Source organism: Colossoma macropomum, unplaced genomic scaffold (genome assembly GCF_904425465.1).
Source record: "Colossoma macropomum unplaced genomic scaffold, Colossoma_macropomum, whole genome shotgun sequence".
Classification (NCBI taxonomy): domain Eukaryota; kingdom Metazoa; phylum Chordata; class Actinopteri; order Characiformes; family Serrasalmidae; genus Colossoma; species Colossoma macropomum.
The window spans coordinates 8,894,320-9,032,707 of record NW_023494788.1 but is presented as its reverse complement, the minus strand read 5'-3'; the positions used below and the strand labels follow the sequence as shown (position 1 = coordinate 9,032,707).

General features: G+C 39.9%; 2 protein-coding genes and 1 long non-coding RNA gene across 4 annotated transcripts in view; 1 reads left to right on the top strand and 2 right to left on the bottom strand.

The window, feature by feature from the left end:
- Positions 1-28,379: 28,379 nt before the first annotated feature.
- On the top strand, positions 28,380-33,835 carry LOC118806387. Its single transcript, XR_005007114.1, has 4 exons — positions 28,380-28,783; positions 28,869-29,060; positions 33,296-33,436; positions 33,697-33,835. It is a non-coding gene; the product is annotated as an uncharacterized LOC118806387 (long non-coding RNA).
- A 25,184-nt stretch (positions 33,836-59,019) lies between these two features.
- Positions 59,020-116,333, bottom strand: met (MET proto-oncogene, receptor tyrosine kinase). 2 transcript variants are annotated; one of them, XM_036568264.1, is made up of 21 exons: positions 116,045-116,333; positions 112,640-113,791; positions 95,483-95,674; positions 90,325-90,459; positions 89,052-89,231; positions 87,825-87,985; positions 86,825-86,927; positions 86,484-86,620; positions 86,232-86,396; positions 85,167-85,272; positions 80,184-80,402; positions 78,567-78,713; positions 74,959-75,115; positions 74,049-74,189; positions 73,393-73,626; positions 69,435-69,515; positions 66,564-66,745; positions 66,245-66,354; positions 65,862-66,027; positions 63,031-63,167; positions 59,020-60,689 (listed from the first exon to the last, which is right to left on the bottom strand). In XM_036568264.1, exons 2-21 carry the CDS (start codon positions 113,780-113,782, stop codon positions 60,479-60,481), a joined length of 4,107 nt encoding a protein of 1,368 aa, XP_036424157.1. In that variant the 5' UTR covers positions 113,783-113,791; positions 116,045-116,333; the 3' UTR covers positions 59,020-60,478. The 2 variants fall into 2 exon arrangements, with proteins under 2 accessions (XP_036424157.1, XP_036424158.1); XM_036568265.1 differs by lacking the exons at positions 59,020-60,689; positions 63,031-63,167; positions 65,862-66,027; ... (1 more) ...; positions 66,564-66,745; positions 69,435-69,515 and adding an exon at positions 69,522-73,255 and having other exon boundaries at positions 73,319-73,626.
- Positions 116,334-132,574: 16,241 nt separating this feature from the next.
- The window catches only part of cav1 (caveolin 1), an 8,136-nt gene continuing 2,322 nt past the window's right edge, over positions 132,575-138,388 (bottom strand). Inside the window, exon 3 of the mRNA XM_036568263.1 lies at positions 132,575-134,342. Within this exon, the coding sequence (XP_036424156.1) occupies positions 134,001-134,342 (342 nt within the window). The 3' untranslated portion in view covers positions 132,575-134,000. The remainder of the gene's footprint in view (positions 134,343-138,388) is intronic.

Here is a 138,388-nt window from a genome sequence, read left to right as displayed (position 1 = left end):
AAAAACCTCATATATCAAACTGCATGCATTTCAGCAGTTGTATTCCAAAGAAAGAAGGCATTAATTTATGACAACAGCAGTGATTTAACTTAATAGCCTCACAAACTACACACAGACAATATGAGTTTCAAGAATGTTTTGTACGATTTATTGATGACATTGTTTTATTTCGAGGCCGGTGCTCTCTTCACTCTGCTGGGCAGTGGAGGAGCATTGCTTCGGGTCGCCAGTTACATGGCCTCATGCGGAAGGGCCGCAGCCGACGGGTCACCAGTTCCGGGGCAATGGCTTTTGGAGGGGGGATTGGCTGGGAGTCGGGAGATGTGGGAGGAGCCGGAGGAAACGCTATAGTACGGCTGCGCCGCACGGCCTCACCTTCTACCGTCACGTCCAGCGAGCTCTCTTGTAGTCTACGTACAGGAGCTACAGCCTGGAACAATATGGACTTCTTGGGCCTGGATCTGCTTTTTGGCGGATGGGGCTTCGTTAAACCAGCCTCACCATCCTCGCCTGGTTTTTCCTTATTTGGCGCTGCACTCACCACTTTCAGCACAGGGGGCTTCACAGGAAGTCTGGTGCTTGTGCTAGTGCTAGTGGTGGTTCTGGAGGGTAGCCCTCGGCAAACAGTCGAGTTTCTAGCTAAACCCTTCAGAGGCAGCGGTGGGAATATGGTGGGACTTGAATAATTTGGTGGCTTCCTCACTGGTGTGGGTTCTTTTTTCTGAATGTTTGGGAAAAAAGAACCACTTCTACACACAGTAGGTCCACACACAGTGCCAGTGGAATCAGGGGGGACCCGTGCCAGCATCAGCGGCTTAAGCCGCTGCTGTTTCTTCAGCATTGGGAAAAAACGCTGCATTTAGCGTTGGTGTACTTTCTTTTCTACTCTGTGGTCTTTGACAGAAAAGAAGATGACCGCGCTGGACCTGTATTTATAACCTCGGTTCTCCCGTGACGTCATCGACATGCCCATATATGGGCATACCCATCGATGACGTCACAATCTAATTAGGCACGAGACACAAAACTAGGCACAGTGGGGCGCGTGGAGTGCAGTGATCCTACCCCAGTTAACGGGAGTTTTTGAGGAACGAATCAGAATGAAACACAAAATAACACGATGATTGCCTATTTTTATTTGTTTTAATAATGCTTGTAATAAATAATTCTAATGCCAAGCAATGTGTGTTAACAGTATGCTGTGGTTTCCGAGCACCAATGCAGACTTTGAGTAATGTGTGGTGATTTGTTTATTTCCAGTATTTCACGCCGTTGGCTTTGATGATGGCTCAGCCAATCAGATTTACAGCCGGAGCTATCCGTTTAATGATTCGCGTAAAAAGTTCTGACATCATCGTATCTAACATTTAGCTTCAGTATGTAAATAAGCTACATACGTATTTAGATTATGAGGCTCTGTGAACAAAAGCGTCACAGCCACGAGTTTAAACACTTGTTTGTCTCCAGCTTCGTCATCGTGCCATCTTAAATGGTCAATTCTGGCGCATGTACCATTTAAGGTGGAATGGAAATTTCGAATAAGAAACTGTTGAAATAGGAAGCCACGTGAGTTAAAGCCAAAGTCACTAAACTCTGAAAAGCATCACAAACTCGCACAAAGACAAAAACGCGCCGTTTGACTCGTTACACTAACATCTGTCGACATAAAAATGACTGCAAAAACAGTCTGAATGTTTAAAGAGTTTGTCGTTCGTTTTTACCATACTTTTAGTGATTTAGATTTGTTTTAACATTTGTTGTTTTTAAAAAATATTATAATAATAATAATTATTATAATAATAATAAGAAGAGGAAATGTAATAATAAGAAGAAGAGGAAATGTAAGATGATGAGAAAGAATAAACTGTATTGTTATTGTTTTTTCATTTTAGGTTAAAAATTAGGATTACTATTCTTCAATAATTTACACGTTCATGTCAATAGATTTGATATCTTTGATATCTTGATATTTTGGTACTTTGGCACACGTGTTGAAGGCCAGTCTAGAAGAGTATGTAATTTATAATTTCTTTTATAATTTCTATGATGTGATGTGATGCACCTCAAATCGAAGACACAAAACGAAATTCACATAGAAATACTGTAGAATTGACTAGAAAAAGATCTTCTTATGATTACAGAAACATGAACACAATCAAGAGAACAGATTAAAATGGTGAAAAATCATCTCTTCAGGTCAACCATCAGGTAGCATCACCAGAGATCGAACTCGCCATCTCCTGAGGATGGATTGCACCACTTGGCAGCCCCTGGCCATTCTCTGTTGACCTCTCTCATCAATAAGATGTTTCCATTTGCATGCATTCACTGGAAGTTTCTTCTTAATTGCAGCATTCTGAATAAACCCTAGAGACCGATGTGCATGAAATCCCAGGAGACCAGCGGTTATAGAAACACTCAAACCAGCCTGTCTGGCACCAACAATCATGCCATCAACAAAACCAATGAGATCACAATTTTTACCCATTCGGATGGTTGATGGTTCACCATTGGCTGATTAGATAATTGCCTGAATGAATAGGTGCAGGTGTTCCTAATAAAGTGGTCAGTGAGTGTATGGGTGTATCTCTAGTTCTGTAGTCAGTTTACTGCCCAGTGAATCAGCCATTTTCAGTGGTGTCTCATTGTCAAAATCTGCACTGGAACGTTCATTCCCTGAAATTTCCCACAATGCACCGTAAAAACTAGTAAGCATTGAATGTTCACTATGCTCCCTGACCGGAAATAGCATCACGCCGAATTTCAGGAACTTTTTAAATTACTACTACTACTACTACTATTAATATTAGTAGTATAATAATTTTGTAGGTAGTTTGACCAGAGGAGGATGGGTCCCCCCTTGTGAGCCTTGGTTCCTCCCAAGGTTTCTTCCCCAGCTCTGAGGGAGTTTTTCCTTGCCATTGTCGCCCCTGGCTTGCTCACCTGGAGGATTTACATTTTATGTTAAAACTTTGTCTTTAATGGATTTCTGTGAAGCTGCTTTGTGACAACATCAGTTGTAAAAAGTGCTATACAAATAAATTTGACTTGACGACTTTAAATGGAGGACAAAAGCTGTATGTTATCTCATCTGCCATTTCACCTGGGAAAAAATTATATTTTGTGTATTTTTGACACTTGCGAATAAAAAAGCCTACCAACAATAAGGGTTTTGGTCTAGCAAGCCACTTTATCACAGTTGGTCTTTCATTATCAGCTTTCTACTAACATTAACTGAAACATTCAGCTAATTTAGCTAACCCATTCAACTTAAACGCTTTACCACAGTGTTTGCCACTAGCTACCACATGCTATATACAATGTAATAACACAATAGAACTCACTGTCTTTCTAAAACTATTGCACTTTATTGCTCATTTTATAAACAAAGCATTAAAGTAGCCTGACCTGCTAACAGGCTAACTAGGCCCCTTCAGAAATATTCAGTTATAGACTTTACCTTAAAGTCTTTACTGAATGGACCAGATGTAATGTTACTGAAATGTTAGATGGATGTCTATTTAGTTTTCAGCTGACTGCTTTCTAGCCACAGCAGCTATGAATTTCTCAAGTGAACCATAGTTAGCTAGATGCTAGTGATGCTAACGGAATTAATGTTTATGCTAGTGGTGTAAATTGCCTGAAAAAAGGCTTAATTTTATTAAACATTCCTATGTTTACCTGTGTTATATTTCAGATAGGGTCTCGGTGTAAAGAAAATGAGAGTGTTTATGAAATAACTGGAATATTCTATACTAAATGACAGCATGGCAAAACACAGCACAGTAGACTAGCTTCCCAATCCATCTCGTTGGTACTTCGTCAATGCTATTTCGCATCCGTGTCACATGTAACTCAGTCACCAGAGCTGGTTTATGAGGATGTTGGCCACTTCCTATTTCCCCCATTATATCAAAAACAGCAAAACAGCAGAGGGCGCCTGTGAGCGATTCCTCAATGAATGGGAGTAAATGGTGCTCAATGACTAAAAACAAAAAGTTAAAATTGTTTCTAATCTCTTGCCCAGAACTTTCCTTTAATTTTAGAAAGTAGAAGGATGTATTTTATTACATAAAAGAAAACTTACCTAGATATTTCCTTTTTTCTACAGCAAATGTGTTTTGGGCAGCAGGAAACTAGCATTACTGCTAGTGAGTGCTGATTGGTTGGCGAGCGGAGCAGCTCATTGGCTGCTCTTAAAAATATAACAGCGGTGCTAAAATGTTTTATGCTGTTCTGTGCTCAGGAAATGATTGTATTTTGCATTTATGAACTATGACTTTGCTCAAATGCTCCATCTTATCCCATTCATTTTGGACTCGCTCGGCAGCACCCTCTAGCGTTTGAGAAACTCGAAAGAGATTACAGAGTGGAAATTCTCCTCTCTACAAGTTCTCTGATCAGTGTCCCAACGTTCCCACCTCCAGGAACCTAGCCAGTGCCTGAATTTGTATTGACTGTGTAATGATTCACTACAGAACTAGTGAGCGAATCAAGACACAGCCTATGTTTTCTCATTTTTTCCTAAAAGTGAAAAATTAATAACTTGTACTTAATGGAAGTGACTGGAAATAGAATAAACAAAAGTTGACTTTTGTGCAGTTCTGAATGTGTTCATAAAATTTTGCTTTGTGTCTCACATTACCTTTATACACTGATCAGACATAACATTATGACCTGATAATGTTATATCCTTGTTTCTATGCTCATTGTCCATTTTATCAGCTCCACTTACTATATAGGTGCACTTTGTAGTTCTACAGTTACAGACTGTAGTCCATCTGTTTCTCTGCATACTTTGTTAGCCCCCTTTTACCCTGTTCTTTAGTGGTCAGGACCCCCATGGACCCTCACAGAGCAGATACTATTTGGGTGATGGATCATTCTCAGTACTGCAGTAACACTGATGTAGTATGTGCTGTGCTGGTCTGAGTGGATCAGACGCAGCAGTGCTTTTTGGGAAAAAAAAATAGAAGATGAGTTAGCCGTTAATTGAAGACTGCCACAGAATTACCTAAACCATATAATTTAGTGTCTCTCACAGATGAGCTGATCTTCTCATAGTGACCTGATATGAATGGAATGATAGTAAAATGTAAAACTGTCTTTTGGAATTGTTTACATTACAGCGCTGTACTGTTTCTAGATCAGTCACTGGATCCAAAGCCTGCTCAAAAGAGTGTATGTTTATGCTAAGCAAAGACAAAAGGTCTGAAACATTCCCTCAGGTGTGATGAGAGAACTTACTGACATATTTTGTGATTCAGAGGTGAGAGTCATCAGCGCTAGTTTGCTGTCCAGGTGTTTGGATCTGCCTCCTGGGTAACTGAATCATATCACTATAGAAACAAACTACAATAACATCGCGACAGAACACTGTCTATTCAGCTGACAGGAAAATCATAATGAGATATTTAGAGAGGAAATCCCAGGCCAGGTTTTTATGTGATATTTAAATGCAATGGAATTCAGTGTATGTGTGTATGCAAGACAGCTGTGAAGGCTTAGTACTGAGTTGGAGGACTACTGTCTTTAAACTAGTCTATGTCAAAATAAATAACTACAGTACATGAGATTCTAATACCTCATTATTCAAGATTAATTCTGTAATGCTCAAGTTTCTATTCCTGACTCCTACACTGAAAAATAATACTCTGCAAATTTACAGTAATTCACTGTCAGGTAGTTAATGTAATTAATATTTACAGCAAGAAATTTTAACGACACATGTTATGTAACAATATTCATTTTGCCAGACATCTGATCAGTTGGAACTGAGAAAAAAGTGTTACATTATTTACATATACATTGCATACTGTGTTGCACTAAATCCAGTCAAATGGGACTAATTTTGCTCTCATTATAATGAAACATGCAGTTGGTCAGTGTTCCACAAATACTAACAATATACATGATATGTTCAGAAAATCATATTGTATTGTATTGTGACATTATTTATCATGATAACAATGTATATTGTCATACTCATACAGTGTTTGTTAACAACTTCAGCCTAGCATCTCCTCCAAAACAAAAGAAACCAACTTCAGATACCAAGCATGTCTGGGTCAACTGCATCTGGGGTAATTTGTTAATTGGATTTTGCTCCAAATTATTTCTTTAAATGCGTTAAAGCATCATAAAACAAACAAACAAACAAACAAACAAAAAAACAAAAAAACAAAAGAACAATTGTTCCACTCAGTTTTTCATACAAACAGCTTCTTTTAAGAGCTAACAGGCTAACAGGCTCCTCTAGTAATATTCAATTAGCCTTTAAGTTGAAGTATTTACTAACATTCACAGAAACACTGGAATTTAAGGTAAAAGTGTGTTACATGTATGTCTTACAGGCTCCTAACATCAGTGTTTAGGCTAGAAGAAAACAATATTAAACTCACTGTGGAAAAAAGAATGTACATCAATGTTAGCTTGGCACTAACATGACACAGCAAATCACATAGGGACTGAATCCCATAGCTAGCATTTAAGCAGTGCTAACCAGATACTTCTTAATAAAGAGAGAGAGAGAGAGAGAGAGAGAGAGAGAGAGAGCACGGTGGCGCAGTGGGCGCAGTGGGCGCTGTTGCCTCACAGCAAGAAGGGCCTGGGCTCGATTCCTGGCCGGGTGACCGGGGTCCTTTCTGTGTGGAGTTTGCATGTTCTCCCCGTGTCTGCATGGGTTTGCTCCCACAGTCCAAAGACATGCAGTCAGGCCAATTGGTCATGCTTTCCTATGTACTGTAGGCATACACTTGTGTCCTTGGTGACAGAATTACATGACTGAAAAGTTCATGGCATTCTCTGACCAAATTGAAGACCATGAAATGACATCATGAGAGTCTAATGACCAGTCCATGCCTGTCAGTTGCCAGTGTGAAGAACTGTAAGGAACAGTGTTATTGGCTGATGAAGAAGACGACTAAATCACTTCTGTGCATCCCTCTGAATGAACCGCAGCAAACCTGTAATGTGCCAACCATAAATCAGAGTTTAACAGAATGGCCTGGTCAGCAGTTAACCTGAAATGTATTGACCTAAAGGTGATTAAAAAACAGTGAGTCATATTTCAGGAATGGTGTAGACGGATCTGCTGGGTGGTCTTCATTCATCTCAGTAATATATTTACATGGTTTAGGCTGCAGTTTTATAAGGACTGAAAGGAGATTATAAAGTAGACATACGCACTGTGTGTTTATCACCACTAGGTGGCGGTAAAATGTTTTGAATGACTGGAAACGAGCCTAAATCTGAAAAACAGAGAACGTGTCTGAATTGATTATAAATGTAGTGCTGGCAGACAGCAAAATACAGCAAATATGTATCTGATTTAGAATATTATCAACATAAATATGCTTTTGGTTTAAATGTATATTCCTTTTGGCTTCATGATGACAAAAAACAAACAAACAAAAAAAAACTGGAATATGAGATGTTTTCAAGAAAAGAGTCTGAAAATGCAGGGCAGAAACAGGTGGTGTGAGTGAGTAAACATATTTGCCAAGTGTGTCATAGCTCCTGAATTCCACACACACACACGCACGCACATGCAGGTTTCTGTGATTACTGGGTGGTGAAGTGAGGCTGACCACGCCGGTGACCTTTTCCTCTTCGCGCTTTATGAGGGCAGCAGTCAGCAGTCAGCCAAACTCTCAATCAAGCTCTGTGTAATACAGTTATAAACAATGCATTACAACAATGCACCATGCACTAAATGAAAATAGAATAAAATAAATAAACTAAAAAGATGAAACAACATGGTCGAAATTAAAATAATCAGCAAAATGACAGACAATGAGGAATAATGGGCCACAATACTCTCAGCCCATACTATCAATTCTACAGTTAACACTTAATTAAATTAAATTTTGTCAGAGTCAATGATAAAGTTGACTAACTTTGGCTTGAATCTAATGGTTAATGGATTCTAACGACTGTGATTTTGTTGTTACATCATTACACCCATTTTGTGGAACTAAATTTTGCTTGTTTTTTGTTTTGTTTTATGTTTTATATATTTTTCCCCAAATTGCTTTTGGTGACAATTATTTTTCATTAATGGTATTCAGGTATAACCCACAAATGTTGAATATAGCCTGATGTGAATTGAAACAGAAGCATGAAATCTAAATGTAAATGTAAATAAGAGACCCACACTGTTCTCTTGAAACTCTGTGGCCTGAACAGTTTTCTGGAGCTTCTGGGAGAGCAGGGAAAGAGAGAGAAAGTTTGGCCTCTTGAGGTGGAAAAATGTGATCCGAGTTTCTGAGGAACAGGTAAGTAAAAGTTTTATTTCTTGAACTGTTTATAGCAACTGAGAGTAAAACTTATGTTCATTTTAGTCTGAAGTCTCTTGTCAAAAAGCATAACAATGTAAAGAGTTTTCTGTTAATGCCATTTGGATATTAATTTATTCAAGTCCTTAAGCCTTTCTTTTTGGACTGTGGTCTAAGAGAGTCCTGATGTTTCTCTCTGAAGCTTATTCAAATTCTCTGTTCCACCTTAGAAGGTGTGATGTAACTGTTGCACCATTTAATGTGGAAAGGAAAATTTGAAGCTGACGAATAGGAAGCTAACTTCAAATGTGTGCCATTTGTGTTGTATTTCTCATATTGGACACCTCTAAATATTTTAGAAACATGCACTGATTTCCAGCTTACTCTGGCAGATACATGAAAATATAAAATTAAAAGATGTAAAATTTATTTAATTGCAATTTGAATACCCACAAACCCAGAGATATCAATTAAGTACATACCTATTACTTAACACAAGCTCTGCAAATACGGCCTCAACATACATCAGATGTTTTTTTTCTAGAGAAAGTACACCCTTGATTTAGACATCTCTTTCCCATGAGACACAGTACTCTGTCCACTCCAGTTGCCTAGACAGTGGCACCATCATTTCTCTCTCTCTCTCTTTCTCTCTCTCTCTCTCTCCCTCTCTCTTTCTCTCTCTCTCTCTGTCTCCCCCTTCAAACTGCCCTGTTAGTGAAAGCGTTTAAGCCCACCAAAGATAAATCACTTCTCTAGCATCCACAGCCTCTTTGGCTTAATTGAGTTTATCAGCCACTCCCTTGAGCACGCTGTCTAAAGTTAGATTTGTCATTGCGGTGCATTCTGTGGAGACTGCCACTGCTCTGACTCACCGCTGTTGTAACTGAACCACAGAAATGCAATTTAGACATTTGAATTTCATTCATTCTGTTCTTCATGGCTGGACATGCAGTTTGTGGTGAGCTGCAGATCCTCTGAGTACTTCATGGATAACCTTTATGTTGCAAAACTCCTCTTAGAAAACAACTAGTGATCTAATTGTGGCTTTATGTTGTTTGTCTCAACCACAAGCTCTGGAATTGTCTGGTTTGACTTGGTTTTTAATTTTTTATGTTGATGTTTTGTACGTATGTTCACTGAAAGCATGCACATTATATAGTCACCCTCCCTTGAACGTGAAATATTTGTTTTCCGAGAGACAAAATGAGGATTGTCCTCCCTGGTGGTACTTGCATCCTTGTCATTCAATCAACATTACAGTGATGTGGCGATGGGCAGTATAAGGAACCTAAAGAAATCTGCAAACTATATGCATTGTCAGGAGACCTCCAGAAGATGTTTGAGTATAAAACTGGACCTGTTCATGTGGCCCAACGATGTATTGCTTGGAAGGGCTGCAGAGACAAACCAGCCAATGCTAATAATACTAACATGGCTCTGGTTATGGAGACCTACTACAACCCTGAGCTCTTCAGCTGTGGCACGGTGGAAAATGGTGTCTGCACCAACCATGGGCTGGAGGATGGTCAGCTAGATGCTCATATAATAGATAGCAATACATCACCAGCCCTGCAGCAAACCAGTTAATGTGGAAGTTGGTGGTGCTGTAAGGTTTTTTGTCACTAATTCAGAGCCTCTTACTGTCTTTACAACGTTTTCTCCATGTTTTCACCACATAATCTCTGTGAGAAAGATGTGCGAGACCCAAGACCGCTTTGAGTTTGCCTCTGAAGACAAACTCTACAATCAGGTAAGACCTCATTTGTTATTGTTGAAGTGTCCTTTAGCTTGTTTGTGAATGAAAAAACAGAGACTTAGGCCTGACCAACTGACCACTATTAAGGGCCTAACCAACTGACTGATATGAATGTTCCACATTTATTGGTGTTGGCGCAAATCAATCAGTAAGGCACAAATTAGTTAGAAATTGCTAACTCCAACATTACGCTAACCGTTAGCATGGGCATTACATGTTAGGACACGAATGTTAGTAGTATTGATAAAAAATAAGATCTTAATAAAAACACTAAGAATGCTGGGACAGTTGGTGCTATAATATTCATAGTATTTCAGTGAGTTTCTGCTGTTTATTTCAGCTTATGAAATGTGACTGAGTCTATTGTATCGTCTATTGTGGGAATTTCTTGAAGTATTTCTTTGCCATATCACCCACATCTAGTTGTGGCAGGAGGTGTTGCTGAAACACGATTGAGTATGTTACAAGTCACCATAAGTTAGATCTGGCATTTTTTCACTACTTCCAAGCATCATCTTCTGCTTCTTGCAACACTATTAATCCCTGTGCTGCCTGTCCGGCTGCTCATCCATCAGCATGGGCTATATCAGTCAGTGATCAATAATGACATGAATTAACCAGTTGACATCTCCCTGAAGAGTCTTTAGATAAATCTGTGCTTTCCAGAGTTCATTGCATAGCTGAAAACAGGGCAATAAGAGCTAACTACTATGCACACATTTCACCATGATTTGCATAGTAACCACAAATGTTAATGGCTGGTAATGAGCATGCAGAAATATTCAGACTGGGCCTCATAATGGGATGGCATGCATAGCTGAAGCTCTGTGAACTGTGATGAATGTTGACAGAAAAACATGGCTTGGGCAGTCTGGTGGAATATCAAGCCTGGTGGAGACACAAGTCTTGCCAGGACCCTCGTCGGCTTAAGGTCTTAACCCAGTCCCCATCAGCACTCTGGTCCTAATTGACTCCTAATGCTTTAAACATTTGTTATCATCACATTATCATGAGTACAATGATCTAAAATCACTGAATAATTTCATGTTATCAATGTCGTTTGAAGGTGACATGATCTGGATGTATTAGAGCAAGGGTAAACATCTACAGTGTGAAGAACTGGGTTACTCTAGGAGCTAGACTGGGAACCTCTGATATGAATGGCAGGTTATTATTTGATTAATCAGTTAATCTTTGAACCGGTTGGTTTGACAGTTTGCATGATCTGGGACAAGGAGTGTCACTGATGTGAAGCACTGCTGTAATGGCGCCCCCTTGTGGAGAACATTGTAGTCTGCAAAATGTGAGTGAGTTTCATGAGGTGCTTCAATCTACAGCGTCTTCTGTTCGTGTTCACAGTCAGGCTACAAAGACAAATAAATATGTATATTTTTATTTTCAGAATAGGTCTTCAAACATTTACAAAGTTAAATTTAATGCTTATAACAACTTCTTATGATGATGCAATTTGTGACAGTAGCCTTTACTACTTCATACAGTTTACCATACAGTCTATGTATTTTACACATGAAACAGAGTGAGAATATTCATCATGTTTTAAATATTTTTCATAGTCTAGTAGTTCAGAATAGAGAAGCTCTGAGGTGTGCACTTGTACATTTTGTAACTGGATGTATAGCCAAATGGTTAAGTTCCTCATCCTCCACATGTTAGGGCAAGGTTTAAGCTTAGTGCAGGGAAGCACTTGGACTTTTAATGTTACATGTCTTACCTTCTAATTATGTCACTTTTTTTGATCTGTTCTGTCATCCAGCTTTTAAAAATGTGTTTATCATGGAAACTCATATTGCAGTAACTACAAAATATCATTTATCATGCAGCTCTATCTGACACTGAAGATGGTTTCACTTTCCAGGGACTGTTCCATGGCCTTCTGCCCTTGTGCTTCATGTGACCACATTTACATCTTCTCACAATTTATCACACTGGAAAACCAAGAGGCTCCACTTGGCCACCTCAAATATTATTGTTCTGCGTATCCCCTGCTCTAAACACTGTCATCTGCTCAGTATCAGCACAGCTTTTATCATTATATGGATGTACCAAGGCCAAAAGAGCTTTTAATGTCACTAATGTCAAATAAGTGCTGTACCCTGAAGATCGTTTCTTTTTTATTGTAATGTTTGCTGTAAGAGCATCAATGTGTTGAGGCATCAAGACAGATTTTATAACTGATCCCAGGAAAAGGTAGACAAATACATTCTTTCACTCTGGTGTTTAATGAAGCATTAGTTCCAGCCTTTCAATATGGCCTTGTTTTTATGGGAGGGACAGGTTCTTGGTGCCATCACTTGGATTTATAACCATGTCATGTCCAGTAGCAGATGTTACACGGGCTCTCTTACTTATCGCTCCTTATCAGAGCAATAAACACAAGGCTGTGAACTATTATGTTGCAGAGAGGTGTGACGAATTGGACCAAACAGTTTTTTCTGTCCACTATCTGTGAAACTGTGCCACACCTGGGCTGTACAGATCATTCCCTGTTGCAAAACCATTCTAGATTGTAGATCGAGGTGTCAGACTGGGTTCCCTCTGGGCTACAGCTCTGCAGTGTTTAGTGTTGGGTCATTAAACACTCCTGATTTAACTTATGAACTAATTTGCAAGGACTTCATGAGCTGAATTTGGAGTGTTAAACTGCTTTCAAGTGGTTTCGGTGTGAGTATAGACTCTTTTCATCATGGCAGTCCATCGACGTAAATTAATCAAATAACACTCTATACATATAATAAATAATATAGGAGAGTAAAGTTTAAATATTTAACCTACATTTTTTTAAACAATTAACCTACATTTTATGTCTGCGTTTTTAAAAACACATAGTTGGCCAAAACTGATGCCAGTTAGCTACTAAACGACATCAACCATTTTCTTTTCTCCTTATTTTCTTTACCTCCCACATAAACTGCATAAATGTGCATGCTGGATGAGAAAACTGCCACCCTACTTGCACTTGAAAGCGGCATTAGAAAAGGGAAAATGCATCTCTCTGCAGAGCTGTGACCCAGTAGGAACCGAGTTTGACATTCTTGTTGTAGAATGGCTTCAGTTTCGTGAACGTTGGTGGTAAAAACGGATTTGCTGCTGGTTTAAAAGCCTGTTGTTTACTTATTGATTTATTTCACGCAAACCAATTTACCTTTTTTAATTTTTAATTTGGTTCACATTGTTCCTAGTTGTTAATGGTTTGTAGTTTTCTTTACGGAATTCTTCTGTGATTATGATTCTCAAAAATCCCTTACTTAAATGAAGTTACAAAATTCTCAACATTACTTTGGCTGTCGTTGTTGAACTAAGCAAACAATTTGAACTAAGCAGACAATTTGCCATATCTTAATAAAAAAATCTTGCAAATTTGACAATAAAGTGTGTAGCTATGTGATTTACGATTAATGACATGCATGTGACTTATCACAAAATGCATGGATGAGTCCATTGTACTGCAAATGCTGCTGTTGAGCTGGGCTGGTTGAACATGCTCAATGTTGAAGGCAGATTTCATACCTGTATAAAAAGCTTCCTATGGTACAGTACAAATTTGACCACATCCTCAGACCACAGCATCAGGTTACACACAGACAAAACTGCTTCAGGACTCAAGAAAATCATGTCTAAGCTCTTGTGCATCAGATGAAAAGGACTGTTTTAAAGGGCCTCAGGCTAAATAGCTTCGGAGCAGAAGGCTAAGCTAAGTGGCCTCAGATGGTAACGTCTGTGTAACATGATTCTGTTCCTTATTACTAGATTAATTATAGTTTTTTAGCCAAAAGAATTACTTTTATTAAACTGTGTTTTGTGTTCTTGCATTTCACAAAGATAAAAGTTTAACGTGCATGCTATCACTGTGTTTGCTCTCTGTGTCCACTTCAACCTCTAGCCAAAAAAGTGTTGCTGTTATTTGCTCTGCATGTAAAATAACCTTTGTTGAAATAAAAAATAGCATTAAACAGAGGAAAAAAAGTCCAAACCACATCTAACTCTCCTCCTCCCAAACTGAATGCGAATCTGATTACCTCAATTCAAACATCTAGAGTTCATTTTAGATAGTTGCTCAATGTCCTGTCCTCAATTATACAACATAAAGCCTCTTAATACCACTGATCATTCAGTCTGGCTATGCTGATAATGTGGGCATGAGTAATTGAAGTGTACTTTGGTTTAAAAACTTAATGCAACTGGTCAGTGCCCATTGCTTTTGAAATCTGAGCCCTGATTTCACTGATTTCAATTTAAATGGTCAAAGCATTGTATTTTGATACAGTGTTTCTGTTGTAAATGTATGTGCATCCATGGTTTATTTAAAGTGATTGTGTACATGCCTTGAAATCTTATGTGGGTCTGTCTGCATTTGTGTGCTGGGTTGAGTAAGTTACCTTGACTTGTTCTTGTCAAATACCTGCACACAGACAAACATACACACCTTGATCCAGAGGCAGTAAGCATGTGGATGTATGCAGCTGCATGTTTTCTCACAGCATCAGACCCTGTGGTATTGGCAGCTCTGCCCTGGCAGACGCCCCTGCATGATTTTGGACCATAAAAGGAGCAGGAGGAGAGTGGGCAGCTGGAGTCCAGGTGCAGGACGCTCTTTTTTTTCAGCACAGCCAGCACTTCAGACTTATGACCTTATTCACTTGCCCTCAAAATACAGATTTCATAAAAGGAGGCCTTTCTTACTCATACTCAATTACTTGCTCAATTCCTCACTCTCATAAATACATAGCTTACATATTAGTTTCATTGAAGTTACTTAATAATATGTCTTAAAATTAATAACTGAATCAAAAGCCCATGGGTTAAATCTTGCAAGTAATTTGCATGTGTAGTATATATATATATATATATATATATATATATATATATATATATATATATATATATATATATATATATGTGTGTGTGTGTGTGTGTGTATATATGTGTGTTATAAGTGCTCTTGTAAAACTGATATTTTGATCAACAGGCAAAACGACCAATCACAGAATGTTTAGCACAGCATGCCCATGACAAAAACTAACTAGGGCTAGACAAAGTGCAGTAGCAGTTGGCAAACGTACAGCAAACTATGGTTTTAACCCAAATTCAGAAATAACCTCTTAAAATGACAGAGCGGTAATGTTTTCTGGTTTAGAAACTAAGCCTATAATTTGCTCTGAAAGGTTTATCTGTAGAGATTGAACTGTTTGTTCCTAACAGCTTGATAAACAATTGTTTGTTTCCCATTGGATAAATCCAGTACATGGACTCGAGGATGGCCAGAGCTAGTCTCAATTCTCTGTGAGAAGTGTGATACTGAAAGGTGTGGAGATTTTAGCATGCAGCTTACATCAGACAGTTTGTGTACTTCTGTGGACAGAGTGCTGGAGGCTGAAACTTAAATACAAGAAGAAACTCTTCTGCAATGCACATCTTACCCCTGAAAGACTCCCCAGCCTTTAGCAGCAAGACAAGTTAAGATAATCCTTTATTAGCCCCACACCGAGGAAATTCACACTTGACAATTTAACCAAAAATATATAAATATTTTAAAAAGAAAAGGGGAAAAGAGTAGAACGTAAAAAAAGCAGGCTATATTTATTAGATGACACTAACACCAACAAACACTAACAGACACTAACAAAATACTCTTCACAGACATCCAGAACATTGTGGTTTTTTAATATAGCAATGACAGTCAGAAAATTTGTAAAAATGAACAGCTGTGCAGCCCCTATGTTATAAGTGTTTGTATATCAACATCAGCAGAATGTATATTAAAAAGTAGCAGATGTCTGCATCAACCCACAATTCCCATATCAGTGCATCCCTAAATTTTATGCTTATGTGTTTACACTGCCTTCAAGTACTGGATTCCTTCCTGGATGCCATTACCTCATTACATGTACACACGTAGTTTCAGATGAAAGAAAGGTTTTTTTCAGAAAACGTGATGAGTCACTGGCCCACAGGCATGTTTGTTAGCCTGTAGGGTTCATCGTGTCCCGCACTTCCTCGTTTTTGCTCCCTTTAGTAATTTCCTGCTTTCTTGGATTTGGAAGTTTCGCTGATGCGTCCTCTGCCTAATGCATGTGCGGACACACACACAGTGTAACTCATTGGCACTCCCTCCTGTCAGGATAACTCAGACCCGCCTGTGTCTCAATCACAAAACCCAGTGAAGCGGCACATGACCCTGAACAGGTCGTTGAAAATTATGGACCCAAATTATGGCCAAAGTAGGCATCTGCCCATGCCAATGTTGTTTAAAAGAAGTGAGCAAGTATAATCAGGAATGTCTCTAAACTAAGACAAAAGCTAGGTTTGTCTTCAGTGTTTTACATTGTCAACAACATTGTGGGAACATTGTGTGTCTGTAGTCCCTGCTGGTGTGGTTTAGAGTGATGTTGTTGCTCACACAATAGGCCTGTTGGATCTTGTGTGACTAAATGTGTGCTTAAGTAATGGAGGGGCTCGCACTATTCACTTTTTTCACCTCCTGAGCTCGCACACAATGTAAATGGTAAATCTTGTCTGAGTTGTTCAAAGCTTTTCTGAGCTGTCTCAGTGTCACTCAGCTCTTATCAGACTGATCCTTCAGCGCCGGACACAGCCAGTTGGTTCCCCCTGTGAAAGGAAAGCAGGCTTTGTCAGACTTGTGTTCTTAGTTGAGCATGAAAAGACCATTTGACCAGCTAATGGAGTGGCCCAGAGATATCAAGTAGCAACACTGTGCTTTAGGGTCAGTGTATTTCTTTATTACCAGGTGTTCAGAGCTGTGTTACTTGATTGAGCCATTAGAGTGGCTGCAGCTTGGCTTATCCTAGGGCTGCACAATACAGTTGTGTGCAAAAGTTTGGGCACCTATCCACAAGTGAACCCACGTTGTGCAGACCTCTATACTACGATCTTTGCGAACCCCTTTGTTATTAAAGCCTCATCTTTTGGATTTTACTGTGAGCTCCTGACCCTTTCTGCCTCGTTACAACATGACAAAATTAAGGGTGAAATTTAGGTAAAAGGAAAAGTGTATTATGACATGGTAATCACAATAACATGATGCACAACAGAATGTGTACAAAAAAGTGTTTTGGTTGTTTTGGATGCACTAAAGCTGTTACTTTATGATCCAAACTCAATAATATTTACATATCACATAGTTAATTCGCCTCTAAGTTTTATTACATTGTAAGTCATATTGCAATCGCCAAATATATCAAAGCGGGGTTTTGATATTGGGATTTTGTCCATATTGTGGAGCCCTGGCTTATACTAAATTTGAACTGCAGACCCATTTCACTGTTGTTCTTTCATGATCCAGTGTTTCCGAACAGAGAGTCAATCCACGACCTGCTCGTCAGAATACATAAACTGAGCGAAACAGAAAACAGAGACTCTTGCCGTTGTGTTCAATTTCGGATGTCCAAAACAGAGCACTCTTCCCGGCCTGTGGCGAAACTGGATCCGTGCCCTTACTTTCAAAGTCAGAAAACAAACAGATGTGTTTTTATAATGCCTTATTCTGAACATGATCCCCGAAGACCCCTGAAGGGTGAAAAATAGACGATAACATGAGATGCCAGTTTCCAGTGGTTTTACATGTGTGAAAACTTTGCACAATGATCCATTGTTTTTTGTCTGTTCTGTGTTTCACACATTACAACCATGTTTGTTTCCTATTTGTTGCAAGCTGGCCCATACTATGGTATGTCATAAAAATTAAGAGATGCCACCTGTTTGCTGTTTGAATGTGTTCATGAAAAACATGATGTCTGTGATACACTATATGGCCAAATGTATGTGGACACCCCTTCTAATTATTGAGTTCAGGTGTTTAAGCCACATTCATTGCTGACAGCTGTATAAAATACAACACAGAGCTATTCAGTCTCCATAGACAAACATCGGCAGTAGAATGGGTTCAGTGATTTTAAGCATGGTACTATTACAGAATGCCACTACAGAGTTACAAATTGCCTCTGGAAGCAACATCAGCACAAGGTCTGTGCGCCTGGAGCTTCATGACATTGGTTTCAATGGCCAAGCAAGTGCACACAAGCCTAAACTCAGTATATGCCACGCATCGGCTGGAGTGGAATAAAGCACTTTGCCACTGGACTCCGGAGCTGTGGAAAAGCTATGTTCTCTGGACTGATGAATCACACTTTAATCACACCACCTACTGGAGTGCATAGTTCCAACATAAATGTTTGGTGGAGGTGGGATAATGGTCGGAGGCTGTTTTTCAGGGGTTGGACTCTCTTTAGTTCAAGTGTAGGGTACACAGTACGCATCACAATATTATTTTTTCTGAGCTTCAGTAAGTTACAACAGACTAAATAGAACTTGTAGTGCCACATATAAACAAACTATAATACAAAATATTATAATACTAAATGGCTGTACGTTGGTGATTTTTATTGTGTTTTACAAACTGCACTAGATCCAGTTAAACAGGCCTGATTATAGTCACTTTATAATGAAACATGTAGTTAGTTAGTGTCATGAAAGTACTCACTCAGAAAAGTGTATTGTGATATAACTGATGACAATAATAAAACACTATTATATTGCCCACCGCTATAGTCAGGCGTCCACATACTTTTGGCCATATAATGTACCAGGAATGTGCACGTTTGTTTACTCTTACCCAAAATATGTTACTTTTTTGTTTCTATCACAAACAGGTTGGTACCTTACATGGGTGAAGATCTTGATGTTTCTCAGAGAATGAAGTTTTGTGTATTGATAGAACTTTTATACCACAGCAACAGGTAATGTTTAAGTGATCACTGTATGATTGTTTTTGTTTATAATTTTACACAATACTATTGGGATCTCAGACAACATATCTTACTCTTTCAGCAAACAAGAAACATTTTAAAATAAACACTCTTGGTGTATTACTTGTTAATATAAATAAAATCCTTAGTAATTTCCTTTAAATCACACCTGAGAGCTTCCTATTTTAACAAGGATTTGTGCAAGACATGCAAGCTAAAGGAGCTTTTTAAGTACAACTCTAATTCTTAGGCTTTGTTGTTTGTCATCTCCCTCAGCTCATGTGGTCCCTCCCAGGTTTGGTTATGTTGAAGTGAACTCTGTCCTATCTGGCTACAGTCTGCACGCTGGCATGAGTACCAACACGCTCCTGTCTCACTCAGAATCTGCTGCTTTAGCCACAGAGAGGAGCGCTGCCAGCACCCCCATCTACCTGACACTGATAAGAGGCCATTGAAAGCATGTTAACCATGCTGCATGAAACAATATTTCCATTGTCAGGTCTTTAACCCTTAGAAGTCACAGTAATTGCTGGTAGCAACAAAAGAATGACAATATCAAGTAGAAGAGCAGATTCCAAACTTTCAATCAATACCACATTTTCTAAGTAGCAGAATAAGCATTTTGTTATGATTTGATTTGCTGGACTGTCTAGTTTTGTGGAAAAAAATAATGTTTTTATTATTGCTTGACATTGAAATAAACAGGAAAAAGTCAGAAGTGCAGATTCAAACCTGGTGAACAATTCAAACTACATGAAATATGTTGCATAAGCAATGAAATGTGCAATTAAAATTAAAAGTTAATATTTTGAAAACTATAATGCGACACTACAATGCAATAAAGTTATGCCACTACTTTTTTAAACTCGTTTGACCCTTCGACTCTTTGAACCACCTATCTTTCCACCTCAAAGCCAAGCTGCTTGCTTACTGTTTGTTGCTATGACTTTGTGACTGTAGTCCTCTTGTTCAAATGAAGCTTAGAAATGGCAAGTTCCGTTGGTGGCATTATAATAATAATATACAATTTCCAGCTACTGCACTGCTGTGAATTTGTATCATCAAAATACATGGAGTGTTTTTTTAAGCAAAACACAGCATTGAGGTGGCAATTTCCGTAACTCTGGACAGTTCTGCCAAGAAATATATGGATAAATCAATTTGCAGCAGACTAAAACAAGAAACAACATAGTGAAAAACTCCAGTTCTCTTTGAAACCCTTGACAAGTTATATACACTCATTGGTTGGAACATGCAGGAACTGTTGCTCTCACTGGATGTCAGTGATGATAGATGTATATTAAATGGAAATTAGTTGATTTTCATATTCAGTTCGTGTGAATCTAGGCTGAGCCACAGACGCCCACTCAAAAAGGTAACATCTTGTGCATACATAGCTCGCCACAACAATCGTGATTTTGTCTGTTGCATTTTGGTTATGCACATGTTCATGTATAAGTGTTTATCATTCAGATGGGAAAAAAAGTTATGTTTGTCCAGCTAAATTCTAGTCAGCAGTAGCAAACAGCTGCCTGCACTGGACATCATGATGCAAAATGAGCCATTCAGGGCAAGATATTTATTTATGCTGGATTTTCTGGATTTTCACAGTTGCCTCCTCCTTCATGCTGCGATTAGTCATTTTGCGTGTCAGTCAAACAGCCTTGGTAGGCAGTTCCTAGCCGCTGTCTCTCTTGCGAGACTATTGTTAACTCTACATTCACATGATGAAATAAATATGATTAAATCAGGGGTGCACAACTCTGGTCCTGGACAGCCACACCTACTTAATCTATCAATTAACAGATAAGTGTAATCAGGTGTGTTGGAACAGGTAAATCACCAAACTCTGCTGGACACCGGCCCTCCAGGACTGGAGTTGTGCACCCCTGGATTAAATTATTCAAAGCAATAAATACATTTATTTATACTGAAGCTTATTTTGTCCACTCATACAGCTACAACAAAAAGCCCCTTGTTTGGTTTAGGCAGCTGGACAATTATTATAAAATTTAAAATACAGTAGAAGTCTAAGCTCTGTCTCTAGGAGTACTGAAGAGTCTTGAGAAATACTCTATTATTCTTGAATGTTTTAGGTTGCGTGGAGATTGTTTGTAGCTGCCTTTAGAAGGGCCACACACTGAACTGATAGAATGAGATGAAAATTGAGTACAGAGATCCTGTAACTTACAAAAGACATGTTTCATTCTGTAATTTTGCACCAAAAGACATGAAGAAAGGTGAGATCCTCAGAGAGAAACACCGTCTGCCAAGTCCTCACAGTAAAGAGTGGAATTGATTATTCTGGGCTGCTGCAAAGCATATATCCGGAAGTTCTTTTTTTGATTATTTTCTGGTTTTCAGTGCCGGATTTGATCTTTTAAAAGGTCGCAATGCTACGATAGTTTTAGGGCTGTGCTTTTTGCCCTTCAGTCACATGAACTGCCACCCGTATTGGCTGTGTGCTGTAACATGGTTGTGGAAAAGAGGGAATCCTTTAACAGTGGCTCATCTTGTTTTGCTCTAATGAATGGACACTTTCCACTAATGCTTCAAACAGAGTGATTTCACGCTAAATTATCCTCTATTTTTGTGTCTGTTTCTTTAATTGGATGTATGGGCAAGGATTAGGAGTGCGTCTGGAAATATGTTGTAAACCTCTGCTCAGCATAAATTAAATGATCCCTCTGTCCAAAGGCAAGTCCACCATCAGTCAGACTCAAAGCACTGTTCCAGACAGTGAGACTACTGAGAAGAAAACAGACAAACATAATAATGCATAACACATGATAATAATGCAAAGCATACTGCCATTAATACACATATACATGCATATTTTGAGTTCTGCCCCTCAAAATCAAATACAAAACAGCAAAGAGCAGACTGTTCACAACAAATGAATGAATTGGTTAAATTAGTCAAATAATGACTTTTTGCTAATTATAAATTGGGTTAACATTTGAACAGCATTTTTGGTAGCATGTTAAGCAGTTTGACTGGACCGTGCCATGTTACTCAAATAGAAACAGAGAAAGCCATAATGTCTTCTGCGGATGGATTGGTCCTCATAGGTAGAAGAGGAAGAGCCTATCCAGAGTGACTTACAGCTTAGTAGTTCTTTGTGGGTTCTTGCTGATGCCTGCCTAGTGGATAACGCTGCTGCCTTTCAAGCAGCAGACCAGGATCCGATTTCCCAGCCAGACAAATACACCACACTAAGTCTGCTATTGCTGCATTTGCCTACATTACTAACAAGATTAAATTATAAGTCACTCTGGACAAGAGTGTCTGCCAAATGCATAAATGCATAAAAACAATGCTTGTATGAAAAAGTCTGGGCTCCCTGGACCCTGTTACATTTTGAATTAAAAAAAAAAAAACATTTTTCTGCAAATGTTCATGCATGGTTACTTTATATTTGATTAATTAAAAAATATAAATGCTAGTTATGACATGCAAAAGTTTGGACACCCTTCCAGTTGTAAAGCCTCAGAACTTAATTGACTTGTTAGGCCTTAACTGCTTTGTTAGGACCAGGTAAGCTGGTCAAGGACTATCATTAGAAATAGTCAGCTGGTGAGCATAATGCATTCTCTGATTCTTCAGAGTTTGTGCTAACACTCAACAACCATGGGGTCCTCTAAGCAGCTGGCTGAGGATCTGAAAATAAAGCTAATTGGTGACTACAATGCAGAAGAAGGCTGGTAGAAGATGTCATTGCACTTCCAGGTCACAGATTCCACTGTCTGAAATGTCATCAAGACATGGCAGTTAAGGGGAACTGTGGAAGTCCAAGAAAAATTCTTAACTGCTTGAATGCTAACCAGAAAGGCAAAGCAAAACCCCCATATGACAGTAAAGAACCTGCAGGAATATATAGCTGCAGCATTCTGCATAAAAGAGTGGACGAAAAATCCTAAAAAAAGAAAAGTAAGACTCCTGGCTGGTTACAAAAACATTTGCAAGCTGTGATAGCTGACAATGTGTTTGTTACTAAGTACTGACTTTGTAGGGTATCCAAACATTTGCACATGCCACAATTGCTATTTTGGCTTTATTTTTAAGTTAGTCTAATATAACGTTACTGTGCATTAACATTTGCAGATTAATAGAAAATACAGAAAGTCTTGCCCAAATCTTTGTGAACAGGAGGGGGGGTGCAAGAAGGCATCATCAAGAGCCATATAAGAACTCTACTAAGATCTTTCACCAGATCATAACAAGCCCCTATAGTTGGCATCAGTGGCCCAGCCCCCTGCATGGTGCTGGGCTCTATTGATGGACTGATCATGGAATATTTCTGACTGTGGTGTAGATGTTATTCTAAATTGGTGTTGTTAATTTTGTCATATTATATTGGCTTTATGTAAACTCAATGACCTGGGCTTTAATTCAACTGTTGCCTGCTTCTCTAATTACCCTTCATTGCTTTTCCTCATGATCCAGAAATCTAAGAACCCCCACCAGGAGTCAGGTTGCTCGGTCACATGCTTTACAAAGTGCAGGTGGGACCCCCCTTTCTAGCTACTACATTTGCAACTACAACACAAAAAGTGCATAGGGCCAAAGGTGATGTTATTTCATTCACAGGGCAGCTGATGGGTTGAAGTGTTGAGCCCGAGTGGCCCCAGCTCTGTGCATGGCTGTAGCAGACTGTACCTCACTGTACCTCAGCCTGAGGGGGAGCAGTGAGCGTGTGGAGGAGACATTTTGGCCTGCTGATCTCCTTACACTCAGATTAGGCACACTGAGGTGACGCCAAAGGTTGGTCTCAGTAACCCTATCACCCAACCATTGTGCTGGACACAATACGAGCTGCTAAACGCTGAACCAGAGCCACAATTGCTGCTCCTGCCTTTACCACAGCTCTTGTTTATATCAAGGCAATTATAGGAGTGGGTGACATTGCAAAAATCTTATACCACAATACTTAAGTAATAACTTTATGATACACAATATCTATTACAAAATTAAGGAGGTTTTATAAGTTAATACAGACAAAAAGCAGCATTTCACATACTATGCATTACTAAATCCAGTTAAGCAGGGCTAATAATTCTCTCTTTGCAGTGAAACATGCAGATATGTACTAAGAATATTCATGATAATTTATAACAGTAATGATAAATATCATTATACTGCCCACACTTAGGCAGGTCCAGGTCATCAAATTATCAGCCCCTGGGCACAAATGTTTTATAGGCCCTTACCTGGCTGCTTTTTTGTGTGGTCAGGGAGTTTTTTATATCACAGTAGGTTACATGAGGGCTATACCGCACCACAATGGTAGTATACAAACTGCATGATGTTGAGCATGTCACTGCTATGAATATGTATTTTTTTCCAGTTGAAAAAAAAAACAATAGTAAGATTACACACACACTGACAAAACCACAGGATAACATTAGCTCAGCAATCAATGCAACACTTCCATATAAAGCATGCATCTGCGCTTCACAAGCAGAACATTCACTCTATTGCAGACGAGTTCAAATTGGACAGCTAAAATGAACATAATAAAGACAAAAGATAAAGCAGCAAACTTTACAACCCAAACTGTCAAGCATGCTAGCTAAAGCGTACTGCTGCAGCCGGCATGGATTCAGTTTTTTTCCGTATATGTCTTATCACATATCACTGCCAACAAGGGCGCAGTGACTTTTTCTTTAACTTGGGCTGACATTTTTGATGTGAGTTTGGAAATGGTTGTGCTCTACTCTGTCGAAGTATCGAGGGTTGCTTTTACATATCCCGCGGGCACGTTTGTAATATCTGGAGCTTCAAATTCAAAGTATTCAAAGGAACATTAGTTTACTGTTAAAAACCTGAAAGCTTGATAGATGTATTGGCAGACAGTTGAATGGTTGCTTAGCAGTGATTAAAATTAAGCAGACATTCAGGAAAGGCATGAAGAGCATCAGGATTCTGATCAAGTGTAACACAATGACAAATTTGGTTTATTTTTTCCTCACTGTACTGGTAGTAAAGTGTCCACCTGAGTTAAAACAGCTGTTTAAATTTTCTCATAATTGCTTGTGATGGCCCCTTGGTGGCTTGAGCCCCTGGGCACGCACCCATGAAACCCATGGAATGATCTGGGCCTTGAGGTGCCCTTTGCGGCAGGATATTTTTGGAAGCTGGAGCATGGTGACACAGCATCTCCATCAGACACTGTAAAGCTGCAGGTACACATTTTTATCTTGCTATTTTTTTGGCTAGGATGAAGCAAAACTGGAGCTGATCCTGTTGTGGTATGATTTTAGAGGGAGCGTATAGTTTAGCTAACAGCCTAGCGATGTCATTTTTTTTTCTTTTTTTTCTTTTTACAGATGTGAGTTACAAGCAATTATGTTAATCAGGGAATTCTTATTTTTTCAGGAAGATGACATTACAGCTCGCCATCTTGTCTTTTATGGGCACATGCTTCCAAGGTTCAAAATTTGTGTGTAATTAAATGGTTAAGATGTAAACAGCATCATTCAGAATGGTTTAAAGTAAAATGCTCTGTTCTAGAGAACTCAGAATTATTATCAGTGATGGTGATAGGAACGAAACATCTGAGGCATGTAATGCCTTTAAAAGTTACATCATAGAAGACTATTACATGAAATGATTATGAATACATTCCTTGTTTCATGACAGCTTTGAGCAAATATTTGCCCTGAAATGTACTTTTGTAGAACAATTCATGGTGGAGAGACACATACAGGGCTTTGTAAGGCACATTTCAAAATTACCAATACCTACATTACATATGGAAACCTGTTTTGCTCACTGTTCATTTTGGATGGCACATTAAATGGCTATATTTACGTTGTAGACAGCTGGTTACTATCACAACTGCTGTAAAGAAATCTGAAAACATTTCTCTACAGTGAACCATTTCGCATCAAACCACTTGGAATGACTGTTTAAATCTCAACAATTGAATTAAGCAGAAATGTTGGTGGAATTTTTCTTTAAAGTTCCCCTAGATGAACTTCAGAGTGAAGCATTCCTGTGTCCTTCTCCATTCAATTGAAATGGCTATTTTGCCAGGAAACTTTTATTCACGTTCTGCCTGACCGTGGCTTAACAATAGTCAGTGGAAATAAGTCAATTTTTTTTTTGATTTAGTTCTTGCAACTTTTAGCTTAAATATGATGCACCATGTGTGAAGATCAGAAACAAAGAAATAAATAAAATATGAGGAGATGAGAAAGAGACACTAAATGAGTGCAAGATTAGGCCGTGCATAAAGCACTCGTAACCTTGTAACCTGAAGAAACCCCTCACTGCTTTGACATCAGGCCCTCTAAAACAGGCCCTGACTCTAGGCCAGTGGAGAAAGCCTCAGCGTAATAGCTACTGAAGCCTGTCAAAACACTGCACAGGTTTTTTATGCCCTTGATCCTCACTGTTTTTTTTCCTCAGCTGATTTATTTGATTTTCTCTGTTTAGATCTCCAACCACAAAACAATTGCAAGGTTTATTGGCTTTGAAAAAATCCCTCCATTCTTGTTTTTGCCATAAGGTAGAAATACAATCTTTTAGTTTGCTCAGCTGGTGATGGGCCAAATGTGAAAAAAAAACCTGCTCCGCTCTCCTACACCTGCTTGGGTCCAAGTTCTTTTGAAAGGGCAAAGCAGCAGCGGTGTTGCCGCATGATCAAAGCACACCTGATGAGGCTGAAGACACATTCAGTCTTTCTGGCTGACTTTCTTGTACTTTCAGTCTCTGTCTCCATCTCAAATCAAACAAAGGCGGTTGCTTCTCCTTCCCACCTTTCTCCTCGTCTTTCTCCTTATCTTTTCCTATCCAGTTCTCCAGGGAATGGGCAGAGAGACACCTCAGCCAGGGCATATCCTCTTGGCTGGCTCTGGCTGAGAGAAAGTGAGCCCACTCGAGCTTGAAATGGGAGCTGGGCCCAGTGGTCCTCTGACCTGGTTGTATTGTTCTCGGTAGCTTCAAAGTGCCCCTTTGAGGCGTGACCTCAAATGAAGCTGTGAGTTTCTCTTTAACTGTGACTCATACATCTTACTCACTGTAGGAAAGAGAGAGAGTGAGAAGAATTGTAGCGTTAATGTAAGTACTGTTGCCTTCCTGTACTGAAGGTCATGGCGAGCATGGGCTAAACTGGCCTCTTCTGTTTGTTTGAATGAGTTCATTTATGTGTCCGCGTATGTTTTGGAATGGTTAATAGAATAAAAAAAAAATCTAATTTAAAACAATGTTTCCTTTCTTCAAATATAGTTGATTGGCTAAGACATATTTTATCTCTAAAGTTTGCTTCTTTAGGTTTTCAATGGTACTACGAGGCTAATATAATAGAAGCTACATTACATTTAGCTACATTAGCATTGTAGCTCCAGTGAAAAACTATGGACTGAAGAACATACCTAATGCCTGGCCCACATTAGATGATCATAACTGTTGATAAGGTAAGAGACCAAACACATGCAAATATTTGAAAACAGGTCAAATGCCATTTTTTTCATTTTCTAAGTGAAAATAAGTTAACATGTCCTTTACAAACAAACTTGAATATGAGATTTCTCAGCAAACGTTTATTGCAAAATATGTTTGTTTGCTGAGTTTAACATATTGGGAAAAAAAAACAAATAATACAGTATAAAAAGTGTTGCAACTTCTGCTCAGTCTGTGCTTACATTCAGCAAATAACAGTACATTAAAATGTGTAGAAGTGTGTTCTCAGCAGAGGATGTGTTCACTTATTTTCACTTGGAAAATCAAAAAAGGGGTGCACAAACCTTTTCACACGACTGTAATCAGAGGTCCTGTTTCTCAGAACCTGAGATCTTGCAAAGTTTCTCATGGGCAAATGTGACTTTAGATCAAAACGAACATGGCAGACAATGGCAATGCATAGATTAATGTGCAATGTTTGTGTGAATTTGACTGCATTCTTGTGAAAAAAGTATATTTTATTTATTTATTTTTGCATAAATAATAATAATAATAATTATAATAATAATAATATTTTTTTATATAGCACTTTTCATGTCGATGGCAGCTCAAATGTGACTTTTAACCTTCCATTCAGCTTGATTTTCTGTTTAGGTCAGCTCTCATTGGTTAACAATCTTTCATGCAAATGTCAGCACAGCACCACACTACAGGATGTTGAGTTGTTTTAAAATTGGGTCGATCACGACTGGACTGTGAGTACATTGGATGGGTAAAGACTGGATTTTAAAGACCCCACACCATAGGATAATCTGGGAAAACAACTGTTTAAGGCCTTTCTGAAATCAGACACTTTATGCGATTGCTATGAGGGGCGAATCGGCCTCAAAATTGGCCCGATTATCCTTTGCCTCTGCCATTATACAGCGTAACAATACACCAGCTGAGCAGAGTTGCTGTGATCCCCCTTTTAATCATTAACCGCCTGCTCCCTGCATTTGGTTGGGCCCTTTGGTCATGCCCTGCAGTGCCAGGCTCTGGTTTCATTAATTATTGACGACTCCTTGGCCTTCATGCTAGGGTCTGTGACCCTGAGGCTTGATCACATAGTAGGCCTCGAATCTCCTCTTTCTCCACCTTTAATAGCTGCTGATCCGGAGTCTTACAAAGTAAACATGGACATTTAGTTCTAGCTAGAACGACCTGGCTGACTTTCCACAAGTTTGGTAAAAGCAACTCAGTGAACAGTGAGAGACCAGGCTGAACTGGTTCAGTTCTCCCTCAGACTATGTAGGAAACATTAGATGAGCTAGTAGATCAGGCTCCACAGGTTGTGGCGATCACAGCCAAAGAAAACTGGACTGAGTAAAGGTTCTAGTGCAGCAGCAGGAGAGATGATTTTCCACCGAGCTGTATTTCTCCGCGTTGTATTTCTGAATTTCTGACATCTGTGAGCACAGCCGTCCAAATGCGTCATGGACTCAGTAGGTGTAGATGGCAAGCATCTGTTAAGCTTATCCATGTCCTCTGGGATGTTGACACCGCAATTTAGAGTGGAGGTATTCAGAGCTATGGCTTACTTGATTGAAACTATTAAAGTTGCCTTTGCAGACACATGCGTCACAACATAGTTTTTCTCTCTAGACTTTCTCTGGCGATTCTTTAGGCTGTCGACAACACGAGAAGGGCTATCAACTGGAGTTTCCCAGCACACGTCCACCTCAGAATTGTTATAATGGCAGCTTCTGAAACATTCTCCTCACCTCCATCGCCGTGGTGTCCATGCAGGAGCACACAGTGGCTATGCTAGGGACTGCAGATGGAAGGGTCATCCAGGTAAGAACTTCAGGACAGTAAAAAAATGATATAATCATTTTTTTTCTTTACCTTGCCATCATAGAGTAGATTGCAATCGAACTACAAATGTAAAGCTAATACTGTTTTTAGTTATGCAATGTACTTTTATTGATTTTTCTAGATAACAGTATGTCATATGGTGTCAGAAACCACATAAGCAAGTCTATTTGAGATGACTAGTCTATTTGATTTAAATAGGTGGCTGAAAGATTCCATTACTTGTTAACATTAGCCTTGTAGCCATGTTTCAACCAATCAAATACATTTTGGGTAGGAGGTGAAAATTGTGTAAACATGAACCATCACTTTAAGAATAGGTTCTCCAGCTACTTAGACACAGAACACTTGTACAGTTATTACTGCTAGTTAGGTTTCTTCACATAAGTTGTAGCTGTAGAATCAACATTATATAGTACAAGATACATCTTATTCCTTGAAGGCAACCTCCAAAAGTTCAAATTGAACGTTTTTTAACTTATTAGTTCATCTCCCTGGTCAAATTAAGCACAGTTCATCATATCATTCCATTTAAAAAACAAAACTCCATTATCTTCCATCAAAATGTACTGACTTTTACCTGCCTTTAAAATGTCTGGTGAGTTTTGATTATGTCACAGTGCGCCAGCAGATGAGAAAAGTAATATTAACTAATAATATTGCACTGGCCAGCAGCATTTCCCTGCGTTATTTTACATGTGCAGTAGATTGGTAGGATGCTGGTACGTGACCAGTGAAAATGGCCGGAAGAATGAATGTACAGGTGCGAGGACTATTTTGGAGAACACGGCCTTTTCCTGTTTGCACCGCAGTCACCTCTGACCTGCTGCAGCGCTTTACCAGAAACTCCAGCTCATCACACATCTGTTCAAACATACCTGCTTGCTTATCAGTGTTAATTGTGAGAGTGTGGTTCCCGTACATGTATTTTATTGTCAGTTTGAGCTATATCTGTTGTCGCTCTTATGCGAAAATGCACACAAATTTTCACACACTCACAAAATCTGTATTAGCGTAAGATGCCATATTTGCTCAATTATTTGATAAAGAATTATTTAATGTAGAAATTGAAATGCACTATGATTCAGCACTGTGAGCTTCTCTGGATTAATAGATTATTAATACTGCAGATAAACCTGTTGCACTGCTGTAGTTCAATCAGCGAGTTTTATACTAGCTGCAAATGTCATCTGTAGTTATGTGCAGGAAAGTCATGTGCAGGATGACTGAACTGTTATTCTCAGCAATTGCTACAATTTGTTGTAATATTGATTAAATGTCAAGGAGGTGAAGTAATGCTGGGACTGCTTGATTTATCTATACTTAATTGTTTTGTCCCAATTTATTGATTTTTGAAAAGTCATCAGAGCCCTAAATAGCCTAGCAAGAGGGGAAAGAGATATATAAACAAGCAAGGCTAATATATCAGTAGTTTTGTGTAAATCCTTGAACCCCTATAGATGAGTGGAGAGAGTATCTCAGAAGAAAATTACGTTTTTCTCTCTCCTTTCCCTGTCAGTATGAGAGACTGAACACCTGTCCTGGTGTTTGTGAGCAGTACTTCCTTTACAAGCACAGTATGCTGTAATTTCCCCAAATTGCACAGCATCCTTCCCACAATAACTACTAATTTATGGCCATTTTCTGGTTTTGCTAGACTTGATTGTACAGGGTGTCCCAAAAAAATTTACATAATTTTGTTGTCTAATAACGTAGTCAGTTCTCCCTCAAATGATCTCAAATTTTAACAAAGTGTGTTAAAACTAAACAAGTTTACTTTTTAATGTTTTTTTTCAGGTTGAAGAATGGCGTTCACTAGAAATGAAAAGGCATTTTGTGTGTTAGAATATGCTCCAACACAGGCAAACAAGAGTGTGCAGCGTGCATTTTCAAGACAATTCAATAAAAATGCACAAACTGGAAAGCAGATTTGGACATGGCACAAAAAATTCAAAGAGGAAGGCTGTCTGTGCAGGGCAAAGGGGTCTGGACGACCACCAATATCGGAAGATATTACATTTGTGAAGCTTTGTGAAATCGGTTATAAAATCTACATCCCTCTGAATTTCTTGTTCGAATTTTGATAAATAAATCTTGCATTGTTTAACATGAGACCTATTTAATTTCATTTGCCTACGACATGTAGTTACTCAGATACTTACATCTCAAATGATGTCAATTTTTTTGGGACACCCTGTACAAGGCTCTATTGCTCTTGCCTTTTATTACTACTGGAAAGTCCCCCTTTTACTTGCCAGATCCATATGTTCTTTCTTTATAGCAAATCACATTTGACAGTGGCCAGATTGAGGCTTCAGTTTGTCTCTGAGAGCTGCTTTGTTGATTTTGTAAGGCCTTAGTGCTTTCTGTAGACTGTACTGCATCTGTGAAAGACATATGTATGGTAAAGGAATGCTTGCATGTCCTATAAGAGACTCTGTGGAGACTTAGACAAGCCAATAATGGATGTCTCTGTTGTAGAACACACTGTACAGACTCTAACAATGACTGCTTTGCACAATGGGGATGCACAATAATGTCAGACTCACTACGTAACAGCAAATAATTGTTTTCTTTAAAAAGGTGTGCACCAGACAAATTTGACCAGGCCTGTGCCCAGTGACAGTTAACCCAGTAATCGGTAATTGTGCCCAGTGACAGGAAAACCACAGCAAGACGCTAGTACTCCCAGGCATAAACATAACTGAACTTTTAAAAATGTTGGGTGATGTGATGTTCTACTTTAAAACCGTGTTTATAAGGTAAGGTTACATGTGCTCAGTGCAGCAAACAGATGTCATGCATGTACAAAAAGTTGCTTATATTAAGGTATGCATTTTAGGACATCCACAGACCACAGCATCAAATTTCATCAGAAAAAAACTTCATTTCTGTGGAAAAACTTGTATAAAATGACATTTCGGTCTTTTCAAATAGCCTTAGCTTTGGAGAAAGAGGTATCAGGCTAAACGGCCACAAACTCTCAGTGGTGAAGTTTGTGTAACATTCGCAATTCTGCAATTCAGTATTCAGCCACAACTTTTTCCCAATTTTGCTTTTATTTGACAAAGACTGAACTTGGACTCACACTATCACTGTGCTTGCTCCTGTGTCCTTCACTTCACTGTGCCACTTCAGTGTAAGGGGAAAAGGTGTAGGAAATGTTTTAAGCCAAAACCTTCAAAGAATTCACATCTCTCCACAAAGACAGCTGTGTTGAGATAAAATGAACAGCACAACTTCATAGCGAATAATGATGTACAACTACTATTTTCATAAATGTTGACTTGCTTGCTTGTCTACTAAGACAAGAATCCAGTTAGTTTTTAGTTTTGTAAATCATTCACATTATCATCTAGACTTATTCCATCAATCAACTGAGAGACCTTCAAAAACGGCTACTGTTGCATTTTATAGTTACTGTGAAAGAGGTAAAGCACGGATCCTGTTATTGTTAATGGAGCACATGCTCTAATACTCTATTCAGACTTGGTCAGATGATAAATGTTAGTCCAGGTGTGTGGAGACAGAGCCAGTGTTCCAACACCTCTCAACATGCCACATCAGCAGCAGTCTTTGCGTCTTCTCTTGCCTGAAGCTATGACTTTTGTCTGCTCCCACTCCCTGCCATCAGCCGCCGTCATCATGCTTCAATTTGTCATCTTCTACTGAAAGAAGCAAAACAGCAGTTATTACAGGATCCATAGCAAACAGAGCCTGTCCCTTTACAGCGATTGCCTCTGGATTCCTCTGCCCTTTGATTCGGATTCTCTCCTGAGGAAAGTTCCAGGGCACGATCTGTAATTTAACAGTTTATGACCTATTACCCAAAAAAACTATGAATAACATGGATTTCTGATCCAGCCTTGCCTACACTGAGTACTTATTTTAGACCAAAAACCAAAAATACAGAATTATAGACTGTCTTAGCCTTAGATTTGGGCAATGTTTAATAGCTGAAAATGAGAAAATAGTCTGTCAGCCTTTCCGTTAGAAGATGGTCAAAGCAAAGCATGTTATTATGTACAGTCATTTACATCACTGTTCCCTGTAAACATAATCAGCAAGGAAATTTTACCATCCGTTTTACCATCATAGCTCTGACTCAGAATGCAGCCTTTTACAGTACACAGTGAATATGCTTTATTAAATTTGTCTATCCACAACAAAAGGATTGGATGTGAGAGGTCACTCCTGTTGTTTTTCTTGCTATGCAGGTGGTGGTTTCTCGTTTCCCGTTTGACAACACAGAGCTGCATGTGGACTTCCTCTTGGACAGTCTCCACGTGTCCTCAGAGGTGGCCCTGCTGTCTCCACAGTGACCAGATGCCGCCGTACTGCTGGTCACAGGAAACAAGGTAAAAAACTTATCAGTGTAGTACTTCATTCAGAGAGCTGATATAATCTGTGTATGTGAGAGACACATTGCTTGCTTGACCTACTGAGGCCAGATCCTCTGAAATATGGTCATATTTAATAATATATCAATATGCACAATGTAACTTGTAATCAAAATGGACATTCTGAGTTGAAACTGTTTAATTCAGAGGGAAAATCCAGTTACCTACAAAATGCTCTATATATGAAATAACACTGACTGATTCTTTCTGTCTTGCAGGTGTCTAAAGTGCCTGTGATTGGTCCAGGCTGTGAGCAGTTGTGGAACTGCAGCTCGTGTCTCCTGGCTCCGTCTTTCATGGGCTGCGGGTGGTGCAGGAACAGAAACCTCTGCACTCGGTCAGCTCAGTGTGAGACTTCCCTTTGGAGCCATGACTCCTGTCCCATTCCCCTCACTGAGGTATCCGCCCTGCCCAACCACAAACCTTATTGCCATGGTTACTGAGCAGACAATAGCATCAAGCTAATAGCATCAAGTGCAGATGAAACTCTGACCTTCATTGATTTTGGCTGCTTTAAACGTCCTGGCGTCATTCAAATTTAGTGAACTGATTCTGTTTTAAAGATTTTAATGGATTCTGAATATCAGGAAGGATGTTGCTATAGAATTCATGATGCGTCATTTTTTTCAGGATGATTGTTCATATTGTGTGAGGACTTCTTGTTGACTCTGACAGGAAACCTCTAAAATGTCACAGTTTAAGAATGCATTGTCGGTGTCCATCCCAAGATTACAAAATACAGAGAGTCAAATGCTGAAATTATTAAAATAAAACACTGTCAGTATCATCCTCTGGAGCAGGAAAAAGTAGTCTATGTAACACAAAATGACACTGAATGTCCAGGGATGGATTGCTGACTAAGCCGGTGCCAAAGCAGCCACTCACAGCAAGGGACCGTGGGGGGCCTTAGACCAAAAGGCCCGAGGCAGCTCAAAGACTGCAGACAGTGAATTGCAGATACAAAAATTAGATGAACGAAAAGTCCTTGAACATGTAATGAGTAAGTAACCTCTGCAACTCGGTCCATACTCTGCCAACATTTTTAAACTAATTAAAAGCCCCCAATACCAAAAATGTACACATTAATTAGAATAAACCATTTTGTTTACATTACATTTTTTACTGTGTTAAAATAATGTATTCAATATGAAACAAACATATGCTGCTTATGTTTCATGTGTAGGTGTTTTTATCTTATCATCAGAGCGTGGGCAAGGTGGGCTCTAAAAACTATGATCTATCCAATCATGGCATAGGACACTGGAAAAACTCAACACGAACAAAAATGATTTCTCTGTCTTCTGTAGGTCTTTCCTACCACAGCCCATTGAAAGGCCATCCCAACATGACAGTCTGTGGCAAAAAAATAGATTTTGCTTAAATCCCCTCCTTCTGTTAGTATTTAGCTCTGCATTAACCAGTGACAGAACATTTACCAAATAACCCCTTTGGAAATGTGGAGAAATATGGAATGGCATAATCATGCATTAAACAAATTCAACCCTATTGATATATAGTGATTTTATCATCTTTAAACACAATCCAGTGATTTAGCTATCTTACAGTTCTGGTTCTTTAAGTATCCCTGCACTGCACATGTTTTGTGTCCTCCCAGCTTCCAACGTACCTACTCAATTCATAACAACTTCAGCATAGTGGCCCAGTTGTAAGGGCACAAACTGCTCACCAAAAAGTGCTGCAGTGTGCAGTTTGCCCTTCCGTACCCAACTAGCTTAATACAAATACGCCAAACTCTGCAGCCATACAGGATACAGCACTCCACAGCCATCCCATTGTTGAGACAAGAGGAGACATTTCCCTGAGAGAATAGCTCCTCTGTTGTTTGTACGTAGTACTATGATAGCTATTGATAAATTAGCTTGCAATTTGATAGCCTAATAGCCTGCTTACTCCACAAGCACACAAACTACAGCTTGTTTATTGTCTAAGTTGTGGGAGATGTTTTTGTCTTTGTGCTTAAGTTGGTTTGCGGTCTGGATCATGTGAATGCGTCCATTTCTGACCGCTGGGTAAAAGTACACAGTGGTAAGGAGCAGGGGCAGATCAAGGGCTTCTCATTTGTGGTAAGAGTCCTCACAAAGCACCAGCATTGGACACTAACATCAGCAGTTAAGTATTTCTAATGTAAAGTTTTTGAACCACTGAATGTGCTCAAAACAGTTGATCACAGTAAATTGATGATCATTTTGGGAAAAGGTACAGTCAGACTTTTTTTATGTTAGTGCAGTGATCCATCCATGTTTTATTTTACACCCCCAGAATGCTGTTATTAAAGGAATCTTCCCTGAGTTTGGACCTAAATATGGTGCAATCACACTGACCATCAGGGGTTCATTCCTGGACAGTGGGAGCTCAAGAAAGGTTGCAATTCTAAGTGTCACCTGAGAATTGTAGAGGTGAGTTTGAAACCTATAAACCTATTTTGTAATGGGATATGCTATAATAAAATATATTGTGACAAAATATATATACATTGAAATTTCTTGATTTAAATGTGTACATTATTTCCACATAAACTATATATAGAGGGTGTACAGAATAAAAGAAACACCACATGGGCACCTTATAGGCATTGGCCATTTTTAGATCTAGGTGCACTTTGTAGGTCTACAGTTATGGTAATTATATTGTAGCCCATCTGACGTTGCGCTAACAGTGACACTGACATGGTAGTGATATGTTAGCGGTGATGCTGGAGTTTGTGCCCTGTATACATGTACTGTCCACTCTAGTAGACACTTTTTGTTCCACTTTGTTGATGTAAAGTTAGGGACTTTGGTCCACTACCCAAACACTGATCAGCGGTAGTGCTGTGGTGGCCCTTTTCCACTGATGAATGGGGTAGATGGAATACATGGCTACATACCTACAAGTGCACTAATATGGTAATTGTATCTGAAAATAGTAAGTGTTTCTGTTCTTTTTTATTTCAGTCTTCTTGAACATAGTTATTACCAAAAGTAATATACAATAACAAATAACAATGTAACGACAAAATTGAATTAATGTAATTGTATTAATGTCAAAATGGTGTAAAGGTTTGTGTCAAGTCAATGCAGCTCTTTTTCATCTTGTCAAGTGTTTTCTGCCACCAGTGAATCAGCTACCATGCTAACATGCCAGACTTCGTCTCAAGTCTCTCCGTCCCAGCACAGAGTGCAGCTGCATATCGATGGAGTGACCCGTGAAGCTCCTGCCAACTACACCTACAATGAGGACCCACTCATCCACAATGTCCAGCCTTCATTAGGCAGCATTTAGCTCCTTAATCCCTAAGGGCCTGTAGGTTGGGTCCATGCTACAGTTCCTCACTTAATAATGAATCACTGAAAGGCTATTTTGAATGACTTTTGCTTAGTACTGCAAATAGTAGTTTTATAGTTATATTAAATAAATACCAGTATAGTAATATGTGGTAATACTAGCAGCTTCCCGCTGCTTCATCACTCTGCATGTTACGTCTGGGTCAACTGTTTTTTTGTTTATTAATTAATTTATTTTTGAATTTCTTGATATAGGATTGTTCTTCATTTTTTTATTTGCCTTATAGTCGTTGCTTGACTTTTTAAAGTATTTTTATGCAACAGTGGAGGCAGCACAGTGATAGCGTCTGGCGTCTACCTCCACTCAGCCATGCAGCCTCAGATGGTCCCCAGCTGCCCTCTTTTCATCAAGGACAAAGAGGTTTACATGGTGAGTCCCTGTTACACTGTACGCACACTTTGTCATACACTTCAACAACCATGTCACACAGGTGTTATTGCCATTAACCCCACTGTAAGGGAAAAAAAGCTTTTAGAATGAAGGAAAAGAAAGTGCTGGAGTGGCAGATGTGAAGAGGAAATGGAAAAGCAACGCTTAACGCTCCATATAGTCATCACCTCTGGCTCCAAGTGTGGAAGCCAACCTGTTTATTCACCTGATTTCTCAGCACTGTCTCACTGATTCTCTGTAGTTTCTCATAACTACCCGAAATGCTCACTCTGGACCAAAGATTCATGGCTTTTACTTCAACCTCAGCTTAAACTTAAATTTCAACAAAGTAGAAATCCCCTTCTTTTAATATAAGAGATTTGTGGTCTAACTGACTGCAGACCACTCTTTAGGCTTGACAGTTCTGTAAGTGAAAGAGAGCATGACTTTACAGTATTAATTACTCAGTGTCATCTTACTACTACAATAGAACAGCATTCAGTGTCCGTACAGACTGCTGACACACCCTCACAAACTTTCATTTAGATTATTATCTCCTGACTGTCTGTCTCCACTTCCAAATCCTGGCAGAAAGTTTAATTACTTTGACTGCATAAAGGAAGAGTTGGGTATATTTCAGAAATTGAAATGTGTTGATTCAGTGATGTTTGAAACATAAGGAAATGTGTGTTGTTGTTTTTAACTGTGTTAATGGATATTTGATGCTTAAATTCCTAATATAACAAGCAGTCAGTAGACAGTGTGTTGTGGTTCCATGTAATAGAAGCTAAACTATACTTACTAGTGATTTAGGATGGCTCCACAGCTGTTGCACTGTAAATTCTTTACTGTTATCAGTGTGGGGTCCAATACTCCCACCATGAACTATAAAGCACAAGTGTTTTATTGTTTTTAGGTTTTTAATAGGAAGCTGTACGTTTCCTGTTTTGAGTCTGAGGCTCACCAAATCTGCCTCGGTCACATAACTTGAGTGGACCTGTCATCTGTTGCGTTGATTTGCTGAATGATGGGGGAAACAGAAGTGTGGTTTGAGGTTTCTGGTGGGCTGGAGCTTCGTTCTGGTTGGTGACTGAGCTCTGAAGAAGAGGAGCTCTAACCGTCAGTGAGTTTTGTGTCCACACAAGGGAAAGGCCCCAAAGACCAAAATGGAGGAGAGTAGAGTAAAAACTAAGTTGAATTTTGGGCCTCAGCTGTTGGGGGAAAACATCTCAAGAGCTTTCTTCCATATCTTTTACTGTGATCTAAATCCAAGGCTCAGCTAATCTCGGTTCATCAGCCAGTCTCTGCTTTCCCACCAACATATTAAGGGCATTTTTTTACATGCTACAGCTTGTTGCTAAAGGCTGGCACTCTGAATACTGAGAACATAAAACAACATAGATCTTCAAGTTCCTGGAGTCCAGGAAGACACTGTTCTCATTCATGGTTTCTCCAAGGATTTTGGAAGATTTAACTCCATGTGAGAACATTTATTCACTCTGTCTCGTTCCGAGAAGTGTCTGTTTTATTATCTTCTTTCTTTAGCAGCTGTTATTAATCCAGTACAGATGATTTAAGTAACATTGTCAGTAAGTTTGTCAGCAGTGAACCACAGATGGATAGAATTGGCTTTTGAAATATTGATTTCACCCATTGGCAATTTGATTTAATTTACTGCTGTGCACAAAAATGCTAAATGCAAAAATGCTTATTTTTTTAAGTTCCTTAATTCATTTGAAAATTATGAAATAATTATGTTAATGAACTGGATCAGCAGTGTGTGTTTCCTCATATGTGATATTGCTCAATCGGGGAGAGGACGGGGAAGCTGTTGACAGGAGGTAGCTACCACAGGTTAACGGGCACAGAACCGCAGAAACTCTCCTGAAACATCTGACATTTGATAAAGGTCTCATTTGCACATTGCAAAAGCCTGTACTGTGATAATGTTACAGCACAACAGTACAGCCCTAAGTCAGAGCAAGTCTCTCAGCTGGACTGAAACTTTCTGATTGTCAGAGAGCACTGAGCACTATCACTGCATATGTTTGAAAATAATCCCATCAAAGGCTTCAGGATGTGCCTGGAGCTCCAGGCCTCATAAACACAGAGAGAAAACACAACATTCACATTAAGTATGAGTGGCAGGAAGATGACAGGCGAAACAGCCAGCCACCATCCAGCACCGTTACGGGCCGAGGAGAACGCCTCACGGACAGGAGGCGTGATGGGCTGGAGAGAGCTGCCAAAAAATAGAGTCACTGTTGGCATCTGCTGAGCCTCCAAGTCATAACTCACATAGTGTTTGGAGTTGGACCCCAACGCGCACAAAGAATCCCTGTTCACTTTTCCTGAAGATTATCCTCCACATACCAGCACTGCTGAAACTCAGTGCAAGCAAGAAGCAGCGTCTCATCTGGATCCAGTGCACTGAATATTCCACGTTTTATTTGATATAGCATCATTTTCATATCCTGCTAGCACTGAGCAACTTCATTGCCTGTGGAATGTATGCTTACTGCTTGCATAAGTATCCTGAGGCTTATGAAGTCATTATGATAATGTCAAAGCAGCGTGTGCTCTGGCATGGCTTTGTCTTCTTTGAGTTGTAAATGAAGCGCACCACCTGACAGCAATAGGTCTCATAGCAGGGTTTAATAAATGCCGGCTTTCATGCTGTCATGAGTGAGTTAAGATGTCATACAGAATGGCTTATATGTTATGAGTTTCAATGCAAATGCAACAGAGATGTTCCATAATTCCTGTTCAGAGAAACTTGCTAGAAAGTCCTCAGGACAATATACTTTTAGAACTGCTGAAATTTCTGAAAGTATCTAGCTTGGACATTGTTTTGCCACAGAGTTGGAGCAAAAGATGTGTTTTAATTCTGTTGCAGGGATGGATTATGGTCTTGCAAGACTCTTTGGAGGCCCCCCACACTCCACCAGTAAAAAAGTGAGATTAAATAATATTTCACATTCATGTACATTTTGAGCAACCCTGAAAATGTATTTATTTATTTGGTTTAAAAATCAACGACATATATATGTATATAAATATATATATGATTCAACCCGCTCCCACCTGCAGTCGGCTGGTTTCCTGCCCGCTCCCATTCACAATACTGAAAATTTGTCCCGCGCCGCAAGATATTGTCGCAGTCAGAGGTCCCTGGCCCTGGCCCCAAAGGGCTGGTCAGTAATCCATCCCTGTTCTGTTGTTTGTGCACGTACGATGAAACAAGCTGACCATCGTCTGCATCTCTCCTTCACTAAAGGCCTGAATATTCAGCCTCTGGTCGAAATCACCAAAATTAAGTTTGTGCTTGATGGCTTCCCAACACAGAAGTTTGGCATGACCTACATAGAAGACCTCAAGTTTGAGGCAGAAAGAGTGTGCTGGAGACGCTTTCCACTGGCTAGAATCCATCCGTGTAACAAGCACAAACTTGTATACACAAGTTTTTACTCTTCTGAAAGGTTACATTCACGCGAGCACAACTACACACATTCACAAAAGTCCACCTCGATTCTTTGCACTCACTGATGTGGAAGGAAACAATACTGAGACCAAACAGGAAATGTAGTTTGTATCCCATGCGGACCTGCTGACCCTCTACCCTCCATATTCCCTCTATTCTCCCACATTGTTCTTGAGATCCTCAAGCTTCCAGCCTTTGACACATTAATGGTGAGAATCCTTTGCATTAGCGAGGGAAACCGGGTGAAAAACTCAACGTTTTTAACAATGAAGCACGAGAGGATTTTTTTTTCTAGCAGTGCCACTCACTAGTCCAGTGCAGCTGTTGAGTGGAGGGGGGTTTAGATGAGATCCTGTTTTTTCTTCAGAATCAAATCCCATCCGTGTGGCACTGGTCCCTTTAAACACACATTTGAATTCTTTATTTAGGTCTATAAGTTTAAATATATGATAAAAAGGGCCAAATTATGGAACATGTCCACTGAATGGGTGTATTTAACAGTAATGGGAACGAGAGCAGTTGTCATTTATTTTGGATCTAATTAAGTTGCGATCATGCCACCACAGTCATTCCCATGTAATTTGTTTGTTTACATTTGCTGCTGGATGCCAGGACCTTGTTTGTAGAAATGAAAATTGCACTTGGCAGCTTGTCTTATACTCTGTAGAATATCAGAGACTAATAATACACTTAGAAACTTCGTCAGGAGAATGAGCAGTAAGACTGTGTTATTACTGCTCATTGATCTGTCTCTTTAGAGCCACTAATGCATGAAATATGTCACAGTGCTCTCTGTACTGTAGCTGATTATGGTAAAAAATGGTAAATTGTTGGAGACTCTGCTAGAAATCTGTTGCGTGCCAGCCTGTTCCGATCGGGTCTCTAGCTGGTCTGTACTGTACAGTAACAGGTGCTGAAGTGAACTGTGTGTCCAATCTGCAAAGCCCAGGCTGTCATGCGAGGAATGTGATCGCTTTCTTTATTGCCTTCTGCGCTCTCTCTCTCTCTCTCTCTCTCTCTCCCTCTCTCTCTCTCTCTTACTCTCTCTCTCTCTCTCTCTCTCTCTCTCTCTCTCTGCTGTGATCTCTCTATCTCATATAGTAAGCCTGGCTGGATTTGTATTGGATATCTTTGCTAATGTCTCGTTTGCGTCTTTGTCCCCTATAATTCATTAAAATCTGCCCCACAGAGTAGTTGTTGTGCACTGAGCAGTAGAATGGATCAGCATGTGAAACTGGAGCTGGTGCTACAGTTTTCTGTCACTGCACTGGGGAGGTTTTGCGGGTGTCCAACCGCTCATGTGTGAGTGTGGCTCTGGTGGGAAACACACTGGAGTGCACTGTGCCCCCCAAGCTTCAGACCGCCACCAAAGAGCTGGAGGTGGAGGTTAGAGAAACCCCATCAGTCTGCATTCTCTTTCATTCCCGTCACTCATCACTGGCCCTATTCACCTGTATGGTCTAGTTTTAAGCCCTAGTGGACCTGGATTAGTTTAACCTAGAGAGGTAATATAGTGTAAGTGATTACTAAGAAGCTCTTTGGTTTTAATCCAGTATGAATCTCCATTGCTTGGATTTTTTTTTTTGTATGCCAATAATAACTGTTGAGTAAGTAGCCCTCTGTAATTAGCTGGACACGGAGCTCCCTCAGTAGTAGTATTAATGCTCCAATTCACCTCACAGTAATGAAACAACAACACTTGCCAATAGACACACACCTGTGCAGTGTGTTGTCATTGTAACTGAGTGAGGTGTATCACAGAACACTGATGTGAATGACTAGGCTATCATCTTTTAATCCAAGCTCTCTGTGGGAATTTTGGGAAAATACACAGATACTTTATCTTGTACCAATCAACCTGTCAATTCCCACAAATCCCACAAACCTCCTCTGGTAAAACAGTCTAGCTCTAAAATGTGCTATAGTCCCTCTCTCTAAAAGTCCCTCTTCAGTCTTCCACTTCACTGTTCACTCAGCCAGACTTTCAGTGTCTCCACCTCTTTGATTCTCTCTCTACACAGAACACACAACACACTCCACTTCTTACTGTAGCTGAGCTGCACTGTGACGGGTCTGCCAGATGAAATCAGGGTGTCAGATTAGGTCAGCAGTAATATTAGATATTAATCCTCTCTGTGGTGCTTTATTATTGTTTTATGAGTTAGAACCCAACACAGATAAGACTTTATATTTCCTCTCCATTCACTGTTGGCTCAGTGAGAACATTAAAGAAATGTTCCTGGTCTGGAGAAGTGGACATCTGATAGGACGGACCTAACACTGAGCGAGTGTTAGCATAAAGCGTTTATCTCTCTGAGTGAGTACCACGTGTGTCACGTCGGGGTTTAATCTGACCATCACAACATAGAAAACTCATCTCAGCCTAAACTCAATAACCATCTTCCCCACATGAAGGAGACTCTCTCTCTCTCATCCAATTTCCCCTCCTTCTTTTGGATCCTTCCTGCTTGTGGTAGCTTATTTCTGTGAAGCTGAGTACTTCTTCTGTATGTGGTAGCAGATTGATGTATTGTTTAGAGTTGAGTAGTATGACAGCAGAAAGCATAACACTGAAAGACATTTTCTGACATGATCAGAGCCAGTTTATGAGGAGCCTGGCCATGTCCTATTTCCCTCGTTATATGAATAACATGGCTGCAAAACCCAGAAGCCGCCCGCAAGCAAGTCCTAAATGAAAGGGGGAGAATGGAGCTAAACGGCTAAAAACGTAATGTTAAAATAGTTTGTAACCAGGACTTTCGTCCAGGACTTTTGTCCAGGACTTTCTTTTAATTTTTGGTAGAAATATGTATTTCACTAAAAAAAGCAAAGAAAACTTTTATGTTTCCTTTTTTTCTACAGCAAATGGGTTTTGGGCAGTAGAATGCTAGCACTACTGCTGCTGAGTGCTGATTGGTTGGCGTCATGAATGTACACGAAGTGCCCTTTTAAACTCAAAAGCACTTAAAAATAAAACAACGGTGTTAAAATGTTTTATGCTGTTCTGTGTTCAGGATATGAATGTATTCTTTTATATTAGAAATGTTTAAGCATTTATAAACTATGACTTTGCTCAAATGCTCCAACCTTTTCATTTTGGACTCTAGTGTTTGAGAAACCACTAAGACAATTACAGAGTGGTAGTTCTCTGGTATGATCTCATAGATGTTTAATATTGCAATAATGTTGCAATTTTCAGCGCTTTACCTGCTTCTTTTATGTTAAAGAATGTTAAACATTGCACTTAAAACAAACTGATATCCTCAACATGGTGCTGTTTAACTCTGAAACATTAAATGACCATTGGAGTTTATTTGGCTTTTGTCCTTTATGTCTTGCTTATTTTATTTACTTTATGTTTTATCCTATAAATATTACTTACTTAGTAAATCATTTTTTTCAAATGTGTTAAACTTAGCAAAAAAAATCAAAACTACTAAATTTACTTAAATTCACACAGAAACTCATCTAAAATATATACTTTGAGTGGGCTGTTCAAACATTTTCATATGACCATATATTCTATATTTATACACATACTGTACTGTCTTATGTGTGTGTGTATTCATGCATGTGCATTTGTGTATGTGTGTATACTGTATGTGTTGTAGTGGATGCAGGCCTCCTCCTCAGTGATTCTGGGTTGTGTAGTTCTGGCCCAGGAGCAGGACTACAAGCTGCTGATTGTTGGTGTGGTGTGTAGTGGTGTCCATCCTGCTTGCACTCTTCGCCTGGCTCAGGGGGAAGAAGCATAGCAATAGTATGCAACATACGTCTGTATGTTTGAGACCACTGTCTGAGTTGTGAGTTTTAAAAGGCCCAAATCAAGGAAAACTGAATTCTCCTCTCTATTCTGAATTAAAACATTTCATTGATGTAAGAGAGAGCATTACAAAAGTTCAAAATCCACTCACCATTCCATATATGGAAATTAAGCTGCAAACACAGCCAGGTTTCAATCAATACTTTTTGTGATGTTGTGAAAGCCGACTCATTTAGATATATATCCACTCATTCAGACTATGGCAGTTTAGCCCTGCCCATTCACATTCAAGTTATAAGGAGTGTGTCAGCCTAGACTGATTTTTAAATGAGCCGAAATACGGGACAGCCAATCAGAACAGAGCACAGTACCATAAACAGCATGTTTAATTGTAAGAGAAAAGTGAAAGAGAGATTGAAAAATTGTTATGTAAAAAAGAATTATAACTATTTTTGGTACATAAACACAAATGCTGTAAGTGGACCTCAGGAAAAAAATAAAATACAGGAAAAATGCAGGATATGGGCTCTTTAAGCATTCGCCAGGGCCATTTATAGTGCACTTTCACCTCAACCAGAAATCAAAGTAAGCCCTGAATAAAAATTATATAGTTTTTCATTGCTAGTGCTCTCTTTGCCAGAGTGAGTCCATGTGCTTTCAGGCTGTGCAAAAGAACTACTCGTTTTTAAGTTTTATAAATCATTATGATTCACTTTGAGTGAAAATATGCAGCTGTCTTACAAAGGCTTTGTTTACTGAGAAGACAATTTTTACTCTCTCTCTCTCTCTCTCTCTCTCTCTCTCTCTCTCTCTCTCTCAGTCTCTCTCTCTCTCTTTCTCAGCTCCCTGTCTGCCTTTTTCTCACACAATTGCTCTCACATTGTCTCTCACTTTCCCCCTCTTTACCTCTTCTCTCCTTCTCTCTCTCTCTCTCTCTCTCTCTCTCTCTCTCTACATATATATATATATATATATATATATATGTATATATATATATACATATATGATGCCTGTGCTCACATTCTGCAGTTAAACCAGCTCTGTTCTTTTTGTTGTTTCTGCCATATCGTCTCAGGAGTGGATCTTTCTAGAACTCAACACGCACACTTTATCCTCCTTGTCACTTTCAAGGCTTCGGTACACCAGTTGAAAAGCGTAGCATCGCAGAGCATAGCAGTCAGGACAAAGTACCAGCTGACGTTCTACACACAAGCTCAAATTTACATCAAGCTCATTTTACACTCTACTCATTTGAGTTCAAGGGAATACATCTTTACTGAACATCACTGAATGAAATGAACACATTTGGTATCAGTTAACTCTTCTAAGTCCTAACACAGCTAACTGGGTGTTATGTACAAAACTGGCACAAAGGCCTACACTGTCAGTTTATGAGCCTTAGGGCTACATTAGGATTGAAGGATTTTAAGAGCTTAAACCTTGCCCCTCACAAGTGCCCAGTTTGTGGATTTTGTGTGCTGCCTGCCTGAAGCGCCTGCTGTGCTGTAGCCTTCAGCTCTCCCTACTTCTCCCTCTGCATGCTCCCTCGCTCTCTGCCAAACAAGTAAATGACTCTCTCTTTCTCATCTCATCTGTGAAGCCAGGCTTCAAGTTTCCTCCTTCTCTTTAAAGTTGCATGTAATTACCTGACCTCCCAGACGAGTGTATTCATTTGTGTGACCTGTGATTGACTTTTGACCACTTGACCCCATTCCATTCCTTCACAGACCAGAGCTTGTCGATGTCCCTGAGTGGGTCGCGTCGGCCTCCTCTGTGTCCCCATGGTGGGGGCTGAAGGAGAGGACTCCTCCCTGTTGTCTCTTTCTGCCCCCGTTGACCTGAGCAGCCTGCACCCCAAGCTGCTAAAGGAGGTGCAGCGTGTGGTCATTGCCAGAGAGGACCTGCTATTACATGTCAATGAGATATTGGAAGAGGTGAGATGATGAAGGATCATTGGCCAGCCAATGGAAACATTCAGAGTAGACAATAATGCTTCCAGTTCAGCCAGTCAGGAACCTCAGAAGAAGTCAATAAGCTGGTGCAGGAGTGGCTGATTATGGTTGGAACTAGACTCCACAACAAATTAGATCTCCAGGACCAGGGTTGGTGAGCATTGCTCTAGGCCTTCTGGAAGTCCTAAATACATCACTGTGAGCACAAATGTCAGTCAGTCAGATGTTAGAAATGGAAAACAGCAGCAGCAGCAGGTCAGATTCCTTGGCCTTTGCTCATTTTCTGTGAAGAACCTATAAAATAACACATTTTCAGTGTCTTCACACTGTTCAGCCCCACACATTTATATTACACATGTGGTGTTAGGCTGAACCCGCGGGGAATTAAAGTGAAGAGGTGCTGTGTCCCTTCACTCTGTTCTCCTCCTACATGGCCTGCTGTTAGTGTGTGTGTGTCTGTGTGTGTATGTGTTTGTATATGTGTGTGTGTGTGTGTGAGGGTGGACAACATGGACAGGCTGCTGACTGGCTACAGCTGCTAAAGGAGACCCCTACGCTGGCCAGTTTTTGATATTTTAAACATCTGGTAGTTTTACATAAATTGTTATGGCTGTATTGATTTAAAGAAACAATAATGTGGAGGGTCCACCAAACCACTGAGTAACAAAAACACCACACAAGGATTAATAAAACTGCTTCAAATAAAAATGGATTGTCAGTTACAAGCTTCAAATGTCCATATTTAATCTAAAACGCCTGAAGCTGCTCATGTAAGTTGTCATTAGCTTAGTGCTTACATACATTTAGATTTTCATAGCATTCTTATGTAGTTGTTTACCGTAGACATTTGTGTGACTGAAGTACTGACTTAAATACTAAACTAAACACTCAGGGAAAATACGCTGGGCCGGGAATATGCCTGCCTCCAAGGAATAGCGTAACACAGTAAGGAATCTCATTTGAACCTGGACGCACACAAGATGACAGAATCATACTATAGCTTGTACAGTGAGAGTATGGTGAGAGAGAAAAAAGAATGAGAGAGGTCATTGAGGTTGCAGAGTGAAACTAAAGGAAACCTCAGTATTCTTGCACACCGCATTGTTGTGCTGTTCACGCTGCAGTCAGTAGCACTAGGGCAGCCTTGGGATTTCTTATTGTTTGGTTGTGAAAAACTAAAAATAACGCCTGCCGTGTCTGCACAGCCGGAGTAATGAGGAGTTCTGATAGATTGATATACTAATGGTTTCGCTTTTTCTTCCCCTCTTTGTGAACACCAGGACATTTCGGCTGTTTCACGGGACTCTGTTAGGACCGGATGGCCAGAAGCAGTACTGCTCAGTCAAGTTCCTAAACTGTAAGCATGTGTGTTCATTCAGAAACTATTCAGTACAATAATGTCTGATTTTGCACCCCATAGCTTGTTGAAACTTTTGATTGAAAATCTATTTTAATTTTAAAATATATTTTGTAATGGTTTAAATGTGATGAAAATTACTGTTGTGCATGCAGTTTTTGTCTGACATCACTGACTGCCAGCAACAACTCTGTGACAGGGCTTTTTTCAGAAAGAGTCCCTGTAAAACCGCTACATGCACAGTAAACTATACACTACATGCCCAAAAGTATGTGGATACCTGACCACCACACCTGTATGAGCTTGTTGTGCATTTCAAAACCATGGGAATTAATATAGAGTTGCCCCCCACCCTTGTGCCCATAACAGCTGGCACTCTTCTGGAAAGGCTTTCTACAAGATTTTGCAGTGTTTCTGAGGGAATTTGTGCTCATACAGTCAAAAGAGCATTTGTGAGGTCAGCCACAAAGTTAGAAGCATATAGCTGTCTAAAATGTCTTATGCTGTGTGCTGAAGCATTAACATCACCCTTCACTGGAGGTAAGGGGCCCAAACTCTGAAAAAAACAGCCCCAGCCCAATATCCCTCCTCCACCAAATTTTACTGCAGGCACAAAGCTGCAGATACGCAATGTAAATCGAATGTAAATGTAATTAACTGTTAAATTTGCTATGCATCTAAATATGTAATTGCATTATTATATTTAAACTATAGATATAGGAAACTCAACATATAGAAGTTTAAAAAATTGGTTTACCCCTGAGAAATAGGCAGGCCTAAACCATCTGTACCGTTTCCGTCTGTTGTTTTATCTTAAAACCGTAGAGCACTTGAAAGGAGAGTGTTGGCTGTTTCAGATATGGCTCGGTTGTTATCTCCTACACTGAAAGATCCTTTACATTTCCATGCCGTATGGAGTGTTATGAAAGGGCAGGTTTAGACAGCACTGGAAAATGAAGTATTAAAATGGTATTTGTGTCGATGCTTAGATGATTGTTTGTTTTACGTTTTTTTTTTTATCCTCTGCTTGATACTGTTGTCACTGTCCTCTTTCACTGAACTGTGACATGAGAGGCTAATATATTACATGACTGTTTTAATGTAACTGTCTAAGCATGGAGATGATAATAATGATGATGAATGAGCTAGTAGCCATATCACATTAGAGTAGACTCTAATCAGGTAACGTGTCATTCTGAGACTTTAGATTTATGACTTGATCTGTGTGTTTCTCTTCACTCATGTAGCTACCATTTGTTTTCACTGTTGGGTTCTTTTCAACAGTACAGAACCTCTTGTATAATACAGATATTGTTTTGTTTGTATACAATGTCCAGTACAGCTTTATACTGGGAGAAGTTTTGGTTTTGTATTTTGTCTCTTTGCATTGCACCACTTGACATACTAGCAGAGCCAGTTTAAGGGGAGCCTTGGCACTTTCTGTTTCTCCTTTTATACTAAAAGCATAACTGCAAAATGCTAGAGGGACCCACGAGCGAGTCCTCAATGAATGGGGTTGAATGGAGCTAAGCAGCTAAAAATGAAAAGAAGGATGTATTTCATTACAAACAAGTTTTGGGCAGTAGAATGCAAGCATCACTGCTACTTTGGGCTTATTCTGCTTGAGGATGATTTTTATATGCCTTTTTTTATTTCCAAGCGCAGGTATTCAGGTCTCACTGTGTTTATAAATGGTCGTAGCATAAGAGTAATTATTAAAAAACTGATCCCAGAGCAGTTCTACACCTTTTGAGGTGGTGAGTGGACGCTGACCCTGGTCTTTGTGTCTCTGTTCTTTTTCCTTTCTGCTCTCTGGTGTTTTCAGCTCTCACTGAAAGACTAAACAGCTGTTTAATCCTCCCTGAATGTGAAAGCTCTACAAAATAGATTAAAGAGGAGACGGGGGGAGAGGGGCAGGACCAGAGACACCAGAGTGTGTCCAGTAATGGCTCGCTCATGTCACACTAGATTAAGTCTCATGTCTGAAACAGCTACTCTCAGGGGTGACGTATTGAGCTGAGCGTGTGTGTGAAAGGCCTGATGGTATTTTAAGTGAATTTTCTGATATTTGTCTCCAAGGTGCGAGTGTGCAGCCTAGCTTAGATTTGAATGTATTGTTGTAGATTGTTATTTTGCTGTTGTTGAGTTAAAGTACAGGCTTTAGTTTTAAATTTATGAGCCTAACTAAAGAATGGGTGAATTTCTAACCCCTGCTTTTGAACATGAACAATATGTTTGTAGTTTCTTCAAGAGCTAATTGAGCATGTGTGATTTTACTGTACAGGTATCAAAACTGGCAATTTAAGAGACCTACTTTGTTCATGAAAATAAAAATAGAATATTGTGTCACCCAAAGTATTCACACAGCCTTTACAAAGCCTTCACACATGTGCTGCTGTTGTGTGTTGGGGCACCATGAGGCCTGCAGTATGACATCTTGTTCCAACAGGTCATAATGAGGAATCACTTGACATTTGTTTGTTCATAATTCTATTAATATGTATGACATTGTTTGGTTTTAGTGTATTAATGAGTAATTCTAAATAAGAGAAATGATTTTGGAATGTTTCACATTGACAAGGCAGGAATGTGCAAGTCTCTCTTAATTTTCAAGCCATTTGATCAGCAGCAAGTCAATAATTTGAAACAGCAATGCAAGTGACAGATAGGATGCATTTATAGTTTGCAAGGCTTAATAAGAAAAAGCCTCATGAGAAAAGCCAACCAAGTTGGGATACTTTCGCAAAGAGGAACATTCTGCCCTCAACTGTTTCAGTGCTGAAGTCTGCTCATTGAAAGCTGAGCTCAAATATTGTTTGATTTTTATTAGTTGCTTATTTTCTGTCCTTTTGGCCTGATTGGTTCTTCTTTTTGTTGCTGTGGGAATTTACGACCCAAGGTGCCCTGTCAAGGCCGAAGACGGCCGCGGCCAGAGTTCAGCCTGTGAGTACACACACAAAGGCAGGGAAGCGTGCCTCAGTGCTCTCATTAGTTTTGTACAAGAGCGTAAACACAAAGACCCTTTGTTCAACTCCATTAGATTCAGTGACCTAGCAGTAGCTCATCAGAAGCCTCAGCCAACTCAGCTCCACATGACTGCTGAAGTTTCCTGCTGCTTAACTGTTTTAACCCCCTTTTCACTCAGACATGAACAGAGACTGTTTACAGTACTGTGCATAAATCACAGACCACCCTTCACTGATTTAATTTCCAGCCAAAATGTCACTTAGTACAACTCAGTGCTATGGGTCTGAAAGGATATGTAGCTGAAAAAAAAAATATAAAAAGTTTGTACATCAAACAAAGAAGCAGCTGTTTTTTTAGTTTCATTGTTTCAGAACAATCAACTGTTTGGGTTTAATTGGATTGTGAGAAGCAGAAAATGCATCCAACTTCTAAGACTGAACTTTGGAGGTGTGAAAAAATATCCCAGGAAAAAAAAAGGAAATTCTGAGGAATTTTGTCCTGTTTTCAAATATCAGATTAAAATTGTTTGAACAGTCCTAGTCAAATGATATTTTGTTGATTTTTCTAAGTGAAAATAAGTTAACCCATCATCTGCAGACTTAAATAAATATGGCATTTTTATGCAGTTCTATTTACCTGAAGATTTTAACATATTAGAAAAAATAAAATGTGCCATAACTTTTGCACTGGTGACATTTTATTTATTTTTATTTTATTTATGTTCAGTGTTTTTCTAATGTATTTCATTCAGCAAACAAACAGTAGCTGTGTATTAAAATGTGCAGAAATTTGTTCTAATTTTTTAACTTAAATAAATTGACTGGGGTGACCAAACTTTTGCATAGGACTGTATACACAGACAAGACAGGAGTCGTCCAGCACTGGCTCTGAAATAACCGAAACAGGGCATGGATCAATACACGATATAATAGCAGAGCCTCAGATATGGCCAGATGAGCTCAGTACCTCCTCATCTCTGGAGCTACAGACTTTTATTCCATTCAGCCAGATTCCTCCTCCTCTTCCAGCTCTGCTCAGAAGATTAGTGGATTGGAATGTTAGAATGTGTGGACCGTTTGCTCTGTAGATGAATCATTTTGCTGTGGAGAGTCTTTTCTATTTCCACAACAGGCAACTGATTTAATGTGAGTTGTAGTTCTATAAAAAGAGGGGAAAAACAAGCTCATTGAATTGATTAATTTATGACAGTGTTGGGCTGCACAGCATCTGAAACAAACTGGCTTTTGGTTAAGCAACAATAGATGCTTTTACACAACTGTGCTACAAGACTGCAGAGGAAGAGCAACAATAAGCACATTTAATATAACTTCTGTTAGTGAGTTGCTATTCTTGGGGCTCTTATAAATCCATTTTCATGATTCACATTGGAATTATACATTTAAAAGCACTGAAATTGAATGTAAAACCTCTGTCTCTCTTTTCCTCTCAGCTACAACGTGATGATTGAGTGTTGGCACCCCAAACCTGAGCGGTGGCCCACTTTCTCTGAGCTCGTCTTCCGCATCTCTACCATTTTCTTATCCTCTTGAACACCACCTAAGTCAACATCGACAAAATGACGCCCTACCCCTCTCTCATCTCCTCTCAGAGCCAGCTGGACCGGGACTGCTGCACCTGAGAGAGGAAAAGAGAGAGAGGAGAGGGACAAAAAGAGCAAGACAGTGAAAGAGAGAGACTGTGTGATTACTCTGAATCTGCTGCGTAAGACTGACAGACACTGGACTGAGTGCCAGGGACCATTTGCACTTCTCTATGGAGAAAAAGCTGCCCAAGGCCACTGCTGAAGACAGTAAAGGGAAGCTGATTGTCTTTATCACTGTAGATAGACTGCAGCCCTCTGAAGTAAGTCCTGTGGATGGAGCAGGGCTACTGATACCAGCTTCTATTTGAAGCAGGCAGGACACACGCTGACAGTCATGGACTGACTCTGCTGGATTCCTGACTCAACGAGCCATCAGCTTTTTCACACTGATAGAAGAGGAAAGCGCAGACCAAACCCACAGAACCCACCAAACTCACTTTTAACACTATTAAGTTTGGTCAGACGGGGGACTCACTGCTCCACTGCAAACTCTGCCTACACATTACACTTTACATGTGAAATTACATTTGATGGATCTTTAATTTTATAGATATGTTTATGCTCTGATTGTCGAAAATAATCCGGTAGGTGAGCTCTTAATAAATATGGTACAAATAATATATCTATTGGTATCTATTACTCCATCATCGGGTTGTCCGACCAAAATATTTTGGAAAATTTGGAAAAACAAGCACTTCCTTAGTCTCTGGATGGTGAAACTGAGTAACTGACTTTCAGCGTTCTAGTCTCATTCTCTTCCACTGACCATCTGGGAACTTTGACCATGACCTCTTGTTCACCCTTGGTGCACTTGACATTTGACCCATTGTTGTCTAGACAGGCTCATCCATTTCCTTCATGATGGAAATGTTCCCCGCCCCCAGCAGGATAAGCTTATGTACCTCTCTATTATCTACCTCTCTATCACTCCATATATCACTACATATTTGTTACAGCAGTGCCTTAAAGGAGACCAAGTAAACAAAGCTGCATTTTCTTTGCGAGTTCACACATGCATTACTTATCACCGCATATTGCATTTGAGATATTATGAAGAGTGAAGTCTCTGCAGTTTTGACATATTTTCCTTAAAAAAAACAACAACACATGATTCAACAGGATGTTGGAGTATTCCTCTCATTTCTACATCACCGCAATGTAGTGCCCTGCCGTCTACTAGAGTAACCACACCCACCAACCCATCCTTCACCACCTCCTCTGCTGTTTACAACACGATTTCACAGCCAACACCATTTCAGACATAAACAAGAATAAATGTGCCGTTGTGGGATGCCAGGTTTCCAGTGAGTTATGTTTTCAAGCCCTAAATTGTATAGGCAAGTAAATGGTAATTAACGAGTCTATATCAGATGGTTAACACTAAATTCTTGAGTGTTTGCTACATCAGCAAGAAAATACCTCCCGGTGGTAGAAATTTTACTTCTGAACTCCAATTGTAGCTCTTAAAAGAGACACAAATCGTGGTGCTTAATTTTCCAGCTGTTGTCGGCCACAGCCACACTGTACAAAACAGTAGCATTGTCAACAAGCAACCATAGACTCACAAACTGAAACAGGGTCTATGAACGTGAACCCTGACCTTTTGGAAATATCCTGCTGCCTCTTAGTCGGTGGTTGGCCCTCCATGTTCTCTGACTCCTGTTCGAACATTAAAGGCCACAGCACATAAGCAGCATTCAAACATGCTGCCACTCCGAGCACTGTACAGTTTCGCAGCGCCTCACTCAGCCATTTCTACATTAAATTAAAGCCTCTTGAGACCACAGAAGCCACAGCGGCTCACGTGGCTTTAGGTGTACACAGAGAAGGGCAGTCAGTCTTAACTGAGTCTTAAAAAGAGAAATGCTAATAGTCTGCTACCTCAGCTAATGTTAACTACTAGCCTAGTCTTTTTTTTCACTTCATATCTTTCAGCTTAAAAACAGTGAGTTTGTGCAGAGGTAGTGAACTGATTTCAGGTGTAATAAATGATGTTTCTTTAAATTTAAACAAGTAGAGCGTAAAAATTGTTTAAAAAACTTGTTCATATGTGTTCTATAGTACCGCTCTGCTACATGGCGCTATTCACAATGCTGTGGGCCACTGCAGCCATTTTTGAGCAATACACAGCAGCGCAATGACACAGTCGGCCAATGAGAGACTTCTCACTTACATATAGAATCAACACTCAGAAAAATGGTATGAGAAAATGCGAGGGTAAAACACAAGCTGAATTAAAGTGCCCCCCACTGCAAAGAACTTTCAAAGAACACAGAGAAGTATATTAAACTGAGGAAAAAGAAAAAATGTGCTCCTTTAGTAATTGTTGCACACATTTCTGCCTTGACATTTTGTCTTTTTGAACATGTGACTTTATGCTGTGAAAATGTTATAGCAGTACATGGAAAAACACTGCATTGGACTCCAGTTAAATGTTTTCAATGTGAGCAAATACTGTATGAAATGCCTCAATTGACTTGAAAATGAGGTAGAAACACAGAGAAAGGCAGTCAGTCTTTTGGGTAAACAGAGAAATGCTAATAGTCTGCTACCTCAGCTAATGTTAGCCACTAGCCTGGTCTTTTTTTCCACCTCATTCCTTCCAGCTCAAAAAAGAGTTTGTGAAGCAGTAAACTGATTTTAAGCATGATAAATGATATTGACGATTATATTTCTTTAAATTTAAACAAAAAAAGAGTGTAAAAATGAACTTATTTATATGTATTCTTTAGTACTGCTCTGCTACATGACTATATTGTCAGTGTTATAGCAATACATGGAAAAACATTGCACGGGACTACAGTTTAATGTTTCCAACGTGAGAAAACACTAATAATCTAAGATAAAACACCTCGTTTAACTGGAAAATGACATAAACCTGTGAGGTGAATTCTCAACCCAAGGTGACACCACAAAGCACAAGGCTTTTGTGTTCTTCTTGATGAGTAGGTACTGCTGGAATGTCATATCAATCTGTTCACTCATTCTCATCCCAAATCTGCTCCCACCTCCCCTACATTGCTCAACACTTATTCATAAAGGGGAAATCAACCAGAGGAACACATCAGCTCGCTAAATAAATCAGTGAAACAAGCTCTGGCCTTCTTCCATGCACATTATAGACTGTGCTTGTGTAAAGAGTAAGAATGTTCATTAGAGTGGCACAAATAACTGTATTGCCACCTAGTGGATGATACTGATGCATTTAACACACTTTGTGATGCACTTTACACACCAAACTGTAAAAGAATTGGTTGATTCGAGAATTGAATCTGCACTCAAAATTGCCTGAGTTATAATAATAAGCTAATGTCAAGAAATAATGATTCATTTCTCTTACTGACAATACAGAGAACATGAGCGTTCTGTGTGCAATACACTTATAAGGGAACAGATGTTTGAGTCGACTCAGCTTGAGTGCATCAGTGCCCTGACCTAGAGATAACTCAGAATAGCTGTGAAGAACATGAGGCTCAAGCTGAACGACCAAAAGAGGTGCAGAGTGAAAATCAAAAGCAGATATAAGAGGATGTTGAGGACCCCTCCTCTCAGAATGATGATGGATGATGTTGACTCTGGTCCTGACTTTGCTATACTGAACATAAGAGTTTCATTCAGAACAACAAAAATACAGATACAGGTTGAATACTTTAACTTACTCTTAAGTGGCTTCTCACAAAATATGGCACGTAATAAGCATCTGAATCAAAATACATTAAAATTCATAAGTACTGTCAACAACCTGACAGTCTAGATATCACTAAACCAGTGCTAGAATTAGACTTACTGTTCTGCTATTATTCCTAAAGCATCACACAGTGACTACTTTAAGCTGATAGGTAAGCTATGAAGATATAAGAGTAAGGATATGAACCATAGGCTCACACATGAGCAGGGTTTACAGCAGGGGTAATGAAATACTTTTGGCCTGGGGCCAATTTCCTGTAAAGAAAATATTCGTGGGCCAGCCCTTCCACTGTACCCCCCCTCCCCAACACCACTCATTCACTTCAACAGACAGACACACACCTTCATTGATACTCTTAACTCTTGGACTCATTCATCATATCACTCACTTATTCATGTCACACGTTAACAGTGAGTCAGTTCAAACCTGTCTTTTCACAGTCATACTATATTTATGCAGGATACAATGAATCATCATTTGCACTGTACTAATCTGAACTAGTTGCGCTGAACTAATAGTGTTTATAAGAAGTCATTCTAGACACGCAAGCTCAATCATTTATAATCATATATGTAAATATCAGCACCACAGACCTGGCCTATACTCACACATGTTTAGCAGGCTGAAGATTCTCCACAAGGTGGAGCTATTATTCATGTTTGTGTGTCTCATTGAAAGAGAACTAGGAACCTGCAGAATGGAGACTCCAAGGATGGAGATCATCATCTACAGTGGCCCTCAAGACTGGGTGGGCCAAAGTACAGGATACCACCTATGTGCTTAAGAATGTCACATTCTATTACTGAAAAAGCACCAGCATAAATAAGTAAATACGTATATCGCTGTTGTTGGAACAAAACCTCTTATCTCCAAAATGGTAACTTTACAGGAGAAGGAAAAAACATACTCTACTTTTAATGTAAGTCAATGGAACCAGAAGTAATTTTGCGATGTATCTTTTGGTCCATTCATCATGAACTTTACACACAATGTAAAGGGCAAGAGTTTTCTTTAATTCTGTCAAAAACTGAAAAATGGAGATACGAGGTTTGCTTCCGACAGCAGCGAAATGCATCCATGCATACATCAAAGCAATACATTGTATTCTGCAGTCTCTGTTTTCATTGTGTTAGAATATTAAGCACCATCATTACACTTTTCATTACACTCTTAGCAAAAAGGGTTCTATATAGTACTGAAACAAGTTTGTTGACTTATAACAATAGTGAAATCTATTTTGGTGCTATATAGAACCATTTTTAAAGGGTTTTTCAAAGAACCATATACGGCTGTTTTTCCATCATAAAGAGGAATGATTTGACTATGCAAAGAAGAATTTATGCATTCAAATGGTTCTTTGAGTGAAACCAAGTGTCTTTCGTTCAGGGTTCTCCTCTGAAGTAGAACGATTAAAAACCTAGAACAGTTATACTGAATATTAGTAGCCTAATCTTCTCACAAAATGTCATGTAAAATCATCAGAATTAAAATGCACTAAAATAATATATAAATATTGTCCACTAGGTGACAGTCTTGATATGACATCCTGTCACTGAAGTGGGTACAGTTACTGTTTTGCATTCACCACAAGTAATTATATATGTATGGCATGAGGCCAGCACTTGTTTCATTGATTAATTTAGCTGAATGATTCTTCCCTTATGACATGTTCCTTCAGCCAATTTCCTCCTTATGAATTTGTGTTGAGTAATATAAGGGAGGTGGGGGCTGAGATTTCTTTCAGGTTGGGATAAGGATAAGAGGATATTACCATCAGTAAGAGCCACAAAAGCTTTGGGATCCACATATTTACCTCATTTTAAAAATAAGTTGGAGCAGTTTTTCTTCTATTAGTATGAAATGTAAGCTTGTATAGAAGCAGAAAACATATAGGCTAACTGTTGTCCCCTTATCTCCAAAACAGCAACTTCACTGGAGAAGGAAACTTTTAATGGAAGTTAGTGTAAAAAATGTTTCCAAGTAATTTTGGGTCATATCTATTGGTCGATTCATCAAAAAAAATTCTGACAAAGGGCATCTGGTGTTTTCAAAATATGAAAAAAACATAAAAAACCCTAACAAAAACAGAGGTACAAGGTTCTGTCCTGACAGCAATGAAATATACATTATTAAAGTATTGCTGAAATCCACATTATTTCAAATGTGTATCTACTCATATATGGAGTGGTATAATGGAGAGGTACATTAACTTATCCTGCTGGAGGAGGGAAACATTTCCATCATGAGGGAAATGGAAGAGCCTGTCTAGACAACAATGGGTCAAATGTCAAGTGCGCCAAGGGTAAACAAAAGGTCATGGCCAAGTTCCCAGACGGCCAGTGAGAGAGAATGGGATTAGAACACTGAAATTGTTTGTCATAAGACCCATGTGTCAAACACAAGGCCTGCGGGTCAGATCAGGACCACAACAAAATCCTATCTGGCCCGCAAAAGTATTTTAATTTTCTATTAATATTAGCTTGTTTCACAATGCGCTGCACTACAGTCCCCAGCATGCCCTGCAATGTAGTGTGTGCTCTGATTCTCCTACCCCAACAACAATCTATGGGACCGCAGTTTCAATTTGCAATTCCACACCAGTCATGTCACCAAATACACTAGCTGCAGTTCAACCAATATAAGCACCTAACATCAGCTCAGCAGCTCAGAAATTGAGCCCAAGTCTTAATGAACTTGCAGCAAAGAAAGGATGTCAGGGGTCTTGTTCAAGCAAATAGGTAGGTAGACCGAGCACATGGAGACATTTAAATTTAGAATTTTTCAAGTATTCACGTAATATTTCAAGGTCTACTGAAGTGTCTATATTTTACTGCTGAAGTTTTTGAGTATTTTGAATAAACAATGGCCAGTTGGGGCTATAGCATAAAATTAGTTAAAAATGAAATAAAAACATTGTTTTCTCTGGCCCACGGATTTGTTTTAATATGGCCCTTTCAGTGGTTGAGTTTGACACTCCTGGTCATAAGCAGTTAAAAAGCATCTTAATACACGAAGGTCCATAAAGAGCTCGTTTATTTTTCCATATTTGTTCTGCACAAACAACCTGATGACAGAGCTTTATTCAGCCAGGTTACAAGGAAAACAGATATATAATTTGTACCATATTTGAGTGACCACAGGGAGCTATTTGACTGGTACAATATACAGTGCCAAAAATTTTGCTTAAACGACGACTGAAGATAAAGAAAACTAATCTCTTGCTTTTATCCCCAATGTATTCTGAATGGTACCACAGACCAGGCTATATATACATGAATCACACAGCAGGTTGGACAAGAGAAACATTATTTACAATCCCTCAGTGGATCTTTATGCTAAATCACATTCATTGTCATCTCTGCTACGTCTGATTGACTTCAAATGCCATTTCATACGACTTTATAAAAAAGAAAGCATATAATGCAATACTTCAGAGACTCCTCTTCAAACTATATCCTGTCATCTAGATCTAGATCCGTTCATCTATCCAAATATTTGACCATTTGTACAGGAATCAGCTGAAAGGGTGTACATACAAAAATCTGGACGTGTCCAATCCATGGAACATAGAATGAAACAGTGGTTGGAAACACATTCATAGACTCATCATATGTAATTTCACATGTAACACATCCAGTGTTCTGCTCACAGCATCCTGTTCCACCGTGTTCAGTTCAGAGACACAGACAACATCTCTGGATTGCTGTTTGTCACAGATTAAACACAAACTCACCAAACATTCACATACTGAGCAGCACAAACCACCACAGAAGAGGAGGAATGATCCGAGAGATCCTTTAATTTCTCCCGAAATGGATCAGGAGTCCCAGAATAGGATTCTGTCAAATAATACAGTAGGAACTGAGAGGCACTGATCCTGGATCAGCACTCTGACTCTAATCAGTTTCATCTGTTTGATTCCACTTGAGTGAAATCTTTGTCAATGCCCTCAAAGGATTTTTGAACCAAGTTCCCACTCAATCTAATTGGTTTAAAAGTGTTTAAAAAGAAACACACTTTCTCAGTCCCCTTTTTTCACAGATCTGGAAAGTCACAGTAAGAGTGAGTTTGGTGGGTTCTGTGGGTTTGGTCTGCACTTTCCTCTTCTATCAGTGTGAGCTGTGAAAGAGCTGATGGCTCGTTCAGTCAGGAGTCCAGCAGAGGCAGTCCACTTCTGTCAGCGTGTGTCCTGCCTGCTTCAAATAGAAGCTGGTATCAGTAGCCCTGCTCCATCCACAGGACTTACTTCAGAGGGCTGCAGTCTATCTACAGTGATAAAGACAATCAGCTTCCCTTTACTGTCTTCAGCAGTGGCCTTGGGCAGCTTTTTCTCCATAGAGAAGTGCAAATGGTCCCTGGCACTCAGTCCAGTGTCTGTCAGTCTTACGCAGCAGATTCAGAGTAATCACACAGTCTCTCTCTTTCACTGTCTTGCTCTTTTTGTCCCTCTCCTTTCCTCTCTCTCTCTTCCTCTCTCAGGTGCAGCAATTCCGGTCCAGCTGGCTCTGAGAGGAGATGAGAGAGGGGTAGGGCGTCATTTTGTCGATGTTGACGTAGGTGGTGTTCAGGAGGATGTAGTGCTCTCCGCTGAAGCTGGAGAAAATGGCAGAGATGCGGGAGACGAGCTCAGAGAAAGTGGGCCGCCGCTCAGGTTTGGGATGCCAACACTCAATCATCACGTTGTAGCTGAGAGGAAAAGAAAGACAGAGGTTTTACATTCATTTTTTTTTTAACTATATAAGAATCACAGAAACAGATCCATCAAAGCCCCAAGGTTAACAACTCACTAACAGAAGTTATATTAAAGGTGTATATTGTCATAATTTACTATGTGTAAAAGTCTGGGCCAGATGTACCTGCGAGCACAGGTGCAGAGCAAAACGTGCCTTGAACGCAGAATGCACTCACAATGCATCTGAATTTTATGGCAAGCACGTCAATGCAAATGACAACACCTGGTGAAACCACTGCAAACTCAATATGTGTTCCTATGGTACTGTAGCGATGTAAACACTTCGTACAATAGAGGGCGATAGAGGAGTGATCATGAACAAAATCTACTGTTATTCTAACAACCACAACAACTAAACACGCTGACAGCGGTGAAGATGTGATGATGTATTAAATATATCTTTATATGAGCAAACTAGATCTGATGGTCTGCTGAAACAAGCCATAACAACCGGACTAAAAAAGACTGGCAGTACAAAACAGCTTAGCTGTCGCTACAGCTCCATTTGGGCCATGGCACGAAAAAAAAACCCTTGTGCTGTTAACGGAATAATCTTTGACTCTCATGCTGCTCACATGGACCACCGAGTATACTGAAGAAGTAAGAACCCATTTTTTGTTTAAACTGAGCAGCAGGCAACTTATGTTCTTAACTAGGCTAAAAAACTGGCTAAAAGATAGCAAACATGCTAAACAACTCCATCGTTAATATCACTGTATAAATACTGTAAAATGGAACTATAAAAGTCTACTTGAATGATTTACATGCTTCAAATGTTTGTGTTTCAGTCAGAAATAGCATCAAACCCAGGCTGAATCCCAAACTCCCTAAATAGTGTGCTAGCCATAAAAGTTTAGACATTCCAGCCTCTACAGCCAAATAGTGCATCATTTATTGAGTGTGGATGTGTCTGAGTCCCAAATTACTATTTCTTAGTTATATTACGCATGGTTGAACTGCAGGATCCAGTATTTAAATTCCTATGTAGTGCACTATGTAGGGAGCAGGGAGCCATTTGAGATTCAACCCCAGTGTGAAGAGAAGCACCACTGGATTAGTGCTAAATAAGACTCGCGGTGATAATCTGGTGACCAAAAAGTACTTACAATGCAAACGTTTTTGTATTAAACAATGCTGTGTTATCATATGTTCACTGTACGTGAAAAAGTAAAAAAAAATCATGAAATGTCTGTAACATACAGCGATGGGGGACCAAACGATCTCCTCATTTAGCGGTCCATGGTCACCACAAAGGAATTACATTTCTTGGCGGAATACTTGTTCATGTCAATTATTATTAATAATACATTTTCTGAAAAAGTATGTATTTAATCATATTTCATGTTGGCTGCTGTTTTCTATAAGCATTAAGCCACTTGAGGCTGTGCATTACTGCGAGTTTTTTTACTGCTTCGCATCGTGCCTAAGAACATCCTTCCCGTGATAAAATCACAGTAACCCACAGCCTCTCGTGGCTTAATGCTTTAGTAAATCAAGCCAAATATGTAATCAGCCACACATGTAAGGTCTCCATCTACTTCTTGCGTGGTCCTCACACTTTTTTGTGCAGCCCTCCCTCAAATACATATACATGAGGAATGAAGCACATTTTGCATTTTACCATGCATTCAGTCCATAAAATTCGGGTACATAATATGTGGGCACGATACATCCAATTTGTGCTTGAAACTGGTGCAAAAGATTTAGCACATCAGGGCCTTTATGTTTTAACAAACCAAGAGGTCAACAGATTGTCTCTTTTTCTATCACAACTCAAATTAAATCAGTTGCCAGTTGTGGAAATAGAAAAGACTGTCCACAGCAAAATGATTCATCTACAGAGCAAACGGTCCACACATTCTAACATTCCAATCCACTAATCTTCTGAGCAGAGCTGGAACAGGAGGAGGAATCCGGCTGAATGGAATAAAAGTCTGCAGCTCCAGAGAGGAGGAGGTACTGAGCTTATTTCATGCTGTTATTATTTAGAAGGTTTGGACTGTGTATGTTATTCACAGTGTCACTGCTGTCGGCTGGGGGAGTCCGCCTGTGTGTGGTGAGGGGTTTGACTCAGATCACAGCAGAGATTTGTAGGGAGGGAAAGTTAAGCTTCAGCAGTCATGTGGAGCTGAGTTGGCTGAGGCTTCTGATGAGCTACTGCCAGGTCACTGAATCTAATGGAGTTCAACAAAGGCTCTCTGTTTTTACGCTCTTGTACAAAGTTAATGAGAGCACTGAGGCACGCTTCCCTCCCTTTGGAGTGAGTGACCTCGGTAAGTGTGTGTGTGTACTCACAGGGCATCGGGGCAGAACTCTGGCTGCAGCAGTCTTCGGCCTTGCAAGAGAAAGACTGTGATGTCGAAGGAGTTGACATCAGAGTAAGGCGGGGCACCTCGGGTCATGAGTTCCCATAGCAACACCCCAAATGACCACTGTGTGCACATAACAATGAGGCAGAAATGAGGCACAGACAGTCAAAAGTGGAATACATTTGTGCACAGCTTCTAATGAGGGGTCAACACATCTTCAGTATATTCAGTTCTCATGTGAGAGTGGGTTAATACATGCTTAGCATATAAAACTGCTTAAACTACACTGCAATGCCTTGATGATATGATATCTAAGTGAAATAATCTTAAATCTAGTTGATGTAGCTCATATTTCTCATTTTGATTGTTGTCAGATTGATGTAAGCTTATTATAAGATTATTTAACTTATTTATATACTTATATTTTAACTTGTTTTAAATGATTTTACTAAGTCAAATGATCCCACTATATTGGCTATTATGTTGCTTGCTTCAGGCATATTTCTTTCAACAAACAAAATTATTTGCCAATTTAGTAAGATAATTTGACAATACATTCACTTGAATTAAGTAAAATCAAATAGAAATAAGTTAAATATCTTATAATAAGCTTATAACAATCTTGAAATAAGAATATTAAATGTATTCACTAGATTTAAGATCATTTTATTTGCCAAGATACCATTCTTTGCCATCATCTTGCTCAAAAATATATGGTAATGCTTTCTTTTACAGTCCAATAAGCTCTTGGTATTAAATGGGTAAGTGTGCAGTACAAACTCCAAACAGTTACTAGTGAACTAGGTACTCATTCTGGGTAACATTATGATGAGTTCCAAGACAGTGAAATGTCTAACAAGTTCTAGGTATTTTTTGGGCAGGGGTGTGGAACAATCTCCAAAGTGCTGTGAAATTATTTTGAGTGAAATGAAAGTAAGAAGCCAGACAGTCTAATGGGAATTACACTGAAATGCCTGAACAGGTTCTAGCTTTTAATGTGAAGGGATGTGAAAGGATGTAGTAAAATATCTCATAAGTGCATAATTATTTGTGGTAACGAGCTGGTATGTACAATAAAACTCACAATAAATTTAACTGTAATGTCACATGTTTAAACAGTAAAGTAAACCAGAAAAATCTATAGGTACCTGGATGTTATACAGGGTAAAAAGCTGATACAAAGATACTTAAACTTAAGAGTCTTATGTAGTAGTATGCATATATGACCCAGAAACAAAACTGAATCAGTGCTTAACAAGAAAGCACTATTTCTTACTGTGATTTTACTCAGTCCTTACAACTTGATTATAGATTTTTCTGATTCACTTTCCTGCTCAAATCCAACTATGAGATATTTTCCTATGTCCTTTTTCAGCCAAACTAGAACCCGACAGACTTTTTTTTGTAATTTAATTAGACTGTCTGATTAATATTTGACCTAAAATGATTACATAGTATTTTGGAGTTTGCAACTCACACTTGTCCAGAAAATACAGAGAACCTGGCATTTCAGTGTATTTTAGTTAACACAGTCTTGGAACATACTGTCCTGTTCCCCCAAATAATGACCTAATACTTTGGGGGTAATACCTAGAAATTAAATCACTGTAAAAGAAAGTGTTATTAAATGTGTATCTAGAGCAGTCACTCCCCTTTTTAAGTCATATCGGGACAGCTTAGACAAGAAGGTATGAGTCACAGCATACCTCGCAATAGCTGCTGTAATTGACATGTATGTGCATGTGTAAGTAAGCACCCAGAGTGATACAGTGGACTGGGCAATAATATGTTCTGTTTGAACAGTTAAGCTAGATAAATGCTATTCAATAGGCTTTAGAATTTTTGTTTGTTGAGTGAAAACCAGGTGTGGTTAAAAATTTATAATAGGGAGCTCCCAGCCCTGTGGCATAGTTATTGAGCTTTTTATTGCCCAATCCAATTTATGACGTGGTCACCTACTCACAGAAACAAATATCAGATAAAAGTGAATAAAGTTTATATTATTAGCAAACAGAAGTGTAAGTACTTTTGTGTTGCTGTTTAATTACTGGTTTGCTTTACTGGTGATGTGACTTTGAAATGGAAAGTAACCAGCACGTCTGCTCTGGACACAACAACTACATACACATTTTTTCAGTATTTGGTGTGTGCGCCTTTTGCCTTTATTACAGATTCCATTCTTTTCAGGAGACTTGTTTTCAGTTTTTCAAAGAAATGTCTACACAAGCTTGTCATGACAACTGACATAACCCTGCATAAATGTTTATAAAGGCTTATTCCTGTAGACGTCATCTGTCATAAACACTACTTTAGCTAACTTTAATCAAAACTGCCAAATGTAACCTTTGTAGCGAATGATGCCTATTGGAATAAGTATTTATAAACATTTATGTAGGGTTATGTCAGTTGTCATGACAAGCTTATGTAGGTGTCATGTAGCCTTATGAACAGAACCCTACCACATATTCAATCATGTTGAGGTCTGGGCTCTGAGATGGCCAGTCCATTGTTCTGAGAACAACAGCAGTTTGATTTGGAAATGTTCTTTTTTGTTTATTGTCTTTGACTGGAAATCAAATAAATGAAGGGTTGTGTTTTGACTTTGCACAGTACTGTACGTCAGCAATTTTGCACTTAATGGACACAAGTTATTATAGCACACATACTACTGGATTTAATAAATTAACCCCCAACAAAATACACTTACACAACCACCTGACTCTCATTATATCACTGCATGGTTTAGAGCAGCGAACTGAATACCTATTAATTTTTACAAACTGCTCAAAGGCATTTATGTATGAGAGAGACACTCACGACATCAGATTTGGTGGTGAACTTGTGGGTCTGCAGGCTCTCTAAGGCCATCCACTTAACAGGCAGCTTGACTCCACTCTTGTTGTGCACACTGTAGTATTCTTTATCATACACGTCTCTGGCCAGGCCAAAATCAGCCACCTTCACTGTGTAGCTCTCATCCAGCCTGCAGGAAGAGACACACAAAGTGTATTTTGTTAGAAAAACAAAACACACACACACAGCAGCTGTGGTATATTATTTCAACATAAATATAAAACATACGTTTATTGATGCCATCTTTTAAATATACACACAAGTCTTCACACACACCCATGAAAGAAAGTAGAAGCATATGTGAGTGAGTGTTTAGGTTTTTTCCACAGTGTAGCTGAAAGTCTTACATGCAGTTCCTGGCTGCGAGGTCTCGGTGCACAAACTTCTTGCTGGCGAGATACTCCATGCCTTTAGCCACCTGTAGGCCGAAACCCATGAGGTCCTTCACTGTGGGGTTCTGCTGGGGAATAACAGAAACAATGATACAAAACAGCTCAAAAACAATAACTGTTAGCTCAGGTCTGTGTTAATTAGAAAATTCCTGAACTGGACTGGACAAGACTGTAAGGGTTAGGCTGTAGCAATGCTGCATTATGGCTAGGTGAATTCTGTGTGAAGGCTGCATAAATGTTTTGTGAATGCATCACGAAGGATGGCTGAACGTACGTGAGTCTCATCCCTGATGAAGTTTCGCAGGTCTCCGTGCTTCATGTAAGGCAGCACCACCAGAGGAGAACCTTCACTGGGCAGGCAGATGCCCAGCAGGGAAAGAACGTTGGGGTGGCTGAAGTCCTTCATGATAATCCCCTCCTTCAGAAACTGAGAAACCTCCTCTACATCTGTGATTCCTGCAGTCAAGAAACAGAGCATATTACTCCCTAGGACATAGAGAAGCATTACTGATGTGTAAAGCCAGAACAACAAACTATCATGTATATTTTTAATACACCAAATCAAAAATGATAATGGCACAATAATCTGGTTATTTTGACACCTGTGCAATTTAGGTCACACATGTTTAACTACCTCTTGAAATCTGAATTATTTTTAATTGTTACAGTCTCAGGTCAAGTCCTGTGAAATCTACAACAATACATTCAAATCTAAGCTAGGCTGCACACTCGCACCTTGGAGACAAATATCAGAAAATTCACTTAAAATACCATCAGGCCTTTCACACACACGCTCAGCTCAATACGTCACCCCTGAGAGTAGCTGTTTCAGACATGAGACTTAATCTAGTGTGACATGAGCGAGCCATTACTGGACACACTCTGGTGTCTCTGGTCCTGCCCCTCTCCCCCCGTCTCCTCTTTAATCTATTTTGTAGAGCTTTCACATTTAGGGAGGATTAAACAGCTGTTTAGTCTTTCAGTGAGATCTGAAAACACCAGAGAGCAGAAAGGAAAAAGAACAGAGATTCAAAGACCAAGGCCAGTGTCCACTCACCACCTCTGTAGGTGCAGAATCGCTCTGGGATCAGTTATTGTGATCATAATTCCTATGCTATGGTAATGTCTGAACACAAGTGAGATGAAATATAGTATAAATATGAACATCTAAAAAAAACAAAGGGCCTTATTCACCAATATCTTCCTTTTTTTCTTAAATTTGTTCTTCAGAAAGGTCCTAAGAAAAAGTCTACATCATATTTATGACGTGTTCTTAAACATGCAAAATAGTTCATAACTTTGTGTTAGAGAGTGTGTGGATTCTGTTCTTACTTAAGAATAAGAATAAGAACAAATTCCAAACATGAAAACATTGGTGAATGTCAGAATCTTTATGAAATCTGTGTAAGTGGTTTTAAGAAGAATCATTTAAAAATTTGAATGACTGTATGTCAAACAGTGGTGCAGAAATGCAAAGAGGCAAAATACGAAATCAAAGCTTCTCCCCGTATAAAGCCGGGGACTGTATATATGTGGACCCTATATACCGAATAAATAGTTGCTATATTATGCAAGAGAAACTGGCTCAGGTTCTGTACTGTTGAAAAGAACCCAACAGTGAAAACAAATGGTAGCTACATGAGTGAAGAGAAACACACAGATCAAGTCATAAATCTAAAGTCTCAGAATGACATGTTACCTGATTAGAGTCTACTCTAACGTGATATGGCTACTAGACGGCTCATTCATCATCATTATTATCATCTCCATGCTTAGACAGTTATATTAAAACAGTCATGTAATATATTAGCCTCTCATGTCACAGTTCAGTGAAAGAGGACAGTGACAACAGTATCAAGCAGAGGATAAAAAAAAAAACGTAAAACAAACAATCATCTAAGCATCGACACAAATACCATTTTAATACTTCATTTTCCAGTGCTGTCTAAACCTGCCCTTTCATAACACTCCATACGGCATGGAAATGTAAAGGATCTTTCAGTGTAGGAGATAACAACCGAGCCATATCTGAAACAGCCAACACTCTCCTTTCAAGTGCTCTATGGTCCAAGATAAAACAACAGACGGAAACGGTACAGATGGTTTAGGCCTGCTTATTTCTCATGTGCAGGTTTAAACATGAGCCCATATTTGCCTGGACAAAAAAAAGCATCCCTTTTCACTTCGCAAACCGCTGAATAAAAGCAATATATCAGTATTTCAAGCAGAGCTTCAACTGGCTCATATCAGGCTTGATCAGGTCTGGGTGTCATTTGTCGAATATATTTCAGGGTCGGATTAAAATTTCATGTTCGGGTTCTCACAGCCTGCCTCCTACTTTTAACAGATTTTAGCCTGCATTTCCACCTGCTTTACTTTTCCTCTTTACTTTAAATAAATAGACATTTAGGACTAAACAAGTTAACAACTTTTAGCTAACATCATACATATCAGCACTGCCCAGCTTAAGAACTGCACATCATTTAAAGTTTATCCAGACTAAAATACTTCGGGATGTTGTTTGTAAGCATTGCTTGATGAATAAATTTGTTAAAGCAGGACTTTCACTTAGTTTTGGACAGTTGATTATTTTAGTACATTATATTATTATATGTATTCTTATTTAATTTCTCTATGATCTAATGATGGCTAATTTTGTAGCCACAGGTTAATTCAACTAGCGCCATCATTTCAAATATCAGGTTTTGTTCAGTACTTTGTGCAATGATGGCTTGGGTTAGAATGCTCTTGATCTCAGGTCAGTTTCAGCCTTAAAACTTGATGTGGTCTAGGTTGAGCTCAAAATATTGTCAGGCTTAAGTCAGGTTCTGGCTTAAAACCTGGATCTGTGGGTCACGTTGGTCTTGGACAGAAAGTTCTTGGTCTGTATTTGGGTTGGGACTAAACTTTCAGGATTAAAACTCTAATTCAAAGTCATATGTTAACAGTGTCCCAGTAACTGCTATTTACTGTACTAGGCTGGGTTTTCCCAAAAGCATATTAGCAAAGATGACTCTTAAACGGCACGCTGAACACTCTCTTTACCACTTACGATGATCTTAACACTAAGTTGCTTTGGGAAAACTGGGCCCTGGCTAGTGTACTGTGAACTACAACCCCAATGGACACATATACATATACTTACGGTTTAGTGACTTGACCGCACAGTGCTGCTTCTGGCCGTCCGGTTCTAACAGAGTCCCATGAAATACACAACCAAAGTGTCCTGTTGTTGGTACAGAGGGAGAGAAAAAGACCATTAGTACAGCATCAGTACATCAATCTATCAAAACTCCTCATTACTCCGGCTGCATGGACACGGGGATTTTATTTCATTGAGCTTTTCACAACTCTAACAATAAAGAATCCCCAAGGCTGCACTAGTGCTAATGACTGCAGTGTAGACAGCACAACAATGTAGTATAAGTGTTAGTGTTTCCTCCACCCTGTCTCCCCCGTATCTCCTTCTTTTTCTCTGAGGTTCTCTCACCAACTGAGAGGAAATTTTCCCATACTAGACTTTCACCATACAAGTTCTGTGATTATGACGATGATGATGCAGTGTCATAGTGCAATGCTGAGTGAGTTCAGACATAAGAGTGACTTTATTTTGAATGGTAATCATGGATGGACCTGACGTTATTAGTGACGGTGTGCTCCAATACACATGCAGTACAAAGTAGAGCATTTCCTGCTCTAATACACACAAAATGACTCAAGAACAGCTGTACATCAACTGAAAACACATACTTAAAGCGATGGTTGGGCCACAAATCAAATTTATACAGATTTTCCTTTACCTCAAATGTAAGCCAAGACATGTTTCATGCCTGGGCTTCATGTCTTTAGTTTTGTTCTGGAACTATGAGGTTAAGGTAGCTAAGAAGTAATAGAGGATTACACTGACCAATTAGCATTGTGCAAACTGTGTGCCAACACTTAACAAAACTTATCTCAAACCATGGAGGTGGTAAGTAATCTCAAACAGACTTGCTCATGAAGATTTTGAGACTCTACGACTAAACGTTATCTAAAAATGAACACAAGTATAAAACTACAAGTATTTGACTAAAACTAAACTAAAAACTTTGTTCATTTTTATTGATGCCATTTGCACACTGCTTACAGCTTTTGTTACTCACTAGCTATATTAGTGTTGTAGCTCCAGTGCAAAACCAAAGACGTAAACTTCAGGCGCCAAACTTGTCTTGGCTGATTTCCTACATTTACATTTACGTTTGAAGAGGAACTTGTGTACATTTGACATTTGGCTTTAAACCAGGCACGTCAAACTGGGGACCTTCTGGGCCAAAGTTCTGCAGAGATTGGCATCATCTGACATTCTAAATTCTAACATGGCTCATGAAGGCCATGTTAATTAGCAGAGGAGCTAAGTCAGGTGTTGGGGTTGTGTTGGGTTAATAAGGCATTGTGCTAAAATCTGCAGTGTTTTGGACTGCGAGGACTGGAGCCTGACACACATGCTTTAAACAGTGCAGTGATGTAGCCTTCTAGAATGTTCTGATGTTTATGGCAGAGTTTCAGGATTTGCTACTGCAAACACAGCCGCTTTTTGTGGTGTGCAGCACCCTAATGTTAATCCTTCTCTTTTATTAATATAGTGTTTTATCATTTATCTTTTCACTTCCACATCCACAATATCCTTTAAATCTTCTTTCCACTGTCTACACTTGAGGTAAAACGGAGCTGACTGACTTGGAACAACTAGGAATCTCCCAATCACTACTTGCCTAAAAAGAGATTAAATAATTAGAACAAAAGCACGCGTGTGAATTCTCTCCAAAAGTCTCCTGTGGCACACCGTGCTATAACTGAAGGTGGGGCAGCAGTGTTTTTGGGGGGTGACATGTATGTATGTGTGTTAAAATAATGGTGTGGAGAGGAGAGTAATCTCCCCTCTGAGCTGCTATCACGTCCTCCCAGATGGCAGCCGAGTCAGATTACCACAAGGAGCCTCGAGACAGTCCAACAATGAGCCGGGAACTTAACACGGGAACAAATCACCACACACACCCCACACGTCCCACCAAGCAACCCAACACACACACATTGATGCTTACTTACACGCACACATCCACACACATGCAGCTTGGCTTTCCCAGGGGGTCTGCGGTGGGGTTAGAGGGATTTTAGGGCGTTCTGTGCAGGAGTAAAGAGTGAGCATGATGGGAAAGGTCTTTTCTGCAGAGCTCCACAGTAAATCTGATCTAGCTGAGTTCACACCCCCACTTCTGCAGCACAATGGGTAGACAGACAATTTACCAAGCAGACACTCGACAGTGTCGCGCTGATCAGAGATCATTTTAAATGGCTTCAGATTCCTTAAAAGCTCATTTTATAATGACTGCAAGTGCACATTCTATACTATAGTTGTCATATCAAACCAGAGCAATCAAGCAGTCAGTTATTGTATTGTGTAAGTCTGAATGTGTAAATACATATAGCAGAAACACTGGATATTTGTTTATGTATTTAATATATATTTATATATTTAACCATTTATGTATCGCCCAGTCATACTTGCTCAGTTCACTTGCGACTAGAGCAGGCTGGAAGATTTGGTGGATGTGTGGATTGTTCGGCCTGGGTAAATGTGACAGTGCATCTTGGAGATCAGGTATTCTATAAATTATGGCATCAAATGCAACTGCATCGTTTAGTATGCAAACAACCAGCACCAATGAAGAAACCAAACCAGCGTGTTCATTAGTAATCTGTGCATCAACATGAATATAGTCATCATTTCACTTCATTCAATTTTTTTTCAAAATATCACAGGAATATCAAATTGTGAATCCAGTATTGACAATCAAATCAAATCATGCCACAATGCACTGTTACATCCCAAATGTCTAGGATCATTTCTGTTTAAGTGGAATTGTGTAATATCAAGGGTACTTTTGAACGCACAGGTTAATCCATTCATTGCTTAACAGTACTTATAGCTATTATTCAAGAAAAAACAAGCAGTAAGTGGAGGTCAAACTTTAACTATTAATAAGGTGTTCTCCAGTCACTTGTTATGGGTGTGCATCTAGATATGAGCAGTGAGGCTCAAATCTGATGACTGTCATCATTAACTGCAATTAACAATTTGTCTTTTTTGTTCAATGGATCCAATTAATAAATTACATGCTTAAAGTGCCCAGATTGGTAGATTAGCTAGCTGCCTTTGTAGCTATTGATACTCAGTAACTCCCAAGCAAAGATCAAAACAGCTCAAGCTTAAAACAGTACTCACTGCTGCCCTCTAAACAAATTCTGCCACCTGGTTCAAAGATGTTTTGTTGTTTTAATAAACCTGTGATGTGTCTCAATTAACGCGCTTTCTTTTATTTATATGTGCTTCAACTTAATGAATGAAAAGCGACTAATTCCCGTTGTTTGTTGCAATGTAAACACTTGATTGTGAACACAAATCAAGTGTTCACAATCAAGTGTCCACAATCTTGTGGGGGCAGTCATGGGCTGGTGGTTAGGGAAGAAGCCCTGGAAGGTCGCTGGTTCGATCCCCTGGGACGACAGTATGTGACTGAAGTGCCCTAGAGCAAGGCACCTAACCCCCAACTGCTCCCCGGGCACTGCGGATAGGGCAACCCACTGCTCCAGGCAACTGTGCTCACTGCCCCCTAGTGTGTGTGCTCACTAGTGTGTATGTGGTGTTTCACTGCATGAGTGAGTAAAATGTGGAGGTGAAATTTACCCATTGTGGGACTAATAAGGGTCACTTAATCAAACAATTGAGTAAAATAATTGCAGCCATCTTGAATAAGTGTGATTAGTTCAAATAATTGCAATCAGGTGACTATAGTTGTGACAGGCCTAGTAGTTCACAATAGTTACAGTAAAAAGGGGCTCTTTTTGAGAGCTGGGTTCCTAACAGTGTAAAGTATGGTGTTTTGTGTGTGCCTGGCTTGTACATGTTATGTAAAATAAAGAAAATTAGAGTAAACTCCAGCACCCCCCCGCCCAGAAGGATAAGCGTTTGATGATGTATGTATGTATGTAAGAGGTTAAACTGTGAATGTTTCCATTGGCTGGCCAATGACATTCTTCTGTAAAATGATCCATTATCATCTCACCTCTTCCAATAATCTCACTGACGTGTAGTAGCAGGTCCTCTCTGGCAATGACCACATGCTGCACCTCCTTTAGCAGCTCGGGGTGCAGGCTGCTCAGGTCTACAGGAGCAGAAACAGGCAGCAGTGGGGAGGCCAGGTCTCCTTCAGCCCCCAGCATGGGCGACAGATCCACATGTGCATGAGCATACGGAGGAGGCCGACACGACTCGCTCGGAGACATCGGCAAGCTCTGGTCTGTGAAGGAATTCAATGGGGTCAAATGGTCAAAGGTCAATCACAGGCTCACTGAAGCTGGAGACTACAAAGGTCACACAAATGAATACGCTCGTCTGGGAGGTCAGATAATTACAACAACTACAAAGAGAAAGAAGAAACTCGAAGCCTGGCTTTACAGGCGAGAGGCTGAAAGAGAGTCGTTCGCTTGTTTGGCAGAGAGCGAGGGAGCATGCAGAGGAGCTGAGAGGAGTGTGGAGAGGAGCATGGAGAGGAGGGGGGAGGGAGATCTGAGGGTGAAAAGGAGGATAAAGTGTGCGTGCTGAGCTCTAGAAAGATCCACTCCAGAGACTATTTGACAGAAACAACGAAAACTGCTCTCAGATCAGCATGAAAGGGAAACTTTATTTTGAGCAGAGAAACTGCGAGGAAGCAAAACGTACCCTCAAGCAAAGTGGTTCTATAATCCAGAGACTCGTGAGACACCATTTCATTAGTGGGACTCACACTCCTCGCGTTTGCCAGCATGTCCAAGTGCGGAATGTGAGCACGGCCGTCATACCAAACCATCCCCTCAGCTAAATCTACACGCAGAGAGAGAGAGAGAGAGAGGGAGAGAGAGAGAGAGAGAGAGAGAGAGAGAGAGAGAGAGAGAGAGAGAGAAGGGGGGAGTAAGATAAATAGAGAGAGAGGAAAAGAAAGATATAGATAAGAGAAAGATGTAGAGAATTAGAGAAAGTGAGAGGGAGACAGAGAGCAGGAGAGTGAGAGAGGGTGAAAGAGAGAGAGATGGAGAGAGAGATAAAAAGAGAGAGGGAGAGAGGTTGAAGAGGAATTTGTGGGCAAGATAGAGAGAAAAAAAGAAAGAGATAAGAAAAGCAAGAGGGGGAGAGAGATAAAGAGAGGAAAATGAGAAAGAGAGAGAGAGAGAGAGAGAGAGAGAGAGAGAGAGTCTTTACAAAAAGAAAACAAGGACAGGCCGCTTCCCCATGTGCTCCTGCAGTGTCAGTCTAGCGCAACCCAGAAACCACTCCTTTCTCTTACTCCCTCAGGATAAGACACACTATTATCAAAACATCTCCTCAGTAAACAAGGCCTTTTTACGGCAGCCGTGAGTTCTCGTCCACAGTGAGTCACAATGATTTATAAAGCGGATTTCAAACAACAAACAGTTCTCTGCATAGTAAGTCAAACATTCCTGGCAAAGATAAAACCACCGCAATCAAAAACAGATTATAATTTCTTTCGGCTTGCTGACTACAATGGAAGTCAGCACTGAACATGACACTGGCAATTGTGCAACAGCAAATTTATTTCAAATACACAAACACACACACACACACTGTGACGTACCATCGATGTGCTTCTTCCTCCTGATCCAAGCGAAGAGCGCGAGCAGCATGACCAGCAGGATGGACACACACACCACACCAACGATCAGCGGCTTGTAGTCCTGCTCCTGCGCCAGAACTACACGACCCAGAATCACTGAGGAGGAGGCCTGCATCCACTACAACACACACACACACACAGAACATTTACACATGCACAGGCCATACAAACTCAAATTTGTATCTTGATATTTTCTAGAATCTGGACAACAGTGTCTTAGTACACAGGAGTCTACAATAGTATTAGGGATGCATAAACATTTAAAAATTACATAAATTGTACAAATTGTGACTAAATCTACCTGGATTAGTAGCATTTTTGTAAGGCTACAAATGTAGAGAGATGAAGAAAATGCTTACAGTACCTTAGTATCGCCTAAACACTGTGCACCCCCAGAACACAATTAATACCCCATCAAATATCGATTTAAAATATCAGTCAAATCTAAACTTCTGTCTGATAACGCAAATGCCTTTTAAGCTATATCTTCCAACAACAACATGATTCCAATATCATCATGCATCCCTAATTAGTATACAATAGTTAAGAACATGAGAGTGAGTGGGTTATTGCAAATAATACGACAGCTGTGATTTGGTTTCAGGCACCTGTCGAAGGCTCATCACAGTCATGATATTATTCATGATAACACACATACTCTGTGTGTTACCAGTGCGTTCTATTGCGTTTATACAACAGCTCTGCAAAATAAAGATATCTTTGCAAATGTGCTTTAAATGTGCTTTAATAATTTCTAATGCAACAGAAGTAGTAGCTTTTTTTTAATCGAAAGAACCTTAAAAATGTTGCAATATCAGGTCCAGCTCAGCTTTTTCAAAGCCTATCAGATTAACTTGAATGTCGTTTTATTCCAACCACTCTCTAAAGCCTTTCACAGCCCATCTTGTTTGCTAAATGGTATTTTGTTTTGTGTTTACATTTTTGGCTAATTCCAATTTCTTTACTTGTCCTGTTGTCAGTTCAACCTTACTTAGGGGCAACGACAGGTTCAGAATTTGACGTACGCCTGTCTTCTCTTTAGACTCTGACCAAACAAGCTACAGGTCAAATATTATAAAAAATAACTTTCTGAAGTTATTTAATATATATTAATTTTCTATATACCCTACTAGCCTAGAAGTAAAAACTTAATAAAGGTTAGCTGCAGTGATACTAAGTCACTGGTGCTTAGTGGAATTTATTTATCACTAATAACAGCACAAGCAGAACATTTTGCATCAGACTGTGCCAACAGAACTAACTGCTGTATAATACACAACAATAGCAAAAAATGAAAGGTCACAATGAACAAATTTTACAATCCTTTTAAAATTAACAAATTATTCAGTGTCTTGTTAACCTTATAAAACCAATAGTGTGATGCGGTTTACAACTAAAAAGCTTCATTTTGTTTGTATGAATGTTAATTTACATACTCAAGTAGCTTCATATTCACACACTTGCATGTTTTTTTAAGTGATGAAAAAGGTTGCTGGTGTTTCCACCTATAGCTGACACAGCTAACACAAATGGGGTCTTGTAGTTCACCGGTTTGGGCTTATCATAAAATCCACAATATGATAAAATCTATGTTGACAAACGAGGAACTGTACTTCCCAGCATATGCAAGAAGAAGCACATACATTAAATAGTGCACACTGCAGTATGTGTATAATAGGTAAGACATCCCCAAAGGACAAAAGTAATCACAGTGTACACCCACTGACATCCTGAATCACTGCCTTAGTCTGGCTATAAATCACTGCCACTTTTAAGTCCAGACCTGGAAGGCCTACAAAAGTGTTTTCTGGGCAGACAGATGACAACTTATCAGCCAATTACCAACGTCTCCATTTTATGGGATACATGCTATTATGTCCTGTCCTGTCTAGTTACCGTCATGTGTAATTATTATTCTGTGTATTTATCAGTCTGTAGTTCTGTTGTTTAGTGCATTTAATGTCTGCATTAATTTCTCGCTGTCATGTATCTGCACTCTATGAAGTCCTGTGTAATGTGCTGCTGTTGTGTGTTGCATCATGGGGCCTGAAGAATCACATTTTATTCTAGTGTTTACAAGAATATTGAGGAAAGACAAAATAGACCACTTGACTTGAATAGAGCAGGTTAACTCCATTATTTGGTGTTGATCTCAAGGACTAAAGCTTTACTCCTCAGTTTAAACAGACCAGGGGTGCCAAAGCTTAATGTCTTGGGGGCCAAAATGCATCTTTTTGGGTGGCTGAGGGCCAAAAAGACAAAACAATATACTAATAAAAAAGGAAGGGATAGGCAGGGGTTAAGTTTAGGCTAACTGGCCAAATAAAATGTCTTCATGAACCAACTTTAGGCAGCCCTACAGCACACCATCAGCCCACCACCTCACACATACCGAGGGAGCATTCACTCACTCAGAAATAATCTCGAGAGGCCAGACATTGCACACAAGCAGGAGGGGAAATTGGATGAGAGACAGTGTCTCCTTCATGTGGGGAAGATGGTTATTGAGTTTAGGCTGAGATGAGTTTTCTATGTTGTGATGGTCAGATTAAACCCCGATGTGACACACGTGGTACTCGCTCAGAGAGATAAACGCTTTATGCTAACACTCGCTCAGTGTTAGGTCCGTCCTATCAGATATCCACTTCTCCAGACCAGGAACATTTCTTAAATGTTCTCACTGAGCCGACAGTGAATGGAGAGGAAATATAAAGTCTTATCTGTGTTGGGTTCTAACTCATAAAACAATAATAAAGCACCACAGAGAGGATTTATATCTAATATTACCCCACACAGTCAAGTCTATGAGGTAAGAGAAAATATTACTGCTGACCTAATCTGACGCCCTGATTTCATCTGGCAGACCCGTCACAGTGCAGCTCAGGTACGGTAAGAAGTGGAGTGTGTTGTGTGTTTTGTGTAGAGAGAGAATCAAAGAGGTGGAGGCACTGAAAGTCTGGCTGAGTGAACAGTGAAGTGGAAGACTGAAGAGGGACTTTTAGAGAGAGGGACTATAGCACTTTTAGAGTTAGACTGTTTTACCAGAGGAGGTACAGGAATGAACTTTGTGGGAATTCACCGGTCGATTGGTACGAGATAAAGTATCTGTGTATTTTCCCAAATTCCCACAGAGAGCCTGGACTTAAAGGTGATGGCCTGTGTTCTGTGATACACCTCACTCAGTAACAATAACAACACACTGCACAGGCGTGTCTATTAGCAAGTGTTGTTGTTTCATTACTGTGAGGTGAATTGGAGCATTGATACTACTACTGAGGGAGCTCCGTGTCCGGCTAATTACAGAAGACCACTTACTCAGTTATTATTGGCATATCATAAAAACCACAGACACACTGTAGATTCATACTGAATTAAAATCACTCCACAATTATTACTGTCAGAATATAAAACTCCACACTGCACATTCATACTAAATTAATATAATCAGTAATCAATTAAATTACAGTACCTCCCCAGGTAAAACTAATCCAGCTCCAAAAGGACTTAAATACAATAGAAAAAGACTGATGGGAAAGAAAGAGACTGCAGAGTGATGGGGTTTCTCTAACCTCCACCTCCAGCTCTTTGGTGGCGGTCTGAAGCTCAGGGGGCACAGTGCACTCCAGTGTGTTTCCCACCAGAGCCACACTCACACATGAGCGGTTGGACACCCGCAAAACTTCTCCCTTCACCGCCTCCACATCTACACGAGGAACCTGCACACAGAGGAAGAAGGGGATGTGATATACTTCATATCCAGCAGTGAAAGGCTACTGATTTCACAAAACAAGATTTCTCGGTTAGCCAGATAACTTCAGCCAAAAGTCAGACCAGCCTTATAAGAAGCAGAGTTAATGAACATTGAGCTATTGAATTGTCTAGGTTTTCTGGGAAATTCTCCTTTGTAAAATACCCCCCAGTAAGGTATGTATTCATGCTCAATTCCTTAAGGACTAAATGACTGTGTCCACTATAACCCATGTCAGAGAGAGAGAGAGAGAGAGAGAGGGAGAGAGAGAGAGAGAGAGAGAGAGAGAGAGAGGGAGGGAGAGAGAGAGAGAGAGAGAGAGAGAGAGAGCGCAGAAGGCAATAAAGAAAGCGATCACATTCCTCGCATGACAGCCTGGGCTTTGCAGATTGGACACACAGTTCACTTCAGCACCTGTTACTGTACAGTACAGACCAGCTAGAGACCCGATCGGAACAGGCTGGCACGCAACAGATTTCTAGCAGAGTCTCCAACAATTTACCATTTTTTACCATAATCAGCTACAGTACAGAGAGCACTGTGACATATTTCATGCATTAGTGGTTCTAAAGAGACAGATCAATGAGCAGAAATAACACAGTCTTACTGTTCATTCTCCTGACGAAGTTTCTAAGTGTATTATTAGTCTCTGATATTCTACAGAGTATAAGACAAGCTGCCAAGTGCAATTTTCATTTCTACAAACAAGGTCCTGGCATCCAGCAGCAAATGTAAACAAACAAATTACATGGGAATGACTGTGGTGGCATGATCGCAACTTAATTAGATCCAAAATAAATGATAACTGCTCTCGTTCCCATTACTGTTAAATACACCCATTCAGTGGACATGTTCCATAATTTCGGCCTTCAAATGTGTGTTTAAAGGGACCAGTGCCACACGGATGGGATTTGATTCTGAAGAAAAAACAGGATCTCATCTAAACCCCCCTCCACTCAACAGCTGCACTGGACCAGTGAGTGGCACTGCTAGAAAAAAAATCCTCTCGTGCTTCATTGTTAAAAACGTTGAGTTTTTCACCCGGTTTCCCTCGCTAATGCAAAGGATTCTCACCATTAATGTGTCAAAGGCTGGAAGCTTGAGGAGCTCAAGAACAATGAGGGAGAATAGAGGGAATATGGAGGGTAGAGGGTCAGCAGGTCCGCAATGGGATACAAACTACATTTCCTGTTTGGTCTTAGTATTGTTTCCTTCCACATCAGTGAGTGCAAAGAATCGAGGTGGGCTTGCGTGAATGTGTGTAATTGTGTGCATGTAACCTTTTTTAAGAATATGAGTAAAAACCCTGCTTTGGTATGTCTGAGTTTGTGTGTATGTGTTCCCACACAAAAAAATCTGGAACATATAATCAACATAGAACAATGTAGGCATGCAAGATTCTATCTGCCAGGCAGTAGAAAGTGTCTGGCTCTCTTACCTTAATCTCCAGCACGCTCTTACTGCCTCTGGGAGTCAGCGTGGGCTTCTGAAACTCCTCAAACTTGGGGTCTTCCACATAGGTCAAGTCATATTCCCGTGTTAAGAATCCATCGAGCACAAACTTCATCTTAGTGGCGACCGGAGGCCGAATATTCAGGCCTTTAAGTGAAGGAGTGATGCAGACGATGGTCAGCTTGTCTTCATCCTGTGTGCACGTCTAGGCACATTAAACACAAACAACAGAATTAAGTCACATCCTCAGCGCCAAGCTCAAAACCATGTCTAGGCTAGTTACTTTCACTCTGCATATCAACTCATAAAAGTGCTATTTTTTTCCCAATGTACTAAGTGCTATTCTCTAAATAGGAATTATGCAGCATCTCTGTTGCATTTGCATTGAAACTCATAACATATAAGCCATTCTGTATGACATCTTAACTCACTCATGACAGCATGAGAGCCAGCATTTATTAAACCCTGCTATAAGACCTATTGCTGTCAGATGGTGCGCTTCATTTACAACTCAAAGAAGACAAAGCCATGCCAGAGCACACGCTGCTTTGACATTTTCATAATGACTTCATAAGCCTCAGGATATTTATGCAAGCAGTAAGCATACATTCCACAGGCAATGAAGCAGGTTATGAAAATGATGCTATATCAAATAAAACGTGGAATATTCAGTGCACTGGATCCAGATGAGAAGCTGCTTCTTGCTTGCACTGAGTTTCAGCAGTGCTGGTATGTGGAGGATAATCTTCAGGAAAAGTGAACAGGGATTCTTTGTGCGCGTTGGGGTCCAACTCCAAACACTATGTGAGTTATGACTTGGAGGCTCAGCAGATGCCAACAGTGACTCTATTTTTTGGCAGCTCTCTCCAGCCCATCACACCTCCTGTCCGTGCTGCGTTCTCCTCGGCCCGTAAGAGTGCTGGATGGTGGCTGGCTGTTTCACTTTATGCCTGTCATATTCCTGCCACTCATACTTAATGTGAACGTTGTGTTTTCTCTCTGGGTTTATGAGGCCTGGAGCTTCAAGCACATCCTGAAGCCTTTGATGGGATTATTTTCAAGCATATGCGCTGATAGTGCTCAGTGCTCTCTGCTCCAAAACTATCAGAATGCAAGTTTCAGTCCAGCTCTCTGGAGCTACTCCTGCAAATGCGCATGGTAGATTTGCTCTGACTGCCTAAAAACAACTCTGTCACTGCAGTGGGTGAACTCCCCATAGAGAGCCAGACCATGGTAAATATTTGCAGTGTGGTCAGAACCATTGATGTAGCATATTTATCTACTGCACCGAAGAGACAAACATGACCTTGAGTGGAGAGTAAGATTAGACACAAAGTACGAGTTCAGCAGGAAAAAAGTGAAAAGCTTGTTTCAAGAGCATTTTAGAGTCTCTGCATTTACTCACTAACATATGAAGTACTTAGCAAAAGTTTTTATTTGTTTATTTAATTTCCAGCCAAAATGGTTTATTGCCACTTAACTCTTCCATCCTTCCATTTTAAAACCAAGTTATAGCTGTGTCCTCCCAACAAAAGCTGTTCCGAAAGGTGTCACTGACAATATGCTCCCCTTCAAAAAACCACTAACGTTCACACAACACATTAATCAAACACAAACACACTTTCTTCCTTATGTGCATCTAACATTTCTGACAAGACTACATACTTGTATAAGGAAGGAGAAAGTCAAAGGAAATTAGTTTCCAAGCCTGGAGTGATTAAAATGATTAAAATATACAGAAAAAGTGGTACGCCATGCAAGTCCTGGGAGATCACCACAACTGTCACCATCAGATAAACAGCACTTAAAGCTTTCATCTTTGAGAAAGAGGAGAATTTAAGTGTTTCTGTCCATTCTTTCACTGTGAGACAACTGAATGCTTTGGGTCTTAAAGAATGTGTAGCTGTCGGGAAGCCCTTAGTGAGAAAATTAAATGGACAAAAAAGAAGAAAAGCACATCAAAAGTGGACCTCTGAGATGTAGAGTAAGGTTATAGGGACTCAATCTAAATTTGTAAATGGGATTACTTGGATCATGAGAAGCAGAGAATGTAACCAACTTTTAAGTCTGAACTTTGTAAGCATGCAGAATTCTTTGAAAAAGTGAAAGAACCTAAAATGAATTGAAGTTCATATAAGGCAAAGGATGAACACACTAAATACTTAAAACCTTGACATATATGCAATCTTCTGTTTTCTCTTTTTCTGATGCTGAAGAATGAGTAGCTTGCACATGTGCTTAAATGTTGATGGTAAATTAAATAAATGAAACAGTGTTGCTGATTTTTGCGGTGCTGTAAGAGGCCGACATTGCACCACAATGTGAAAGCCTTCTAAATTACATGTTTTCTCAAGTATCTCAGTTAAAGCCAGCATAGCCACAGTTCCGTTAACTGTGGTAGCTACTTCCTGTCAACAGTTTCCCCGTCCTCTCCTCTCCAGGTCTCGATTGAGCAATATCACAGATGGAAGGCAAACGCCTACTGCTGACCCTGTTAATTAACATGAAAGCACACACTTATTCTGCGTAACCCCTTTCAAATTAAAGAATTAGTTAAGAAACTGTCTGTACAACTGAACAAGGTTCATGTATCTTTAAACAATAAGAAGTAAACCCTTTACTGATTCAGACAGAGGAGCTGCACTCTGGAGGGAGTCAGATATTTCTAAAGCTGAAGGGCTTCAGTCTGTCTCTGTGTCGCTGCTTGACAAACACAGCATTTAACAGGCTGGATTAAGTGAGATAACCCACTGCTGATTTAGATGTACACAGAGGGGCCATATTGGTGGGGCGAGTCAAACATGTCTGAAGCTGATTGGCTTCTCTGGCTCACTGTTTGACAAAAACAGTGTCTGACTCTTTCGCCTCACAAAGGATTTTATGGTTGGATAACCACTGCTGAAGAAAAGAGATAAACAAAGCAGGAGACACTGAAAGCGTCTTTAGATACCATCAAAGTTAGTTACATGAGAAACCACATATAATATCAAAGGACAAATTATCAGTGTAACAAAACACCTAAACAACACCAGTGGAGGCAGGTCAACCAGAACTGGAACTGTATGTATACAGATTCTCAAACCACTGTCGAAAAACAGGCAAAATGCACTGCTTTAACATCAGAGATATCCATCATGAAGATGTCCTACAGAGAGGATTAGAGCAGATGAGTTCCAGACACTCAGATGACCTCCTGGGCACCACCAGACTGGGCAGGAAAAAGAGACACCCACATTACTGCCTCCTCTACTGCATGGACATGCTGTTTATGAAGGTTTGAGATGAGAAAGCCAGCTCTGGCTTGTATTGGTGTGTGCAATTCGACCCATTATGGATCTTGAAAACAGGTGGCTCTTCATCTAGACACCCCACTGAGGACTTTGAAGCACAGAAGGAACCTGTAATCACCATTAACCCGCTTCACAATAGCTTCATAGATGACGAAGTGAACTTGAATGCTTTTTACATCATCCGGAATCTTCTAGGATCCATGACTGAGAAAGATGTCCTCCAGGAGGCCAGGAACCAGAAGGAAGTGAGATCTTCTGCTTTTTAAAGGTTTCTCTCTTTTCTGAAAGATGCCAGCCTTTAGCAACAAGTTGCAGCCTGTAAAAAATGCCTTTTATGTTGGTGGGAAAGCTGAGATTGGCTGAGCCCTGGATTTAGCAGAGATCGCAGTAGCAGATATGGAAGAAAGCTCTTGAGATTTTTCCCCCTGCTGATTTTGCTGGGGCACAAATTCAACTTGGTTGATTGCTCTCCCTCATTTTTGTCTCTGGGGTTCTTCTTGTGTATGGATACAAAACCCACTGATGATTAGCAAAGATCCAGAGAACTCCTCTTCTGCAGATACACAAGAGGCCTGTCACTGACCAGAACGAAGGCTCTAGCCCACAAGAAACGAAACCTGAAACCCCAAACCACATCTCTGTTTCCACCATTGTAGAGCTAACCTCAACATAACGGATGACAGGTCCACTCAGGTTACGTGACTGAGGCAGACTGAAGACAGGAAAGACTTTTCTTCTTCCATGCAGCCTCCCAATAAAAGCGCAAAAACAATAAAACACTTGTTCTTTATAGTTCATGGTGGGAGTATTGGACCCCACACTGTTTGAGGTAAAGAATTTACAGTGCAACAGCTGTGGAGTCATACTAAATCGTTAGTAAGGATAGCGTGACTTCTATTGCATGGAATCACAACATACTGTCTACTGTTTGTCTGTTATATTATGAACATAAGCAGCAGGTAATGCATAGAATCTCAAAGAATATTCTTCTGTGAATTGCGAATGTACTGGCTTGTGTACATCACTTGGTAATTAACATTTCAGCTATAAATTGCATAGTACGGCGGTCAGGACTGACAGCAGGAGTGTGTTATGTGTCTGTAGCCATTTCTAAGAAGAACTGACTGAAATATAGATTGCACTTGCACTGAAATATAAGGTGGCATCACTCTAAGGCCACTTTCTCTACTACCTGATAGAGCTGAGACCAACTGCAAATGACTCAGAGACTACTCCAGCTGGAACAGACCAGAATCATATGAGATGTCACGTCGGGATTTTCCCTTTGGTGACTATGAAGAAAGATGAGATGCAGTACATTATAATTACACGACCATAAAATAATGACTTCAGCTGAAGTTCAAGTAGCGGTCACAAACATTTGGTCCTGACTGGGCATTTTAGAGCACTGAGAAGCTGCAGACTCTTTGAGATTTTGCTGAGAAATCAGGTGAATAAACAGGTTGGCTTCCACACTTGGAGCCAGAGGTGATGACTATATGGAGCGTTAAGCGTGGCTTTTCCATTTCCTCTTCACATCTGCCGCTCCAGCACTTTCTTTTCCTTCATTCTAAAAGCTTTTTCCCTTACAGTGGAGTTAATGGCAATAACACCTGTGTGACATGGTCAATGTTTTTTTTTTTTTGACAAAGTGTGCGTACAGCGCAACAGAGACTCACCACGTAAACCTCTTTGTCCTTGGTGAAGGGAGGGCCGCTGAGGACCATCTGAGGCTGCATGGCTGAGTGGAGGTAGACGCCAGACGCTATCACTGTGCTGCCTCCGCTGTAGGCACATATAAACACACAATATTAGCAAACCCGCTGTCGTATGCACACTCATACGGATTTCCTGTCAACCCCCCTCCACATGCTTAATGTATCCCAGTCCCCAAATCATTCACTTTACCTCAATGGCTCATTCACTCTGCCTCCCATTCTGTCTATTCATTCTCTCTTTATTTATCCCCAGAGTTCTTGCTTACTTCCCCTGTCTTACCTCCTTCCAACAAATCCTACTCTGTTCATTTTCACTTGTCTTTCCTTTCGCTTAATCCTACACTAATAATCTTCACCCTTGCTCCCTCTCTGCACAGTACTTCCTCTTCAAAATCTCGCCTCCATCATAGTGGTGCAACCATTCGTCCACCTGTTGTCTTCCCATCTATGGTTAGCCAATTGCTTTGCCAGACTTTTTTTCCCAAAAATCTCTCTCCTTTACACCCACTCTGTCTTCTGCAGCAGTCTGTTTGCCCAGTTTCCTTCCCTGCTCTATCTCTGTTCATACTTTTCATTCCACCTCCTGTTCAAGTTCAGTTTCATATGGTTTGGCACATATTAGAGAGATGAACAACACACAAATGCACTGAGTGAATCTATATAATGGGAAAGTCAGGGGTTATATGAGTATAAGAATACAATAAATCAGTTAGCTAAAGCCTAAGTTCTAAGCAACAGTGTGGGATTTTAGTAAAACTGACTACGGGTTCTTGTATTCAGAAATCTACAAAATCAGAGCAAGGCAACAATTACCCACTTCAGCTTATTAAGTATCATTAAGGCCACTTTATTGTTCTAAAATGATAATAGCTGTTAACCCCTAGGCTAATTATTCAGCTGCTAATCTTCAGGTTTATTATCCATTAACTATGACAGTGAACAACTAATGTGTGGACCCTTAGGGTTTAAGGAGCTAAAAGCCACTCTGTTGAAATGATTTTAATAGCAATGATGAGTGGGACCCACCTGATGAAGGAGCGTGTGGGCTGGACACTGTGGATGAGTGGGTCCTCATTGTAGGTGTAGTTGGCAGGAGCTTCACGGGTCACTCCATCGATACGCAGCTGCACTTTGTGCTGGGATGGCGAGTGTTGAGATGGAGTCTGACAAGTCAGCACGGTAGCTGATTCACTAATGGAAGAAAAGGACACAAGTGACAAAGTAGCACATATTATCTTACCTTTGTATACCGAGTTTAAAAGTTTTACAGGTTCTCACGTCTGAATTTCACAGGTGGCACTTCCAATTGTAACCTTTCGTGAGCTCCCACTGTTCAGGTACAATCCCGTAATGGTCAGCGTGGTTCCACCAGATTTAGGCCCAAACTCAGGGAAGATTCCTTTAATAACAGGGTTCTGGAAGAGTAAAATGAGGACCAACCCTGACCTGAATATGCATGTAACGTTAACCTGTAACAATGCATGTATTAAGTCAACTGTGCATCATGTTTATGCTGAGGAAACCGTTGTAGTGCTGCTGAAATACTACAGAATATATGTAGTACTGTTGATTGATATTTGTGTCAGACTGCTAGTGTTGTGCTTTGTGAAGACTCTTACCACAAATGTGAAGCCCTTGATCTGCCCCTGCTCCTTACCACTGCGTACTCTAACCCATGGGTCAGAACTGGACACATTCACATGATCGAGGCCACAAACCAACCTAAACACAAAGACAAAAACATCTCCCACAACTCAGACAATAAACAAGTTATAGTTTGTGTGCTTGTGGAGAAAGCAGGCTATTAGTGCAAGCTAATTTACTAATAACGAGCATACTACTGTGCACAAACAACACAGGAGCTATTCTATCAGGGAAATTTCTCCTCGTCTCTCAACAATGGGGCGGCTGTGGAGTGTCGTGTCCGGAGGCACAAAGGCCCTTGAATAGAGTTTGGTGTATTTTTGTTAAGCTAGTTGGGTACGCAAGAACAAACTGCACAATGAAGCACTTTTTGGGCCACTTTAACATGGACCACAATGCTGGGAACCAGGCTTGGTGCTCCTCTAAAGTTGCATTTCAGGGTGTCTGTGGGGTAAATGATTTTCCACATAAAACAACAGAACTCCAGACGAGTTTACAAAGACTAAAGCATGGTACTAGTCATATATGAAATTATCATGTATCAGTATGATCAATTTTACTTCAACACATCATTTATTTTTTGGCTTTGAGGACTTTAATTGTCCAGTTGGCTCAGCTGATTAATAAAGCTGTTTAGAATGTAGGGCTGTGTTAAAATCTCTGGCTAGGGAAGACAGCTAAGGCACATCTTGGTGGCTTTAACTCATAAAAAAAAAAATTCAAGAACTTTCAGTGAACCACCCTTTTTCATTGCAGTAATAAGAAGAACTTAATCCCTTAAATGGCCAGAGCCCACCAGCCAGCCAAAAAATTTATTACACACTTTTATAACCTAAAAATAGCTCAGCCAGTTTGCATTAAAGTCCCTTTAGTTACTGAATAATAAGCCTTAATATGTAATACGCAAGGGATTTAAGGGGTTAAACACATCTAATTCTTTCACCTGGCATCAAAAATTCTAGCTCAGTGACTTACCGATGGTTGCTACTGTCCTTCTTGGTCAACCTGCACTTTGCTCCAGCCACCTCAATGTCAACAATACTGGCATTAAATCGATCTTTCTTACTGAAGCCAAAGTTTTTGCCACAGATTGTGATGTTGGTGCGGCCTTTCAGTGGAGCGGTGGTAGGAAAGATCTACAAAAAGCAGACACAGAATTTTGTTCATATTTGTTAATCATGAGTCTTATCTCATGTTGTGAATTATCCGATGTAGGAACATTGTATAAAATAATAGGTTACATGTCTCCCTACAACATGTTGTTGGCTTCTGACAATGATTTATTTTGGCAGAGTGGCTGCTACAAAGGCAACAAGTCTTCTAGTATGAAGTAAAGCCAATAAGACGTTGCCAAGCTCCAAACAAAACAGCAGCATGTGGCCCCCAGTTATTTTGGTTCTCATGCTAAAAGTGGCCTTCAAGTTGGCCACTATAAAAGGGTTTAAAAACCACTGCTTTGTGTTTTAAACTGTGGATTCATTGACCTGAAGGAGATCTCCTTGTGCGAACACCGCTTTGTGTGAGTCATTTCCTAACTGACATTTTTTTTGTTACAGTGTACCAGGATGGATGCAATGGCATCACAACGGCTGTGGTTTAAAACCGCTACTGCTTTATATTTTTTGCCAGTTATTCTGAAGTGCATCAGGGATTTTTTAATGCCTGATATTTTTGCAAACATCCAGCACTGCCAAACATGCTCACACGCATAATAATAACATATATGGATATGACTAAGTAAAATTAAAAATATTAGATACGTGAGTTTTTATTCCTATTTTGCAATATTTCCATTTACATCAATATTACTACCACATTACCTACATCATTCATCATTCACTGGGTGCTCAAAAAGGATAAATACATGACCACATAAACACACACACACACACACACACACACACACACACACACACACACACGCACACACACACACACACACACACACTTACTCAGGAGAATTCTACAAATGAACACTTCTTGATATTTAGAATCAATTACAACCTTTAAAACGAGACCAGAGGTCTCTAAAAAATCTTGCGTCACTACAGATAATACTGGAATGTTTAAAGCATTCAAAATCAATGAAGGTCAGAGCTTCATCTGTGGTCTCATTCCTTGAAGCACTTATTCTATTAGCTTGATGCTATTGTCTACTTAGTAACCATAGCAATAAGGTTTGTGGTTGGGCAGGGCGGTTACCTCGTTGATGAGAATGGGGCAGGAGTCTTGGCTCCAAAGGTAAGTCTCACACTGAGCTGACCGAGTGCAGAGGTTTCTGTTCCTGCACCATCCGCAGCCCATGAAGGACGGTGCCAGGAGACATGAGCTGCAGTTCCACAACTGCTCACAGCCTGGACCAATCACAGGCACTTTAGACACCTGCAAGACAGAAAGAATTAGACAGTGTTATTTCAAATATATGCATATGAATATATTTTTAAAAATTCAAAATGCCAGCTGCTGTTTACACTGTCAAAATTTCATAGCAAATGGGCCAATAGAAATGGTCCAAAATGAAAAAATCTTAAAATCTTGTTACATATATGGTGCAAAAACCTTCTTCTTATTTCTTTGCATAATTCAAAAGTCTAAGTACACTTTACCTTGCATTAACATTGCATGATGAACTACTAATAGAAATTTCCAATTCAAAATAATTGGAAAATCTATCTTTTTACATTAACAATGTTTTGTCCTTCTCCTATAAGGTTATTGTTTTGAAGATACAAAGTTTTGTTCTGACATTGATGATGTACTGCACTGATGTGATTTTTCTAGTATTGGCTCTGTACTTCAGTGCACAGGGCCTAACATGAAACAATGCAGTAAAAATGTCAGCTTTATTTCAAGCATTTTTACATCAAGATTGGCTGAGCCTTGCAGGAATGCATAGCCCTTTCACCTCAGCAGAATTGCAATTAAGTGTGCAAAGCAGGATACGATCCTAAATAAACTGCCATATTTTTAGCATTGATTTTCTAATTCTTTGCAATTTATGCCTGCATAGAATCTGTATGACACTATGTATTTTCTGTAGTGAGGTTCTGCAAGACCTTCAGTTCCTGCTTGTTTTGAGGCCCTTTTGCATTTGGTCTTGTCTTTAGAAGGTGAAATGCTGCTCGGTGGGGTTCAGGTTATGTGGCTGATCAATAACATTGAACTGTTTAGCCCTGTAAATTTCTATATGAATGTTGACAGGTTGTCTTGCTACAAGATAGAGCACTTATGTTGTGTAGACATCTGAACAAAATACCGCTGCACTATGTGACAGTAATATGCTGGCAAATAAGACTGCATTTCAAAGCAACTGGCCTGACTCAGTAGGTCAAGTAATGTGGCCTCTCTTTCTCTCTCTCTCAACACACACACATAGACACACAGTCATAGCCAGTTTACAACTTCTCTCTGATATACTGACGAATTATCAGAGCTTAGTTCCCACAGAAATGCTAAAAACACCCAAGATTTTCACCTTGTTTCCTGTGACCAGCAGTACGGCGGCGTCTGGTCGCTGTGGAGACAGCAGGGCCACCTCTGAGGACACGGGAAGAGCGTCCAAGAGGAAGTCCACATGCGGCTCCGTGTTGCCAAAACGGGAAACCACCACCTGCGGAGGATGCCAAAAAACAACAGGAGTGACCTCTCACATCCAGTCCTTTCAAAGCACATTCACTCTTTACTGTAAATGGCTTCATTCTCGTTCAGTCAGTGCTATAGTAAGAATGATGGTAAAATTTTCCTTGCTGGTTATATTTACAAGGAACAGTGATGTAAACGACTGTCTTCTGCAGAGGCTGACAGAGAATTAGCTATTTATTTTCAGGTATTGCCTTTAACACTGCCAAAATCAAAGGCTAAGTTTGTAATTTAGGCCTAAAATAAATATTCAATGAGGTCAAGGCTGTTTCAGAAATCCATGTGTTTTTTTTTAAAGTAGGTCATAAAATGTTAAATTACAGATCGTGCCCTGGAACTTTCCTCAGGAGAGAATCCGAATCAAAGGGCAGAGGAATCCAGAGGCAATCGCTGTAAAGGGACAGGCTCTGTTTGCTATGGATCCTGTAATAACTGCTGTTTTGCTTCTTTCAGTAGAAGATGACAAATTGAGGCATGATGACTGCGGCTGATGGCAGGGAGTGGGAGCAGACAAAAGTCATAGCTTCAGGCAAGAGAAGACGCAAAGACTGCTGCTGATGTGGCATGTTGAGAGGTGTTGGAACACTGGCTCTGTCTCCACACACCTGGACTAACATTTATCATCTGCAATTACAGGCCTCTAAGCTAGACCGAGTCTGAATAGTGTATTAGAGAGTGTGCTCCATTAATGATAACAAGATCCGTGCTTCAACACACCTGGTCTAAGTGCATGGTAAGCCTAGTGTGGTGTTGGTAGCACATTTAGTGGGTAGAAAGTGCACAGTGGTAGAGAAAGAGCCTGTGAAGTACTCTGGTTTTGTGTAAGACTAGAAAGTCTAGAGGTGCAGCTGCAGTGCGTGGTTTCATGTTTTCCCTGCTTTAACACACCTGAACTCATTAGCTAATTATCAGACCTTCTTGAGGTGACTTGGGTGAGTTAGAGTAGGAAAAACATGAAACTCTGAAGCCTGGGTATGTCTGCAGCAGTGGAGTTGGGAAACAGTGGTCATGTCTTGAGGCCAGAACACACCAAACTCAACAAACACTAACCAAAGTTTGGTACACCCTACTTTTGTATGAAAGGCTATAAAACATTCTCTCTGCATTTGCACTGTACTAAAATGTTTTCCTTAAATTACACTGCTCAAGAATGTTCTCCCAGCTCACAGTATCCTAGAATGTTCTATTCACTTGGGTTATCCGTTCTCATTCTAGAACAGTATAATGGCCAAAGCACAATGACCCAAAAAATTCCCCAACACCAATCTTTCTAATAATGACAGCTGGCTTTTACACAAGCCAAATTAACGAGTGTGAATGAGGGACTGCGTTCTACAACAATGTGAATTGGTGGACATTCTAGAACATTATGAATGGGGATGGGATATTCTAGATCAACGTGCATGGGGATAACATTCTGAAACATTATACATTTGAAAGAACACTCTAGATCAGTGTGCATGAGGAGAATATCCTAGAACACTGTGAATGGGGGAGAACATTCTAGATCAGTGTGAATGTGGCAGAACATTCTGGAACAATGAGGGAGGCATTCAAGTGACTCCTCACAGTCCTACACAGCTACTGTACACCAAACCAATGCTTGGATGTGTTGGTGTTTGATGGAGAATACTGGGATGGTGTGCTGTGAGCTGAAGCCAGTTAGCAAGTGCCAACAAAAGAATGTTGGATTTTGTTGTGGAAAGTTTGAATCCTGATGATGCCATAGTCATGACCGGCCAGATGTCCAAGAAACTGGCCCTGCTGTCTGGCTGGGTTAGTTTCTCTCTTTCGTGTTGATCATAGGCCTTGTTCACACTTGGTATTATCATCTGTCTCGAGTGATCTGATCAGTAAGAGGTACAGCTGTTTACCCCTCCAGTGTGGTTGGGTGCAATCAGATTTTGCGACAGGAGGAACGGTACCACACCCTTTTACTTTGTGAGTTTCTCACTGCATTCATTGTCATACAAAAATGTCCTTGTTTGTGTAAATGTAAGGGCTAGAAATGTTTATATCATTTGGATCGCTAACGAAGAGGATACCAAAAAATAAGCTACACAGCTGTTTTTGTCTTTGCTGTGATGATGCATTTCTTCAATGCTGTTGAGGACGCTTTGATTCTCTTTAGTGTTCACAATACAAATTTTATGTGGTCTTATGCATGCCTGCACACCTCTGAAGGTCGTCTCTGAGAAGCACTGTACCCTGTTCACACCTGTACTTAGCACTGTACACTTAGGATCGGATCACCCAGGATGCATGTTAATGCAAGGTGTAAACAGGGCCAAAGTCATGTTAGCATTTACGTTTACATTTATGGTATTTGGCAGAAGCTCTCATTCAGTCATAGCGACTTCAAATTTGACCATTTCACACAGTTAGGTGAAGGTAGTATTAGGAGTCTTGCCCAAGGACTCTTATAGGTATAGTGTAGAGTGTTAGTCTATTGCAGGCCTCGTAGGTCAAGTATAGAGAATGGCACAGCTAGCTATTTTCTCTATCAAAGTCCAGCTGCATATGATGTTGCTTCAGGGACAACTCAAAAATGTGACTGGTTACATGTGTCGCCTTGTGTGGAAGCTTGAGTGTCACTGTCCCATACTGGTAGCTTCTGTGCAATAGAGGAGACCTAGAGAGTGGGTACATCTATACTTAGTTTTCTGTGTGTTCCTTGGTGTTGGCAGGTAAAAAAATGTGTTTGAGATGATTATGGTATGACAAACTGTTTGTGCAGACTCTTCTATAAAGATTTTGTCCCCTAATTAGACAAACGTTTGACACATTCATTCATCCAGAGTAAGCCTACTGATTTCAGACACAGTAGGAGTGGAGACTAGTTTATCAGCTCAAGTTTTACATCTCTTGCAGTGATGCTTATGGTCAGATTAAATCTGACAAAGCCTTGGAAAATCAACAAAGCAGCTCTGGACAACAGACAGAGGCCTCACTGGACAAACATGATTTGCTACATTCGCCATGAAGAACATATGGACCATGTGGACTTTGAAGTGAAGTTTCCAGTAGCAATAAACCATCAGAGGCAATAGAGCCCCAGTAGCAATCCGGCTAAGCCCTGCCAAATTAAGCTGAGACAATCCAGAAAATGGATATAAATGAGCAGTTATTGTGGGAAGAATGCTGCGCACTCAAGGGAGAAATATATGAAGCAGAGCACTAATAACCGTGTGAATTACAGCTTATTGTGCTTGTAAGGGAAGTCCTGCTCAGAAGCACAAGGCTAGGTGTTGAGTCTTTCTCACTGACAGGGAGAGAAAGAAACACTTCCTCTCAGAATAAGGGTCTCTGGGGCTCTCTCTGTCAGAAACACGCTCAGAGGAAGACTTTCTCTTCAGAAAACACACACATAACATTTATGGGAGCTTGAAGATTTAACATTCACACAACAATCAGTGATATTTTGCCCTTCTGCCCTCATTTTGGCCTCATTCTCTTGACCAAGATCTGTTTGTCTCCTTCCTTTTTTCTATCTCTATCTCTTATGGTCCTTGAGTGGGACAGCTGGGCTACCGCTTGCCCGTTCCCAGGCCTCAATGTCGAGACAAAAGGGGCGAGAAACAGTCGAGGGGAAAAAATGCAGAAAAAAAGAGAACGAACGACAGCTGCAACTGTTCCAAGAAAATGCCGTGTGAGGACATGTCATCGAAGCCCAGTGCTTACTATTAACGCTCCGTTCAACTTCTCCACTCCATTTCCGTGCAGCTGTCACCTTCTCTCTGCACTAGTCATTTCTCAAACACTCTCTTACCCTATTTACAAAACATGAATGGCAGCCTCTGGAAAGATATTCTGTCTTAGAATCAACCAAAAGCAGCAACTGTTTTTGTTTTGTTTTATGTATTTCAGTGCTGTGTCGACGAATGAGTACGGACACAGCAGAGATTAGACTGGTGAATCAGAATACATGCATGTGAAGTGCACTCTCACAGTTAACACTGATAAGCAAGCAGGTATGTTTGAACAGATGTGTGATGAGCTGGAGTTTCTGGTAAAGTGCTTGAGAAGGTCAGAGGTGACTGCGGTGCAAACAGGAAAAGGCCGTGTTCTCCAAAATGGTCCTGGCACCTGCACGTTCATTCTTCAGGCCATTTTCACTGGTCACGTACCAGCATCCTGCCCATTTACTGCACACATACAATAACATGGGGAAATGCTGCTGGCCACTTCATGGCTCTGGAAGAAATATCTAAAGTGCCTTTGGGTTTTGGCCTATGTAAATGACCATTTTCTGTGCGTCCAGTACTACATATGAACATTCTAAGGAAATGGTTTCTCAGGGGAAATTTAAAATCAACTAACATGAATGGATTTGATCCCAATCCAAATGAAAAGTGCTTATTTCCTCCTCTTACATCCTGATTCATGCATCAGAATTTGTTATTGCTTCTCTCAACAGAAGAATTGGGAATGAATATCAGTTACAAAAACATTAATTTAACCATGAAAATTCCAGGCTTTTTACATCTTAAGGCTGTTATTCATTAATTGCACGGACTACAGTGCAAACTGGTGTAGCTATTCTTAGGTTATATTAGTGTGTAATAAACATTTGGATCCATTTAGTGAGTTAAAGAAGCTATAACATAAAAAAAACAGATCCCTGCAGTGCAGCGGCTGGAAGTGGCTCGAGGAAGTGACGCAGAACTGGGCCAGAGAATGGTGCAATGTTTAATGCAAAAATAAAACGTACACAAATGTAGCTAAAAAGCCAGACATGTTTGCTTCTTTAGTTTTGCACTGGAGCTATAAGGCAATTGTAGTTATCAGCAGCATGTTAAGTGCATGTCTAAATCACCACATACTTGCCTCAATTTGCCTCAAAGTTGACCAAACAGTCTTGCTTATGTGGTTTCCTCCGGTGCAAAACTGAAGAAGCAAACTTTAGACACCAAACATACTGTGGTAGATTACTTATGGAGGATGTGGAATATGGTATTTATTAGTTTTGGCTTTTGTTGCTGTGTATTTTTCACCTGGATAACCCTCCCTTCTGCAGTCCCCAGCGTAGCCACAGTGTGGTTCTGCATGGGCACCACAGTAATGGAGGTGAGGAGAACATTCCGGAATCGGCCGTTAAACCAGTCTTTACGTGGGTGCGTCCTGGTGACCTCCAGCCTGTAGCCCTTCTCATGTTTTCCACAGCCAAACGAATCACCTAAAGAGCTCTAAGGAAAAAAAAACAATAATTATTATCAAATGCAAATCTATTATTTTGAACCATGCTCTCATGTTAAGTTGAAAGACATTTTGAGCTCACAGCAAACAGTGATACCTCTGAATACCAAGAATTCCAAATGCTGGTGGCTACATAACAAGTATGATCTAATAGAGCTGTGCTCATGACATATTCAGCAGCACAAGTGTTAAACTGGCAGAGGCCTTCATGGTCTTCAAGTCCACCATGGCAAATGCATTTAATTGTTAAGACTGCTTGAGGAATGATGGAGGCAGCCTCGGAACAGAGAAGAGCTTTATGGAAACTTGGCATCTACTGTTTCATATAGCCTAATGTCAAAAGGAGCTAAGCTGTGTGTCTTCTCCCAACAGAGCTCGGATCATCCTTGCCGCATTCGGACGGCTGCGCTCACAGATGGCAGAAATTCATGAGAAACTCGGTGGAATGTGGAACTCTCCTGCTGCTCCTCTAGAGCTTTCACTCAGTCCAGCTTTCTTTGGCTGTGATCGCCACAACCTGTGGAGCTTGGTGGCTCATCTAGTGTTTCCTACATAGTTTGAGGGAGAACTGAACCAGTTCAGTCTGGTCTCTCAGTGTTCACTGAGTAGCTTTTACCAAACTTGTGGAAAGTCAGCCAGGTCGTTCTAGCTAGAACTAAATGTCCATGTTTACTTTGTAAGACTCCGGATCAGCAGCTATTAAAGGTGGAGAAAGAGGAGATTTCAGGCCTACTCTGTGATCAAGCCTCAGGGTCACAGACCCTAGCATGAAGGCCAAGGAGTCATCAATAATTAATGAAACTGGAGCCTGGCACTGCAGGGCATGACTAAAGGGCCCAACCAAAAGCAGGGAGCAGGCGGTTAATGATTAAGAGGGGGATCACAGCAACTCTGCTTAGCTGGTGTATTGTTACGCTGTATAATGGCGGCGGTAGCACAATTACAATGAAACACACACACGTGAGTTTAAATAGGCAGAAGAAAGTCAGTTTACCCCCCATACCAGCCAGAGGGTGTGAAAGAGAGGAGAGAAAGCTTCGATACAGGCAACAGTACTTAGACTACCAATCCCATAATTCTCTCTCCCTCTCTCTCTCTCTCTTTTCCACGGTGAATAAGACATATGAGTCACAGCCATGACTGCACTCAGAGTGAAACCCAGTTTTATTTGAGGGCATGTCTCAAAGGGAAGCTTTGAAGCTGTAGAGAACAATACAGCCGGGTGATAAATCAGGCCAGAGGACCACTGGGCCCTGCTCCCATTACAAACTCGAGTGGGCTCACTCTCACTAAGCCAGAGCCAGCCAGGGAGACACTTACTGCAGGTGAGATCGAGGTGGCTCTCTGCCCATCCCTTGGTGGACTGGCGGCATCATGATATCAGCCTTTACAATACTGATACTGCAAAATCCATTAGCCCAACCTCAGATGAGAATCTTTAACAGTGTCACAAATGTTCCCAGTGTATTTTTAACACATCTAGAAATTCAACTCAACTGATTTTAGTTTTTTGTTGTTATGCCAAATATAATGTACAAGTGTACAGTATGTTTGAAATGTGCAACATGCAATATCACAGTTGCATAAAAAGATGCAGAGGCCACCTTTACAGTGCAAGTGTGTAGTAAAACGAGTTCCTGCAGTTCTCATGTGTATTATTAATGTGCCATGTGCATTTTTACCAAACACAGATATTCGAGATGAGAATATTAAAATATTGAAAAGCACATAATACCTTGCAATGTAAGTGCAACATGGTATTTTGTCCATAATGTGCAGCCATGCTGGAGAAACACTATGGTGAAAGAGATATAGGAATGTGCACAGGGGAGAGCACCAGCTCTGTTATGATATGAGGTGGAGAGAGACATGAGTGAGAGGAGGTGCAGCACAGTCAGACACTGTGGATAGGCTGCTTTGATGTGTCTTCAGCCTCATAAGGTTTGCTTTTTGGATTGTGCATACAATCCAGCCAGTGATCCATCATACGACAACACGACTGCTGCTTTGACCTGGACACAAGCATACAGTCACTGTTGGAACAAAACTTTGTATTTCTGTTATTGCTGTTTTTCATTTTTTTACGTAATTTTATAAATACTCTTTGCTTTTTTACATTGTGTCAAAATGTCCAATGGACCGATAGAAATGGCCCAAGATTACTTCTTGTAGTGGCCCAAAATCTTCGTATGGAAACTAACATTGAAAGTTAGGGACCTTTTTTTCTTCTATGGTAATGTTACTTTTTTGTTGGAGTGGAACTCCATACAGGTCTCCCTGAGGTTTGCTCACTTCATGAGAAGATTTATGCATGTCTTAAAGCACAAACAAGGCTGTGAATAGTATTTTCATAGCCAATAAACATTAGTTGTGTGGTTGATAGACGTGGATGGAAAAATCTGAAGGAATTAAATTACTGAAAAAAGAAAAATACAAGGATCAATGGTAGAAAGTGAAAACCCTGAACAGTGTTTTGACAGGCTTCAGCAGCTATTACCATGAGCCCTTCTCCACTGGCCTAGAGTCAGGGTCTGTCCCACAGGGCCTAATGTTGTCAAAGCACTAAGGGGTTTCTCCAGGTTATGAGGTTATGTGTGCTTTACTGGCGGCCTCATCTTGCACTCCCTTTCTCTCTTTCCTCCACCATCTTTTCTACTATGGTGCTTTTCTTTGCCTTACCGTGACTTCACAGGTGATTTTTTTTGTCTTTCAAATCCAAAAATCGTGTCCTCCAGCAAAGTGTTATTACAGTGATGAAAAGCAAGAGCTGTGGTAAAGGCAGCAGCAGCTCAATTGTGGCTCTGGTTCAGCGTTTAAAGCAGCTCGTATTGTGTCCAGCACAATGGTAGGGTGATAGGGTTACTGAGACCAACCTTTGGTGTTTTACAGCTTTATGGCCTTTGGCATCACCTCAGTGTGCCTAATCTGAGTGTAAGGAGATCAGCAGGCCAAAATGTCTCCTCCACACGCTCTCTGCTTCCCCTCAGGCTGAGGTACAGTGAGGTACAGTCTGCTACAGCCGTGCACAGAGCTGAGGCCACTCGGGCTCAACACTTCAGCCCATCAGCTGCCCTTTGACTAAAATAACATCACCTTTGACCCCATGCAGCATGTGCAGCCTGTGCATGTGTTTGTGTGTAGTAGTAGAAGTTCTAATTGTTAGAACGGGGGCCCCACCTGCACTTTGTAAAGCATGTCACAGAGCAACCTGACTCTGGTGGTGGTGAAGTTTCTTGGATTTCTCAGTCGTGGGGATAAGCAGTGGTGGGTAATTAGAGAAGCTGGCAATAAAGTCGGATTAGAGCCCGGCACCATGCAGGGGGCTGGACCAGTGATTGCAGTCTTAAAGTCTACACAAGATCTAAACAACTTGAAAAAACCTACAGCAAACATATTCAGAATAACATCTACACTGCTAGAAATATACCCAGATCACCTTTCAACAAAACTGAAAGGATATACTGTGCTGAAAACTAGGAAAAGGTGATAACAAACACAAAAAGAGAACAACAGAGAACAGTTGGTCATCTAAGGCAATTAATTTAATATTTTTTAGCTATATTTATCCCTTTTGTGAATTTTTTTGGCATTTCAAAAACTGAGGCTACAGACGGTGACACTGTGCTAGGCTTTCAGCTTTTGTTTTGCTATGTTCACCATATCAAGCAGGGTGATGTGTTTTCAAGTGATATCAAGCCTGTAGCAGAGAGGTTTTTGGATGTTGTACCTGTTGATACTTCGCATGAACAGTGATTACAAATCACTTGTCTAAAGTCCCTCACAGAAACTATGGAATACAAACACACGGCCAACATTTTCACTGTTGATCTGCTGCTGCTCAAACTGTTCAACCGGCGCAAAAAAGTATGTGAGAGTATTTCTTAATTTCATTACTATAAAAAGTTGCCAATATTTTGTCATGGTCTGTACATTAAAATGCTTTTGGCAAGGCTCAGGAAATTACAGCACAAATAACAGTGGAACAGATGGGGGGGCACACAAGGGAACCTAGTAAATTACTACATACAGATACACACAGATATTATACATATGTCAATAATAAAATGTGTGCAATACCAAACCAACTGTACTGTGGCAGTGCAAAAATGTAAACTAAATAGCACTGTCTATACAGCGGCTTAATGATGGTCCATGTAGACAAACACAAAGGTACAGAGTGTGTCTGTAGCTTTAACTATAAGGTGAATAATACAAAAGTATTGCAAGATTTTTCATTTGTTCTTCCTAATCTCTTCTCTGTGTTCTTTCAGGCTCTTCTCCCTCCCTCTAACTACCCCCCCCCCACTTGACTCCTTTCAACACTCAAGTGATACATCAGCAGAAGGCTTTGTTCCTTGCTAAAGTTTCCTGCTGAGTAACATGGCCCAGTCCAGTTAAACAGCTCAACATGCCCCATAATCATATAATTCAACAGTGCACTTACATTATACTCCACAATAAGGTTAGATGTTTTTCATGTTCCCTTCAGTAGTCTATACTGCTGAAAATAATAAGTCTAATACTTCAGACTGAGCTAACAGATGATGAAAGCTGACACTAATTGGAGGAACTGTACAAAAACAGTCTTAACTATGGAAAATGTTCAAAACCACATTTTTAATATACTGCGACAGTCCTTCAAGTAGGACAAATGCTGGAGTTGCTTTTCGACTTCTTAACCAAAACATCAGTCAAGTGATACAGAGTGTCTCCAACATATTTACAGACACACTCCTGATCCTTGCACATCAATCCAATTTGAGAAACAGGCGAAAATAAAAATAGAAGATAATTTAATGTGGAATCACTCCATAAAGCCAGCCTCTCATTATTTACTGCCACAGTGTATATTGGTTTGAAGCATTAGTGGAAAGTGTCCATTCATTACAGCAAAACAAGATGAGCCACTGTTAAAGGATTCCTCCTTTCCACAACCATGTTACAGCACACAGCCAATACGGGTGGCGATGGGTGTGACCGAAGGGCAAAAAGCACATCCCTAAAACTAACGTAGTATTACGACCTTTCAAAAGATCAAACCCAGCACTGAAAACCAGAAAATAATCAAAAAAAGAACCTTCGAATGTCTGGTTTGCAGCAGCCCAGAATAATCAATTCCACTCTTTACTGTGAGGACTTGGCAGACGGTGTTTCTCTCTGATGATCTCACGGTTCATGTCTGATGGTGCAAATTTGAGTGCCTTTGAGTGAACAAACCAGACACACACAGAGCAGATTCTTCTTTTGATAGTAAGTGTTCTGTTCTCAATTTTGGTCTGATACTTTGATTTTTTTGTGTGTGGATTTAATCTTTTTAAAAAGAGCCAAAAATCTGACTATGATCCTTACTATGCAAAAACACATATCAGGGATCACTGCTGTTTTTTCAAGACACTTCATTACTCTAAGACACAATAGATCTCAGTCTTCTACTGTATTCTAAGTAATCTCCTGTAATATAAGAGCTCATTAGAGAAGCAGCTATCTAAACCAAACAAGGGTATTTAAATAAGATCTGACAAAGAATACAGTGTTTTATGCAGCGTGGTGTCAAAAAAGACACTTAACACCCTTTAAATGGCCTCTTATCAGTGTCAGGTAGATGGGGGTGCTGGCAGCGCTCCTCTCTGTGGCTAAAGCAGCAGATTCTGAGTGAGACAGGAGCGTGTTGGTACTCATGCCAGCGTGCAGACTGTAGCCGGATAGGACAGAGTTCACTTCAACATAACCAAACCTGGGAGGGACCACACGAGCAGTGAGCAAACAACAAAGCCAGAGAATGTATGATTTATGGGGATGATTAATGTGTTCATTTCTCTTAACAAATCAATAATTTGCTGTAAGTTTCTTCTACAAATGTTTTTAACTAGTAGTTTACTGAGTATCATGAGTTGTATGAGTAAGGCTACCAGTATTACACAATAAGTAATATTGGTAACACTTTATGTGGAGTGGTCCTTTGCATATGTTTAATAAACTCTTAACAGAGTATCAGTAACACTTTAACAACATATCAGTGAAGTAGCAGCAGTGAAGCATCTGAATACATTGAAGTAAATATCTTGTAGATGTTCTGTTGATACATTACTTACATTAAGTAGATGTATCGTTAATATGTTACTTCTATTACGCAAAACCTAACATTACCCAACCTTACCCAAAACCTGACCCTAACCCTGGTCCTAATCCTAACCCTAACCTTAAACTCAACCCAAAACCTAATCCTAACCTTCATTTGTTTTTGACATGTTACTGAGAATCTGTTGAGTGTTTGTTTCATTTAAAAAGACCACTCAAAATAAAGTGCCACCATAATATTAACGGGCCTGTCACAATCATTTAATTTTACCTGATTACATGTCATATAAATAAATGCAAATGAATTATTAAATTGCCATTCCACCTTTTTTGGATTATCAGTTATTTTGTTTTCTATTTTATTATGTACAACTTTTTACAATAAAAAGCTAAATTACTAAATAACTACTTTATTTACTCTTTAGTGTCCCCTTTATTTTAAATACAGGGCATTAAACAATGCCATACTACTATATGATTTTTACAAAAAAATGTCACATGTACTGTTTTTATTCAAGGGCTCAACTATTAAAGTACAAGCCTAAAGCAACAAAATTGGCTGATTGTTTTTTTTTTCTTTCCAACTGTCTTTATTTAGTAGCTCCAGTAGCATAGGCAGAAATAAAATTTTGGGTAGGTCCCCTAGGTAGAATTTTTAAGGATATCTTTTTCAAACGCACTATGTTTCTATATCACAACATCATGCTATAGTCTACTGCTGACAGCAGTGCAGTCATCATCCTGCACAATCCAATGCTTCCACCCTATAGTCATACAAAACAATAACAAGACGGTACATGTCAACCAGAATGCAGGATTCCCATAAATCCAACCATCACAGTAACACCCTTCACTATAAACCATGCATTCACACACCACAGCCACAACTTTTGCCCACAAAAAATAGCTCAAATCGAACAGACACATGCAAAGATGAGGAAAAACAACACAGCGTCTTTAAAACTTCAAGCACCCTAGGTTAAAATATACTGCCATGGCAGTCATACAGGCCATTCTGTCTTACCTTTGATGACTCAATGCATTGAAGCAGACATTTGTTTTGACATTTCAACAAACCCCAATTTATCTCTTGAAGTAAAAGAGTACCAAACTCGCAGATCACTGACAACAATGATTGGGTATGACTGGGGAGGCCTGTGATCTTACCTGTGGCTACATGCCAACTGATGACAGGCAAAGCTCAGGCTCAAACAATCAAACATTAATCAGTTCTGCCCTCTAAAGGCATTATTAACAAACATCAAATCAATAAATTTTACTCACCACTGCCCTCTAAAGGTGTTAAAGCACTAAGATCAAAGACCCATAACAGGTCTCCACTAATGTGATTTCTGCTTTATTTTATTCACATGTATTTGCCTGAATCCAACTGATGAAAACACACCACATTCACATTTTTTTTGCTGCAACATAAACACAAGTGCAGTGTTGCCTACACATAGGCTATATTTGGGCGGCACCTCCAAGAATATTGATGACCACTCAAGTATATTTTGGACCACTTCAACAATTTTCAGTTTTAATTTTGACCCATTTGAACAACTTCCAAAATATTTTATACTGTTATGTTTAAACAAGGGCACAGCATAACTGGAGTAGCATAAGATGCAATATCAGTGTCTTGTGTTTCAACATCTCTGTGGTTCAAAGAGTGGCACGTTTAATAAAAAACATTCAAGTATAAAATCAATAGATAATATACAACTCATTTCTGATACTTCTCCAAGGTTTATTTCTGACTTCTGGGAAAGACTGTGCTGGTGAAAGCTTACATCTGTGGAAAATTATCATGATCAGCTTAAATAACTGTGATCAGGTGATTACGTAATAATTGTGACCGGCCAAAATAATAATAAAAAAAATGAACAGAAAATGCTCAGTCTAAAAATCGGATTTGAAGTCTTAGTCCATGTAAAGTTGAGCCACACAGCTTACAAATTCCAGTCATAGTTCTCGTTCAAGAAGAAGCACAGCAAACAGGTGGTATCCTTTACTTTTTATGATATACCCTCTAAGCACCAGCCAGCTATTATACTAAGTGCATAAATCCACGCAACAAATGGGAAACAAACATGGCTGTAATGTGTGAAGCACAGAACGGCCAAGAAACAATGGATCATTGTGCAAAGTTTTCACACATGTAAAACCACTGGAAACTGGCATCTCATGCTATCGTCTTTTTTCACGCTTCAGAAGTCTTCAGGGATCATGTTCAGAATAAGGCATTATAAAAACACATCTGTTTGTTTTCTGACTTTGAAAGTAAGGGCACAGATCCAGCCTCACCATGGGCCGGGAAGAGTGCTCTGTTTTGGACATCCTGAATTCAACACAACGGCAAGAGTCTCTGTTCTCAGTTTAGAACTCAGAAACATTCAGTGTGCTTAAGAAAAAGCAAACAAGCCTAAAGTGCTTATATGTACGATATCACAATGTACTGATGCCACATGACATCTCTGGTCCACTCCATTAGTGGGGTCTTTTTATGCTCTGCTATGTCCACACCTCAGAGTATCAGGTAAAGCTTGCTTTTCTTTCACAGGGTGATTTTACTAACTGTGTCTGCTGAGGGATCAGTCTTATAAGAGCTGAGTGACACCCTGAATAAGCAGCTAGAAAATGACTCAGATAAGCCCTTATTTGCCATTTCCATTGTGTGCGAGCTCAGGAGGTGATAAAAGTGAATAGTCACTGGCCAGTGCGAGCCCCTCCATTACTTAAGCACACATTCATTCACACAAGATCCAACAGGCCCATTGTGTGGGTAACAACGTCACTCTGAACCACACCAGCAATGTTGTTGAAAATGTAAAAACAGTGAAGAAAGACTTTTATCTTTAGCTTTTATCCACATTCAGAACCACTGCCTGCTAACATTTAAAGGTGGTTAAAGGACAACTCTTTAATTTTGGAGCACAAGGCTAATCAGCATAGACAATAATTGACTCAAACCTCAGTCGCAATAGAAGGTAATAGGTAGATTCTCCAGCTATTGTAATTATTATACAACAATTATTCTAATATTACATATTTTAAATATATTTTGAGTAGGGGTTGGCAATATGATGGGATTTATCATTATTGAGATGAATTACGTCACCAGAAGCACTTCTGAGCAAATTGTGGATATCATCAGTCAACAACTGCATGTTTCATGACAAAGACAGCATAACTAGAATTAGAATGATCATAATTCTCATAATGTATTCATAATTTTGGATAATATAGTCCAAATTTGACAAGTTTTCAAATATGGCACTACTGGTCAGTTGTGTGTTGGATCTAGCTTATAGTGAAAACTGTTGTTGTTGCTGTGATAAACATTATGATTTCTGTGCATGCCATGGATACTGTCTATGGTTAAAGAACACTGAGCAACTGCAAGTTTCATTATAGAAAGAGCATAATTACACCTGTTTAATTGGATTTAGTGCAGTACAGTATGTAAAACATTGAATAAAAATGATTGGATGGCAATTTGGCATTTTGGGTGGCAGGTTTTAAATGTAGCACTAGTGCATTGCATATACGATATGTATCATGAAAATGTTTTCAAACATCACGATATAATTTTTTATATTTTTACCCCTATTTCTAACTTATCAAACATGGAAATCATGATATATGTATTTTTGCTGTAGCCAGTCAGGATCCGAAACCAAGCAGCATCTCCCCAATTGTTTAGTGATGTAGTGACGTTGTGTGTGGGCTGACTGACCTGTTCAGGGTCATGTGCCGCTTCACTGGGTTTTGTGATTGAGACACAGGCAGCGGTCTGAGTTATCATGACAGGAGGGAATGCCAATGAATTACACTGTGTGTGTGTCCGCACATGCATTAGGCAGAGGACGCATCAGCGAAACTTCCAAATCCAAGAAAGCAGGAAATTACTAAAGGGAGCAAAAACGAGGAAGTGCGGGACACGATGAACCCTACAGACTAAAAACATGCCTGCGGGCCAGTGACTCATCACGTTTTCTGAAGAAACTTTTCTTTCATCTGACACTTTACACATGTACCTGAACTGAGACTCTAGTGCACAGACAGGAATCCTGTGCTGGAAGGCAGAGAAAAAGCACCTGCATGGAAAGCCACAAAAAAGTGAGCATGTCTCAGCCGTAAACACACAGAACACAGGCTACACTGAAGGTAACAGCATGCCAAAGGAGGAAGTAATAAGCAACATATTTATAAACTGGACCGAGCAGTGGAGTGCTGTCCAGTCACACTCCTTCAGAGAACAGATTGCAAGCGTAGACGACGTTTATCAGTTACCGTTGTGTGCTTATCTGCTTTATGGGACCTTGTACTGCCCCTTATCCCCCTACCACACACACAAACTTGTTTTTATGTTTATTTTGTGTGTTTTGTATTGTTTTTATACAATGTCAGGACACAGGGCTGTACATTTGTCTCATATGTATTATATATGCTGTAAATTAATACTTGTATGTAGCATGACTTTTCTGCAGAAACAACAAAAGGAACGTTTTCACCCTTTCAGTTTTAATATATACAGGTCTGTGCAAAAGTCTTAGGCACCTAAACAAATTGTTTATATTATTATATTGGGCAGTTTTTGTATTCTTTCTGTAAATTTGCCAAACCAGGTATTGGACAATAACTACAAAAATACTCGGCAGCCACAAGCAGAGGTTTGGAAATGGTTTAACAAACACACTGACCTGTATAAAATCACTACTTACTGAATTAATGTTATTTGTACTTACTCTAATGTTAGTTTTGATGAGCAAATAAATGCTTACTGCCCAGACAAGGCCAGGCACTAGCAACCTGAGGGGATTAAAACAGGGCCATGAGTGTGCGAGGCTGCTGCCCCACAGGTGCTGGCTGTGCTGAAAAAGGAGTGTCCTGCACCTGGGCTCCAGCTGCCCACTCTCCTCCTGCTCCTGTTATGGTCCAGAGTCACGCAGGAGCGTCTGCCAGGGCAGAGCTGCCAACACCACAGGGCTTGACGCTGTGAGAAAACATGCAGCTGCATACATCCACCTGCTTTCCCGCTCAGAGCTGTTGGAGCGTGCTGTATGTGTGCGTGTGTGTGTGTGTTTGTGTGTGTGTTTGTGTGTCTGTATGTGGATGCGTATGAGAGTGAGAGAACGCGGGCATTTGTTAACTGTAACTCAAGATGACTAACCTTACAGCACCATTTAATTGCAAAGCTGTCTACAGAACACTATAGCATTTGCATTTGTAATCTCACTCAATCTAACTCAACCATGTGTGCATCTTATCAGAGCTTCACTGAGAGGTAAAAGAAGGCAGGACACGACAGGTATGTTTTCTTTCACTACGGTGTTGTTTCTTCATAGATAGCTGGAAACCTCCCACAGCTGAGTTCTGACCTACGAATGATACTCTGTTTCGCCACTTTGTGCAAACATGACCAAGCAACACACACGCACACAGGCTGCAGCTTGTTGATACTCATACGTGCCAGCCACAATGTACAGCCAATTACCCGCTGTCCTTGTATTGTCGCAAAAAAAAGACTCTAAATTGAGTGTTGCACGTTACAGAAATGGAGTGTGATTAGTTCCTAAATACTACTATTAAATAATAACCATTAAAATATGACATAGGACTATTTTTTATACACTGGACTAAATTAAAATCACTACTCTCATAACATTGTTTCATTACACTTTTAAACTCACTGTCTAAAATCATGCACGCTTACTTAACCACAAGTGCTGTTACAATTAAAATGGCCGTCGATCAAAACTCCCTCCATTGGAATTATATTAGGCAATGTAATCAATCAGGCTTCAAATTCAATTTAAAAGCAATCAGCATTTGCCAGTTGTTTCGCTAATCAATCCTAATCAGATGATAATTTTGACCTTAAATGTGGCTGTTTGTTATTTTAAGTCACAAGTGCCCCCTTGCTGTTAAGTCAAGTCACAAGGTTTGTTGGTGAGGTTCCAGTTTTTACATGGCTGCAGCATGCCTCAATTACTACGCAAATTGGACTTATATGTCTGCCCATATTAGTAACGGATATTGCTGAGCAAAAGCAGATTGAGGAATCGATAGTTTTAAGAGGCTCTTCTTCTCATTAATGGGAAGGAGTCTCTTAAGTGTGCTGGAAATTTATCTACACTGCTGTCCAAATGACTCTGCATCCATGCAACTGAAGTAACAGCACACCAATCATCCATATAAATAAACAAAATTAATAAGATCTCCTTAAGAAAACTCCTGGTTCTTCACAGCACCTTTTTGAAAAAAGGTTCTTTGCAGAAACACTTCTTAAAAGGTTCTTTGAGGAGCCCTAACTAGTTCCTCAAATAACCAGAAGCATAAAATTCTTTAAAGCTTCATTATGAAACCAAACCTACAACTTATAGGATAAAAATACAAGAGTATCAAACCTAAACAGTGACCAAATTCCTAACAAGACTAGAGCAAATCAAGGACCAATTTTAATACTGATTATATTACATAAAGTACAATAAAAATGAAATAAGCAAGCTCAAAAAAAGTGCGGACCTGATTTTATTTGAAAATATTGCTTTATGTTTTCCTCAAAAACAAGAGTAGGGAGGAAAAGCACACTCGTAAGCTTATATCAGCTCAGGGCTAATATAAACTAGGTTGGAAACTAGGTTTGGGTGGTATGATGGTAATATAGTATGCCACAGTATATGTACATATGTGCCTCAGAAAAACTAGGAACGATAGCAGCTCCGCAGCCTCAGAAAGGGGCTACATGCATCCACCTTCAGAATGTAACTGCTGCACCAGAGGTGGAATGGGAAGATTTGAACAAGAAGTGGTGGAAGAGAAAGCCAACTTCAGAACTGTAAAAAGCAAACTTTATTAAGCCTAACCAAAGCCAATTTAAGGGCCATATGACTATCAAAAATATTATGACTAGCTAACGCTAACCAGCTTCTCTCTGGCAACACTGTTTAACATTTATCAGTTTTTCTGTAGTTGGTTTGACATTAATTGAATAAAGGCTTGAAAATCGAGTTCACTAATTTGGTAACCACAAAGTGAACTGATTTTGAAATAACACTAGACGAGACGGCAGAAGTCGTTACAACTGACTTCTATCAGCAGCAATTCATCTCAACATTTTTTTTTTTAATTATCATCATATACCGTATACCCTGGTAAAATGTCAGAAAATTAATGAAAAAATAGATACCGGCCAAGCTTAATGGAAACATTAACATTAACAATAACAACCCTGGAGGTGTGACCATGCAGGGCGGAGGCATGAGAGACTTAAATTTTGTAAATAAGTTGTTGTTGCGGATGATGATTAGTGCAGGTGTGTGTGTTATGCCCTCCCGCGTTTGCTGGTGTGTTGTGTCGGGGTTAGCGCTTGGTGGGCGGTTCTTCCTGCTGCTGTTCAACAGAAGATCATTTGCTTAAAGCGCTATGTTTCTCACGTCTTCTTCTTTGCTGACGCCACATTAACATAAGGCAAATTTTCAGGCGCTCCATATTTTTGCTGAATCATTACACCCCTATTACCTACTATATTATACACAATGTTAGCTAGTTTGGTAGCCAACTCGCCAGCTAACAGTAATATTTAACTTGCTATCTTGATTCACAAGGCTAACTTTTACTCTTAGAAAAAAATGTCTGCGTAGTTTTAACAACTTCATAATGATAACAGCAGTTTATAAAATGTCACTGAAGTTTTATTTCTCTCAAAAGAGCTTGTTTTAACATGATGTAAATGGGCATTAGAAAGTCAAAAATCATTAAAACCATTTTTATTTTTAAGAGTAAAGACTCTTTTTGCATTGATCAGTGATCCAGAAAAATCTGGTTGTGGTGCAGTTTTGAGCACAGTAGTTAAAAAGACAAGAAACACAGCAATTCATCATACCTCTCTGCAGCACAATGTTTTTACAGCCTTGTGTTTATTGCTCTGATAAGGAGTGATAAGTACGAGAGCCCGTGTAACATCTGCTACTGGACATGACATGGTTGTAAACCCAACTGATGGCACCGAGAATCTCCCAGAAAAAAAAGGCAATGCTACTTTACTGAAAGCCTGGAACTAAAGCTTCTTTAAGCACTAGAGTGAAAGAATGAGTCTATATCTACATGCACCTTTTCTTAGATTCCACTTAATAATGTCTTGATACTTCAAAGCATTAAGCCTCCCATAATAGTAAACATTCCTATAAAACTATCCTCAGGGCAGAGCACTCATCTAGTGACATTAAAAGCTATTTTGGCCTAGGTACATCCATATAATGAAAACTGATAGAAGGTGTGCTGATATGGAGCGGATGACAATGTTTAAAGCAGGGGATACGCAGAACAATAATATTTGAGGTGGCCGAGTGGGTTTTCTGACGTGATAGATTGAGAGCGCTTTGTAAGTTTGGACAGATGAAGTACAAGGGTACTGGAAAACAGACGACAGAGCAGAAGGCCATGGAACAGTTAGTAGAAAAGGGAAACAACTTCACTCTGGGGCCATCTGAACTGTTAAACCAAGCAATTCAAAGACTGTCACACACAAAGGACACCTGTTGGGGTGTTTGAGGTCTTGGCTTGACAATAGAGTAGAGATTCAGATAACATAGTTGAGAAAGATTTACAAGTCTGGAGAAAAGTCATTCTGAATCATCAGGGTTCAAAGAGCTTGATTCCTTCCTGCAGACCTAGAGCAAACATACCTCTGTTATAAGCCACAGGCCATTATTGGAGCTTTTGGTCAAAAAGTAGCTTTTACCTGCCAATGTAGGTGATAACCACTCCTTTATATCCAAATGGCATCATCGAGTTGAAATTATTCAGTGATTTTAGATCACTGTATTCTTAATAACACAATGGTAACAAATGTGCAGTGTCTTAGGACTCAGAGTGCTGATGGGGACTGGGTTAAGACCCTAAGCTGATGAGGGTCCTGGCGAGACTTGTGTCTCCACCAGGCCTGATTTTCCACCAGACTGCCCAAGCCATGTTTTTCTGTCAACATTCATCACAGTTCACAGAGCTTCAGCTATGCATGCCATCCCATTATGAGGCCCAGTCTGAATATCTCTGCATGCTCATTACAAGCCATTAACATTTGTGGTTACTATGCAAATCATGGTGAAATATGTGCATAGTCGTTAACTTGCATAACCCTTTTCTGCGATGAACTCTGGAAAGTAATAGCTCTGTATTTATCGACAGGCTCCTTAGCAGTGAAATTTATGTCACTATTGATCGCCATGATTTACTGATTGATCCAATACATGCTGATGGATGAGAGACGCAGGCAGCTCGGTGATTTGTAGCTATGCAGGGGCAGTGCATGAAGTAGAGTGGCAGTTACCAAATGTCAGATCAGGCTCTGTAACATCTTGTGGTGTCATTTTAAATTTGGAATATCACTGGTGTTCGTCTGAGTTTCTCTCAATTGCAGTCTTTCATGAAAACCAATGTTAATAATCAAAACTAGGCATCCAGGTGCAGCCTGTAAGGTTAAAATGGGTGGGCTTATGTTCAAACAACTGGGCTTTCTTCCTGAACATGCATATAAATTCTAGGGGTTATGACTTTTGCAGCTTATTTTCTTAAAGGGCTGCAAGGTGCACATTGAAAATGTTCTACTTAAGACCTTTTATTTCTCTGAGCCACTCCACTATGTGCCGTGTATAATCAAGAGTTCTGAATCAAGACATTTTTTAAGACATAAAACATCAAAAAGCAAACTGAACCTTGATATTAGTATGGAAAGGTGTACTAAACCTGATGATATATGCACTGTAACACCCCTAAAAATATGCAATTGGTAATTCAATGCTCCGCCTCCCCTCCCCACAAGCAGAAATTCCTGGGGCTGCACAGAATGAAATGACCAGTGCTGAATGTGTTTACATGAGTAAGGTAGCACATCATATATTTTTGTTAATCATTATCACGATACTGATATCACAGAAGGCTGTAATGTACAAATCAGCCCTCTTAATATTTACAACAAACTTACTGGGTGCTGTGCGAATGTTGACCAATCGCAGTTACAGAAGCATCAGTGGGCATTTTGAAGAATTACGATATTCATACAATCCAACAAAAGTACATTATTTTGGTCAAAATGATGCAAGCCCATCTTTAAACATGTCACACTTGATTTGCAAATGCTTTTTAATATATTATAAAGTAACTGCAATGATAATAAACATATTATTAGCATTTCACCCATATTGTGCAGTCCTACAGTAACGTATACATTACTATAACAGTAGTACTATTTTACTATAACAGTAAAGGCTCATTTTTACTCCCTTTACATACGAAAAAGAACATGTTCGTTTCAAACCATGTAACCGTCACTGCCCTCATACTTCCATGTGTCCTTTACGTTGGCTTGGAAGTTAAGCAGTACTTCCACTAGAGGGCAGTCCAGAGTAAAACGTTTCTAACAACGAACATGGCGACGGTGGAGAAGGTCGTAATAATGTACCAGCTACAAAAGAGATGAAAGAGGCACCAGTGTAGACTGTGGTGAGGCCATTAAATACTTTGTGACGTGTGGACGGAGAATTCTTTTCATTTATATTACCAATAAGAGAAACTAGCATTGTGTCTCGCATGAACTATTGGCTAACCTGCCCCCACGGCTTCCACTGCTCTGTTTCGTCCGTATCTGTAAGCTTTCAGAGAACGTGCATAAATACGGATGAAATTACTGCAGAGTACAGACAAAAGGCTCCGTCCATAACCGTATCCATGTTTAACGTTGAGCATAAATGAGCCTTAACAGTGTAATCAACACTACTGGCTTTGGACATGCCTGAACACCCATTAAGCTTTTCACTTCACTTCACAACAATGTTAAAGTTCTATTAACTTCATAATCACAAAGATCTTACCTGATTGTAGGGTTTCAGTTCAGAGTCTGAGAAGTGGTAGAGTGGCTTAGTGTGGCCCTGCTGCATGAAGCCTGTGAAGAACTTGTTGATTTCGGCAATAGAAATCACACACACCGTAGAGCTGGCTGTGGGTTCAGGAGAGTCAGGTTTGCTGCGAGCAAAGGCAGCAAACAGCACATCTTCTCCTTCCTTCAGACCCATCTCCTTGGACAGGTCACTGCCAGCTTTGGCTACATGTGCTGCCTGAAGGACATTGAACACCATCTGGGTCGAACGTTTCCTCCTGCCTTTCTCCGAGTAGATACACTCGAAGGGCATCTCCACATAGTGCAAAAGCTCCAGGTCGGAGGAGCACATGCGCACAATGCGGGTGTGGAAGACCTTGGAGCTGCTGCTTTCTCTCTGCACAGTGAGAAAGTAAACATACTGACCACTTAGGAAGGAATAGACATAGTTCAGGGGATACTCAGGTGCTAGGTCCATGTAGGACTGCTTAGAGACAAACTCAAAGCGGTCTTGGGTCTCCCACATCTTTCTCACAGAGATTGTGTGGTGGACACGCTCAGAAGACCTTGGAAAGGAGGCAAGAGGCTCTGAATTAGCGACAAAGAACCTTACAACACCACCAGCTAAGACGTTAACAATCTGGGTTCCCGCAGGGCCGGCGATATACTGACTGCCGTCTTCGTTATGCGAGCCCATGCAGTTCACATCGTCTAGTTTACCATCTTCCAGCACATGGCGGATGCAGACACCATTTCCAACTGTGCCACAGCTGAAGAGCTCAGGGTCGTAGTAGGTCTCCATCACCAGAGCCATGTTAGTGTTATTAGCATTGGCTGGATTGTCTCTGCAGCTCTTGCAAGCACATCGTTGACCCTCATGGACAGTGTTATACTCAGTCATCTTCTTGAGGTCTCCTGACAATGCATATAGTTTGTTGGTAGCACCAACATAAACGCTTTCATTGAAAACTAGAAGCTTCTGGACAGGTGTATCTGACACAAAGTGGGGGAGGTCATAGGTCACAGAAAGGTTGAGTTTGGAGACTTCTTTGGGCTCCTTACATTGTCCTTCTACACCCCACCACAACGTCTGGAGAAAGATGAGAATACAAACGGTGCCAGGGAGGGTAGTTCTCATTTTGTTTCTCTAGAAGGAAAACAGAAAAAAACACAGCATATTTAATGTACAGTACAAACGCCCAGAGCAGAATCATGCACAGTTCATCCGTTACTACTATAAACAAAGAAATGTCTAAACAAAACTTGGCTGCAGAAACATTTTATATACTGATATATACAAAAGCCCATTAGAAAATTTAAGTAGGCACACAAAATCTTCTTGGGCTGCTAATTGAGACAAACTGTCCTGGTTCAATGACATGGGTAAATCCCCCCGCCCCAAACCATAATGGCAATGAGATCACCAGTTGTTATTCCAATTTGAGGTGTATCGCAACAAAAAAAAAAAACCTTTGAAACAGTCAAAGGAACTGAAATTCACCGCAAACTACGTGGTCAACCACTGATAACAAAAAGGGTGAAATCCAAATGTCTAAACATTTCTGTGGTTCGGTAGCACTGGAAATGATTCACTACAGCGGCAGCTTCCTCTGAAAGCGCAGCAGTGACAAGTCTAAGTTTAGACAGCGTCCTCAAGGGAGTGGTTGATAAACTCAATTAAGGCGGGCAGGCTGCAGACGCTGGAGAAGTGATTTATTGTTGGTGTGCTTAAACGCTTTTCATTTAGGAGGCTGCTTTGAAGAGGGGAGAGTCAGAGGGACAGGAGTAAAGAGAGAGAGAAGAGAGAGAGAGAGAGAGAGAGAGAGAGTATCAGATCAGATGCTCCTACTCCCACCTGAGTATCCTTATCTGAGGTATGTAGGCCTGAACAAGAGGAGAGTTCTTGGATAGAAGAGCCATCGCAGTGTAACTCAGAAGTGGGCGATAAGGCAAAAATATGATGATACTTTAAGAAATCTCCACTATATAGACAACTCATATGTTGGAAAAGGGCAAAAAATAGTCAGCATTGCCAAATTTTAAAAATACATCAAATACCAAATGATTTTTATTTAATATTTCGCATACTTCACTGCACTACATCCAATTAAACAGGACTAATTATGCTCCCTTTAAAATGAAACATGCAGTGTTCTTTAAGTACTGCATATCCATCATATGGTCACAAAAGCTTACTGTGACATATTGTGAGGTAATTTATCAGGATAACGCTAAATATTGTCATACTGCCCAGCTCTACTGTAACTGCATTGGTGTGATTTACTATTCAGCCTACAATTTATTTGCCATTTACTTCTTTATGTTTGTGCCATTTGCCTTTTTAAACTGACCAATATACAAGGACTAAGAGACACTGAAAAAAAGGTAGTCCTCCTTCACATACTGTGATGTAAGATGCATGAAAAGCACTTTGTGCACAGGTGTTGTGCAGATTCAGTAAACTGAGCACGAATGTAAGTCTATGGTGTTGAAAAATCACAAAACAGCCTCACTGACTTTAAAGCCTGCCTGACTATAAAGTTCACCTCTTTAACTGCCTGAGAAATTCAGAATATCAGTGAGTCATAAAGTAAACGGAGAAAAACGTAACAGTAGCTACGAGGAAATAATAGCAGAAAAATAATGGAAAATTTTGCCCCTGGACTCAGATGACTGTGCCAGGTTCTGTAATGACTTAATGACAGAAATGTTATTCAGGTAGCTGCTGAAATGAAGTTAGAAAGCTGAAAGATGGTTCTTCAAGGGTTCTTTAGTAATGGAATGGTTCTATATAGAATCATTAGTTAATGAATGGTTAAATGGTTCTTTGCATGGTGAAATGGTTCTTCAGATTGTTGATAGAGAATAAGTTGTATATGGTTCAATAGGGAACCTTTTTTGAAAATGTTTCAGTACAGGACTAAAAAGGGTTTTTCTATTTTTACAAGCAGCACAGAAGAACCATTTTTTCCTATATAGAACCATATACAGCACATTCACCGTCTCCATTTTAGCATGCAAAGAACCATTTAAGCATGCAAACGAACTAATGGTTCTAAACAAAACCATTCTCCTTACTAAATAACCCATGACGAACCATCTTTTCCTTCAGAAAATGTCCTATCAGAAAAAAAAACTTAACAAAAAAAACATTAATTCCACAAAGAGAGGCTTAACTTTATTAAGAAATCCAGGAAACAAGTGGATCAGATTTGTTGCGCTTGTAAACTGTTTACGTCGTTTTTTCTGTCAGAAAACTGTTCGCGCGGCCAGCAAGGTTTTAAAAAAAACCCTCAATATTCAGAACGGAGGCTGTTCTGTTCTGAGAGGGAAAACAACTTTCAAACAGCGTGAAAAGGGTCGTTAGAAACAGCTTCGGGAGTAAAACTCCTCTGCTTACCTGTTAGAAACGCGTCGCCGTTAGAAACTCTGATCACATCTTCCAGCCTCGCGCTGCGCTCAGGCGCCAACTTTCTCTCTTTCTCTGCGCGCGGGACAAGTTTCCTCTCACGAGCTCCGGTAAAGTGTGTTCGCTCCACGGGGGGTTTAGAGGAACTGTGTGGGACCCTCACTCCGGTGCTGGTACCCTTTTTTTCCCCGCTGATGAGGTGGGTTTGTTCCCTCAGGCTGTGGCGGTGCTATCACACTCTCACTCACTCTCTCTCTCCCTCTCACACACTCACACAGGCTTCAGGTGAACGCAGAGTGTGTGTGCGGCCTGTTACGTCACTGAGCCGCGGAGTAGCGGAGCAGCTGATTGGCTGACAAAGTCAAGATTACTACTATAAACTATTACTGCTTTATTACAATCGTTTATGAATACCACGATTACTACTACTACTACTACTACTACTACTAATAATAATAATAGTGGTGATGATGGAGATAATATTAAAGGACCCATATCAGAAAAGAAATTTTGAAATACAACAGTTGATTCTGACACTGTTAAAGTTTCAAAACCGCTGATTCCCTCGTCCATACAGTTCATACAGGGAAACTAAGCTACAAAAACAGCTCGTTTTGAACTCCTCGTTTTTGTGACGTAATGAAAACCCACACCTTCACATACATCTATCTATCCAGCCTGTAGCTCCGCCCATACATGCTGAAGTTATAAGGTGTGTTGGAGCCTGGACGGCTTTTAAAGAGGCATCCAATCAGAACAGTGTTCATTTACGTGGATCAGTCTTTAAAGCACAGTAACAGTAACAGCCTGTTTATTCTAACAGATAAAGAAAGGTGAGAAAATGGTCATGTAAAAATGAATTATAACTATTTTTTGCACATAAAACCACCAAAAACATTCTATGTGAAAAGAGGGAAAAAAAGAAAAGAAAAAATGTAGGGTATGGCCCCTTTAAGAAGAATGGTGATAATGAAGATTGTGATGATAATAATAACAGCAACTATTATTATTATTGTTATTATTATTAATAGAAGAAGAATGGTGGTGGTGGTGGTGACAATGCTGATAATGATAAACAAAATATTTACCATGTTAAATATGAATAATATCAATATTATCTTATTATCTTACTAATGTTAGATTCTATTACCAATAGCCGCTGTTATATGTATACAGAGATTATGATTTTTATTAATTTATTCATGGCTGAATATATTCATGGATTCCTTCTTGGTGCTGGTGTGACAGTATGAGTTACTGTAGTTTGTGACTCCTCCTTGGTTAACAGGTTACAGGATAACAGACATCCTTTAAAGTAGCCTTCAGTGGACAGTGTGGTACAGTTCTCACTGTCCCCTGGAAACTCATCCACAAAACACTCCGTAAGCAAAATAGTCCAATAAAATATAACTGATAACGTGAGCATGTGTGGTTTCACTTCACTTCATCATACACAAAGAGCCATTGCCGTTAGGTGCATGGCCTCATTGTTAAAATTCATCCTCGTTAATAACGTGTATCTGACTGTGCTGAATGAGTCTGTATCCCACTGTTAACAAAGCCTGACTGTGAGTGAGGCTGAGCATTCACTCTCTCTCTACTGTAACTATGACTGCTGCTCTCATAAAGCGTGAAGAGGAAAAGGTCACTGCCATGGTCAACCTCACTTCACCACCCAGTAATCACTGGACGCTGTGTGTGTGTGTGTGGAATTCAGGAGCTATGACACACTTGGCAAATATGTTTACTCACACTCACCACACCACCTGTTTCTGCCCTGCATTTCAAGGCACATTTTCTTGTAAACATCTCATATTTCACAAATATTTGGACAGACCGAGTTACTATTTATGCTGCTTTGTCTTGATCCTATTGTAAATTTTACTGGAGGTTTTACACCCTACTATCATTCATATGAAACTCAAAGTCATTTCCAATCTTACCCTGACAGTGCCACCTAGTGGTGATTCTCCCACACTACATTTATAACTAATAGGCCTAACAAAAGTGCAGACCATTTGAACTCAAGATTCTTAGATACAAAGTTTTATCTGATAAAGAACTGAGAAGAAAAAAGCACAAACATCATCTATATTAAACAGTCAGACCATTCACGTGGGACCTCTCTGGGGTTATTTATCACCTTCAGGTCAATGCACTCCAGGTTAACTGCTGACCAGGCCGTTCTGTTACTGTAAACCCTGATTGATGGTTGACTCATTATAGGCCGGCTCGTTCATTTGAGGGATGCACTTACCTTCACTGTCTGTCAGCAGTGATTTAGCCGGTCAATAATGTTGTTCATCCCATTGCTTTGGAATGGCAGCTGACATGCAGGGCCTGTCCATCAGGCTGATCACAGGTTATTGTAACAGTAATAAAAATATCTTTAAATATAGTTGATGGTCTGTCTTTATACGCTGTTTTGTTACTGTGCCTTTAAGACTGATTTAAGTGAAATTAGCTCTGTTCTGACCGACTGTCCTGTTTGGTGCCTCTTTCCAAAAAAACTCAGAGCTGCTGTAGGCTAAATAAGTGGATGTATCATCACTGTCCAAAAAAATAGTATCTCCAAAATAGCAACTTTACTCCAACTTTTATTCCAAGCAATTCTGGAGCCCATTCAATTGTGTTAGTCCATTCATCATGAAATTTTCACACAGTGAGTGTGTTTACATGCACACAATAATCCAATCATAATTTCTGCAGTTATCTGATCATTCAAATGGTCAGATAAACAGCATATTCCAATCTAGAAATCAGATAAAGAGTAGCTCAGTAATCAGATTTTTCAGTGCATGTATACTCTTACTCTGATTTCTTTCGGATTTCTCAGTCTGCACATGTGCGAAACAGATTGCTGTACTGGAAATAAGCAAGCAGCATTGCCATGTGATGTCAGCAAAACACTTTTGGAGCGACGTTAAAACCAACTTCATCCTTGATGAAATGAAGGATTTAAATATTCTTCATTTTCTAAATGATGTATGTTCATATTTTCGGTTAAAATGGTTGGATGTTTTAAAAAAAAAATCAGTGGCATGAGTTGTACTTTACGTTTACATCACGTCTTCTGTGTGTTTATTGGCCGGTTACAAAGCAGAAATCCGATTACTGCCTGACTCATGTAGACCTGGAGTTTTCCATTATCTGATTACTCAAGTGCATATAAATGTGTTGATTGGATTACTGACAAAATCTGATCTTCTGCAATTATCGGATTATAAAGTGCATTTACAGATTTGTTGAAATAAAGATTTGTAATGTTGAAATGAAAGTGGTTCTGATATGAAAGGCTTAGGCCCATAAATAGAAAGAGCTTAAACATTTAGATAACCTCCCCTTTATTTATCTGAAAAGAATGCGTCTCTCTTTTCCATCAGATATTTTTACTTCTCTCAGAGGGAAATGCTTTTTCGCCTTGTTAAATGTTTATGAAAGCGTTCAAATCTCTGCAGTGTTGCTCATTCTCTTGAAACCTTTTGAAAACAAACATTTGAAACAATCCAGTGCTCACACACACACACACACACACACACACTCACGCACACACACACACACACACACACACACAAATGCGTACCTGTATTTCTGTCTTTATGGGCACTTTTAGATTAACCTATGTACTACTGCACTGTTAACAGTCATTCAGAGTGGTTTGATGTGAAATGGTTAATTGTAGAAAAACTTACTGACTTGTATTTCTTTACAGTGATGGTGATAGAAACCAGGGGTCAGGATGTCCACAAATATAGCCATTTTATTTACTGTCCAAAATGACTAGTGGACCTTCACATGTCCTGAGTTTTTATATGTAATGCTGATAGTGGTAAATTTGGGGGTACACACTGCATGTATGTATTAAAAATGTAATTTTAGATGGAATCAAACCACTTTGAATGACTGTGTACATCTTAACCCTTTAATTATGCAGAAATCTTGAAATATTGGTGGAGTTCCCCTTTAATTTCTATAGCCAAAAGAACAAAAGGCACAATTTACCTAATACATCAGAATTTGTCATGTTTTACTATTATTGGTTTGAACGTTTAGTCTAGACAGAGAGAAAACAGAGCACACACACACACACACACACACACACACACACACACACACACACACCACTACTACTACTACTACAATGGGCAGTTCACAGCAGAGCGAATGCGCATTTCAAAGGTATTTCCTTTTATTAACATTTTCCTGCCAGCTGAGGATGACGGGGGGCATTGTGAACATGTTGTTTTTCTACTCCGTTTCTATGGTGAGAGTGATTCAGTATATCTAGCGGGCAGAACTGAACACCTGGTGGGAAAACACAGTGAACCAGAACAGGTGAGGGGCTCTGTCGTCAAAGCCACCAAATCCAGACCTGTGATATTCACCACTCCTCTGGACCGTGTTTCAGACTCCTTCTCCTTCCAACAAATTCACTCATTGCTCTGTGTAGAGTGTATGGAAGCACAGTGTACAACCCATGCAGGGCTAAAGATGAGCTGTAATGCTTTCCAGGGGTTTTGTTAACTCCTCTAACTAAACATGAACACTTAACTCAGTGTGCATCTTTGTATGCATCTTTACTTTTGTTGTCCAGGTCAAACCAAAGACTAGCTCATCTCCAATCTCTTTTTATATGTGATATGAATGACACTGACAGCTGTTGTGATGCCCCCAGGACAATGAGGAACAACAACAACAGTGATCATCGCAGCTATAAATCCTGCAGTCAGCAATACAGATGTGAAGGGTGAGGTAATGGAGGGTAAGAAGTCGTAGGAATTAAAAATACAGATGTGGCTAATGTCAGGATAAGGCTTTCAATCACGCAGCTTGTCGGAATGGTGTAATATCCTGAGGTTGTAGTTTTGGTTTCAGGAGTCAGAGCAGACCTCTTTTTAACTGTACATGTAATCTTTGTGTTTTGACGCCTGTACTGGAAGCTGTGGATGTCGATGCATCTGTCCTGACAGTACTGTGAACATTTCATGTGAAAGTACATTTCAAATACATTGCAATCCATATTTCCAATCACTAAAATATATTCCAGAATGTATTGCCATATTAACCAAATACAGTTTAAAATACACTTTTATTTTAAAATGTAAGGGCAGTTATTACACATAGAAATGTACCATAGAAAAATAAATGTTTGTAAATGTATTTATCCAATATATATAAAAATGTATGAAAATAGCCAAAATACTGTCTAATGCAATTTACTGTGTGGAATGCCTTTTGAATTTGTATTCCAGTATCTTAATTTTTATATATCAGCAAATGAACCTGTAACATGGCAAAAGCAAGTGTTGTAGGTTTTGATATTCTTAAAATGCAGTTATGACTTGATATCTTGTTTATATGAAATACATTGTGTGTGAGTGTCTTACCGTGAACGTACATGGTTAACACACAGTCTAATGCAAAACACAGAACCACTCATTCAGTTCATGTATATTTAGTTATATCTATAACCTTTACAACCTCTGTGCCAGAGCTGTACTGAAAGTTGTTGATGTCCTCGTATCTGTCCTGATTGAAATGCTCATTTAAATAGAAGAGAACAAACTTCATGATATGTCTGCAGTATTACATACAGTATTACAATATTAGGGCTACACAGCTGTTGTTGAATGACTCATTCGTTTCAGTTGTTAGTGAAAGTTTATTTTTTTTTTGAGGGTCCCATTTCATAGGGAGGATTTCAACCACTACCCCTTATAACTCAGTTCCATGGGGCAAGGTGACACTTGAAAAGGAACAAAAATAAGAAATATGCCCAGAGAGTGTCCAGCTGCTTTACTTTTTCACTACAATAAAATGTATTTTTCTCTGTTCAAATACATCTTATTCATATTTTGAGAAGGTTAAAATAAGCTCCTGGTAAGGAGAGGTGTAAGAAATACTAGTTATTATACTCAAAAGTGTTGGACAAAAATAAAATAAACATATATGCCTTTCCTGCAAACAATATCAGTAATAAGTAACATTAAATCTATTTCTGCTTCCTTTAATCCTTGCTACACAGAAGAGCCTTCAACACAAAGTTATATTTAAGATATTTCATGTAGAAGACATAGTTTAGATATGATATTTATTTAGTTACTCTACAGAACAGAAGCGCAGCCGAGACACCAGCCGCTCCAGCAGAGGGAGCCGTTACACAGCACAACACACAGAAGAGCGAATCCTGCATCTGTAACTTCACTGTTGAAAGATAATATTTCTGTTTCTACATGAAGGGTTAACTAACCACTGCAGCTCCAGCCTAATGTTTAATTCAAACCTGTGCTGAAAGTTGTTGATGTCCTCGTATCTGTCCTGACTGAAATGCTGTGCACATTTAAATAGAGGAGAACAAACTTCATGATACGTCTGCAACATTACATACAGCATTACAACATTACATCGCTAACTTAGCCCAATGTGCACATTAATGACCTGTAAATGAAATTTCTGACAGAAAAAATGTTAGCAAGTTTATTAAATTTATTCCACTGACTGAAAACTCTGCCTTTTGGTGGAGTTCAGGTTACTAATCTCATAGTTTTAACGTTAAAAGTACTAGATAGTTATGCTACGTTATCTAGTTCCTCATCCACCACTCTGATAAGAGCGAGTGAAGCTAGCAGAGTTATGACTGACACATGGGAATATTTTATTATTCATGATCTTTACACTGGGAATATTTTAATACCATTGACTGTTATAAACGGGGAGCGTGTTTATAGTATTTATGACGTTGAAGCTGCAGCGTTCGAATGTATCATGATGTAACTGCATTCTGCACCTGTTACGTCATGATTACGGCATTCATGGATTTGTGAAATACGGTGGTCCTTCTTCAGTTACGAGAAGATACTGAAGCGCGAAACTTGTTCTCTATCGCATTAAGATCGGTCTACACTGCCGAACACGATGCCGTGCTTTCCGTGCTTTTGTTTCAGACGAGTAAGACTGTCTGTTACTTACACAGGATGACTTTAGAGGAAAAGACAAAAGACAAAATAATATACTTTTCACTGTTTTTGTGAACCTGTTTCAGTAACTCAGTTCAACTCAATGCCTCAAACAATAACTCAATGATCTTGTTACAAAAATAATGACAAATGACTTTATTTATATGTCTAAAACTGATTTTGTCTGTTTGTTTTATCATGAACAGAAGAAAAAAGTTCATCCTGCAGTAGTTCAGACAGAGGCTGTCAGAGCTGCTGAAAGGTAAAGAAAGTTGTTTATACTGAAGTCACCCTTCAGTAAAACTGTAAAACCTAAAATGCATTATGAATGCGTCTTTAGAGGGTCCTTCGATAAAATCAGTGCACTGTGGATGGTTCATTAACAGATACAGGTTATAATAGTTCTGGATGGTCTGTGTAATGAAGGTGGACATACATTGTGTTGTTATGCAGGTGAATCAGAATTTGAGTCAGTGAACTCTGCCAGTCATAGAAACCATCTGAATGTCTACATGCATGTGTCGATTCTGTAACTCACACGTTTGTTCTGTTTTCTCAGGAGCTCCGAGACCAACACAGAGAACCCTGATCTCAGCCAGGTCACTGCTACAGCCGTTACTAAGATCTCTACGACAACCACAGAGACTCATGTGCCAAAAGCATGTTCCGGTGAAATCCCCATGGCAACAGCAGAAGCCTATGAAATCCCCAGGGAAACGGTTAAAAAGGTGGCAGAGATTTCTGGGGCAACCGACGAGGCTTCCATGACAGCAGTGATGTCCAGTGAAGTCTCCATGGCAACCGAAGAAGAAAATGAATTCCCCATGGAAACAGATAACACTGTTGCAGAGATTTCCAGGGTAATCAGTGAGACTTCCCTAACAACAGTGATGTCTGGTGAAATCTCCATGGCAACTGAAGAAGACAGTGAAATCCCCATGGAAACAGACAACACTGTTGCAGAGATTTCTGGGGCAACTAGTGAGATTCCTGTGACAGCCATGATGTCCAGTGATATCTCCATGATAACTTATGATACCATTGTAAAGATCTTCACAGCGACACTTAAGGCTGCAGTTTACAGTGAAATATTCACAGAAGCTGAAGAAACCAAAGAGGTCAGCCAGATGAAGTTCTCTTCAGTGTCCCTGGACAGGTGAGAGTGTTGCATCAACCTGAAACTCAATCTAGTGACAAAGAACTCAACCTCATTAAGATCCTCACACACAGTTTCATGACTTTGTAGTGCACTATTTAGGGGACAGGGAGCCAATTGAGATTCAACCACTGATAGTTACCACACCGATCCACAACTTAATGCAGTACAGTAACACTTATCATGTTTCTCTGTCTCTGTCTCTGTCTTTCTCTCTCTCTCTCAGTTCTGCTGTGGTTCAGAAGCAGCGTGGTGGGTCTCCTGTGTGTGCGGGACAGGTGGAGAGAGAAGAGGCCCAAACTGAAGGGGCCAAAACCCCCACATTCACTCTGTCCCTCATCAGAGAGCAGCAGCTAATGAACAGAGGGTACGACACTCTAGTCTTTTAGAACCTGTGAGGAGCTGGTAGTTTATGAGAACCCCAGTTAATGGTATATGTGTAATTTGTGTAGGTTGATGAACCTCGGAAACAGCTGCTACATGAACGCCAGTCTGCAGTGTCTGTTCCATGCAGAGTCTTTCTGCACACAGCTCTCCAGCCAGCTGACCAACCAGATTTACGACCCATCAGTTCAGCTGATCAGGTAAAGAGAGAATGAGGAAGAGAAGGAAATTAGGAATTCTGTAACACTGCAAACACAAAGTCCATTGTTTCAGGATCATTAAAAAAGCTGAAAGGTGAAATTCAGCAGCAGGAGTCAAATCTATCAAATGATCTAGGATCAGTGAAATCCTAATGAGATAGTGGTTATGACATCCCACAGAAATCAGTGTGTTGTTTTTCAGTTTTAGACAAAAATAAAGTGTTCATTTTCTTTGATTGCTTTGGTCATAAACAGTGATAATTTACACATATTAACATTATTGCACCCACCATTCGAAAGCTAACAAAGAAATCTGAATATGTAAAAATTAAACTACTTTCACAAGATTTTGCTCTTTTTTCATGTTTTGCGTCCCTTTTCTTCCATACTGATTCTATTATTAGTATCATTTAGGCCCTGAATTCCAGTAATGTTCACTAAGTTAATGTTATCCAGCACTAGCAGCAGTCCTAAAATGATGAAATGTGCATGATCTTCTACTGGGGAAGTGGGATTTTTCTTCAGAATTCTCCTTGTTGGCAGCAGGACCACCCCTTCCTAAAATTACACACTCTCAAATCTACATGATCTATGTGAATGGTGTATTCATCATTCAAAATATCTAATTACACATGTACAGTTTTAACTACTTCAGCTTTAAGCAAGTGTTATTCTGCAGGTGTTTCACTGACTTGTGGTGGATGAGGGAGAGCGCTGACTGGGGGATGAAGGCCTCTCTCCTCATGGAGTTCATCGAAGCAGTTGCTGCCACCAACCCTGATTTCACTGCAGACACCCAGAATGTGAGAGCGTGAAAAAACAGCATGCACAGAAAATGCTCACTGATACATTCCTGATGTGATTTCTAATGTGATATAATGTGATAATCTAATACTGTTATACTGTATTTGTTTACTGTATTTTTGCGCATGCGTGTATCTATTTGTGTGTAGGATGCACATGAATTCCTATTTCATGTTTTGGGCCAAATGCAGCAGATTGGCCAAATGCTGAGCTGGGCAGGAGGCATGGCTTATGAATGCCCAGTCAGAGCAAACTTTGAGTTCCAGCTCACATCCGTCATTACATGTGGCGGGTAAGAGCACACGAGCACAACATTAACATTTTTGTCTGAAGTGTAAATTTTAAGTGAGGATACTTTATATGGAGTTATGAAATAACTAAATGTTTCCCTGAAGCTCTTCTTCCTTCCTATGTAACTAGCTGCAAGTGTCCATTTCTACTGGTGTCTGTTTCCTGTGATGAAGTTTTTGCACCCCACTGCCTCCCCATCTCCCGTTCCTCAGTCCTGTCTCTCAGTTCTACCTCTGTTGGTCAAGAGGGGTCTGGGCTTCTAGTGTAAATTAGAAGCTGCCCAGAACTCCAGACCAAATTCTCAGAGTTCTCTCCCCTCCTACAGTCATACAGACTCTCCCAAACTACAACCAAATGCTGAAGGTTTGGTCAAGAATCACAAATAAAGCTTTAAACATGTGTCTGTTTGTGCAGTTGTGGAGCTCAGAAACGCAGTAAGGTGGACTTCAAACACCTTGCTCTGGCTCTGCCAGCTCAGGGCTCAGTGAAGGACTGCCTCAGACTCTTCTTCAGTGTAAGTAGCTCACACACACTCATACACACTCTCTGTGACAATGTGCCTTTTACACACACACACTTTCTGAAATGTTGTGGTTATGATTCATGATTGTTTTTAAAGTCTAAATTTCAGCAGTGACTGAGATGTGTGTGTGTGTGTGTGTGTGTGTGTGTGTGTGTGTGTGTGTGTGCGCATTTGTGTTTATAGGATGAGGCAGAAGTTGAGTGCAGGTGTGAGGTGTGTGAGTGTAACTCTGCCAGCTGCAGGTGGGCGTTTCACACACTCCCCAGGTAAGCTGTTACACCCAGATTGTATTATAAAAGTTTATAAACATGTATTAATAAGTACTGTAGTTATAAAGTTTCACTGATTGATTTATAGAGACAGTGGAATAACCAGTGATGTGGTAGTTACTCCAAAAAAGTAAACCAATACAAATGATTTCTCTAAAACTCTAACTGGATTACTTTACTAATTACTTCCTGGAAAAAAGTCTCACTAATCTCACTGCTCATTAATTGTTCATTTCTCTCTAAAAGCCAAACAATTCTATACCAACTGTAAGGTACAAAGGAAAAGTCAATATATATTCAGAAATAAACTGTCAAAATATGCTAAATATCATTTAAATGGGATTCCACTGCCCCTGCTTTTGAGACGAGACACAGCCTGTTACACTTATTAAAACGATGACACACTAATTATATTTGAAAACCCAGTAAAAACAGTTCAAAAAGAGCCGCCTCAAAATAAACATATTTATGGATTTAATTGTAAAGCTTACAGAGCTGTTTCTGAAAATCAAGACAGGCTTGTTTAGGTGAGGTTGGGGTTCTCTCTGCTTCAGCACAGAGATCTTTACTCTTAGAGACACATGAGTAACGCAAGAAACGTGATTACGAGACTGTAAACTTTACTGCATTACACTACTTTGATGAAGGAAAAAGAAACTACATCACTGTAAATGTTACTCTGTACCATGTTACACTCTACACTGTGTGGAGGGGCAGAACTCCACTGATCAAACTGACCACTGCTTCTGCTATCCTGCAGCTCATAGTGAAACACAGAAAATAACAGTTCAGCAGTTCAACACTAGATGGTGATCCTTAGTGTGCATTTTAAACTCTCTCTTTCTCTTTCTCTCTCTTTCTCTCTTTCTCTCTCTCTCTCTTTTTACAGAATTCTGGTTCTGCAGCTGAAGAGGTTCCAGGTGTCTTCAGCTTTTACTATGTTAAAGCAGCTTAATAGGCTCCACATAGACACCGAATTACAGCTGACCATACCAGTGCAGAGGTGACCAGAAATACAGACACACACATAAACCTTTCTCTCAGTTTTTCACACAAATACAAATTTTGTGAAACTTGTTTTTTGTGTATTACAGAGTTTCTGGAGACCACACCCACAAAGAGCCCAAACCCCCTGATCCTCCAGATGGTACGTCACGAAAACACAATATTCACATTACCCCTAATGTGAAATGCAATCTAGACAGAACTAATTAAACTCAGAGATAACAGACTTTGTCTGTTGAACTACACCAGTCAGTACACAGAGTACATTACAGAGAGAAACTGTACAGACTGATACATGAGCTCAGTTTTTTAGAAAAATAAAAATAAAAACAAAGTCTAAAATATTTGCAGATGTAGAAGATCCAGATGTTTCACAGTGATATTAAAGGCAGTATTCATCACACCTAGAGCAACTGATCAGAGCTAATCTTTCCTTTCTGTGTTTTTTCCTTCATAATGTAGAAGACAGAAAAGCAGACGAGAGACAGACAGAGAGAAATGAACTGGTGAGGCAGGGAAAGAAAGAAAGAAAGAAGTAACAGATGCTATGGGGAATGACAGAAGGATACAGTAGATTGGGGGATTAGAGAAAATACAGAATGAAATGGATTGAAGAGAAAGGTGGACACTATTATACGTCTGTATATCTGTAAACTGAGGGCCATCTCTGTTTTACAGGGTGAAGCTGTGTCCAGATATCGATTAGTCAGCGTGTTGAACCATGTTGGACACAATGTACACGCTGGTAAGATCACACACACACACTAAAACCTACCTGCATATTCATAAAGGTCAGATTAATGATGTTTCCTTTTAGAGCTGCAGTGGAACTTGAAGAACTGTAAAGTACTGTGCTCTTATTTTCTCTCTCTCTCTCTCTCTCTCTCTCTCGCTCTCTCTCTCACTCCCTCTCTCAGGACATTATATGAGTGACTGCTCCAGTCAATCGGACTCTTGCTGGTTGTCGTACGACGATGAGAGAGTCACCATGATGACGGAGGAGCGTGTTGTGAAGCAGAGGCAGCACAGTGCTTATGTGTTATTCTATGAGACAAAGTGAACTCTGTGTAATACCTAACCTGCTTTCCTCCCTCAGCTCCACAGCTCCTGCAGCCACACTCAGTCTCTGAGCCCTGGAGAGCACACACACTCTCTCAGCTCTAATCTCTGATTGACATCTCCAGGCTCCGCCCACAGATGTGTTCTTCCATAGCAACTGTTAGAAAGTCGGTCAAGCTTTACAGAACGCTAGCAAGAATCCATGGGCTTGAGTGAATATATGTATCATACACGTATCATACACTTTTGCGATAGATAGCCTAATTTGATCGCTTTGCACTGCTGTCATCTTTCAATATTAGATATAAAATAAAAAAAGATATATAATATGAGCTGATCACACACTGGGAAAATGATGAGCTGCTCATAATGTTATTGGATAGTATCGTTATTAAGTTATAATATTTTAAATTTAAAACACTACCTCTTGTTTTTTATGTCAGTGCGCACAGAGCGGCAGATCTGCCATGACCACCACTCACACGCACAGTATTTTTGAGAACAGATGAGGAGCTGCCCACACCGCGCATCAAAATACAGTCAAATAAACCATTGGAATAAATGAAAAATTTCACAGGAAACTAAACAAAACTCTAATGACCAATGCGTCTCACTACTCAGTCTTTTCTCAAGCTTTACGTGAGGACAGAGGTGGCGCTGCCCCCCCATTTTAAGTTTGGGGGGAGGCGAACCACCCAATGCCCCCCTATAGTTAGCGCCTATGTAAGAAACCCATTCAACCTAAAGAGAAATTGTAATGTTTCAGTGAAAATATCAATATTTAGAGTGATATTCATGCTAAATTATACTATTCTGTATTCATGTGAAACTGACATGAAATTTTATCATGTAGTTTTTTCAATTCAAACATCTCTGCTGAAATGAATATGTGAACTTTAAACTATCAGACTGCAGCATGGTGACAAATTTGTTTCCAACCTGCCTGGTTTAGATTAGCTACAACAACGTAGCTCTTCTTGATAGAATTCAGATTGGACTTAAATTGGAAACTCAACTTTATGAAATGAATCTAAACTCCAAACTAAATTTATTTGGTTAAATGATTTTGTCCAGTGTTCTGTAGAGCTGGTTCAACCTCACAACATTTTCTGTGAAAGAAGGCATTCGTGAGCAGAGCTGAAGAGGTCAGTTGGTCCACTGCACCGGCCAGAGGAGGACTGGCTCCCCCAGTGAGTCTCGGTTCCTCTCAAGGTTTCTTCCTGAATTGGCCCAGAGGGAGTTTTCCTTGCCACTGTAGCCCTCGGCGTGCTCACTGGAGGCTTTGGGTGTCAGAAAAAGAGTGTGTGGCATGAATTGGCAAAGAGAAACTGAAAGATCTTTCAATAAATTCAGCAGAACTGACAAAAGGCTCAGACTTTCCCTGAATCTGTATTTATTAATTACATCATTTTGTGTATTTTATGTACTAAACCTGTTGAAGATTCATTTGTCGTTTAAGATCATTACATACAGAGACAACATGTGATTCTAATTTAGCCAAGAACAACGAAATTCTTCAATTTTGGAAAAGACGACATTTGAAGGAAATCACTGTCATCCCATCAATTAGGAAGAGTCCAGACTCCTCATAAACTGGATACTGTACTGTATACTCTTAATGAAGTATACAGTTTACAGTCCACAGGGGACAGTATGCTATTTCGAACACAGCATGTTAATTGGTTATCAGGCTACATCTCCATAACAGTAATAGGGTCTACCAGCAGGGAGAGCCGTTACACAACACAACCGCACAAAAGTACAAATACTGGATCTGTAACATTACTGCTGAAATGTCTTCTTATTCACTAATCTTCCTTATAAATAGAGACACATGGCACACAGTTTACTGACTCAAGAGTTGTTCATATTTTATAAGCATATAACCTGAGGACATATTTATTGTATTATATCATGTTTATTATATATATTCTTCAGCTTACATTGTAGCAGAATTACACTACAGTGATTTTTCTGTGCTTCAAAGAAAAGCAATTGTTCTGAATTGATATGAACTAAATTAAAGCTCAAAGTTGGTATAACTGAGTTATTTCAAACATACACTATTAGTCCAGAGTGAGGTGGATCATAGCTTAGCATAAGTCTTAAGGTGAAGCCTTTTAAAATTTGGCCTCCAATGTTTATAGCTTTAGTTTTTTTTTTTAAATGTGAAAAAAAAATCCACTCTTAAAATCTTAGAGAGTATTAGGTTGGCTTTAGACCTTGTAAGCACCGAAGCTGAGGTACACTGCTGGCCATGCAGAATCTCACGTTTGGAATTCAGAGAATGAATAAACAGAGGCCAAATGAGTGAGGACTGCGTTTAAGAAGGCCTTAGCTTAGCTGTTTATTTCTATTAAACTGTCCACCCTTTAAACACTGTTGAGCTTATGTTTATAGAGCCATGTTAGCTGGCATGGCTCAAATGACTGTACCATAAGCCTGAGGGCATCCACCCCCACACTGAGGCCTTACAAAGTGATAAGCTAAAAAGCTGAACTATAGTTTAATAAGACTAATTGGTCTACTTGTGGTTTACAATAGAAAAGTACTAATACAGTCCAATCCAATACACAAAATGATGTACAATCAGGCATAACATGATGACCACCTCGTTTCTATGCTCATTGTATCAGCTCCACTTACTATATAGGTGCACTTTGTAGTTCTACAGTTACAGACTGTAGTCCATCTGTTTCTCTGTCCTGTGACTCCTGATGAAGGACTAGAGGATGACCAACACAAACTGTGCAGCAGCAGATGAGCTATTGTCTCTGACTTTACATCTACAAGGTGGACTGACAAGGTAGGAGTGTCTAATAGAGTGGACAGTGAGTTGGACAAAGTGTTTAAAAAGTCCAGCAACACTGCTGTGTCTGATCCACTCAGACCAGCGCAACGCACACTAACACACCACCACCACGTCAGTGTTACTGCAGTGCTGAGAATGATCCACCACCCAAATAGTACCTGCTCTGTGCGGGTCCAAGGGGGTCCTGACCACTGAAGAACAGGGTAAAAGGGGGCTAACAAAGTATGCAGAGAAACAGATGGACTACAGTCTGTAACTGCAGAACTACAAAGTGCACCTATATAGTAAGTGGAGCTGATAAAATGGACAACGAGCGTATAAACAAGTAATAATGTTATGCCTGATCGGTGTATGTACAGTATGTAAGAGAGAGAGAGTTAGTTCATGCCCCTGGACATCTTAAGCACGATTCACTGTATCATTTAGAAACTATTACTATAAAGCCGCACTATGTAAGATCTGGAGGCCTGTTTGGTGAATACGTAAAACTGCAAACAATGTGCTGAAGAATATTTTGTAAAGTCAGTTGTACAATTCTTGGAGGAATCTGAGAGCGCATTGAAAGAGACTCAAGAGAATTTAGTCAAAACGTGGTAAACGTCTTCTGAGGATGTGAGTTATCTACGATTGCCATCATATCTTTTTCAGTATAATGTTGATTTTGTTTTCGAGATCTAAACAGTGAGCTGAACCTTTTTTGGGTGTGACATAAATACATAAAGATGTATAACGTGATCCGAAAATCACCTGCGAAATCCGACCTGGCACCTCTGACTGAATTACTGCTTCAGGTTTCACAGGATTACTTGCAGCAGCGCAGACACCGTATTTTAGTGTTTTTTCCCCTTCTGACTAAGTAATGCTACTTCTTTCAATTTTAACAACATGACCTTACATTTACCCCTCCCCCTTTCACCACCATCATCGAGAAAAAACGCTCAGCTAGCTCGGAGACCCTCCCCGATACCATGATTTACTTGCAAATACAACACAGTGATGAAAGAAAATACGTTATGATTTCGATCAAGTGATTTTAAACAGAGACAATAAAAAGCAACAAGATTTCTTTTCATTTTTTTAATGTGCACAGCGTGATGGGTAGAGTAAAAGCAGAGAAGGAGAACTTTGGTTCATAAAAAATAATACAGCCTCTCCGTTGATGAGAGACTCATTCAAGCACTTATTGCTCGCTTTACCATCCTCACAGACAGCAGGTAGACAAAAAATGAGTTGAAGTGAGCTTGATGACAGTATAAAACAAAGGCGCCCCGTTTTAGCAGCAGTCTCTGGGGCCCGAGACTTCAGTTTATTGCCAGTCTTTGCCAGTGTGTGAGTCCGACAGTGAATGAGTAAATAAGCAGAATGAATACGTATATATATATTTTTTTCAGGCACTTAATTCAGGTTTTTCGCACAGACAAACATAAACAAACAAACAAATGATGTCACTATGCACCTCAGCTGCTTTGAAAAAAAATGTTAGGAATGAAAAGACGGATAAAAAAGGTACTTCATCTTCAGAGAGCGTAGAGAAAAGCTGGTGTCTTGCGAAGGCTATAGTGCTTTTATGCTAAAGCTCAGTCTTCACCGATGCTGGAAGGCCTCAGTTGGTCTTTATCGTAAGTGTAGTTAAGCTAAGTAGCAGGATCCAAGCGGCAATTTGTGGAAAGTGTTCTATCACTCTCTAACTCTGTCACTCAAAAAACACAAAAAAGTTGTTTTCACGTTGGCTGGTTAGAGAGTAGCGTGTGACCCAACGGCAGGTACAGTCTCTTTTGTCGGTTTATGCTGAGTTGACAAAGTTTTCGCCAGGTTCACTGAGGTCAGCCCTTTTGCCTCACGTTTGGACTGTAGTACAACAATGGCAGCATGCAGTGTCACGGGCAGTCTCAAAATCAGCAGGAGCACGCCCACTTTATCAGTTTATCACAAAAAAGGAACATTTTCTAAACTTTAGTTACACAAATGGGGTAATCCACGTTAGCAAAAAGGATAAACACATCAAACACATAGTTTAGACACTGATATGGAACTATGGGTTGGATAAATGAATGAAAGTATGAATTAATAAACAGGGACAAAACAAAACAGCAATAGACTCACTGCGTTGCCCCCACAAGCAGAATAAAACACAAGACAGGCTGATATGGTGCTCCTTTAGTGATAAACGTCAACAAATGAAAAAAAAACCCAAGCATAACACGATTATCCCTAATAAAATTTCATAGATCCTCTGCCCCTGGTAGACAACCCCAACCTGGAGGGAGACAAAGATTCTGGACAGTGAGACAGAGACGGGTGATCATAAGGCACCATAGAGACACTGTAAACCCCGCCCACCCTGTCTCTACTCTCCTCGTGTGAACCTCTTCAACATGAAGGTCATTTTTCTTTTTTTTTGTTTATCTTTTTATTCCCCTTCTTCTGAGTTTCCATCCTGCCCCCACCCCCAAACCCCCGCCCCTTTCCTCCTTCACTTTCTCTGCTCCTACACCACTTTGGTGGTGGTGACGCGGACACTGCTGAAGCACTTCCCGATGGCCTCGAAGAGCGGGTCGCAGAACGTATGCACGCAGATGGAGTAGACTTGGCTCACGCAGTGGATCTCAATCAGGTAGCTCTTGACGCACGGTACCACAGCCCAGATGTGCAGGAAGGAGAGTATGGCAAAGAAAATGCCCCAAATCAGTGCCAACGGGATGCCCACCAGCGCCGTCAGCAGTCGGTAGAACCAGTACTTGGTGACTGTGAAGGTGGTGAAGCTGGCCTTCCACACGCCGTCGAAGCTGTATGTGCCTGCAGGCTCGGCGATCACGTCCTCAAAGTCCACCTGAGAGGAGATAAAGACCACCGGTCAACTGAAATATCATAGAAAATATAACACCACAATAACTAAGCCACTTTAGGCCTTGATTTTACCATGGTTGAGAAGATCTGCTGCACAATGTCATCAATAATACCAATGATTAGTTTATTAATAATAATAACAACTTAAAAAAAAATCTTCCACCTTGCAGAGTAGTTTGTCAGAAGGCTGTGGTTGCCAAACAACACAACAATCAAGCAGTATTCCATGAACAAATGATCTTTAATAACTTGTCGCATTAATACAGAATTCAACTACATACGATATACACATACATGTAGTCATGTGTGTATATATACAGAGTATTTTACAACAGCTTCTGCATTAGACTTTAGAACCAGAATGATCAGTTTTATTATAAACAATCATTTATAACGATCATATCTTATCAAGCACTGATTAAACTACAAGAGAAACAATAATTGTCTGACATTTGACACTGTCACATTATCTCTGTTCACGATCTGTCATTTTTCTGTTTCCATATGTGTAAACCTGGCTCCGCCCCTTTATCTGTCTCAACTAGTAGCCCTGCCCCCTTGTCATTACTCTCAGCCGTGTCTGGTTTGTTCTTAAGAGTATTTTTACCCCTGCGCTGGCTGAATCTCTTGATCTTGCATTGCCTAATCTGACCATTTTTTCATGGATTGTACTTCCAGTTAGCACTCAGTTTCTAGTTGATCAGTCTTTCTCAGGGTTATTAATCTCCTAAACGCAGGCTTATTATTCAAATATTAACCTTAAGGCTTATTACTCAGTAACTGCAATGAAGCCGACAAGTAACCTATAGTTTTGACAGCAAGGAACTGCAGTGGGGACTCACTGCAGTGTTCAGTTATTTCACTGCTTATTGATTTTTTTAGAATATAGACTGTCTTATATTTGCCCATTTGTGTGCTATCTATTCAGACGTCTGCCCCCCTACCTGGTCAGCAAAATGGAAATTAAAAGGGATTTCCAGTATTTTTCCAAAAAGGCCACATTAATCATGCCCAAATAACACTTTTTTTTAGATTTCCCAATAGTTTCCTAGTCATTTTAAATAGTAAATAAAATGGCTGTATTTGTGTTGTAGATCACCACTGTCAAGAAATTGTTAAGCTTCTCTACTTCATCATTTCACATCATACCACCACATAAATTATGTAGAAATTTTCAATAAAATTTTGAAATTCAAATACAAAACTTTTAAAATAGCAGTTAAAATACATTTTACTGTCTGATCGAGAGTGTGCAAAGAAGTTTGGAAAAATAACACCCCTGCCCTGTATCAATTCCACACCTCGGTATAGGGTATTTCCAGTATACCACCCAACATTCCTTACAGACAGCTCTTTTACACGATATAGTGTCCTTGTCCGATTATTACATCCTGACTCATGGGCACTGTCTCTTGCACTACACTTCATAAATCACACGAAAGTTCAACATGTGCCTGACACCCTGACACCAAGAACTAACATTTAGAAAAGGTCTCTGCGTAATATCCAGCACAGGCCAGCAAGTATGAGAGGTTAGTTTTAAATCATCCTGGAGGAGCGCACCTCACCTCACCTCACAGGCTGCCTGTAATTCTGTGCACCTGCTTCTACACACGGGCAAAAAAGCTGCAACTGTGGCAGCACATGTTAGCAATGGAAAAGTACACATGCTCACTGTCCTTCAGATTCGGGAGAGACATGATTAAGTTGCTATTTACTCAACACTTCCATTCTGAATGTGTTTAGGGAGGGAGTGTTCTGGCCTGAGATCACACTCACAGATCACTTAATACTGTAAAAAAAATCCAACCAAATACCTTTCAAACTCATATCATTTAATATTTAAAACGTTCCAGACTTGGATAAACCTTGTGTGCAGGCTGCGTTTCACTGGTAATGAGAATCGCCCACAAAAAGTCTTTGTAGATCTTAACTAGGCCCAACTGGTGCTTGGAAAACTGACCTTCTAAATGCTTTGAGTGAAAAAAAAGAAGTGCCTCTGAATTCAAAAGCAGCCAGAATGAAAGATGACAACATATCCAATCATTTGAAACCACTGTGGCTAAACTGGCTCTGTACAGCAGATGAAACCAATATGGTTTCATGGCCATATATAAATGTGCCCCCATTCATTACTCTGCTGTATATCCTGATTGGCAAGATGCATAGTTTCCATTACTTGAAAACTCAAGGCTCAATGAGACTGTATAACTGCAATAACTGGGATAAATGACTAGGACTATGAGTAGGACAATGGTTGTTTCCAGTATTCAGTTCCCAACTAATTATCTTTATAGTTTTATATTTAGTTATTATAGTCAACAAATTATCCAAAATGCTTTTCTCAGACAAGGCGGATTCCAAATAGCCATGTCTACTGACTATAATACTGTTCCCGACCATGATGCAAGCTTTGAGGTGTGATTCAAAACTCCACACTAACAGAACACATCGCTTTCACATTTCTACTGGAAATGGGGGCAAATGTTATGAAACATACTTGAATTTCATTCTAAATTTGTTTTTGGGTTATCAGTATTTGCATACAGCTGATTTCTAAAAAAAAAGCGTTGCTGCATTTGTTCAAAATCTGTGCATATGAATGTTTATAAATGAGACCCCTTGGGCCAACTGCATGAGCTGTATGTAGATTTAAATGTAGGCTATGTATAACATGAGTGGTTACTAAGTTCAGGTTTACATGTTAGTAAATCAAAATGGGTTGTACCACACAAACTAGTGTGTATGTTATACTTCGTATCTACTAAATATTTACACCTCCTAGGTAGGTGTAACTGTTGGGGACACCAACAGAAACTACTTAGAAAGCACAAAGAACACCAGAAACATAAAAGCTTTGATTAAGATAACTAAACTAAAAACACTCAACTCTGTGCTGTGGTTTTATTTACAGCTGTAATCATGAACTCGGTTTAAACTTTCAGCTCCAAACACGAAGCTGTCATCAAGTTCCGTGAGGCTCAGTAGTTACCAAAACGTCCAAACTGACGTAACTATTGTGCTGTCAGCTGGCCAGAAACTCGTTGTTTAGAAAACTGGACATTCGGCTGTCACAAAGAAATATTAAAATATTTAAGAATAAAGGAACAAACTATGTAAATTGTTATTCAGCTTTATTCAGTTCAATTGCAAAAACATAAACTTCTAAACTTGTACATATTGTTCTCCTCTAAACAGGATATTTTTTATGGAACGCAAATAGTCAGTTTGAGCTGCTGTCGTGTTTCCAAGGCAGCTGGGTTCTAGACTGGTTCTCAGCATGTGATGGTCATGTCAAAGCGATGTACGGATTAGCCAGTTGTTAAGACACGACTTAAGAATCTGTAGTGCAGCCCCATATTTTTACTTAGAAACTCAAATAAACATGTAATATAACCAAGGGTGCTCAAACATTTGCCTACTAATGCAACTTATGCAAAGCTGGTGAAACTAGCTGCTGGTCTCTAAAAGGTCTGAAGTGATTCATCTGAAGTAAATTCAGTGCATTACAGTGTTTTCCAGTCTGCCTCTGTCAACTTGGCGCATGAAGAATGTTACGAAAAGTACTGCAGCGGTTAATGCGGGCCACATCAGCGTCACTAGAGCCGGTCTGTAGACTCCGCACTTGCTGGAGTCCCAGAAGGAATCCTGCTCCAGCATGCTATTAAAAGAATGCTCTTTTACGAGGGGAAAATGTTCTATTCCAAGACTAAATCTGCTCATGGTTTTCAGGAGCGGTGGAGCTCTGATGTGGATAGCGGATTCAGCTCAGCCGCCACAGGAATAAGGGCCAGATGCCTGCCCAGAGGAACACCCTATGTGTGTACGTGTAAATGGGAATTCCCTGCTCTCTTCCCATACGCAAGACCACAAGATGATACGCACATGTCTCTGCCTCCATTCACTCCGTTCCCAGGCCAGTCAGGAATGAGTCTTGTTCCTTGTGAATTCAATCAGTGGATAAATCATAAGAATGTTTCTGTTCTGAGAGGGATCTCTTTGGGGAGAGCGACTCACAATCATGCTGGT

Bases quoted from the DNA above. Each gene is read 5' to 3' on its own strand.
- met (XM_036568264.1), bottom strand. From the start codon at position 113,782: ATGAGAACTACCCTCCCTGGCACCGTTTGTATTCTCATCTTTCTCCAG. The intron at 86,928-87,824 runs GTAAGTCACTGA...CTTTGTGTTTAG, and splicing joins AAGGACAGTAGCAACCATCG to GTTGGTTTGTGGCCTCGATC. The intron at 66,355-66,563 runs GTACGTTCAGCC...ATTCCCCAGCAG, and splicing joins TCATCAGGGATGAGACTCAC to AACCCCACAGTGAAGGACCT.